Below are 144,179 nucleotides of genomic sequence, written 5' to 3'. Positions count from 1 at the left end.
GACTGCTCACAGCTAAACCCATCCAGCGCGGCTTCTGGGGACCGGCGGGTCCCTCTCCTCTCCACGCGGGGCCGGCGGAGTCAACGGGAGCCGGCAGAGCCTCCTGTCTGCAGCCAGCACACTTCGTGCTGAACTGAAGAGGACACCACGCAGCCAGCAGCACAAAGGGAGCGAGGCTTTCCCCACCGTAAAGGCTTAACAAGAACACCCTTCAGCATGGCAGTGTCAGTCAGAGAGAAAGAGAAGTGAGTCACATGGGACGGAGCTGGAAATGGCGACTGGGAGAAAAGAGGGCGGTGCCGCGATTCTGGCGCACAGCTTAAAAGAAACCTTCTTGCATGCCGTGGTAAGAAACTGTAATACCACAAACTGTTTGTCTCTTTAATCCATTTGAAGAACATGGGGGGATGGAGTATCTTTGTGTGCCTGTGAAGATTGTGAAGAATGCCGATGCCAGGCTTTATAGTAGTAAAAGGCTGTTAGAGACTTGTAGCGAAGAAGAGCCTTTGTGTGCAGGCCAAAAGAACTTATCCTTAAAAAGATGAATAACCCCATGTGATGGCCCATGTTTTGCAGTGTGAAGGAACTGTGAGATTTTTCATGGGAGAGATGTTCTACACACAGCAGATTGTTTGTTTCCGGGCGGATCTGCTGTTAGTGGCAGTTTGGGAACCACGTGCAACTGAAGGAAAAACCCTTTTTTCCCTTAAGCATAAGAGAGAGACTTTTCAAGAACTGGAACGCTGACTAACATCCCATGTTCTGTTATCCCTTGTGTGAGCTAGGTAAAAGGAGAGAAGTGCTGGCTGGAGGGGGGGGGGGGGGATTTGTTTTCGTTTTGTTATTGTTTCTTTACTTTTAATTCTATTAGTAATAAAACTCTTTCATTGTACTGCAACTGTTTAAGGTTTGTGCCTGCTTTGCTTTTTCTCCTAATTCTTATCTCACAGAAGGAAAACAAGTAAGTAATGAATATTTTGAACCAAAACCACTACATTTAATTGGTGTTTTCTGCCCGGTTTCGAACTCAACCCGCTACATCATGACAGTCAGGAGAGGTTCCTGAGTACTGGAAGAAAGCAAATGTCACCCCAGTCTTCAAAAAAGCCAATGTACCCAGGAAGTTACAGGGCAGGCAGCCTCACCTCAGTCCCTGTAACAGTGAAGGACCAGCTCCTTCTGGCCTGCTTCAAAGACATCTTTTGAGCATGAGGACAACATTAAGAAGGTGACAAGGAGTAATTGGCATGGATTCACTGAAGAGAAATCATGCTTAACCAAACTGACTGTCTTGGCTGATGGAGATAGGCTTTTCTCAGTGATGCCAAGCAGTAGGACAAGAAGTAACAGGCAGAAATTGATGCACAGGAAGTTCCACATAAATGTGAGGAAGAACTTCTTTACTGTGCAAGTGACCATGTGCTGGAACAGGTTGCAGGTAATCATACTCAGCTCTGCGTGATGAAGCTGTTATACGTCTTAATGGAGTACATTCAAAAATAATGTCCATAATCCAAAACCTTTTCTGCAATTAGTTTGTATCCTGTAAGTACACTAGTAATGCTGCAAAGAGTGAATTCTTGAGGGGTGGTGTGACCTGTCAAATACCTTTGAAATGTCCATCTCTATCCTAAAAAGAACACCAGGACATTGTAAAAAGTGTTAGGTAAATGTTATGTTGTTTTAAACTACTGGGTGATTATGAAGATGCAACATTGTGTCCTGAAAGGAATCAGCGAAACTGTATTATATTTGCCTCTTTTTTCCTGTGGTATGTTGCAAAGACTTAAGGTGGCCAGATGCTTTGAATATGGAGTCTGAAAAGATATGGTGTGTTTCTTGTTATTTTCGAGTTTGATGTTCATATGTGTCTTAAAAATGAGACAGTATGGGATTTCATGCCATGTGCCTGCTGATAGCAAGTGGTGTCATGCATTTTCTTTATTCAGGTCAGGATTTCTTGTGTCAGAAGTAATGAAGACAGAAGTAAAGATAACCAGGGTTGGGAAACTTTCTATAGAGATCAACTGAGACCATCTTATTCCAGGAAAGAAATTAGTTTTCAAGAAAGGCTTATTTTATTGGCACTCTTAGTCCTTCAGAGGCACAGAGACAAAACTGCTGCTTTGTCTAGAGCTGTTTGAGAAGAGATAACTAATAGCTCTTGGTTTTCTATGTATATTATATTTTTATGAGACAGTCCTGGGAAAGGGAGACATTTATCTTTTGAGTTGGTCCTGGCTCCATCATAAAGTCTAAATCATTTGAATGTTGTCTCCAGCAGCTTGCAATGCCATACAGTGATTTAAGAAGCTGGAGATAGAATGCAGGAATCAATTCCTGAAATTTTGGTGTAATTATCTGAAACAGTTATTTACAATTATTGACTGCGTAACTTCCTTTGCACAATGCATTCTCATTCTCTACAGCTGAAGAGTTTTCTGTTTGCAAGAGGTTGAGATATTTGCTAGTAGAACTACAGAAATAATAGAGAGGAAATTAATCGTGCCGTATCAGTGTTTGCTCCTGCAGAAATTTAATATATTGATAGGTGGAAGGCCTATGGATTTGACACAAAAGCGGGAATCTAGTGAACTTGCACCAAACTGTAGGAGTCAGACACCCTCAACATCCACATTCTTGCCCTTCTCTAATTTTTTCATTTTTGTTTATGTGTGTATGCATGGCTTCAGCTGATTAGAGAACCTTTTTGTGACTTCAGTAGCTCTTACCTATGTAATAACCACATATTTAAAAGCCTTTTGTCTCGGTTTTGAAAGACAGGTGTCTGCTAAGGAAGGCAGAAGCCCCCCTTGAAGTGGCAGATATAACCCCTTTTCCCTCCAAGTTATTATATTTTGAAATCAAGGGCCTTTAGGCAAAGATGTGGGAAATAGGAATAACAGTTCTTTACTCTCTCTCTCTCTATATATATAAATATATATATATATATATATATATATATATATGTATATGTATATAACCAGTCAAACCAAACAATAACTATGGCAGTAACAGCAAACAATCCCAACCCCAGTGCCAGCCTTCTCGGCTGTCGGGCCCTTTCCCCTCGGGTGCAGTTCCGCTCGCAGCCGGCAGGGGCGCTGGCGGCTCCCGGTGAGCAGGGCAGGTGCGATGGTTCCCCCGCGGCTGCAGGGGGCGCTCCGGAGCGAGCTCGGGGAGCACGCGGCACCCGTGCCCTGGGATCCCGGGAAGGGATGGGACAAAGGCTTCACAAACCCCTGGGCAGCCGATCCCGGACTCTCGGGAACAGCAGGCTGGAAACGGCAGGCTGGAGCGGCAGGGACGAGCACAAATCCCGGGTGGCAGGCGAGATGTATCCAGATGGGAGAACCCCACGGATGCCCAGGCAGGCAGGGCGAGCAGGGCTACAGCGTAGCGAAAGCTCGAAGCAGCAGCAGCGGGGCAGGGCAGCCACAGCTCGGCCTCCAGCAGGGCAGGGAAAGCGGCTTTTGGGGTCCCGGCATTGTTTCCAGCAGGAAGAGAAGAACGGCCAAAAAGAAAGAAACAGCAGCTCCTTTCTCTGCAGCTTCTCTCTCCGGACGCTCAGAGCGAACTGACCCCACACCCAGGTGTAGACAAAAGCAGTAGCCAGGCCCGCCCCACTCCTTTTTTTGTCTTTCTTAAGTACAGCTATTTGTCCCCTAGCAACATGCATATGGGAGAAAATTCCTTTAACGGAAAAAAAACTAAGACTAAACTAAAACCCCAACATTATCCACCCCGAATTTTTTCCCATACTAACATGTTACATGAAACTTAACTTTTTTTTCTTAACCATATAAATCTATGCATTACCCAAATTATATGCAAATATACATGCTGATAGTGATACAAGTACAGAGCCATGGGTAGTTCACCCTAAAACAAGGCCCCCTTGAGGTAAGCATTGGGTCTCTCCATCCTTTTGCATCACCCACCAGGTGCAACCTGGTCCCTGAGCAAAAACGACCCCACGGATGGGTTTGTCTTTGCTCAAGGCAGACTTTACCCAAACAGTTTTTCCAAGCATACCTCTCATGTGCACCACTGGAACCTTATCCCCGTCTGTTGTTTGTAGGGGTTCGGATTGGGCAGGGCCTGCTCGGCTGGTGGAGCCTCGGGTGTTAACTAACCAGGTGGCTCTTGCTAAATGCATCTCCCAGTTTTTGAAAGTCCCCCCACCCAGTGCCTTCAAGGTGGTTTTAAGCAGTCCATTACACCGCTCAACCTTCCCAGCTGTTGGTGCATGGTAGGGGATGTGGTACACCCACTCTATGCCATGTTCTCTAGCCCAGGTGTTTATAAGGCTGTTCTTGAAATGAGTCCCATTGTCAGACTCGATTCTCTCAGGGGTGCCATGCCTCCAAAGGACTTGCTTTTCCAGGCCCAGGATGGTGTTCCGGGCAGTAGCACGAGGCACAGGGTAGGTCTCCAGCCATCCAGTGGTGGCTTCTACCATTGTGAGCACATAGCGCTTGCCTTGGCGGGTTTGAGGCAGTGTGATGTAATCAATCTGCCAGGCCTCCCCATACTTGTATTTGGACCATCGCCCACCGTACCACAGAGGCTTCACCCGCTTGGCCTGCTTGATCGCAGCGCATGTCTCACAATCATGGATAACCTGGGAGATACTGTCCATGGTTAGATCCACCCCTCAGTCTCGTGCCCACTTATAGGTGGCATCTCTGCCCTGATGACCTGAGGCATCATGGGCCCATCGAGCTAGGAACAGTTCTCCTTTATGTTGCCAATCTAAGTCTATCTGGGACACCTCTATTTTCACAGCCTGATCTACCTGTTTGTTGTTACGATGTTCTTCATTAGCCCGGCTCTTGGGAATGTGAGCATCTACATGACGGACCTTCACGGATAGCTTCTCTACCCGAGTGGCAATGTCTTTCCACTCTTCAGCAGCCCAGATTGGTTTTCCTCTGCGCTGCCAGTTTGCCTTATTCCACCTTTCCAGCCAACCCCACAGAGCATTGGCTACCATCCATGAATCAGTGTAGAGGTAGAGCTTTGGCCACTTCTCTCTTTCAGCTATGTCCAGAGCTAATTGGACAGCTTTGAGCTCAGCAAATTGGCTCGATCCACCTTCTCCTTCAGTAGCCTGTGCAACTTGTCGTGTGGGGCTCCATACAGCGGCTTTCCATTTCCGGCTAGCACCTACAATTCGGCAGGAACCATCAGTGAAGAGGGCGTATTGTCTTTCACTCTCTGGTAGCTCGTTATATGGTGGGGCTTCTTCAGCACGTGTCACCCGCTCCTCTTCTTCTTCAGAAGATAACCCAAAAGTCTCACCTTCCGGCCAGTTCGTAATTATTTCCAAGATCCCAGGGCGACTTGGGTTTCCAATTCAGGCGCGCTGCGTGATGAGGGCAATCCATTTGCTCCAAGTAGCGTCGGTGGAGTGATGCGTGGAGGGAACCTTTCCTTTGAACATCCACCCCAGCACCGGTAGTCGGGGTGCCAGGAGGAGTTGTGCCTCTGTGCCGATTACTTCTGAGGCAGCCTGGACTCCTTCATAAGCTGCCAGGATTTCCTTCTCTGTGGGAGTGTAGTTGGCTTCAGACCCTCTGTAGCTTCGGCTCCAGAATCCCAGTGGTCGGCCCCGAGTCTCACCAGGCACCTTCTGCCAGAGGCTCCAGGACAGACCATTGTTCCCGGCTGCAGAGTAGAGCATGTTCTTCACCTCTGGTCCTGTCCTGACTGGGCCAAGGGCTACGGCGTGAGCAATTTCCTGTTTGATCTGGGCGAAGGCTTGCTGCTGTTCAGGGCCCCAGTGGAAATCATTCTTCTTGCGGGTAACCAGGTAGAGAGGACTCACGATCTGGCTGTACTCGGGAATGTGCATCCTCCAGAAACCTATAGCGCCTAGGAAAGCTTGTGTTTCCTTCTTGTTGGTCGGTGGAGACATTGCTGTGATCTTATTGATGACCTCAGTGGGAATCTGACGCCGTCCATCTTGCCACTTTACTCCCAGGAACTGGATCTCTCGGGCAGGTCCCTTGACCTTGCTCTTCTTGATGGCAAAACCAGCTCGCAGGAGAATTTGAATTATTCTCTCTCCTTTCTCAAACACTTCGGTCGCGGTGTTCCCCCACACAATGATGTCATCAATGTACTGCAGATGTTCTGGAGCCTCACCCTTTTCTAGTGCAGCCTGGCTCAGTCCATGGCAGATGGTGGGACTGTGCTTCCACCCCTGGGGCAGTCAGTTCCAGGTGTACTGCACGCCCCTCCATGTGAAGGCAAACTGAGGCCTGCACTCTGCTGCCAGAGGAATGGAGAAGAATGCATTGGCAATGTCAATAGTGGCGTACCACTTCGCTGCTTTGGACTCCAGCTCATACTGGAGCTCCAACATGTCCGGCACGGCAGCACTCAATGGTGGAGTCACTTCATTCAGGGCACGATAGTCCACAGTCAATCTCCATTCCCCTTCAGGCTTGTGCACAGGCCAGATGGGGCTGTTGAAGGGTGAGTGGGTCTTGCTGACCACCCCTTGGCTCTCCAGCTCGCGGATCATCTTGTGGATGGGGATCACAGCATCTCGATTTGTCCGATACTGCCGGCAGTGCACTGTCGAGGTGGCAATTGGCACTCGTTGCTCTTCCACTTTCAGGAGCCCAACTGCAGAAGGATTCTCAGATAGTCCAGACAGGGTGTTCAATTGCCTAATGCCCTCTGCCTCCACAGCAGCAATACCATATGCCCACCTGAGTCCTTTTGGGTCTTTGTAATAGCCATTCCGGAGGACGTCTATGCCCAGAATACACGGGGCCTCTGGGCCGGTCACAATCGGATGCTTTTGCCACTCCTTCCCAGTCAGGCTCACCTCAGCTTCCAAAAGGGTCAACTGCTGTGATCCCCCGGTCACCCCAGCGATGGATACAGGTTCTGCCCCCACATGTCCCAATGGCATTAAAGTACACTGTGCCCCAGTATCAACCAATGCATCATATTTTTGTGGCTCTGATGTGCCAGGCCACCGGATCCACACCGTCCAGAAAACTCGGTTCTCCCGTGCCTCTTCCTGGCTAGAGGCAGGGCCCCTCTAGCCCTGGTTATCATTCTTTCCCTGGGTGTACATGCTCGAGGTACCTTCAAGGGGATCCGACATATCATCCTCCCTTCTGTAATACCTGGCAGCTCGGTCACGGGAGGCTGAGGCTACCTTCACCTTAGTGGAACCCCCTCGGTTAGTGCCTCCCTCCTTGAGTTCATGCACCCGCGCTGCCAGGACAGAGGTGGGTTTCCCATCCCACCTTCTCATGTCTTCCCCATGCTCACACAGGAAAAAACACAGCTCAGCTCGTGGGGTGTACCCTCTCTCTCTAGCAGGGGGACGACGGGCTCTGACTTGGGGGCCTGTGACTCGCACTGGTGCCACACTGACCCTCCTCATCTCCTCCCTCATCTCCTCCCTCATCTCCTCCCTCATTTCCTTCCTCATCTCCTTCATCTCCTCTTTGAGGTCCTGGACCACAGCAGAGACATGAGCTTTCAGCGGGCCATTGATCATGCTGTCATAATGCCTGAGCTTGCTGGCAACAGAGCCCACGGTTTCTCGGGTATTGTCAGCATCAATCGTTGCAATGAAGGTGGTGTATTGCGATGGCCCTAGCCTTGCCAGGTTCCACATCATCTGTCCTGTGCACCTGACCTTATCGGGGTCATTATCATGCTGTCCATCCCTCCCAAAGAGTACCTCTAATATTGCCACCTCTCTTAGCTGTTGGATCCCTTGCTCGAGTGTCTTCCACTGCATTCTATGATGATACTCCTGCATTCTTTCTTTGTGAATGAACCTTTCTCTCACACTCGTTAAGAGCCGCTCCCAGAGAGAAAGGGGCCCTGGCTCCCTCACAAATATCTGGTCCACACCTGGGTCCTGGGTCAATGATCCCAGATACCTTGCCTCACCACTATCCAGTTGCACACTTGTGCCCATAAGGTCCCAAACCCGAAGCAGCCAGGTGGTATAAGGCTCACGCCCCCTTCGCGCAATGTCGTTTCGCATAGTGCGGAGACTGTCGTGCGACGGGGACTCAGTGATGATTTCTGGCTCTGGCTCTCCTGCTGGTTGTGAGGGCCCTGGTTGCCCATCATCATTAACTGGTCGTACTGATTTGGTCTTACACTTCCTCCTTTGCACAGGGGCGACTGCTGCTGGCTGTGGTTGTCCTTGTGGTTCAGCTGAAGCCTGGAAGGTTGTAACATCCGTGGGTTCTACTGCTGCACCATCGGACTCACCCTCTTTGGCGCAGGGAGACGGTTTTTCACTAGCTGAGGAGGTGTATTCCCTTAGCAATTGGCATATCTCCTGGCGCACCTGGCCCATCTCCTGGCACATCTCCTGGCGCACCTGGCCCATCTCTTGGCATATCTCCTTGCACACCTGGCCCATCTCCTGGCATATCCCCTGGCGCACCTGACCCACCTCTTGGCACATCTCCTGCATTCCTTTTGCCAGTACCCCCACCCAGTTTGGGTAGTCCATTTCTGAGGTGGACTGTTGGGCGGTATCAGTCTGTGGGGCGGGGTCTCTAGTGTCTGGGGCTGCGTCAGGCTCTGGGGTAGGATCTCTAGTGTCTGGGGCCGTGTCAGGTTCTGGGGCAGGATCAGGCTCTGGGGTAGGAACTCTACTCTCTGGGGCCATGTCAGGTTCTGGGGCAGGATCTCTAGTCTCTGGGGCTGGTGTCCGGGTAGATATCCAAGCCAATCTCAACTTATCCTTGAGTGCTAAATAGAGTAGGCCTATCAGCAGCAGATGGTTAATATTCAGAGGGAATTTAAACTCTTCGAAAATTGATGGGGTGGGCCCGAAGAACTGGTTGAGGGGTTGGGGGAAAACTTCCCCTGGTGTCATTTCCTCACAGAAGGTACCATTGTTAACATAACCCCAAAAACATGTGCTCAGTGTGTGATAGCCGTTTATCCATGTGCCCACATTCCGGAGGAAGCTAAAATCCCATGAATTCCTCACCTTCTTGACCCATAACGCAAGCTGGATAACAGCAATGGTAGCCTTAGTCAGAGGACCCATATTCAAGTAAGGAGCTGCAAAGGGGAAGAATATAGCTACGGCCACATGCCACCCGAACCAGGGTAAACTAGACCACATAGTGCAGCCTAACAAGGTTCCTATATCTGGCACACAAAATAAAGTTATCCAAGAACTGTTATTCCTTTTTTCACCTCTCTCTCTTAATGCCCTCAGGGCGCACGTTGGGCGCCAAGAACTGTCTCAGTTTTGAAAGACAGGCGTCTGCTAAGGAAGGCAGAAGCCCCCCTTGAAGTGGCAGATATAACCCCTTTTCCCTCCAAGTTATTATATTTTGAAATCAAGGGCCTTTAGGCAAAGATGTGGGAAATAGGAATAACAGTTCTTTACTCTATATATATATATATATATGTATATGTGTATAACCAGTCAAACAAAACAACAATAACTCTGGCAGTAACAGCACACACAAACCCAGTGCCGGCCTTCTCTGCTGTCGGGCCCTTTCCCCTCGGGTGCAGTTCCGCTCGCAGCCGGCAGGGGCGCTGGCGGCTCCCGGTGAGCAGGGCAGGTGCGATGGTTCCCCCGCGGCTGCAGGGGGCGCTCCGGAGCGAGCTCGGGGAGCACGCGGCACCCGTGCCCTGGGATCCCGGGAAGGGATGGAACAAAGGCTTCGCAAACCCCTGGGTAGCCGATCCCGGACTCTCGGGAACAGCGGGCTGGGAACGGCAGGCGGGAACAGCGGGCTGGAATGGCAGGATAGAACGGCAGGCTAGAGCGGGAGGGACGAACGCAAATCCCGGGTGGCAGGCGAGATGTATCCAGATGGGAGAACCCCACGGATGCCCAGGCAGGCAGGGCGAGCAGGGCTACAGCGTAGCGAAAGCTCGAAGCAGCAGCAGTGGGGCAGAGCAGCCACAGCTCGGCCTCCAGCAGGGCAGGAAAAGCGGCTTTTGGGGTCCCGGCGTTGTTTCCAGCAGGAAGAGAAGAACGGCCAAAAAGAAAGAAGCAGCAGCTCCTTTCTCTGCAGCTTCTCTCTCCGGACGCCCAGAGCGAACTGACCCCACACCCAGGTGTAGACAAAGGAGTAGCCAGGCCCGCCCCACTCCCTTTTTTGTCTTTCTTAAGTACAGCTATTTGTCCCCTAGCAACATGCATATGGGAGAAAATTCCTTTAACAGAAAAAAAACTAAGACTAAACTAAAACCCCAACACCTTTTAATGTAACTTTTGTTCTACACCAGCTAGTTTCCACTGTGAAAATTAGTGGCTTAAATCTGTGCACCCCAGAAGTAGGAAATTTTATGAAAGTTCTGTCCAAAAATATGGGTTTTGTGACTAATAGTTGAACTTGTTGCCTTGACAGAAGATCATTCTTTTTCCCCTTAATGTTTGCATTTTGATTTATTTTTCTTTCCTACTCTGAATTCACTAACTGAATCTCTTCCGCAGCCTAGGAAATTTCCAAGTAGTGTGTACCAGCCAGAGTTCTCTGTCGTCTCCCACTTGAAAAGTTTTCTTCACACAAAGGGCTGTACAGAACAGAGATGCAGGCTTTTGGATCTGTGAACCTTGTTACTTTCAAGGAAGGAAACATAGCTTGGATGAATTTCCTATTCTTAGCCAGCTGCATTTTTGTGTTTTGTTTCAATTTGATATGAATGTTATCTAATCACAACTTTTTTTCTCCCTGAATTTGTTTCCTTCCCTTCAGGAATCTACACATATTGTACCTCCAGACAGCTATTCACGTTTTTTCCTGATTCACTATGAATCTGAAAGAATTCTATTACAGTCAGTGGTGGGATACATGTTCAAACCAATCAAATCAAAAAACACCCCAGTAAATTTCTTCCAATTTAAACATGTATTTAGTGAATATTGTTACTTGGAAACATATTTTCTTTTCTTCACAGAATATTTCTTTAATTTACTGTAACTAATTAATAAGGCTTTTCTATTGTTATATAAGCCTGGAATAAATTTACTAAGTATTAAGTCTGGCTTCTTAAGCAAGAAGTATTCTGTGATCACACTGTGCATTGCTGCCTTTCTTCATCTCTTGTAGGTTTTAAACCCATTGACATGTGTCAGCCAAAGTTACAGAGGAGACAGATGTCAAAGGTAATTAAGTTCTGGCAGGTTTTGTGATAAAATTATTTCAAGTGTATTGGTGAAGGAAAAGGAAGTGACAAGAAAGTATTGAACAGAAGAGGCATATTTTGTTAGTTTTGTGTACCTAGAGCTATTCCTCTGATTTAATCTTTGAAAAAATTGTAGACAGTAATATATTATTCAGACAGTAAAACACTGTGAGAAAACCAGAAGGTATGTACAGGATTAGCCAGATTAAATTCTGTAACATAAATTAGTCTACATCCCAGGGTTAGATAATCAGAATAATTTATTCAGGAAAAGGGACTATTTCTGTTATGGATATATATTCATGTATTTAAAGGCATGAAAATTCAGTTTAATTAATTTTTTTAAGCACTGCTAGAAAACAAAGATAGAAATGTAATCCTGTTAATTTTTCATGCCAGTTGACTTAACCATGTTATGTTACTGCTTTATTTACTATATATGGTTATTCCTACACTGCACTGATTGAAATCTGTATTACTGCTGAAATTTGCTAGGGCCAGTCTAACTAGAATGAAAGTAGGAATAAGGAATATCAGAATGTGTTCACCTTTTAACATGTCTTCCTTCTTCTGATTTTCTGGAAGCCATCCTTAAGCAGCAAATCCTAAAGGAATACAAGATAAAGTTATCTCTAAAAAGCTTTAGAACAAACAGGACATAGATATATGAAATTGATTCTTTTTATCGTCATCTAATACAAGTGATCAAATTCAGTCATAGATTTTGGCATCACAGACACAAATATTCCTGAATGAACCTTTTTGAATAGTTGACATCTTGACACATCTCTGCTCAAAGTTGCTGGAATGGGCACAACTGGAATCAGAGAACAGACTATCTGGGGGTGTCAGAGACGTTTGTGAGGATAAAGACTAGAGAGCAAATTTCTCAAATATTTATGCACAATATGAATAGATAATATTAATGCATTACCCACATGTGAAATGTGGTATTTTGTGACCTTTCAATAAATCCTACACTTTTCCTCTCCTTGTAAAAGTTGCATGTTCTTGAAAAAGGATGTGGCATTATTAGATGAATGACATCTGTCAGATTCTGACCTGGGATGGGGCAACCGTGGATTTATGGAAAGGCTGGGGAATGATGCTGGGGAGCAGTGCTGTGGAAAGGGAGTTGGGGGTCTTGGTCAATGGCAAGCTGAACATGAGTCAGCAGTGCCCTGGCAGCCAGGAGGACCAACCCTGTCCTGGGGTGCATCAGGCACAGTATCGACAGCTGGGCAAGGGAGGGGATTGTTCTGCTCTGCTCTGCACTGGGGCGGCCTCACCTCAAGTGCTGGGGGCAGTTTTGGATGCCACAATATGAGAAAAACATTGAATTTTTAGAGAGTGTCCAAAGGAGGGCAACAAAGATGGTGAAGGACCTTGAGGAGAAGCCGTGTGAGGAGTGGCTAAGGTCACTTGGTCTGTTCAGCCTGGAGGAGACTGATGGGAGACCTCATTGCAGTCTACAATTGCCTTGTGAGGGGAAGAGGAGGGGCAGGCACTGATCTCTGTGGCGACCAGTGAATGGCCTGAAGCTGTGTCAGGGGAGGTTTAGGTTGACTATTAGAAAGAGGTTCTTCCCTCAGAGGGTGGTTAGGCACTGGAACAGCTCCCCAGTGAAGTGGTCACAGCACCAGCCTGGCAGAGTTCAGGAAGTTTGTGGACAATGTCATCAGGCACTTGGTGCGACTCTTCGGGCTGTCCTTTGCAGGAGGAGGAGCTGGACTTCAGTGATCCTTGCGGATCCCTTCTGACCCAGGAAATTATATGATTCTCTCTTTTGTCTATTTTTCCTATAATCTGGTAACTTCCTTTCTTCTGAGCAGATCCATACTAAAGAAGGAATAACTTTTTAAAATATGAGTAATGTAGCAGAAATAAAATTAACTGCCGTGTAGTTATACTTGATATTGCTGCATTTTCACTATTGCAAAAACGCCGTGGCAGCAGAGTAAAAACTAACTCAAGCAGAATGTCCTGTAAGAACGCCAGTGTTTGGCATTGCTCAATGATGGGAAGCATCCTTTTTGTGCTGTTTCAGTACTATTGTATGTAGTGCTCACTAGTCCAGTGTGGTGGGCTGACCTTGGCTGGATGCCAGGTGACCACTGAGCCTCTCAACCATTCATTCCCCAGCTGAACAGGGGAGAGAAAATCAGATGGGAGTCAACTCATAAGTTGAGATAAGGCAGTTTACTAAAGCAAAAGCAAAGTTTGCATGCACAGAAGCAAAGTGAAAGAAATAATTATTCTCCATTTGCCATCAGCAAATGATTAACCATGTTCCGGTTCTTCCTGGGAGGTAGGGCTCCAGGAGGAGTACAGGTTGCTCCAGAAGGCAAACACTGTAAGTAACAAATGCCCCCCCTTCCTCCTCCTTCCCTTAGTTTTATATCTGAGTGACATCACATGGTGTGGAGTGTCCCTTTGGTCAGTTTGGGTCAGCTGGCCTAGCTGTGTCCCCTCCCAGGGCCTTTTCCATCCCCAGCCTGCTGATGGGGCAAAATGTTGAGAGACATGGCTGATGCTGTGCTGCCTTGTTACACCCTCCATTCAAGTAGAGAGTAATAAGGTCTCTCCTGAGCCTCTTTTTCTCCAGGCTGACCAGCCCCAGGTCCTTCAGCTGCTCCTCACAGGACTCGTGTTCCAAACTCTTCCCCAGCCTTGTTGCCCTTTTCTGTGGGGTCTCCAGCCCCTCAATGTCTGTCCTGCAGTGAGGGGCCCAACACTGAACACAGGATTTGAGGTGTGGCCTTGCTAGTGCCGAGTATAAGGCGAGTATCCCTTATGTGGTCCTGCTGGCCACACTACTGCTGATCCAGTCCAGGATGGCACTGGACTTCTTGGTGACCTGGACACTCATGTTCAGCTGTTGTCAGCTGCTGTCAGCACCCTCAGGACCTTTTCCTCCGGACAGCTTTCCAGCCACTCGGCCTCCAGCCTTAGCACTGCTTGGGGTTGTTGTGACCCATGGGCAGGACCCAGAACTTCACCTTGTCAACCCTCATACAATTGGCCTCAGCCAATGGATCCAACCTGAACTATGAAGGACATGCATTAGCTTCCAAGTATGACTTTTATTGGTGTGTATTGCAGTTTGTTTTGCCCAGCCAGACAAGGAAAGATCTGAGGAATGAAGGTGAAGTGCAAAGACAGTAAAATACTGTCTTGGTTTTGAAAGACAGGTGTCTGCTAAGGAAGGCAGAAGCCTCCCTTGAAGTGGCAGATATAACCCCTTTTCCTCCAAGTTATTATATTTTGAAATCAAGGGCCTTTAGGCAAAGATGTGGGAAATAGGAATAACAGTTCTTTACTATATTTATATCTATATCTATATCTATATCTATATCTATATCTATATCTATATCTATATCTAATCTATATCTATATCTATATCTATATCTATATCTATCTATATATAATATATACAATAACTCTGGCAGTAACAGCACACACAAACCCAGTGCCAGCCTTCTCGGCTGTCGGGCCCTTTCCCCTCGGGTGCAGTTCCGTTCGCAGCCGGCAGGGGCGCTGGCGGCTCCCGGTGAGCAGGGCAGGTGCGATGGTTCCCCCGCGGCTGCAGGGGGCGCTCCGGAGCGAGCTCGGGGAGCACGCGGCACCGGTGCCCTGGGATCCCGGGAAGGGATGGGACAAAGGCTTCACAAACCCCAGATGGCTGGCCCCGGTGTCCGGCTGGAGCCTCAGGAACAGCAGGCTGGAACAGCCAGCTGGAATGGCAGGCTGGAGTGGCAGGCTGGAGCACAAATCCCGGGTGGCAGATGCGATGTATCCAAAAGGGGAACCCCCCGGAGGTCCAGGCAGGCAGGGCTAGCACGGCTACAATGCAGCGAAGGCTCCAATCAGCGGCGGGGCAGGGCAGGACAGCCTGGTCTCCAGCAGGACAGGGAAGGCGGGCCAGGGGTCCTGGGATCTTTCTCCGCAGAAGGAAAAATGGCCGAAAAGAACCAGGCTCCTCTCCCCCGAGAACGCCGAGAGCGAACTGACCCCACACCCAGGTGAAAACAGAAGAATAGCCAGGTCTTTTGTCTTCTCTTAAGTACAGCCATTTGTCCCCTAGCAACATGCATATGGGAAAAAATTCCTTTAACAGGAAAAAAACTAGGACTAAACTAAAACCCCAACAAATACAAATGATTAGAAAAATAGGAGCTTCATTAGGTCTCCCAGTACTTTTAAAATTAGTAATTGCTGTCTATAACACTGAGCATTTAGGAAATATATTCAGTAGTTATTGCTGCAGAACAGATTGTTCTTCTCAGAAAGCTTTTTAAAAAAAGAAATAACCTGCTCCGAAAAGTAGGTGACAAAATAAATATGTATATACACTCAGGCCTTACAAGTACAAAAAGTTTCATAAGGTAGCACATACAGATTTTTTGGGTTCTATTTAATATTTAGTTTCCTAAGAAATAGGACAGAGGGGCAAGCTATCAAAGCAGGTACAATTTATTTCTGAGTATGAAGATTCAACCCTCCAAAGGAGAAGCTTTACTGAAATAATAGCCTTACATGTAACAGCTGGAGATAAAATTTATTCATGTATCTTCAAAAAAAATTTTTCACTTGTAGTGTTATCCGTCTGTTGCTTGGCAAAGATTGTTCTTAGTACAAGTTTTATTTAATATTATAGTCATTCACCTGACATTTATGCCTCTTTCTCCTCACTTTCACAAAAGAGGGGAAAGCTGCTTTTGCCCAGTGGTATTACTGATTGAAGTGAAAAAGGAATACTCAAGACCCCGTCTGATTATTTTTTTTCTTTCTTATATCACTTTTTGATAAAAACAGATTAACAAATGGACCTTGCAGTGTTGCCTGTTATTTATCATCAGTTGCCCTTTTATTGCTGAATTAAATTTGATTCCCATTGGAGAGTAATGTAACATGTTTTAAAGAGACTAATAGACTTCTAGTATTCAGTTGAAATTAGATAGAGGTTTTGAGTTTATTTTCCGAATGATTTTGCCACTATCTTTATTACATGATCAGTTTTCTTTCCAGGACCATAAGTTTTGGGGTTTTTGGTTTTGCTTGGTTTAAAATGTGTTTTTTATTTTTAATGGGACAAATATATTTTCCTACTTCAGTGTATTTAAAGTTATTTACCCTTATTTTGTCATCTGTATTCTTTTTTCTACCTGCACCATATCATGGAAAAGTACAGGTCTACTTACCAAAAAAAAAAAAAAAAATCAGCCTGAAGTAAGGCAACTTTTGCTGCTCCTGCTTATCCTGTGTTTACAGAGCCCATGTTATGTCACACATATTTCAATTAAGAGTGAATTCTGGAACTCATCTGTTGCTTGTATTTCATTAACAAAAATTTCTGCCAAGAAGTGACGTTAACATGTGCTTGTGCTGTTTTTTATTTTCCCTCTATGTTCCTTGGTTTGCTCTCTAGTGATTATAGATTTGCTTTGAGCCCTTTCTGTTCTTTCTGTTCTACATGAGCTACTGCTCATGTATTTATAATGTTGTGTATTTCCATAATATTTCTTGGGCTAACTTCTTAGTGGTGAGACTTCTGTAAAACTCCAATCTTGATGAAAATTTTCAGGATATTTTAACTCCTTTCATGATACACAGTTGGAAATGCCGAAAGATATTTGTTAAAATGTAAACTTATGTTATTACTAAGTGTTGACAAGATTTAATAACCCTTTTGTAGACTTCTTAATTTTGAGAATCTACAGCAAAATAGCAAAAACCCTGCGAGCCTTGTGGGGCATCTTATCTCATTCAGTTACCCTTTAGAGTATTTAACAAGAGGGGAAAAAAAGGACATTTAAGCATTTTATCAGACTAGCTTAAAGAGCTATAGCTCTAGCAATAACTAGAGCTATAAATTCAAAGGCCACCTACTTGCAATAATCCTCAAAAACCCTTCAATGGGAGAGAAACAACAACGTAAAAGAACGAACATCGTGGTTAGCAGAACTGGTTCTTATATACTGGAGGAGATGTGAATAAAGCTTGGGCATTTACTTAATTTTCCAGTGGTTAGAGATTTTTCAGTTCCGTTATGGTTAATATTTGTCTTGACCATTAATGCAATACAGAAAATCTGCAACTTGGCTATAGATTATATCAAAGCCTGATAATCAATGTTATTTAAAACCAGATCTAAAACCAACAATCAATTTCAAATTTTAATCCTATTTTACACTGATATTTTCTGTCATGTCAACGCAATTTTCTAGAAAAATAATTTATTTGAATCATTACAGTAGTCAGGCTGAAACAGCTGGCATTGCACTGGTCTTACTTACAATGAACATTTCCTGTTAGTAGTAAAGCATCACACATGCCCCAAACACAAGCACACAAGCACAGGCACTCAAACAAAACACTGTGACACCTGCCTCTTGGTTAAAATGCTGATATTCCCCAGCATAAAAAACTACAGAACTCTCCGGCTGCCCTGTTTGAAGGACTTTCTGCTGCTTCTAAGGACATTTTTTGGAGTGTGTTTAAATTAATCCCCTCTTCCACCATATCCTGGCTGGATTACTGTAGGCTGTCTCCTAGTATTATGCATTACTCATTTATCCTGAGGACTGCATTTTAAGGAAAATGAAAATTCCTGTATCTTGCTTTCATGTCATACTATCCACTATAACCCACACCAAAGGCATTTTTTATGCGTAACATGCCTGTTTACTGAGAATGAGGAAGATATCAGCTTTGTACTATAATCACTTGGTGCTTTAAGTAATTTTTCACTTCATTGTAGGACTTTTCTCTTCTTTGAATCATAGCATGAGACTAGCTGTCAGTGTCAAACTCCTTTTGTCATATACTGTGAAATTGATGATTAATCCTGATGTAACATGGCTCTTGGCCACATACGGTGACTGAGGTTTGCAGATGTAAGTGCTTATGAAGTAATTCTTTTCAAAAGACCCTCATTACTAGGATGGTTTTGCAGCTACAGTTACATGAAGCCCCTCTGGATATGTGCAAAGTTTTAGCATGGAATGAAGCCAGAGTCAACCCCAGTCAAAATGCTGTGATGTACATTTGCATGACAGTGCTCTTTAGTTTCTCTACAAAAGAATGTCTGTTCTGTGACTTCAGTAAATTGAAGGAAGAGTAATTCAGAATCAAAATTATTCTGCACATCTTTCCCGTGGTAAGATTGAAAATATGGAGAAAATGTACTGTCAGGACACAGGGTCTCTAATCTCTCTGATCAGTGCTGACATAAGAGATGTTTTTGTTATTGCTGAGCATGTTTTACACATAGCCAGGGCCTTTTTTGCTTTCCTTCTTGCCACACTGGCGAGGAAGATGGGAGGTTGGGAGGAGTCACAGCCAGGATTAAGTGGCCCCAACTGACTGAAGGGGTATTCCAGACTGTGTGGTGTCATGCTCACTATATAAAGTTGGGGGGAAAAGGAGGAAGGGGAAGTTGTTTGGAGTGATAGCATTTATCTTCCCAGGTCACTGTAACATGTGATGGGGCCCTGCTCTCCTGGAGATGGCTGAACACCTGCCTGCCCATGAGAAGCAGTGAATAAATTCCTTGTTTTGCTTTGCTTGTGTGCACGGCTTTTGCTTTTCCTATTAAACTGTCTTTACCTCAACCCATGGGTTTTCTCACATTTATCCTTCCAATTCTCTTCCCAGTCCTACTGGTCGGGGAGTGAGTGAGTGGCTGTGTGGTGCTTGCCTCTTATGTAAACTAGGTATTTCACACCATTTTGTTCACACATGCACAGCCAGCCCTTTGGGGCCCTCCTCCAGGAGGTGAGTTGCTGGCACAGGGGATGGACTGAGCAGGAGTCTCAAGGCAGAAAAATAAGTTGGCTCAGCACAGCACTGCCCCACCTCTGCAGGACGCTCCTCTAATCACAACTTTCCTGTTGCAACAGTCAGAAGGCATAACAACATGGTTATGCCTGGGTCCTCCACAGACCCAGGAATTCACTGCTCCAGATCCAAACCCTATCTGTATGCAGCACTACCATTTGTGACCTCAATAAGAGGTTGGGAAGAAAGCTTATTTCATTTTTATATGGGACCTAGGTTAAAAAGTATTGACGATATCTATCAGTGTACTGGGAGAAATGTAGGCCAACTGAATTTACTGTAACTGATTTGTTATATTCCACCCACTAAACAGTTTATTACAATATTAATGAATTTTAGAACAACTCTTTGCAGACCACTAAAGGTATTAGCAAACATTAATATATTCCAGTTCAACAGTTACAGAAGACAACACTTCCAATCATAGAATGGTTTGGTTTGGTTCGATTTGGTTTGCTTTGCTTTGGAAGAGACCTTTAAAGATCCTCTAGTCCAACACCCTACTATAGGGGCACTTTCCACTAGACCAGATTACTCAGAGCCTCATCCACCATGATCTTAAACACTTCCAGCAACAGGGCATCCGCAGATTCTCTGGGCAACCTGTTCCAGTATCTCACCACCCTCAACATGAAAGTTTATCCCTTATGTCCAAACTAAATCTACCCACTTCCAGTGTAAAACCACTGCCCCATGTCCTTTCTCTACAGGCCCAAGTAAACATTCTTTCTCTGTCTGCTGGAATCACTCCAACAGGTCTTTCTTATACTGGGGATTCCAGAGCTGTATGGAGTACACTGGGGTGGGATCTCAAGAGATCTCTCTCAACTTGTTGGCCACACTGGTCAGCTGGATGTAGTTGGCTTTCTGGGCTGCAAGAATACATTCCTGGCTCATATTTAGCTTGTCATCCACCAGTATCCCCCGTAGCCTTCTCCTCAGGGCTGCTCTCATTCTGTCTTATCTCCCAGTCTATACTGATGTTGGGGATTGCCCCAGCCCAGGTGCAGACCTCACACTTGGCATTACTGAACTTCAAGAGGTTCAAACATTCAATAGCAGTCATTTACTTGAAAATTAAATGAATTCAAGGATTAAAACTCCTTGATTTCTCCCAGGTTCCTTTGTGATGCCTAGTATCATTGATGGCAAGAGCATAATAAACAAGGGGGAAGTGGGCTGCATCATGTGCCATCAGCAATCCTGTCTTACAGTAGTGTAATACTTTAATTGGTTAGATGATGAAAGAAGTGGAAGTGAGTAAAGTGACATTGCTGGAAAGACAAATTGAGACAATCAAGAAATTCTGGGAAGATTCAGGAACTCAGACTAGGATGGGGCAAAATGACTTTAAACTGAAAGAAAGTAGGTTTCAATTAGGTATGAAAAAGAAATTGCTGAGTAGTTTGTACAACTTCTATCCCTGAGTCTTCAAGGGCAGGCTGGATGGAGCTCTGAGCAACCTGGTCTAGTGCAAGGTGTTTCTGCCCATAGCAGGGGTGTTGAAACTAACACACCTTTGAAGTCCCAAACATTTATGATTCTATGAATTCAAGAATTCTACGATAGACAGAGGGAATCTCTTAGACTCCTCTAAGCAGTAATTACCATGCCTAATTACAGCAACAAGCAAGACTTAAAGAGTTAAACACGGAATTGTTTCATTCTGAAAAACCCCTTATGATTATTGAGTCCAACCATTAAACTAACACTACGAAGTCCACCACTAAACCATGTCTCAAGGTGCCACTTCTGCACAGCATTCAAACACCTGCAGGGATGGTAACTCAAGCACTTCCCTGGGCAGCCTGTGCTCTGAAAACACTTTCAGTGAAAAAAATTTTCCTTATATCCAATCTTAATCTCCCCTGGAGCAAATAAAGGCCATTTTGTCTTGTCCTATCACTTGTTACTTGGGAGAAGAGGCCAACCCCCACTTCATCACACTGTCCATTCAAAGGGTTGCAGAGCACAATAAGGAAGGGGTATCCCTGAGCCTCCTTTCCTCCAGGCTAGACAGCCCCAGCTTCGTCAGCCACCCCTCAAAGGATTTGTGCTCCAAACCCTTAACCAGCTCCATTTCCCTTCTCTGGACACTCTCCAGCATCTCAATGTCCTTCCTGTGGTGGGTGAGGGACCCAAAATTGAACACAGGCTTCAAGGGGTGGCCTCCACAGTGTCAAGTACAGGGGACAATCCCTTCCCTGGCCCTGTCATCCACACTACTTCTGATAAAAGCCAGGATGTCGTTGGCCTTTTTGGCCACCTGAGCACATGCTGGCTCATGAAGAAGAGATGGTTTCACTCTGATTTTATTAGTTATACCTGTCTCAATGCAGAGGTACCTGTGTCTATAGTCAGTGGTACACAGCAAATTTAAACCTGGAGTGACTAAAGTAACTAATTTTAGGCCTTCTAAACATACTGGAACCATCATTCCTCCCAATTCTGGGATCAACACAGCTGGTACATAACTGAATTTCCCTTGGGGAAAATCATGAAAAACAGCTGCACAAAATATATTGATAACAAGCAGGCAGGTCAGACAGTTCAGTTACATGAAATGTTTTGCATATAAATAAGAACGAAGATAAGTTTCTCCCCCAGTTTTCAAGTGATTTCATTGGCAGGAGGTGGGGAGGAGAGCTTTATTCTGATAACAGAAAAATTACATTTCTATTTCTGCCAAGGTTGAGAAGTAACAGGGTTACATTTCAGCAAGGAATATTTAGATTATTCATTTATGGTAAAATTTAACTCAGGACAGTTACACATAGGCAATCTGCTCCTCTGTGTCAAGCATTATCATTCTTGTCATGTGTTTTCCTGCATTTTCCTTAAATAATCCCACATTGAAGAAGAAGGATGTCACTTAACAGTCTACTGTAGCCTCATTATCTAAGGAATCGGCCACAATCAATAATTAGTTTTACTTTGAATTTTATTATATCTTCCTTTTACTGTTACTTATGATTGAAATCTCAACAATAGTTCGTTACTTTACTGAAGAAGAGGAATTTTCATATTCTTAAGAGAAAACTTTTCTGAGCAACTGGTTACACTGTATTTTTTATTCTGAAGCACAAATGTGAGGGATGCTGGGGCAGCAAGGGACAAATACATCGTCCTCACTTTTCCATAAAAGGAAAAGGGAGAGAGAAATTGGTGCTTAAATAAAGGAAGGTTTGTGCTACAACCATGGTGTAGGATTTGGAATACATCTATTTTTTGTTCTAATCCTCCTAGGACTTCCGCCCTCGTTAGGGATTTGGATGATCGAAGGTTGACATCTAGTGGTGGGAAGGTAGATTGCAGAGAGGAATCTTGCCCTCCTTGCACACCAACACATTTTATCGAGGCACAGGAATGTCATCCTAAAACTTAAACCCAGATATTAAAACCATAAGACTTGTGAAGCTAAGGAGAGCAACGTTAAGAATAATAGCGTAGTCAGACAAGAAACTAAATGCATCGTCTTTTATATTAAAAATATTTAAGTCTGAAGCATTCTTGTTTGCAGCCTTTCACTTTAGTGTGTGATATAAACAGCACGGATGAAGAGACAGGGGAGAGAGTACTGTTGGGAAGTGTTATTAACTAGACTGATATTTATATCTGCCTTCAGATCTTAATCCTTATGTTTATTTTGGGGTAATAGCAAAGATTACTCAAACAGATGTTGAAGGGTTTGATTGTTTTATGTCTGCAACAACTGTGCTAAGGCCATGCACAACTGAATTTCTATTTAGCTGCTTCTGTGGGAACACTTTAGTGATTTCTAGTTAGTACTTTGTGTTTGAGTCAGTGTGATTAATTTATGATAGTGCCTTCGTCTTTTTTCTGTTGTATTAACTTTTCAGTTATCTCCCTAACCGTGGTCATATTGTTATGTTCTCATTTGTGCCAGCTCGTCAAGATATTCTTGGAGTCCTAGTGCCAACTACAGGAATGATTGAGTGTCCTTTTGATTTAGAAAATACTCTTTTAGGCAAGATGACCTGCCAAATAATTCAGTATACAACTGTGAAAGTAGTTGCTGCAGCTTTCCTTCTATGGTCCTTCACGCTTTTGCATTCAGTGAGTGTTGTATGTGTTTCCATTCCTTTTAGTCTCCAAAGTTAACACAGTAACTTGAATGGTGTTTCAAAACATTGCTTTAGAAAATTTACCTTATATGAAAAAAGCTTTCCAATTCAAGCAACCCAATTACCGTGTATGCTGAACTATTAGTTTAATTAAGTCTTGGATGGGGGAGAGAAGTGGTGCAAAGTATTTGTAGTAACCTGAGTTCCTACTGGAATGTAGTTTAATTCCATTAGAGCTAACAGTTTCTATCTCCTGCCTGTAGCTGTTTGGAAGAGAAGGCCCTAGTAGATATACTAAAGCCCTGAAGTATGTTTGCAGCTTCCAGTTGGATAAAGTTATGGAAGCAAGCTGAAGACACTGAGAGAAGGAGGAGGGGAAACAAAAAAAGCTAAGGGTCGCAACAGTGGATGCTTCTATTCTTCCTGCCAAGTAATAGAAATAATTAAAAGAAAAATTATGTTCAGTGGACTTGAGAGAAAAGGTGAAAGCTATAAAAGCAGCCTGAATAACTTCCCTTAACAAATGTTACTGATGCTTTACATATATTCTATTACTTAATACAGGATTATATTCTGCAAGACATGTATCAAGCCTCAACATACACCAGGGGAGCTTCAGCAGCAGGGAGGTGGTGGGTGGAGTCACCATCCCTGGAGGTGTTCCAAGAAACAACTGGATGTGGCATGCTCTAGTCGACAAGGTGATGATCAGTCAAAGGTTGGATTCAATGATCTTGAAGGTCTTTTCCAACCTAAATGATTCTATGATTCTATGTTGAATCCTACAATCAGAAATTTAAAATATTGTGTTAATTTATTAGCTACAGAGAAAACACATGTTCCCTTCTTGGCCAAAGAGAATCCTATTTACGCTGTGTGTTTTAGAAGACTTAATTTCTCTCATGGCCTTTGACAAACTATGACAGTGTAGCATATTAACATATGCTGGATAATTTCAGTAGGCTTTTGGAAAAAATTACTTTGACCTGTAAGGTTTACCGTTGAAAAAAGCATACTCCACACATTTTAGAAGCAGCCTTTGTTCCACTAACATATGAATGAGAAAAAGCTAACAAGGGACTATGTCTTTATGGTGATTTGACATTTAAATACAAAATTAGACTGTTTCGATACTGTCCAAGTTTTTCTTCCTTAATCCGTATCTTTTAACTATTCAAAACCACAATTTGCGCTTTGGACTATGACTTAAACAAGATGTCAAAGCTGTCAGAGACTTAATTTTGGACCTGTATCAGGATTAGAATCCAGACAAGAAGATAATCTTTCCCACTTCACTCATGCCACAGACAGAAAATACTAATTTTGTCTTTGCTGTTGTCAAGGCCATTAAACCTGAGGGAGTTTGACCTGTTTCAAAGGAAAAACATGGTTGCAGCCACAAAGTGTGGCTTGCTCATAACACAGCCTGCGTTGATCAAAAAAAAGGCATCTTTTTAAATACCGTTTACAGAAATGGAAGGGGGATTTATATTAACTGAAGAAATATGGATTAAAATAATTTTAAAGAATTAAAGTTTACTTTTTAAGTTATACATTTAAAATATTGCATTCGTATTACGCATCTCAGATTTGTCTGTGAGTTATTTGTTGACAGCTGTAAGAATCAGGTGTATTTAGAAGAATTTACATAGCTACACTGCTGTCCAGCTGGTATATTCTTAAGACTTTTTTTTTAATTCAGCATTTACAATCACAGGTTATAAAATTTGAAACAGTAATGCCTCCAAAATAACAAGTTAGGGGTTTTTAGGGTGCTAGAAATTTTTATACTTTTGTTTTGAGCAATGCAATTGAAAGACTAGGGGAAGCCTATTACACTTTATAGAAGTAGCTCTCTGTAGCCTTGATAGACCAAGTCCTAGGACATTCAAATAATAATTACAAAATACTAATTACTAGTGAATCTTGTGCATCACTATGTTTTTGTACAAATGCTTTACAAAAATACTTTCTCAAAGAGCAAGGCATTTAACAAATGTTCCCAGCATTCACTTTCATGGGAGCTGAAATATTAACCTGTGATAAACTAGGCCTTAAACTCCTCCAAGTCACTAACATAACTTGCTATTTGCACTTTGCATTTCCCCTGCCATTAAGCTTCATGGGTGGTTTTCTACAGCTTAGAGAGCTCTTTAGAAGATTTCCAGCCATTTTCCTACCTGCTACAATTTCTGCCTTCACTGGGTCAACAGTTCTCAGACAAAACAATTAAGGCACGAGGGCCATTTTCAAAGCTGTTCTTACCATGCAAAACTTGCGGAGGTTACTGGCACTCGATCAGCTCGCCCAGCAACACTGGTAAGTACAGCATGTTAGTAGAACACCCTCTTAATAGTGGTAACTAAGCTCAAAAGATGTGCTGATGTTCTCCTATACTTAAATACATGAAAATGCCATTTTTCTAAGAGAAAATAATATAGCAATAGTTTTTTACTATCAGCATAAAATAGCAATTTCTGTGCAGCACAGAAAAAAATAAAGTTCTAATGACTTTTTAGTTTGAGTAGTGCTTTTGTGTATTCCGCCAGGTGATAGCTCTCACAGCTTGGTCCTGGGAAAAGCACACCCTGACCTTTCCCTGCTCATAAAAGATGTTTGCAGTTTCACATATCAAACAATACAGATCCTTTTTTTCCAGCAGTACAGAAAAAGTAGTGTTTCCAGAAGAAAACAGTCTGTAACATTTGACTCATCTGCTCTTTCTTTAGTGTTGGAAAAAGCAGGAGAAGCCTCTTCTTAACAATGCTTTTATGTTTTTAAGGAAGTGAAGGACACTGACCTATAACACTGTGTCCATACTTAGTGACTGGCAGTTCTCTATGCTGAGGGAACAGTGAAGAACACCCTGGGATGAAGCACAGGCCTACAGAGCCACTTGCTGAATGAGAGGCAGCCAAGGGGGGGTGGCAGAAGGCACAGAATACAACAGCCCATCTGTGTGATTATCGGCCATGTTCCCAGAACGTCATCTGTACCCTCCTTTAGAAGTACTGATGTCATGCTAAATCCTCAAACCTACTGTCCTAAATTAACCACTGTTGCTCAGAGCATAATTCAAAAGCATTTCTTGTCATGAAATCTATAGAAAATGGAGTTTTACTTTAAAAATTCCAGTACACGAAAAGACATCAACACAAATACTTGCCTAGGGCAGCAGATTTATTAGAAGAAAGCGTATGAAATGCCCAAATGCTTGGACTGCTTGATCCAGTTTTGAGCCCCTTGGGAACTTACAGAAAAATATGTTTAAACTCCTAGAGGTTTCCTCTAAGAGTCAAGATTTGCTGTTTAAATGAGTAGGACACTGGAACCATGAATGCGGGAGCCTGGCTTTGCTGGAACAGGAGTTTTGCAGATGGTGAGACTGTTACCATCGCAGGACTCATCAGCGCAAGACTGCTTTATTGTCACACTTCAAAACCAACAATCAAAGCCTACATGAAGGCACTTACCAAGCAAAACCTCTGCACCTAGTTCTCAATCTGCTTGATGCAATAAGCAGTGAACATGCACAAAGATAAGAAACCACTTGGAGACATCCAGCAAAAAGATAATTCCATTTTTTCCCCTTTTTGCCTATTAGTGTTCTACCCCATCATGCCTGTTCTGGCAGTCACATTTGTTTCAGACTTTGATGCACCATGACAAGTTAAAAAAAACCCAAAAATTACATGAGACATTCTTTTACTTCTTGTTGGAGCAGACTTAGAACAATTTACTCTTCCCTTAAAGTATTACAAGAATATTCAAAATTCTTGTTCCAGATTTGCCATGAAGACAATCAAATCCTCATTATAAAATCTTGTGTGTATGGTCAGTGAACTGCAGATTCCTGCAGTCACAAAAGAAAAAATTGTGACCAAGATCATAGTTGCACAGATTAGATAAAGCTTCGGCTCCTAGGTGATGCATACATGTACTTGCATATACATACATACATGTATGTTTATATGTATACACATAGTATATACTGGGCAGAAAGTTCCCAAGTGCACAGGTGAGAATAATTTTGTAAAATGCTGAAGATAACAAATAGCTAATGGCATACATACAGAATCTTTATGAGGAGGAGAAAAAATTTTTAAAAGAGGATTTCATAAGAATTGAGTTATTCTAAGGGCAAGTACAGGCTGGGTAGAGAATGCAATGAGAGCAGCCTTGAGTAGAACTTGGAGGTTCTGGTGGATGAGAAGCTGGACACAACCCAGCTGTGTGCACTTACAGCCCAGAAATTTAAATGTATCCTGGGCTGCATCCAAAGCAGTGTGGCCAGCAGAGAGAGGGAGGGGGTTCTGCCCCTCTATTCCAGTTTCACAGGACCGCACCTGTAGTGCTGTGCCAGCTCTGTGGCCCTCATTAGAAGACACGGACCTGTTGGAGATGGTCCAGAGGAAGGCCAGGAAGATGGTCTGAGGGCTGGAGCAGTTCTTTTATGAAGACAGAGCTCTTTTATGAATCAGGAGGTTAACCCTGGGAAAGGAAGATTCTGGGGAGATGATGCAGCAGTCTCCTGTACCTGAAGGGGGCCTACAAGAAAGCTAGAGAGGAACTTTTGATAAAAGCACGTAATGACAGGACAAGGAAAAATGGCTTCAGACTAAGAGAGTAGGTTTACATTAAGCTATCAGGAAGAAATTCTTTCCTGTGAGGACAGGTTGCGCAGGGAAGTTGTGAATGCCCCATCCCTGGAGGCATTCAAGGCCAGTTTAGATGGGGCTCTGACGAACCTGGTCTAGTGGAAAAGGTCCCTGCCCAGAGCACGGGGTTGGAACTAGGTCATCTGTAAGGTCCCTTTCAACCCAAATCGTTCCATGATTCTATCATCTGGCAACACCATCATGTCTTTTTCAATACAGCAACAGAAGAAAAAAACAACAAAAAAACAACAGCCAAAAAAACACCCCACACCCCCCAAAAAACAATTTAAAAATAAGCTTATACATGTTAATCCAGTTACTAAAAACTTGTCCTTACAATAAACCAAAGGTAAATTCTAAAGTCTGTAATTCTGTTTTCCTGAGATGACTGCAACAGAAGCTTGACCACGTGTTCTCATAAACAGGATTTGACTTGACCTACAAAATTCTGAGTAATGGTAGTCTCTATTAATTAAAGCAGTATATAAAGAAAACAAGTAATAATCACATTTCAGTCAAATAAAATTCAGTTTCACTTTATTCAAGATTAAGAAGGGGGGGTAGGGTGGGGTGCAAACCAAGAGAGCCATGCCATGAAAGCCATGCAGATGAACAAAAAGGAAGTGCAACAATTAGACTTACAAATGTTTCTGCAATTTCTTAGAGGTAATTGTAACCCTTAGCAAACTGAAAACCCAAATGACATTTCTCAAATGTATTAAGTTTACATAACAGTCATATAAAAGAGAAACTATTCTTTAGCATTTCAGTAAAGGCCAAGATACACTTTTAAACACCACAGTAGGCAGAACTAAATGCCTACATTTTAATTTTTATTGAGATCCCCTTTTCTAGTTGCATATACACTTTCAATAAAAATTAACATACCTATTCAGCCTTCTTGTTGAAAAAAATATGCATACTGCAATAAGGAATGAGGCACAGCAGAGTAGACATCTCATACAATCTGCAGCAATCCAGAAAATTACACAATGGCCCAAGTCTGAATACCTTTCTCTTCCTCCCGGGGTGATATATAGCTAAAGGAGACAATCAGTGTTTGCCAAGAAATGGCAAATTTCTTTCATAACTGTATGGAGAAAGCTTTATTAAAAAAGCCAAAGTCAAAAGACACCACTTACGGACTAGAAAAGGGACCTATAGAAAATCATATTTTCATTACAAGTGGAAACAAGGGATGTGGAAAAGAGGTCCCACATTGACTTCTGAACATTTCAGACCCTGTCTTAAGGCTTTTAGTTAGCACAGAAGACCAAAATATTTTATACTCTATAGGAAAAATGCCATTCTGGGGGAATTGCTATGCCTTCCAAAACATGAGCTCCTTAACCACAAATACGCACATTTAAAATAAATCCTTCAACATTAAGAGTTAAATTGTTTAATTACTGAAAAGCCAGATGAGATTTGAGAATCAGAGCTTGTTGGCAAAATAAATGTAAGAAATAATTAAAATATAGGTTCTGTGGAGAAAAAATATTTAGAATCAGGTAAATGGAAAAGCTACACACAAATGGGAATGTACAAAGTACACACACAAGAGGTATTGCAAATGAAATTTGCAGCAGGTACTCTGTAAATGCTGGGGATGGAGAGGAGACCACATACCTATCAAAAACATTATGAGGATATTAAATGAACTATCATGCCTAAGACAGAAATGACAGAAGAAAAACAAGTGACAGATAAAGAATGGTACTCAGTGCACCTAAAACCACTACTTATCTAAGGCAAAGTATGGAAGTTTGGCATGATACAACCTGAGTTAATACTCTTGATATGTACTTGGTGTACAAAACGAGTGGAGTAACACCATCATTGTCATATTTTGGAATCCCCTTAAAATATTTTGATTCCATTTACAGTTTATGGGGAAAACTGCAAGATTACATGTATTTTGTAACCCACTAAATGGTCACTCAACACCAATGGCAAGACTTACAGTAAATTAAATATCTTCAACTATAGGTTACATGCTAGTTGTTTTAGATTTTACAGTAATGGAACAATTTGGATATTTCAAGCATCACCAGCAATGTTAGAATTCTATCCTGTAGCTATGAGTATTCCAAACTATTGTTTGGAAACCACATTTTGGCAGTAGGTACTTTCTATATGTACAAGATATTTTGAAGACTTTGATATGGGAATTTATGGAAACCTTCATATAACACTGTATTTCATGTGTAAACATGAAACACATGTAAAAGTACATGTGTTTCATGTATTTTTTGTATCAACTGCAGTAAACAGCCAATTAACAATACTATGAGTACTACATCTAAGAAATAAACAGAATTGCAGACATTCAAGCTAATAAAACGCTGCTGTCTGGGTATGAAACAAAAAAGTTCATTAGGTAAGAAAAGTTAATAAAAGCAACTGTGACGTTATATTTACTATTTAATATAAATTTGACTTCACCAGTCACTTGCTTAGCACACAATATTGTGTAATTCAAGGCATTTGTTTTTGGTATGCAACAGTGCACTTATAACCCCATAAACTCCTTCTTGAGTTGCAAGACTGTTCCTAACTTCTATTCAAAATAATAGGCTTTTATTAATATTTTTTGTGCAGAGTTAATTCTCCCCAATACACATTTTTGTAAACTGTTATATTTTCTGTAATAATTGACTGAGGTGCTGCAACATTTCCTCGTAGGATATAAAAAAGTTTACACTAAAAGCAATACTGTACTGTATCTGTAATTGTGATCTGGTCCACTCATTTACAAAAAAACCTAGTATTGTCAACTAAGCAGACACTTGTGATCTAAATTCAAATTCTCTGATCAGTAGCCTCCTCCTTATATTTCGAGTTGTAACACTAGTGATTAAGTTAAAATTTCCTTTGACAAAGAAATTTGTATTTCAACACAGCCTCAAGTCATATTAAAACTAAGACATAAAGTATTGATTTTCACCATCAAATCAAAACTGCAAGATTTGCTCTGAATAGTATCATAATAATTATTCCAGAGTTCAATTTCAGTATCAAAGGTTAAGACAAACTCACTTTATACTGCTTATATAAAAAATGAAATCTGAAGTTCTTACATTAAAAAATCAAGCAAACCAAGACAAAATTTGGCAGAATTTTTTTTATCATTACATAATTTTTTAAGCTAACATCATCTACTTTTCTGATATAGACCACTGTGACCATAATAAGCAATTGGATAAATCTTCCCTCCCTCCTGTCTTTGCTTTTGTTGCTGATATTCAAACAGTTCTGCTTGTGAAAGAGGAATTAAAAGGTAGCTGTTCAGTGTTCTTCATATCTTGGTGCTTCTCCATTCATTACAATTTTGGCTGATTCTCTCTTACTTCTTCTAGTTTGGAAAGGATCCACTGTGTGAAGAAAAAAGTAACAATAATAATCTTTCTGTGGTACAAAACAGACAAAGCAGCTGAAAACTACACTGGTTTTTGTCACTACTATCTGCTCTCTTCCTAACCAAGTTTTAACACCGTGTTAAAAATACTTCCATAGATTATAAACCCCTGGCTTTCTAACATGAAAATGGAGCCATTCATGCACCAATATTTGACATTTGATACCATGTCTAATTAAACTTGTTTCCTGGTCTGTACTTCAAGGAATAAGATTTTAAAAAAAAAGAAGACAACATTTAACCCCCCTCCTGGCTCTGCTTTAGTCTACAACTCTAGACAGATGACAACAGAGAAGCAAGGATCACAACAGACAGAAGACAGTAACAGGTTGCAGCAATGTGATAAATTATTTAGAAAATAAATAATCTTTTCCTTACTTAAGACTTGTGGTATACGTAATATGATGTACTAATTTCACTTTTGGAATTGTTCCTGATTTAGCTGGGGCTTAGACAGGATTCCTTTCCCACAGAGACTACAGGACCTCAGCTCTGCCCACCCCTGTTCCACCAGAGCCAAAAACTAAAAACAGAAAACCTCAGTACCTCCAAAGATTACAGGCAAGTCAAATTCAGCACAGGGCCCTTACCTTTTTGAGGTAAGAGTTAACTGCTATCACTTACCTGCAGCTAGAAACTACCCTCACAAAGACAAAAGCAATTTAAACTAATGAGAGAATGCAACTTTTGCAAGCTGTCTCAGACCATGATCCCAGGGAGCCACACCCCACTGAAGTATACACAAGGCTCGTTTATTTTTTCTGAAAATTACTTGCTACACTAGTTAAAAACAAGGCAGTACTTTCACAGGCAGCTACCTTATAGTTCTGGTAGCAGATCTGAACTGTTCCTACTATCTGTTGTAGTCAAAACTAGTGATGTTAAAATGAAAAGGTTATCAGAAAATGTGTATAACAATAGCATTAATATCATATATCAAATAAACTACTGGTATTCTTCTTAAGGATTTTCTTCATTCTTCAAACAAAACTGCATCTTAAGGAACAGAGCAGTAACACCCCACCCCTGCCCCCCACCTGGAACAAAACTAGGAGTGATTTACAAATATTTTTGTTCTATTAAAATGTATTATTTAAATTCATAATCTAGATTAATTTTTGTTAGCACTACTGTTTAATCAATCTTTTGTCAGACTGCTGTAATTCCAAAGATTTATGTAGGGAAAAGTCTGGTGTTGGATCTGACTATTATTGAAATTCATTATGGAGTAGATTATTGCTATTTCCATCTCTGTAATGGATATGTGGAAATACTGAATTTTAAATATACATAGTTTCGGGTTAACAGTATTTCTGTTACACTTTTTAAGTCAAATTTACCACAGTATAATTTTAATAGTATTTTGACTTTACCTTAGCATCCTCTGGACTTCTAAAATTAATAATTTTTCCAAATTCTTTGGCATGGAAGACAGACTTAACTCGCTCCTAAAAAAAAAACAAAACAGTAATTTAAAATTGAAGTTAGTTACTTCAGGCTTTAAGAATAGGATGCTATTTACTAGCAAGGCAGCTATAATGGTTCAAACAGCCACATGTACCAAGAACAGTCATCTGAGTATGTTTGCATCACATGCACATACCCTGAGAGAGGTAATTTTCTGCATGAAAGCACAGTAGAGTGAACACTCCAGCAATAACAGACTCCCCTTTTTACCATGGAGTCCCTGGATAAGGGTCTACAAAAGTGTGTAGGAATGGAAGGCAGATAATGTACATATGGTAACAAAATCCATTACTCTCCAAGGTTTTAATTTGTAATTCTCCTTCAAGTCATTACTTGAGTGGACGTTCCACCAATACTGACTTGCAAGTAGTGGACTTAGGTAGCAAAACCAGCAACTTGGGCTTCAGAAAGAAAAACAGAAGGAGTTATTTGCAAAATACAGTTTTCAATCACAGATTTCAATAAAGAGCATACTGCAGACATGTTAATGGATTCTGAAATGACTGCTGTGTAGGGGTAAAGATGGATATGTTATTCAGCATTGTCTAAAATGGCAGAAACACTAAGAATTATTTCATCCTGTAAAAGTTCACTTGCAGTCAGAAATCCAGTTTGGAGGATTCCAAACCAATATGGCTCTGCCTTTCATGCTCTCTGCAATAGAAACAAATAATCTGAGTGAAAAACTGAATGACGTTGTGCACCGTCAAGACTGTCCTGACAACCAATATGTGTAATTACACATGTGAAGCTTATTAAAAACACCAGCAGGCAAATTCATTAAGTGAAACTAAATGCAGTTAACATTTCAGTAAGAATTTAAGATTTTTTATTAAGGAACTGCCTCTGTAAATAGCCATTGGTGGTCATCTTTCTCCTTATGTCCTTTGCCATCTTACCAGGGAAAGGAATTTTAAGGTTTGGTTTCTTTTTTTTTTAAGGAAAAATTGCAACTAAGAGCAGCATTCTTCAATTTGTATTGAGAGGGAAAAATATATGTCATTACGGTCATTTTTGACGACAATAAAACCTTATTATATGCCCCAGAGAGCATAATAAAAACATTCTGTAATCTTCTGAGCCTTTTGTAGTATCACCATTTTCCAGACTGTGAATACACTGCGAACTGGTACATACAAACAAAAAATGCCTGGGGCTCAAGGAATAATTTCATCTGCAAAGACCAAGTCACCATGCTGCTTAGAACAGCCAGAGACTTGTTATCTGAGGTGTTCACCCATGTCAAATTTCAACTCCCTTCTCTGAATGCATCTCAAATACAAAGGAGATAAAGAACTCAAAGGAGAGTGAGCAGAAATTCAAAGTTCAATTTTATAAACAGTAATAGAAAACAACAACAAAACATGGTAAGAGTAATGTACCTTGGCCTCAATGCGCAATCTTCGACCATCAACGATGAATGGTTCTTTGGTAAATTCATCGTAAGTATATTGCCATTCACATGTCAGCTGTCCAAATGTCCCTTTTGTCACAAATAACACACCACTAGGCACCAGAAAATAAAAGTAGTTTTAAAAATTAATATAAAAATATTTAGAAGTTATTCACTAGAGCAAGTTATGAATTCACTTGCTCTAGTGAATTCATTCATCATTGCAAAATAGGTTTCATCTCATGATCTCTAACTATACAGCACACTTTCCAAAAGAGTGATTTTTGAAAATCTAACACTTAAAATATTTTTAAAATTTAAATTTAAAATTCATAGCAAAACTGTAACACTACTTCAAGCTATACTTGAGAAGGATGTCTCATACTCCACTACTAGACACTGACTGTTCCTGTATAATTCTCTTTCCTTCAATACACCATTGTAAGTGAATCTCACAGCTCAGCTGATTTTAGCCTAACCCAGTTTATAACAAATCCTTCTCAGCTAAAGAAATCTTAAAACCAATACTCCTTTTCCCTTCTTAAATAGGAAAGAAATAACACTGAACACTCTTCTAACAATGACACTGTTAAAGATTATTAACAGCACATTAGGCATGCCTTCCCCATTATTTTGTCTACATATATGGTGACAGTGCAGTTACTGATCAGCAATCATCAAGGCATGCACATTTTGATGATTGTTTTAAGTATGTATTATTCAGAGTTAGAACTGTTTACCTTTTTGTTACCATTAACAGATCAGTACTGTTGACCATAGCATGTGCAATATATCTGAGTTTTGCAAATCTTCCATTTTCAATTTTCTAAAAGAGATAAAAGTTTTATAGCTTTTAATATGCTAGTAAATTAATGTACCAATTTTGTGCATAAAAGGTACTTATGCTCCAAAACTATAAATGGTAACAAAGCACATACTTCAAAATAAAAGGCTATTTTCACAAAGTCAGAATATAACTAACATCTGTAATAGCTAATGTTCATAACTACTTGGTTGCTGTTAATACAGCTATATAAATAAAAATCAATCTTAACCAAAACTGACAAGGAACAATATCATTTCTCAAAAAATTTCAGGACTCAAGTTTTCTACACACTTTTGGTACACACTGAACTTCTGCTAACTAATACAGTTCTGAGACAACAAACAAAATAAAAATTCCTTTCCTACTTTATGTCTTTGCCTACAAAACATTGACTAATTAACTCAGAGAATAAATCTATACCTAACTGTATATAAGCACCATTATCATGTAGACAGTGAGACAATAATACACTTGAGGCAATACTTAGCATTCCTCTATATTCTTTTGTTTCCCCATGAACTTAACCATTTCCTATAATTAATGTGAATACTGTAGCAGAATACTTTTAATGAGCAATATATTTTAAATATTGATGACGGCAGATTAATAACTTTTTAAAAACAGAAGCCCTGTACCTCTCACATGACTTGGCAACCGTTGGATTTCTGACTTTCTGAGCACTGAGTGATTAAACTAGTGGTCAAATTAATATTGCTGTATCTTGGTTGGGAATAGCAACATGATTGCTTGTATGCTTCCCAGCTATTACAACTTGGAAGCAACACTAGATTAGAATAAACTAGTATAATTATCAAAAAAGTTTTAACTACAAACATATAGCTTCATATATGCATGCCAAAATTTTAAAAATATCTAGATTAGATCTTAAAACAATTAGGAAAGCAAACCATTTAATGTATGTTCCCCACCACAGTAAAATGATGAAGATATCCAATTAGTGTGCCGTACAAATTTGACTGTGTGGATAATTCCACTTGCCCAAACAGACTTTTTAAAAATTATGTCTTCCCCAAAGATACCAATTCTTTTGTGACTAAAATGCATGAATATTTGAGTAGCAGGTTACCCTAAAGAGAGCTTTCCAGAAAGCTCTTAGAAAGTTCAAATTATTTCTCTTTCCCCAACTTGGTTAGGGTACAAAATCACAGCTATTGATCATGTGCCTACTTACAGAAGTCACTGCTTGCGTTTATTTTTGCAAGAGCTACTGTTGGGAGCAGGATGAATTCAGCAAGAAATGAGGAACTAAGGGCTTGGAAAATAAGCTTTGTTTTTTTAAATTTTTGGAAACTTCTTATGCAAGCTTTATTGAGGCTTTGCTCTGCCTCTGAAATGTGTCTCCCTGCCTCTTGTATTAAACAGAAGCTTGGATCTAAATAAGTAAATAACTAAAAAAACCTCTCTAAAAGGTAGCTGTTCTACAACATTCCAGTACGTAACACACTGGATGGTTAGAAGACAAAGGAGGCTGTATGGACAGCCTCTGGACAGCATGGATAGGATACCTGACCCACAGGTCAGGCTACTGGTCTAAGTCTATGACCTGATGGATTTTCATTAGTGGCTTAGAAAGAAAGACAGGGAAATGGAAGAGAAGGCTGACAAGAAAAGAAATAACACATGTGGAAAGAGCAAGGGTGGTTCAGAAGAGGTAAAAAATACACATAACTGCACTTAACTGCAAGATACTGTGACAATGACACAAATATCTCTTACTGACCAAAATTATAAATACCACACAGAATGATGAGTATCTCTGTTCTATTCAAAGTAAGTATAGTGTAAAAGCATTTAGCAATTTAGCCTTATTAGGATGGAGAGGATTTCCCATGTTGGAGGAGATAACTTTCTTATGCTTTGCATAGCACTGAAGTAAGGCTCTCAATCCAAGTATTAATTCCCCTTAAGTAGGATTTAGGAGAGGGGTGCTACCTCTTTCTGTCTTCTCATTAGCTTGCTAGCTAATTTTCAAGAAGTCATGTCCCCTGCTGTAACTTACTCAGCTTACTGATAACAAATTGGGAATTGTGAAAATTATTATGAAAGCATAGTACTTAACCACTGCACAAATGACAACCCTAAACAAAAACAATTTAAATGTATACCAAATTATACAAAAAGTGTTTCATTCTACTAAGATTCCCGAACATGTGATTTGTGGAGCACAAAAACATTGTTGGCATGTAGCATACACTGAGATAACTAGTCCTCATTGCTAGCTATGAGTCAAAAATCATAAACTCAAGTTATCTGTTTTTATAGTAGACAACAGGAGTTAATTCAGAAATAAAACAGAGGGAAATGCTGCACAGGCTATTTACAAATAGCACTTTTATCTATGCCAATGCTAAGCAGTAACTAATTTTAAATTTTCTGCCTTTGGATTTTTCTACCCTTCATTTACAATCTTTAATCCTTTTAGTATTAGACATATCTATTCATTAGGAAATACATAATAGAGGGATACTGCTGATAATTCTTATAACAAGCTCACTACTGCACTGCTACTGAAATGTCTAATACAACTCAAACATAAAATGACATATAATTGATCACTCAATACAGATGCATAAATAGTTCTTAGAACTTCTATAGTATGTAGCCATTGTTTGGAGAAAGACCGCAACTTGGACCACTGTTTGGTGATGCAAAACTACGAAAGGTAACATTGATCTGTCATTCTTTGTTCAATGTTAGTTTCGACATTGTAAGAAAACACATACAAATTTTTTAAAAGACAGTGTCTGTATTTCAAATTAAAAACATTTTAATAACCTGATTAGGTATATGCAAATCTATTTTAAAAAGGACACTCCAGAAGCTGTAACACATGAATTAATACAAGAACAGATCTCCTTCCTTGCAAATTCTTACGTAGTACAATTGCTTAGATGTCACTGCAATAATCTAACAGTAAATGTGATCAGTAACGCAGAGATATGCCAATATGCTCACTGTCTTAAAAGTGGTATCTCTACACTTGGGAGAGATTCCTAATCACACCACACTCTCTTAATGTAATGAGAAGTAAGCAGAGAGGCCTTTGATAAAGTTAGAAATGATACAGAGTTAAACAGTGTTAAATAGTGGAGGCAAAAATTAAAATCTATGATCCTTCTGGTAATAGTTCTAAAAAATACTAGTATGTGTGATACTTAAGTCAGAATGTTTGATAACCTTTTGAACTTATCTCAGATGAAACAGTATGTAAAAGAACCACTGAAAAGGCTGTTACTGTTTAAAAAGTGGTTATAAGTCTGCTGTTCTCTCTTGATGTTGACATTAATTTTCATCTGGATTACCAGCATATTTCCCTATGAACTGGTTATGTCCAAATGTGTCAGTTCTGAAGGCAATCCACTGCTGTTAGAAACTCCAACCCTGAATGCATCTTTCAGCTCAAATTGTAAGGTTACTTTTTCAAAAGCTGTAGAATTCCTGATTTCAGCAGGCTAACCTGGTATAATTACCTATCCTGTCTTCCCCATAGAAACATTTAGTAGTTCTAAGAAGTTCCCAGGTGACTTGTCAGATGTAGTTTGAATCAATGTGAAAAAGAAAAAATAACATGTAAAACACTCTTTTTTCGCCATGCAAAATTCTCTCATCATTTATGAATAATAACCACCGATAATCCTTTATTACCTACTTCCTCACTTCATTTATCCTAATGTGCAACGTCATTATACAAAATGCAAAGCAGCGTGCAATGTCCATGATGTGTTAGTGTCAGTATTCAAGATTCCATTTAGCCATGCTGAACACTAACTCTGAAACCAACATGGTTTTATTAAAATCAACAGGAATTTGTGGTCTTGGTTAACATTTAAATCTAAGGTCACAGTATGCAAACCAAAAAATTAGGACAGCAGTTCAGCTTTCTTTCAAAACCCAAAACTCCTACTTCACAGTAGAAATATAAATTGCCTATGCTGACTGTCAGAATTACCTTGATCAATTTTTGATCTGAATACACAGGAGAATTCATTTGAACAGCTGAAATGGAGAAATCATATTGATCTACACTTTCATCATCATGATCACATCTAGATGTTCTGTTTCCTGCCAATACAACCAAAACTCTTGGATTCATAGCATTTGAAGCATGATTACTGCATCACCAGGGAAAAGGAAGAATACTGTCTTTAAGCTTCAACCACAATCAAGTTAAAATGAAACTGAGTCATGCAAGCTTCCATGTACCTCTGCAACAATTGGTGTTAGCTGGTTTCATGGAAAATGTCTTCTATTTGGGATTGGGCAATGGCTGTGTAATAGTACCCAAATGTTGGACATTTAAGTGGTAAGGATCCTGCTTTTTCCTGTAACCTAGACAGACAAGATTTTCCAAAGCAGGACAGATCATGACATCTGTGACTTAGTAAAGGGACCAGCAAACTAGATGGCATGCATGAATATCTGGAAAGAGTCACGACAATCTCAAAAATGAAGTTATTTGAACTTCATAAAGAATATAATTTTATGAAGTGAAACCTTAGTTTTAGGGTATTTCATGATATGGATGTTTAATTTTTGGTTTGAACCCCAGCTCAAGAGCAGTGAGTGAAAGAGAGAAAGGATTAGCATGACATAGTTTTCTGACCCCTCAGATGTTCTTCCTAGCAAACCAAAGTGTGAATACTAAGGAACAAGGGCCTGTTCAAATCACTTCAACATCCCACCTGATCTGAAGCTCATGACCAAGAAGAATCGCTAAACCAAAAGCTGAACACCTCCAATGCAATAGGATATGGTATTGAAGCACAGCTTTGAAGGACTGTCTTCTCTAAAGCAACAGAATTGTGCAGCAACTTTATACTAAACACAGTATAAGTGTTCTGACAAACTCACAGGTTATAAAAGCAAATTTAAAATAATAATAAAAAAATATTTTGCATATATTTTGAGGTTGGGTAGACACTGACACAGAGAACCACTGACTGCACAGTACAAATGCTAATGACTTAGCTTCAAAAGCACAAAACCAGTCTTTCAGTTTTATTCCCCCGCAGGACCAAGACCTTGCAGGTCTATTGCTTCTGGAAATGACTAATAAAAATTAATGTATAAACAATCCATTAAATGATCCCAGAAACTGTCTAAAGTATCCCCTGGCACTGACCTACGTCTACAGAGCATCTTGAGAAAACCAGACCACCAGAGAATCCTGAACAAAAGAGATGCACTGGATAACATCAAAGGTAAAGAGCACAGCCAGTTATTCACCTCAGCAATGAGGAAGTTTATGCAAGTCACAAGAAGAGTAAAACTGAACTCTTGGGAAAAGCCATATTGTCAGCTTGTCAACAGCACAAAAGCTAGCAATCTGAGAAGAAAGAAGAGCACTTAGACCTGGAGTTTTCAGGGACAGTACTGGACTTCAAATTCAATTCAGCAGTTAAAAAGGGACGGGATGGGGGAATTATGCAGCCAAAAGTTAAACTGTTAAAATACTTTAAATTGAAGAAAAAAAATAATTAAATATGGTCTCTATTTTTTGCTATATTACTTTAAATCCCTCAAGAAAATCTCTATATGTTTTGGGGTTCTTGTTTTAGTTTTGGATTGGGTTTTTTTTCCATCCTGAAGGAAGATCAGTTTCTGCTACTAGTTTTCACAGCTTTTTGTTCCATGACCTAAAGACATATTAAGTACTAATATCCCACATGGTAAAGTTTTTTGTTATCTCAGATCCCCATATCCACACATCCAATTTATTTCTTTTTCCATGTATAGTCAGAGGAGCCTAGACTCAAAAGAGAGACATGTAAAATACTTGTACGAAATTACTATCATTTTTGTTAACAAACTTCAAAAATAGAAAAATAGAGCTATATTCCACCAAAGAGACAAAATATTCTAGGGCATATAGTCATATCTGCCAACTCCACTTGCAAGTTCTGTTACTTTTGTTGGCCTTTTTTTTTTTTAGTTAGCATTCGACAACCCTTTAATCTAGCAAGTAAAGAAAGAACTCTTTTCTGTTATACTGCAGTGTAACTTGAATTAATAATATCTGACCCAGAAGTACTACCATTCATGTTTAATTTTACCTCCATGTTCCGCATAAACTTGTAGGATTTTAAGTTAAAAAAAGTTAAAAGGTAGGTCAATTTTTGGTCAAAAAATGGTGACATTTCTAAAGCTGTTTTAGAATGAGGAAGTAATGTTTTTTTCATAAAATTGACATCATTTTCTAGTAAGACTGGTCATTATGGAAGAAAAACTATTTCACAGGATAAAAAAAGAAATTGCACTAAAACAGCACAAAGGAAAAAGATAATGTTAGGTAACATTATTCCAAATTTTCAAAAACCAGTAAAGTTAATTGTCACAGTAACCTTTCCATAATGTTACACCTAACAATTTCCTCAACCTTTCGACATGATGTGTCTTTTTCCCGAACTGAAGATCAAAATGATTTCCTGTGTTCTTCAAAGAAATATAGGAGATCCATTTGTACCTGAAACATTCAAAATCCTTCCCAAAATGCTTCAGGCAGTAACAGACTGCAATACAGCCTTTCATCTATTTCTGCAAGGCATCCTTTCGAGGTGACAACATTACAAAATAAACAGCAACACATGACCTGTAGCAGTCATAAGCATCAGCAATTTCAGCTAAAGTCGTCTCCCAAATTTAGTTTGTTCCCCCTTTTCTCTGTGAGAGCAGAGGCAACAGGTCCCAAAAGATCAGCCTATACAGCAGTTCTTGAATGCATAGTGCCAGAATAAGCAATCTTAACACATTTCAATGGTTCTTCCTCCAGAATTTTGATCAGTGGAAGCCAACAGACAGTGAAAGACATAACATTACCTTGTTAAATATGCGAACATTTCAGAAGTTCTTATTGTTTTAGAGCAATGTTAACTGTCCAGATGTTGGCAGAAGAATTCATTCTCATTATAATACTTACTGATACAGAATTATCTATTACAAGACATCTTTAAAGTGCAATACTAACATCTGAATTTAGTAACAAACCATGATAAAGAATGAGGAAACCGCGCAAGCATTTCAGTGAATATAGAATAAATATTTTTTAAAGAAACCAGTAACTTGTAAAGGTATTTGGTAGAATTTATAACACCAAATTGTAGTGGACCAGTGTTGACACTTCCCCCTCAACCCCCATGTCTAGGTAAATAAAAGAACTAAATACTTCTGCATATTCCATTTTTTCTATTACGCAGCATCTTGAAGAACTACTGGTATTTTTTACACCTGTCTGTGGGTTTTACATGGAGTTTAGTTCTAGGGCTGATTTTTTACTTTTTTTTTGGTGCTATGAAAATAAAGATACTGATTTATGAAACAAACACTTTATAGTCAAAATAAAAAAACAAAATAAACTGTTAGTTCACATGTTTAAGGATATCAAAAGATACACAAAATAAATATTTTTAAAATTATGGTAAAACAAATGAAAAATCAAAAGTTTATGTTAAATGTTTCTTGCAAAATGTATGTATTTTATTTTTCAATACCTTTATAAGCCATTTAGTGTTCTTACACTATCTAGTTCCAGGAAACAGGAGAAACAATGTTGGAACAGAACAGATGAATCCATTTTAGATATACTTTAGGCATGTTTATTGTTAAGAAGAAAAGCAGACAAAATACTTTTGAAATAGTAATTGAATAAAACAGTCAAACAGCATTTTAACACCAATAATGACTGTACAACTCAGTAAAGTTTTACTTAATACATTTAAAGCAATTGTAAATAAACCCTGTTAAACACTTATATAAATGCAAAAACATTAAACACAGCTGATAAAAACACATCTGGAAATAAACTCTAAGTCATGGTATTACTTATTTCTTCATATTATTCAATACTATTTTACTAACGTCCAGTTTTATCTGTAAGACTATCTTTATTATATTATTTGCTTGTTTGTCTAGCACTCAGCAACACACAGCTTATTATCCCCACGTTTTTTCACAGTTTAAAAAGTAAGAATTTAGTATCACAAAATCTGATTTCTCAGCGGGTATTATAGCAGCAACATTTAAAACTTAAAGGTCAAAAGAATGCAACAAAGGCCATGTATATCTCTTACAATCCACATTATCCTAACTGTCATCATCATCACTACTACTGTGAGCCATAGTCCACTCTTTGTAGGCCTGTCTTTTCTGAAAGCATGGTAAGGGAAGAAGAAAGCAGAAGTATTAGTTCAAAAGTACTAGTTTGCCTGGCAAGTTTGTTAATTAAACCAAAACAAAACTACAGAAAACAGAAATTCTGAAGCAACATCCTAGTTTAGGGCACAGTATGAGCACACAAAATAACCTATATCCTATTTCCTTTGATCAGCATATACAATCTCAAAATGACCAAAAGAAGTTTTATTCCAACCTAATCCTGTAATCTGTTGAAAAGCTACAATATAGTGACCGGTATTGTCACCAGACCTGTATGCAAAGAAGCATTGCAAAAGGGGAGAACAATCTTTTTACACATAAGAAAATATTCTATTCAAACTGTTTCAAATACTGGACATGCAATACACTGAGTCTCATGCAAAACTAAGTAACAGCTATAGAGCCACAAACATTAAAAACCAAGAACATTAGTATACTTAAGGGTTAAACTAAGATTAAGACACCAAATATCCTACAGCATAATTTAATGTCTGGGGGAAAAAATATGCAAATCTCTATTTTCTGATTTGACTGTCTACAGGGAGAACTGTCTACTCTGCTTGGAGCTTTGAAAACATTTCTTCAAGAGTAATTACTCCCTAGAATCATCAGTAGCAAAAACTAATATGAAGCTAACAATTCTTCAGTTTTAGCTACTTTCAAATGGTGGCTCCCATCACAAAATATCAAGGGCATAACACAAGGCCACACCTTAGTGTTTTTTAAGTTGGATAATGGAAGGTACTGTACTCAGCCATACAATACAGAGAAGTTAGAATTACCTGTTACATGGCAGATTTTTGTAAAAGTTTCTCAGAAAAAACCCCAAAATACAAAAATGTACAAATTTAAGAAGTAAAAGCAATGTAAAGTCAGTTCATTAGAGCTGACTCCGTTTACCAGCGTTTGTTTTAGCAATACACTTTAAAACAGAAAAGGAGGTATTTTTTAATTTATTTTCTTACCAAAAAGAGGATAAAGACTAGTACCAAATTTACGCTGTTCATAAGTAGTAGCTTCTAACTACCCTCTGGTTAAGGAAATACTGCTTTGTATCACCAGTTATAAATTGGAGAGCACAGTTTAAAGCCATCTCATTGCAAGAAAGGCACAGGTACACTATTTATTATCAAGGCATTTTCACAGTCTGTTGAACTACATCACCAGTGAAAGGAACAGTGAATATAGCTAAGGCACCCCCAACAGGTCAATCCTCTTCTACCAGAAAATGAATGAGAAACTAATGAAATGCAGGAGAAACAGAAACAAGAGTGGAACTCAACATGGAACAAACAGGTGTGGCAATAATCAAAATGAGTCATAAAATGCTCTCCAAAGGCTACTTCATTCTTACCTACTTCCCCAGAAGGGTTATTCTGGTATGACATTTTGATGGCTCACTGTGAATCCTTACATGTGCATTTTTAAAACTCTGTTTAAATTCATGCAATCGCTAATTACTACTTTATTTGTTATGGTTGAACATTTCCAGAAAGAAGTTTTATTTCTAACAGAGGAAAAACCAGAAACTCAGTAAGCTGTATGTGTCACAACTTAAATTATTTCCCTTTATGAGGGGAATTTTTTTAAGTCAAATTTGCTTAAATGGCAGATGAATCATTAAAGAGTAAGGCCTGTTCAGCATGTACTTCCTGCAAACAGAATTCCACTTCAGAACTGTTTAAGTTCTTTCAATGGCTTCAGTATGACATAAATACAACTATTTCTAAGTGTCTTTAAAATGCTGTTTTACATAAAATTGGGACTTAAAAGTCACTGTTTAAACTACGTATTATAAAATTGCTGAAAAAAACTACTTGTACTTATCAACAATTTTCACAAAAAAATAAAATTTAAAGGCAGAAAACTTTTCATTTGCGCATATAAAACTTTTTCTTCTGTCAAAATGCTCTGTGTCTTGCATAAACTTTTATAGATATACTGATATACTTTATGGTGTCTTCCTTAAAAGTTGTACCACAGCAGCCAAATCCCCAATGTGGTTACATGCCTAAGCAATTAAATGAAACTTCTTGACTACTGAGGCACTAGGTAAGAAGTGAATGGGAATTTAGGAAGTGGGAAATTCAAAAGTATTTATTTCTATGTGTAAGTTTAAATGTATGTCAATTTATCTTTCATTTTCTTCACCTGTAACATTTGACTTCCCGTTCCATCTCTTAATCTGTAAGGTCTAATAACTCCATCTTCACCAAAGAAGCGAGGTGGGCGCAGGCTTATCACATCTTCTGATGAATCTGCAACCCTGACAAAGCAGAAAATTTAAGACACATGTCAATATCTCTACGCAACTATAATATTTAGTGATGGAATCAAATTATTTTGTATACACATTGACTCGTAAAACAACTGTTGTTGTCCATATATGGACTTTTGCATAGGAACAAACATTACATGAAACAGCAACAGATTCACAAATCTATTTCAGAGAATCACTATTATCAAATTAAAATTAGATGGCACATAGCAGCACATGCCTGCAAAGACTTTATTAGTGTCTAACTGCTGCACATCAAAACTTCAAAATTAAACACAACTGTACCATATAGAACTTTCACTCTGATATTTTTCTTGCATTTCTCTGCTAAAGAACTTACACAGGAAAACAAAAAGAGACTGGCATTCTTATGGTAACAGAAGTGATCCAATTCACTAAGAATTCAGAGCCACTGAACAATTGTATTCAATGTTACTAAGTGCCTCTTCAAAACACAGTCTCCTAGTTTGCTGCACATAACAGTGTGAGATAATCTTCAGCAATGAATTTATTAAAGTGAGATTATCACGGTATTTAAATGTAATCTTAACATAGCTCTGAGACTGGCATCATCTACTGGTCTTGGAACTCATCTCATACAGTAGTAATAATAAATAAAGTAACTTTGAACTCATCTGAGAAGTCCTTTTTTTCCTGCTTATTTGGGGTAAAAGTTAAAAATCATCAAATGAGGGAATTCTGATCGCTGAGATTTTTAAATTAGTTTTTTCAGTAATGCTAGAAATACCTGAGATTTGTGTCTGTGGTTTTTTAAATTATATCAAGTATGTATTTTGTTAAGGAGCCACCTATTTATTATGTAAATAACATAGAAGTGATACAAAGACACAAGATACTACTAATACTACTATTGTCTGTTTCATGCCATATGGTATTCTGTACACTTATTTTACTTACTTTTTAATACCCTGAAATGTGCTGCTTGCCATATCTATGATTCCACCAGTGGGCCTAGCTACTGCTCCCACTAAGCCTTTTCCGACACCTTTGAAAAAACCAGCTGCTCCTTCTTCCTGAGCTCCTAAAAGCATTAAAAGCAGTAAATCATTATAAAACATAAGAGTTTTTATTAAAATCTTAACAAGTTTTGCTACTATTTAATTACAAATCTTATTTGATATACACCTATGTAGTCTCCACACAAAGTTCATGTAAACACATTTAAACTATAAGTCAGCAGGAATATAAAATCTTGACAAAGAGTTTTATAACTCTGATTTACAATGTCTCATCCAATATCAAGAATTTACTATTGTGTGAACATTTAATGCATCAAGACCCAAACTTACCTCTTATTGGTTTTGTAACTATGCCTGTTATGCCACTGACAAAACCCTACCAAGATAAACAAAACAGACATTACAAATATGCTTCAAGATAGTATTTTTCATTTTTAACATTTTTCTTTCTACTTCATTGGTGAATACCCTCAAAGTGTATGTGTTGGGAGAATTCTAGAATTCACTACAAGCTAACAGAATTAGAGACACCTGCTTCACATTTTCTATCTTCTTTTCTACCCTCTTGTATTTTTCTATAAAACTGTCGCTCAATTGTAGCTATATGCCTGCAAAACCAAAATTAAAATTAAGAAACAAAAATCTAACTAAAAAAATTGCAAATCAACAACTCTGTTGAATACAACAAGCACCTGTTACTCTTGCCTGCGTAAAATTAATTAATTTTTGTTTTCCTCCTTACAGAAACTAGTCCTTTTCCACCACGAGTGATGCCCTCTCTCAGACCAGTGGGTTGTTTATTCATGGCTTCTCTCCTTTTTTGCTGGTAATCCTCATCCATAGTTATTGCAGCTACTCCTTTCGCCATAGCACCTGTGATTCTCGAGGCAGCTCCTGCTAATCCACCTATTGGAACATAAACCAAATTAAAATTCCAATGCAATTTACAAACACTCACCTCTACTGTTTACTATTAGGCAAACCACCATTAGAGTGCTGAAAACTTACCAACAGCTCCCCCTACCAGTGCTTTAAGTCCTAGTGCCATCCCTTCTATAAATTCCTCAGGGCCCTGGATGGCTCCCTATGAGAAAAAAAAAGACACATTCATATGAGTTTTGAATAGTATGCATTATATATTTTTAAACCTTACATTTTTACTGGGATTTATATGTAAGAAATAGAACAACAGGATGAAACTGAGTGATAAAGTGTGAAAGCACCCACAAAAGCTCCTGTGACAGAAAGACAGACTATTTTAGAATACTAAATAATTCCCTGAAGTCTGCTATTTTAAGGAGAACAGAAAAATGGTAAGATTTATTTTAAGGTATGAACTGTAAGAAACGGCCTTTGCAGTTATATGGATTTCTCTGTCCTTTTTATCTCACTTGATTTTTCCAGGCATTTTCACTTGAAATTTTCAATTTTAAATCTAAATTTAAAACCGAAAAAGGTATCAATATAGATTTTCAATACAATGCATACCTACCTACTTGTAAAAGGGCAGAAGAGAATTTTACCTGGTAAGGTTCATAGAAGAAAGCTTCTACTCCTTCAGACAAGCCTCTTATGAATCCAAATGGATTACCCAACACATCAAGGCCAAGAATAAGAACATACATCTGTTTAATAGCCTAAAATAAAAACAGTTATTAGTGAAAATATTTCCTAAATTACACTAAAACAAACAGTGTAGCATCTCAGATTAAAGTAGTGAAGAAACATGAGTTCAATATAAAAACCTCAAAACTGTGTGGAAAAGTAGAAGCAGTTGTACTAAAAAGATGAAAAAGTCAGTGAGTAAACCATACTACATCAGCCAAGAAACAACAGTACTTAAAGGCATTTCAGTAACCCTTTATTATTAATGATAGACAGATAGAAGAGAACTAATTCTTTTATGCAAAAGTAATTGTGTTGGATTCTCTCCACACAGGACTTTCAACAGTACACAAAAGCCAAGAAGGAACCATGATTCATATAGTACTAATGTCCAACAAAATGCATTAGTATTTTAATGCCAATCATGTTCTATCAGAGGTCCATCGTGTTTGGTACCTTTATCTATTCCAGCAAGCTGTTTTGTTATCCATGCCACTTGGCAAGGCAATAAAATTCTATTAATGAGTAATTGGTTTGTATGAGTTTATTTAACCTTTGTACATAGATACAAAGATGAAAGTAATTCTATTTAATTTCATAGAATCAAAGTGCACAGTAGCACTTTCAAAATATAAATTTATTGGAATATTGACATTTACTTATTCTCACCTGTTTTGAATAATGCCTTACAACTGATGATTGGAGCTGCTGTGTAGTACTGAAGTGATACCTGAGTTCAAAGAATGCCAACCTAAAAAAAGAGAAGAGAGAAGAAGTAAATCCTTAGTATGCAAGAGCAAAATAGAACTTAACATATGTAATAGTGGTATAATCTTTGTGAGTGGTTTTTGCATTTGTATTTTTAACCTACTTAAAGACAATATCTTGTACATCTGTAAGGGTGGCCCCTATACTCTTCAGCAGGAGATTCACTGACTGAAATGGTATCAATTCATTCTTTCTTTCTTCTTTGTTACTATCTTCTCCACCTGTACTGAGTGAAAAGCTTAAGTGTAACTGAAAGATAAAAACAAGATTGGAAAATAACATGATTAGTTCTTAGATGTATTATATCTCTATCTTTATAATCTTCTAGATGATTTAAAAATTGAGTTAGGACATTTTTAGTCTGACTGAAACCAGTCTGACTTTGTAATAGAGTACACAAATACACAAGGTAGGCCAAAAAAACCCCATTGACATTTAAAGCCAAAGTGAAGAATTTAAACCACCTTCAAGAAAACAAGAACTTGAAACTGCTTACTTAAGTTTTCAGAGAAGATCTCTGGATTCTTTTAGCTGTAATTTAGGTTATTAGGTCATTTTTAACACATTTCGTTTCTCTAAGTTATACCCAAAATGAAAGCAGACAGAAAATGGTAGCACAGAACAGTGTCCAAGCAAGAATGTAACACAAAAGCCTGAAAACAAATAATTACTAACACAAGTTTTGCAGATGCTAAATAACTACTGGAATACGGATACAGGAAAAATCCTACCCGTGCACACCTGAAACAAAGCATTTGTTTCACAGAAATCAAAACAGAACAACATTAAGGAAAGTTGCTCAAATGGCTCTTTCATAGCACAAAATGGTACAAATCTATCCAGCAATTTTCAAAATCAGATTAAAGGAAGTTATACCTGTTTCTGACTCTCTGAAGACAGTATCACACACCATTCATTATGTTACAACAGAGCTTAACTATAGCTCATTTCAGTGATACACAGTTCACCTTGCAGAATCATTGTCACATAATTCATAACCATTAAAGACTAATCTTTCACTAAAACCTCAAGCCCATTTATTCCATTCTGTTTCCTCCATGCAATTTTTCTTGTCAAATATAATTTCTAACATCTCACAAGACACTGCAAAGAGGTGAAACTCAAATCATTCTTTGATCTACTTCCCATGGGATGGAGGGGAGTTTCTCTTAAGAACTGTTATAGAGCCTATAAAGTCCTATCACAGTTGTAGTAATGTCAGCTATACATTAATCTCCTACCCTGGCTGTGTGCATTTTTTAAAAATTATGTCATTCTCCAATCCACAATACACTGTGTGCACACAAACCAGGGCGTTTTAAAAGGACCTCTTAAATAATAAAAAGAAAAAAAATTACTTATAAAAAAAGTCATAGGAATGCAATAGTAAGTTAGTGGTAACAATGAAAGTACTTTCCTGGCGCTTTTTTTTTATCAGCTGTTTCAATGTTTCTTTATTTCCAGTGCCTACTATCCTGCACAAGACAAAAATTTTCGAAGAGCAAACTCAGTCTGTAATGTGAAAAAGGAATACCTTAATTGGAGAGATATGGAAATATTCATACAAGCTGATTTGTGATGTATCCATTGATGACACACTCATCAGTTCTTCTTGAAGGGACTCAACATCCTTTTTGAAAAGTTCCAGCTATAAATGCATTTGAAAAAGATATTACTTCAAAATTTGTAGTATATAAAACTACTAGTCATTTGTCACTGACTCAATACACTGACTAATACTACTTATACTCTCCTATGTACAAACTCCTCTCACTGTCCCTGTACGATAAGGTTTAAAGCCTTCTTTGCATAGCATACAAGATGAGGATAAAGGAAAGAGTCTACTATCTGTCTCAGGCAATAGTGATTAAAAACCTCATAGCTTCATATTATTCCCAGATACACAGCAATTAACCATTGAAATGGACACAGAAAACCATTTTAAACTTTTTTTAAATACAAGTTGAATAATTACAAATTTGAAATCTATTTATCTTCAAACAATGAAAGGTTTCTACCTCTTGGTCACTTGGCACATCAGACTGCGTAAAGAATTCAACAACTGCATACAGGAAGCCAAGATCCAATCTGAGATCCATCTCTTGAATAAGGACCTTAAAATACCTATACATGAAACGGAAAATAATTATTAAGGTGTTCTACAAAAACGTTAACACTTAAAACAGCATAGGTATTTAGACCACCTACATATTACTTCAGGTACCATTTTTGGCGGGGTTTTTTGTTGTGGGTTTATTGTTTGTTTGGTGGTTTGGTGGGTTTTTGGGGATTGTTTTGAGTGTGTGTGTTTGTATTTTGTTGGTGGTTTTCTTTTTTTGTTTGTTTTGGTTTTTTTTGAGGGATTTGTCATTACTGGTGAAAAGAAGGCTTCCCATATAGGCATTAGATAAATACATTTCCAAGTAACCAGAACCATTTTAAACACATAGCAGCATTTAACACTGTATATGAACCCCTATACATAGATTTTTTTTCTAAATAAAGATGACTAAAAATCTGCATTAAAAAGACATCTAAAAATTTTTGCTTTACTCTTCAGTTATGTGGATAACAAAGGACACTGAGCTTTCATCTCTGTTAAAGTGCTCTGAGTTTCCAAGACTGAGTTTGTGTTAAAATTACCTTTCATTATGTTTGCCTCTATAATAATTTTAATTTTAAACTTTGGTTAAACATAACCAATAGTAATAGAGATGGAACATGTCAAAATACTTACTTAATATGAGATATTTGTGAGTGTCCCGCAGTTCTCATGACGATACTGACATCAGTAAAAGGTTTTGGTGCTATGAAGTTGTAAAATAAAAGGAGATCAGCACAGATTGTTATATGATATACGTAACTTCATGGGTTTTTTATGAAAATGTCATATACATTCAGGGTTTTCTTAATCCTGTACAACAGGATTACATAATGGATATGACTGGCAAACAACTAAGACAGGGAAAAGAGCAGGAACAGAAAGTAATAGGAAGACAAGGATGGAATGGATGCTATTTAACTGAAAATGCACCATTTTCATTTAAAAGCATATAATCTTAGATTTCTATAATTTCTTTAGTCATGGAATAAAACTTTCCAATGGCTGATACAAAAATATAAACTAAACAAACAAAAAAGAATTCTGCAGATTCATGCACTGCAGCTTAAAACCGGTCATATTTAGAATGAACAACTGATATCCAACTAGCTTCTGTACAAAACTGCAAGTAGTATTCTTTGCCTCAATCCAGAATTCCTTTTGATATTACCTATGTTTTCCAAGTGACTTTGGTGTAAAAAAATTAATGAAAGACTGCGGTTCATCACATAGTATAGTGACATGGAGCTCTATACTCCAAGCAATGGAGAAGGCTACATAAAAACTAGACAAAATAGAATTTGCTATCTGCAGAGGTTATAAACAGTGCCTCACCTAACAACTCTGAGCTTAGGCACATTTCTTTTGTTACAAGTCAAGATAACTTCAGATAGGTTACTGGGTCGTGCACTGCATGATACTGGAGCACTAGGGAAATAGTGGAAGACTAAAGATGACAAGTGAATCCTCACTGCCCCAAAACTCCAAATGCAAGTAGCACAGAAAGAGTGCAACAGATTCACTACCATCAAAATTAACAAGACTTATTTTATGAACAGACAAGTCTTCTCATATATTAGTCAGCATTAAATTTTAGCTGCGGTCTGAATGCTATACCTCATTTTAAGCTTACATAACTTTCATGTTTATGTTCTCCAAAATCAATAAAGTAATGTGCCAAAAAGACACTCTTAAAAGGTACGATAATGACAAATAAAAGACATTTTCTTTTCTTCTGACTGTTTGCTCTTGAAATGGTTTTCTGCGTATCTTCTTTGTTGAGGTAACTGCTTCCTTACTTCTAACACTATTATTTGTGTTATCTGTAGTCAGAAAGCTCATGCAGACTTCACCTGACAAAAGTGATAAATCTGATAAAATGGTTAACTTCAGTACAAGCAACTTGTTATTTTAAAAGGAAGAAGTATGTTAAACTAGAACAAACCTGAATCCAAGGTGATGGACTTTGGAGGTTTAATAGGATAGAACACAAAGGGAAATATGGCTCCAGGAATCTGGTTTTGTATCTAGTAGGGGTAAGGACAGGACAAGGTGCAGCACATTAGCTTTTCAATAGTGAAATTCAATAGTGAAATATTTTAAAATCAGGACAAACTCTAGAGATATGATCATGTAGCCTTCCACCAAACCAAAAGCAGAAAAAAGCCATCATTGTATTGAAAACATTTATATTTTAAAAATTTAGTAATCCAATTCTAATAATTTAGAAAAGCTTATTTAAATTGGTAGTAATAAATAGTACACAAAATTTTTGCAAAGGATTTGTTTTCAAACCTTGTGCACAGCAGGACAAGAAATTTTACCTCTCTTTTTGCTTGTTATACAGAAATGCTCCAAGAAAAAGCAAGTAAGATCAGTGGCAATTTTTTTTTTTTTTCTGAACAGTCATAGCTGTCTTCCTTTTTTTCCAAGAAGCATTTAGGTAGTATTTTCAAAGGTTGAGAAGCACTGATGTAAAAGCCAATGATTGCAATTAAACCGAAAACATGAGAAATCCAAACAATTTGAACACAAATTTCCATAAAAGTTGTTTTTTCTGAATAAATAACTACTACTTTTTGACATGACTCACTTGTATCCTGTAAATTTGAATTCTGAAAGACTTCTGATGTGCAGAGGAACTGTATTCCACTTTTAAAGCTGGCAGATAATTTCTTCTGATAGGAATCTCATTTGGCTGTTGAATTTTCATGTTCATTCCATTAGGAGTTAAACATACCTATTGTATTATTAAAGAAAATTTAGTGTGCCAAGTGTTTTAAAATCCTGCTTTATCTAATACTCTTAAAAATTTACATTGTTCACCAGTATTTTAAAGCTCAGCAGTGAAAGTTCTGCAGCTTGTAAGTTAGATGTCATAACTTTCCTTTATTTAGAGCAAACAAATTTTGCAATAGATTTCAATAGAAATAAAACTACAAAATATTGCAGTACTTGGGAGTTACTGTCATTTAATACATAGCTATCCAGAGGACAAGCTGAACAGTGTAATGAACTATGACTGAGATAAAAACTGGATCATTTACCTATCCAATGCTTATTTTCCTACAGCGCATTTCTAAGGAGGTCTAGAATTTATTGATAGACAAGGACTGAGTATTCGGAGCATATGTGTTTCTACGTTCCAGAATAATTTCTGAAATTTCTTTTTCAATTGCATGTAGTTGAATGACAGCTAAATCATTCCACAGCAAGCTATATTAAGAAAACAGGATTTCAGGCTAAAACAAACAAATAAACAAACTCCAGACTAACACATTTACTGGTATAATATATGAACCAAATGCAAAGCTTCCTTACTGTAGTTTTATGCATATTTAGTACCATGACCCCCAAAAATGTTACACCTCCATTTCAAAGTTAGGCATTAACAACAAAAAGTCAGCAGCAAGATATCAAAAATTTGTGAAATTTTTCCTGCAGTTTTTTAATACAGAGATAAAGAAATGTTTTCAAATGGAGTAGGTAAATCAATCATTTCAAATTTCACCAGAAGTTTTATCAAAGACAGCAAAATTGATGTATTATCTTTTTCTTGTGCATACATACAAGCAATAGAAATTAGAAAACTATCAGTATTACCAAAACATTCGATTCCAACTCAATAATCTTGTTTTCTGAAGGACTTAGCTCACTGTAATCTTTGAATTCTTGTTCTAATTTATCAATTTGCTTAACACTCATTGGTCTCCATCTTGACTTCTTCTTGGGTTTTGTCTCCCAAACCACATCAGAACTTTTAAAACAGAACAAAGAGCGGAAAGAGAAGGATCAGCTTTTTGGAAACAAGTTTTCAAAAACACCTCCTTTAGTGTGACTTTTAATAGGTTGTAACTAGGGAATGAGAAACCACAACATAAAGCACTACTGTAGCAAATAGAAGTGATCCAAATCACCCACTGCCTTCTTAGTACTAAGCAGAAGCCAGTCTCTCCAATATAATGGGGGGAAAAGAAAGTTAACAAGTCTGTCTAACCTCCCGTTTTGATGAAGATGGGTATGTAGTGATACTCAAGGAAGCTTGATTTCAATATTCATTATTCTGCAATCTAAATGTGGTTTTCTGCTTATACTCCTGCATTTATTTTGGCATTTTGAATTTACTGAAAATTGAAAAGTTCAAGTCAAGACAAAATGCCTAGTGCAATGCATCTTATTTTTGACAGCTTGTTTATTTAGTCTTTCCATCTAAAATCAATAGGTGATGATTTTGTTTTACATATTTCCTCTACTGATTTCATGGTGGGAGTTTTGGGTTTGTCGTTTGTTTGTTTTTTAAAAATGTTAACCTTTCTTCTGTCTCCCAGTTTTATTAATGCAAATAATCAATCAACTTTTAAGGGCATTGTACTTTTCCCCACTGCTTCTGTGAGACATTCTTGTGCCTGATTTCACCTTATAGTCAAACTTAAGGCACAAAATAGGGCACAGACCAACACTATCAGGCAGGTGGAAGGTACTTTTTTCCACAAATTAATCTACAAATCTACAAATAGCCTACAAATACATAGCTTATGAGACACAGCCACCTAACCTCTTTTAGCTACATGTGTGTCTGTGTTGAGACATATCAATGGCAGAAAAAAAAGGTGAGCTAAGGTTCAAAACAACAAAAAACTAACTACAAAAAAGAGTACCATCTTGATTGCTAAGAGCTTCTCCTTTCTTTTTCTTCCCACCTTTTTTTGTTTTCGCATTTGGGTTTTGGGGATTTTGTTGCTCCTAAAAAAAAGCAAGTCTATTTCAACAGTACTGCCATCCATTTTCCAGGAGTATGACATCTCACCAGGGTTTGACAAGAAAACAAAACCAACTATAAGCACTGCTAGACTAATGACTATGGATGACTGCTTCCAAAGAAAAACCAGTTTAGTGAAATCTCAACACTACTGTGTATCTAGGCAATTAGCTGCCACTTTTAATGGAGTGTTTCTACTGTCTAAATATCAGAACACAGTTTCTCAGGTGAGGGCAAGTACTGGAATTTTGTTAGTAAATGATGGATGTGACTATGTGAAGCCTATGTGTATGTGAAGTTTATGCTTGTTTGCTTTGCAGTGCAGTCCAAAGAATTAATCAAGAAAAAACAACCCTCACTCTGTCAACCTCAGAACTGTGAATATACAGAAGGGTGTGGATTATGACAATTATATTCAAGCGTCCCTTGATGATTTTGAAGAGCCCCTGTTCAAATATATGATAACACACACATTTCTGAAGCATTACATAACTTTTCTGCTTCCCTCTGAAATGTTATAGTAGGAAAACCAAGCAGTAGAGCCCTGGATCAGCATAATTAATCAACCAAAACTAAAGAGACCTATAAGCTTTCGAATCAAAATTTTCAACACAGAATTCAGCTGCTTCTGTAGTGACGATAACAAAACCCACTGACACAAACTATCCACAGACCTTACTCCTTAAAACTCTGTTAACACTTCTCAAACTACATGGGCAGGAAATACTTCTGTTTGGTGCATTGGGAAGTCTGCCACACAGAGTTACAAATACGTGTTCCAAAACCACATACATCTAAATACAGAAGGCATATGCATTACTACAAAACACAGTGAAAACATTTCTCTTGACAGCAGGAAAATACAGTGATTAGGTTTGAATATTATTAACCCAGACTTCTTTTTACTCTTTCATCACAAGCCAAAATGAAATTCACGGAGTGAAAATACCTGAAGTTAAACATTTTAGATTGCTGCACACAAAGTTACCTTGTAATTCCAATGTACGACACTTCTTGTTTTGTGTAATTATTAACCAATGAAATTCCCACATCTTGCAAAGACAGAACAATTTCTTGTTCTGCTAGTTCTGCTTTTACACTTTCATATGTCAATTTAAATACATTCTCATCTTCAGTGATCAGGACAATACGCTGCAAACCTTCATAAAACGACATTAAATAGATCGCTTTTCTTGAATCCACACTGAGTATTTCCATTTTGTCCTACAAGTAAGAGAGGTAAAGTTTTTACAACTCTATTAATCGTTCTACTCCACAAAAAAAACCCAAAAGTCTTAGCAACACAACAATGGAAGACATTTTTTTAAAGTACAGGAAAAAAAAGTAATTACAAAGTTTTACAACAGTCTCTCACCACACACACTGACACTTTTCAACTGAAGACAATGTTTACTGGCACAAGCTCTGGCAAACAAAATGTTATTACTGTTCTGTGTTTGGAACTCATGTGAGATGGCTGATCATACTCATATTAAATATTAATTATGAATTAATTATGAATATGAAGTTTCATGCATACACTGATGAATGGACATATAAACATAAAAGTAGACACCTTTTAAAGGAGATTTTGATAAAAAACATACCTCTTTTGGGGCTAATTCCTCGGTTCTATTTCCACATCTCCATTTTAATTTCCTAGATCCTGTTGGGTCTGCCCAAGTATACAATACTGCCTTACTTGGCTGAAGGCAGTCTTCCAATTCACTGAGGGAGCTAGAACAAAGTAATTTTAAATTCAAATGTCAATGAATATTTTGTGTCAATGACCTTTGCATTCTAGCATTTCAACAAGAACACTAATTATATTTTCAACTAATGAAAACAGACCAAAAATAACGTTTTTAATGAGAAAAAACACAAAAAACCATTCTCAGAACAGTAATAAGAACAAGGATTTGTACTTTAAAATACATACATGTACTTTAAAAAAGTATATACAGTAGATTTTAAATACACATTTTCTTCCCCCCTTATGATCAACATTTTCAGACAAATGTGTTTTAAACTCCATTCCACCTCACATACAGTTAAAAACTGGCAGATTTGTCTCCTCCAACTCTCTGAAAAGAGGCTACCTCAGGAGAGGAAGTGGAGAGATGCTGATCTCTTCTTGCTGGGATCCAGCGATTTGAACCATTCCCTTGCATCCACACTGTGCCAAGGGAGGTTTAGACTGGACATTAGGAAGACTTTCTTTCAAAACACTGGAACAGGCTTTCTTGGGAGGCAGGAGATGTCCCTTGACTTGGACAATAACCTTAATACATGCTTTAACTTTTGATCAGACCTGAAGTGATCAGGCAGTTGGACTAAATGATAGGCCCTTCCACTTGAAATATTGTACTCTGTTCTAATTAAATTGACACTAGGGATGCCCACAACTCCCCTAAAAAGATAAAAATTCCTAATCTTTACAGAGAAACACCAAACCAATCAATCATATTTTTCAGAAAAACAGGAAGCAAACAGGATTTGACTAGCAACGCCTCCATCTTCCAAGTAAAAATCTTTAAACAACACTGCTCTGCCTGACTGAGGCTGTTTGGCTTTTAAAAAGAAACCATTCAAGAATGCTGCAGGTATACACTTCTCAGCATTGCACAGTATCTGCATATGGTGACAAAGCATTACAAAGACATTACAGCCCGAGAACAGAATAACTGTGTGCATGTGCAGAACTAAATTTTCAGTGACTGCAGAAAACTAGTATTTGTTAAAATTATCTTAGTTTTGGTCTGGCTTGGCAAAATTTATGTGACTACCTCTCATTTTTTAGTACATTCCCTCATATATCACATAACTTTAAGCAATTCTTTCAGCTAAATCTCCCTTGTTACTTATTCTGCACAGTCAGCACCTACACAGTTCCAGAAAAGCACATCCTTTGCCCCCAGCAAGAATGTAGATGTCAAGGCCACAAAATTAATATTAAAAAACCACCACAAAACATCTCACTTGTAGAACTACCTAGCACTATATAACATTGGTAACAATTCATTGCCTTCAATTTACAAAGCAAGAGATTTTTGGGTGCTCCAACAAAATTAGACAGGCACTTCTTTAAAATAGGCTTCTTTAGAGAATACATGCTGACAATATACAAAATTACAGTTCACATGTCTCCATGCAAACATCCACACTAAACCTTTTCATACATACCTTTGTCCATACTCAATAATTTCCTCTTTGGTATGGTTTATCAACAAAAATGGAGCTGCACCATCATGGTAATCAGAAAAGGTAATCACCGTAGAATGTTCAGTCAGATTAACGTCCACTGCAATTCCTCCAAGCTATCAGTGGTAAAAATTACAAAGGAAGTAACAGTGGAATTGATTTCCAGCAAAGTAAATGTAATTTCAATATTTTGAAAAACTTTTCCTCTCATCATAAGATGAAACCATCATATAGTAAACCTAGCCATTTTACCATACCTTCAAAATATTTCCTTGATCTAAATGCTAGGTAGGAGGTATTACACTTAGTAATTAAAACTATGCAGCAGTTCTGTACTGTGAAAAGTTAGGCTGGTGGTAGAGGAACCTTCCTTATTACAAGCACACACATTCATGCCCTCAAGACCATTAAACTACAAAAACCACTCACCTATTTAAAAACTACTGCTAGATGAGACTATTTGCAACATACAAGTAAACTTAGTGGAGTCAAAGCTACTTTTCAGAGCAACTCAGTGTTACTTTAGAGCTTATTAATACTTCTCACAAATAATACTTGCAAAACAATCTGCGTTTTAGCTCCTGTAGAACTGCTTCCCAGAGAAGCATTTAAAACAGAATACCTACTTATATCTGTACACAGACAAAAAACAGAGCATGGGAATGAAAATGCATAAACATAATCTTATCCTCAGCTAAGGTTTTGCAATACTTGATTGCATGGGAAAAAACAATTTTGAGAATGAAAACGAAAAAGTGAATTACTGCTGTTTTACCTAACATGTAAACATGGAAGGCAACATGTTACCTTATTGTCCAAATGCAGTAAAAGACAGTTTTCTTGCTGATCAAAATTTATCTTCTTTGGAGGGAGATCAGAATTTTCAACTCTAACAAGCAGTTTGTTGGCATCATTTTCAGGCCAAAAGGGAATGCACTAGAAAAGAAAAATCAGAAATTTCAAAGTGAGAATACAACTGAGGCGTCAAATACGATTCACATTAGCCCAAAATTCATCTACTAAATTCTATTCAAAACTGTATTGATTTGGATCAGAAACCCTATTAAAAAAACCTAAAAGTTAGTACTTACCTGAATACAATAAATTCAAAGGAAGTGAAGAAATAATTCAGACTACAGTGAAGAAAGTGAGGAGTTAAGGAGCTAAAGTGAAAACAGTAAGACTTCATATTCACACAAAGAAGTACCTTTAAAATGGATAAAGTACATAAAATCCAGAGTATAAAATAGGTACAACACTGAAAATGCCAAGCTTAAAAAAAAAAAAAAAAAAAAGAAGACAAAACTGTTCTTCCATTAACAAACCTTTTTCCAAATAAGTATAAATTTCAAATCAATCTTAAAGTGACAAGGAATGACAAAACAGGTTATCAGCATAAATGCCACTCCAGGGTAACTTGAGTATACAGGACATCAGCTACTAGCAGTCCTTTTAAAAGTGGTTCATATATATTTAAAAGTACATATACACACATGTATGTGGGTATAAAACACATATACTGCATGGAGCATTAAGCAGCTAAAGCAGAGCACATGTTCTGCTAGTCACATTCACAGCTGAAATCACAACCATTATGGATTTTAAAATCTCAGAGACAATCTCTCTTCCATCGTTTACTTGCTAAATGGATACAGCCAGAAGGTAGAGAAGACACAAGTTTTAATTGTAACTAATGAAAAGTCTCTAAAAAATTAATAGAGTCCTGCCACAAGAACAAGCTATGACTAACAGTAATTCTGAACTATCAAGAGCCAAAGTCTATTCAGATAGACTGTCTTTCCTGTATTTCAAACTGTTGACATGCAGCAGCCAAAATTTGAGAACCATCTTTCTCTAACATAGTTTAAGAAATGAGATGTCCATATTTAATTACATCTGAATCCTAGAATTAATTCTTCAGTGGTGAAAGACTAGTTCACCAACTTACCATGCCACTAAGTTCCCTTTCCCATTGTTTCTCACACCACAGGAAGCAGGAAGACAAAGGAAAAAAATATAGTTAAATGGTAAGATTGAAGGTGTTATTTACATCAACGTATCCCACAGACAAAGGAAAATTAAACTGTGTTGTAAACTAGCATAAAATACAGCAAGTAAGCCTCAACATGGAATTATTTGAGCCCAGAGGAAGTTCAAGGAGAATCAGTCAACAGTAAAAGAAAGTTTAAAATCCAAACCAAATAAGTGAAAAGGATTGGCTAAACAAGACATTACAGAATCAACTACAGAGAATTGAAAAATTAAATTTTTGTAGTAGACTTCAGCCAGATTGTGTCACATAATGATGTCATTTTCAAGCCTTTTACCACACACTTGCTAAGTGCTTATATTTACACAACAATTTTGCTCCCACAGTGGGATCTTTAATTTATATTTAGCAGTGGTGTTATGAACAGTCTTCAGCAATATCTTCTTTCTCAAAGGATGTATGTTGATCAATTGCTTTGCACTATACATAATGCAAAAGACTGTCCTTAGCAAGCCACTGCACACTAATCACTGTCCAACAAACTCTATTGCAATCTTTGAAGAATGATGAATTTTTCTAAAAATAGTTATTAAGGTTTCTGATATATTTACTGCTTTCCAGACAGGGAAGACCTCTCAGAGGAGATTGGTTCTACATAAGAATTGCTTTTGTTCCTGAAAAGACAAGTTATCTGTCACTATAGAACGAACAGTGTGTTTAAATAAAAATCAGCAGGAAAGGCTCTGCTTAACCTAAAATGACAAGAATACAATAGGGGGAGAAAGGAGCAAGCCAAAATATGCATTAACATTTCAGCAAGCTGCTTAGTTTTTTCAAGATCGACCTAATGTAAGAGAGTTATGTGAGAAATACTCAAAAAAATCACAGGCATTAGTTCAAAAAATAATCTAGACTAGCAGAACAGCAGAGCTCCCCATTTCAGCAACAGAATCAGATGGAAACTTGCTCCTGGAAATTGTTCTGGATTAAGAACAGAGATAGACCAAAGACAGACCAATAGAGGCTTGATACTACCTACATTTAGAAGAGATGAAAAACATACTGGATTAGGCAACTGAATTACAAAAGAACAACCCTGGCAGACCAGGTTGTCACAATATGGATTTTTAGAGACTGCCTATCAAGGGGAAAAATATGGACACAATGCGAATAGAATGGCTTATAGATTCTTCTGTTGACCTGTACTGCTCTATTTGGTAAACTGCTGTTCTAACCTTTTAGAAGTTTTTAGGAGTGACCCCAAGATCTGCAAGTCTTCCCTGGATACTTTATAATTGAAAGAAGACTAAGATTAATTAATACAATTATGAAATACCGAAGAAACACTGACATTTGTAGGACAAACTAGAAAATCCTGTAGGCATATGAATAAAACAGCCAACATAGGAAACCCAGAGAGGATATATGCAGAATGTATTTCAACCTTCAAAACTATTACCTTTGAGTAGTTTTTGCAGAAATTACAGAAGTTTCTGTAAATAATTTAGATTATTCTAATAACGAAGATATATAAAATATAAAACAGAAAACAAGAAATAATACCATCTGACTATATTTCCTAAGAGTACGAAATTAGATATGAAGTGGCCCATACCACCACATATACACTACTATACACTATACCTATTGTCATTTCAGATCTTTACCAATGAACTAGATGAGGAATCATACATGTAAAGAACGCAAAAACTATGTAAGGCCAAGCAAAAGTTTGGTTCAGAGGAACATAAGAATATTAGGAAAGAGAACAAACACATAGGCTTATGTCAAACAGTCCACTGTTGAGTAAAAGCAAAGAAACTTTTTTTTTAAAATAATGATTAGCATAATGGAAAGCTGAACTGACTCCAACATTTAAAGATCCAAACATCTTAATGCACACTTAACAAAAATCACAACGGAACAACATATCAATATCAGTAACTGAAATATTACTTAATGGCATGTCTCTAATGACTGTATCATTAAAGATAATATGCACAGCTAAGGAGCATGTACTGAAGGTACCAAAAAATTATTGAAAGATCTGGTTAGGAATCTGATTGAATACATTCTTTTAACTTTTGTAATTTGGTTTGCAAGCATTTTTGGTAACCACTTAAGAGTATTTACAGTGCTGACATTGAGGTGCTGGAGAATGGCAACAGAGCTGCTGAAGGGTGTGGAGCACAAGTCCTGGGAGGAGTGGCTGAAGGAGCTGGGATTGTTTAGTCTGGAGAAAAGGAGGCTCAGAGGCCACCTTACCACTCTCTACAACTGCCTGAAAGGAAGATGTAGCAAAGCAGGGGGTGGTCTCCAAGCGTCAGGACCAAACGAAACAGCCTCAGATTGCACCAGAGGATGTTTAAATTGTCTATCAGGAAAATTTTCTTCACTGAAATGGAAGTCTGGCATTAGAACACACTGCCCAGGGAAGTGGTGAAATCACCATTACTGGAAGTGTTAAAAAAAATTGTGGACATGTTATCTGGGGATCTATTTAGTGGTGGTGGTTTATTTATGGTAGTGCCAGGTTAGTGGTTGGACTTGATACATTATCTTAGAAATCTTTTCCAAGTTTAACAATCCTGTACTTCTAGGATTCTAAAGGAAATCAGCTGGGCCTTCAACCATGCTATTTGTTATGTTAAACTCTGTTTTGGATAATGCTCTCTTAAAGAGGGAAGGGGAGTGGAAAGGGGATTTCAGCCTTCCCAGAAAGCACTGCAGCTTTAAGAAACCTCCAACACTACCCTAAACAAGCACTGCTTTTCCTACATGTCCTGCAGGAAGGCAGAATGGCCCAAAGACTCAACACACATACAAAACATAATTGTGTGATACTGCAGTGCAACCAGTCAAGATGCACACCAGTCTGCAACAGTCTCCAACTCTGCAGCACAGACAAAAGCCCTAAAACCCATTTTCACACCACTTGGCCTGAGGGCCAAGGATGTCTTTCTAGGAAGTACACGTTGAGCACCTAAAAGCAGAAGTGAGACTAGATCCAGAAGATCAATTTGGATCTCTCTGAACTGATCCATGTGAGGGAATTTCTTCCCATACTAAAGTGGCTTCATGCATACCAGGTCAGTCAAAGTATTTTACCATGTACCACTACTAAACTGAACAGAAGCTCCAGTGCCACTGCAGAAAGCTAATACATTAGTAATATAAGTCTCCTCATACTATTTATGATGCAAGGTGACAGAATGAAAAATTCCAATTACAATGTAAACCAGCTTTACAGTATGTCCTAATGAAACACTGAGAAATGGTAAAGGACACAGGTCATTTATTGAAAAAGCATGGTATAGTCAGGCATTGTCATGGGACACATACATGGCTCATGTTTTCCATCAGTGAGTGCTCAAACCAGTTTTTTTTTCTTTAGAGACAAAATTTGGAATAGGTTCTATTATAAGTTTACCTGTTGCAAAACAATGGGAATCCACTTTTCCTTGCCTTCTTCAGCTACTTCCAAAGTGTATTTACTTCTATTTGAAATCATAAAAAATGGAGTGAAGGTTACAATTCTAGTAATATTGAAACTGCTGTTGTTTATGGTGACACCAACCTGGGAACAGAAAGACATTATTTTAAGTACACATTTTTTACCCCATTTATATCTCATGAAAATAATGAATTTGAAAGATAAATTTAACTCACTTGATATTCCTTTTTATGACTCTTGCATTTCACAGAACCATGACTTCCAACAGTGTCCAATGAAAACTGATCAGACAGTTCACTGTCAGTTACCCTAAGTTGTACCTGTGAAGAAGCACCCTGAATTAATTTTCAATTCACAAGTCACTGACAACATTTAAAATTATATATAAAGTATGCATAAACATAAATGGAAATACTGATGTTTTTATTGAAAAGTCAGGACATAACAACTGCCAGTATCATCTCACAAATGTATTTTCCACCATGCTTAGTTATAACCTATGTGGAATAAGCATTTTAAGTGTAAGACACTCCAGAGGAAGCATCACATAAAGATTCTTTAAAAAAATTATCATAATTAAAATTTCAAAGGAAAATCAATGCACTGTTGTAATCTCTCTCATTCATCCATCAGTAATATTCAGCATTAAAAAACTCAGGAAACTCAAACGGTAAACTTAACCTTAGCATTCTATGAACCCAGAACCAATCTACCAACCACCATTGCAAGTATTCATTTTTCAAGTAGCATTCATCTTTCAAGTACCACAGCTTTACATTTCCTACACAATTTCTACGTCTTATTTGGAATAAGAACCTTTACTGACAGTTTAAATCTAAAATGAAATTGTTCTATTTAGAAAACACTTCTCAGTGACCTTTTTCTTTCAAAGTGAGGATCTCATTCTTAACAACACCTCTGACAATGTAAATTTCGTATCTCAAGCATATCTGACAACACTCATTTTGAACACTGTTTTTGGACAGAGATATTATAGGTTTCATGCCCTTTACAGAGCATAGGATAGAGTAAATAAATTTTAAAGTGTAAAAATGCTTTCATACAACAACGTAAGGGAGTACAGGGCTGTCAGATTTGCAAAATACAATACCTTATTATTTTGAAGGAAGTTTTTAGGCTGGAAAGTAAAAAGGAGGGGCTTTTTGTAATCTGGAGGATGCTTGCGGTGAATACCATCAGCTTTGTATTGTAACATTCGACCGGTTTTATTCACCATCCAATAGGGACTGTGAATTGCTATAATCATCTGCCCAGTTGTGTAGGTCACGTGAACAGCAATATCCAGTTCAGTCTTATCCAGCTCTGTGACACAGTGAAATGTTGTGAAGCTGATATCAGGCAGATTGCTTTTTATATGGTACTCGCTTCTCCAGTTTTGATCAAGATAGTTAAGCAACTGCAAATCTAGTTTTGTTTGGTCCAAGACTGCATTATGAATCTGGACTGAACATCCTTCTTCTAAAGTGTCATATTTGTTCCCATTTCCCTTAAAAAGATAAGCAGACACCAAACAGGATACATTTACATGAATCACACACAAAATTCATATCAACTTTTATGTTTTAGCTAGCTTTAAAAATTATGACAGAAGTTATTAGGCACAATTTTAAAATACCTTTTGTGTTATTTAACTATGTTACTTTCCTAAACATCTATCTTAAAACAATATTTTGCAAAGAGAACCCTAATGCATGGTAATCAATGTTCACCATCAAAAGCCCATCTGTCACCAAATTCAAATACACGTATGTTCTTAAATGATAAACTTCCTCAACACAGTACTTTCTTCGCTAAATTTAAATTTGTAAGAGACATACAAAGATGAGCCTGTTACTTCCATACATTTGGTACAAGCTGTGGTCTCCAGTCCTAGTAATTGTTTATTTGTGATGAAGTTTTACTATTAGATTCTAATATTTGAGGTCAAATACTAAATATTAAGACCATCTGAAAAAAAATCTGTCTCCCAACTGTATTTCTATTATCCTAAGTGACATCAATAAGGAGTGGGACACAATTATACCAGATCCATAGAATGAAACATATAGTACTGAGGAATCAATGTCTACACTGCATGTTTTAGGTATTTTACTCAAGACTGTCTCTCATCTGGCACTGGAAAGAATGCCTGCTAACATTCAAACTGCACCTAATTGTTTAATTTCATCTGGAAAGAACTTGGAAGTCTGGCACTAGGTTGCAATTCAAGCCAAAACCTGGCAAAAAAGGCAGGCCTGTGAGAATTTGTTAAAAGCATGCTACTGCTGAAAGTCAGTGACTGCACATAAAATGCTAACACAGGGTGATCCACTTGAGGCAGGCTTCACAGGAAAAGCTGCACTATTTAATTAGGCTCAAGATGCACTTGAGCAACTGAGTGACTCTCACAGGGCCAAACTTGTACAGTGCTACGTTTTACTTTGCATATATCTAAAGAATGGCTTAATAACGCCACATGTCACATTCTGTGGTAATATTTCAATTCTGTAAATACAGACTTTATTAGACTATATAAGATGTATGCCCTTATAAGACCTGTGAACTTGCTTCACAAATACTCCATCAGAATCCCTTTGTTCTAATCTCCATTTCAACCAGCTTTAACATTGTAAGTGGGAAACATTACTAAAATTCAAGCATTATGTAATTACCTCTACAGAATAAGTTATTTGATAAGGAAGAAGATTGCGGAGAAGAACAGAAGGCCATAAATGCACAACATATGGAAAATCCCATTCATCTTCTGCACATAATGATGTTGTCAATGAATCTTTTACAGGAACAATATTGATGATAAGTGAGTGGTTAGTTGACCTCACAGATTGGCATTTCCTTTGCAATAAACTGTCAACATTTTTCATAATATCATCAAATGTAATTCCTTCACACATATCATATTCTCCACCCACTCCGTTTTCATTGGCTAGTGGTTGCAAACTCAGTATGGATCTGTAAATGAAAACATTTTTAGACACTTAATACAGGACATATTAACACTTAATATGCAACAGGGACAGTCTAATATTATTTGGATTTAGGAAGATTTCTGGCAGTAATTTATTGCCTGCCTTTATCTTGATTAAAGGAGGAATCAAAAGACGGACTGGGTCCCAAGAGTTTATACTATTGTAACAGCTGGGGTTTTTTGTTCCATACCTCCACACGCTTCCCTTACAAAGAAAGGGTTATTGGAGATTCTTATGAAGAGACTACTGAATTTCCTTACATGTGCTGCTCTGTTCCTGTTCCAAGCTAAAGGTCTGGATCAACAACTTACTCCTATAACAGATATGCAGAAAGTGCCCTCCTTTTCAGTCCCATAAAACATCAAGTTAGTTCATGGATTATTTACATACATGGCTTTTATAAGGCAGAAGCTTTAATCTAATACAGCTGCTCCTCACTGAAGATTTTTTTGTTTTAACATTTCCTGACTGCCTAGTGGAACTCATCTGTGCAATGAATCAGAACATCACTAAATCTCATTAATGAAATACAGATAGTTAAAATACCAGTGAATTAATGAATCTACAGTAAAATGTAACTTAAGTAATGAAGAAGATACAAAGCTTTCATTGTAAAAAAATGAGGAGAGTGTTTGGGGGAAAACGGAAGGAAGAAAGAGTCTCTGCAACCATAAAAAAAAATCAAAGCAAACCTACCTACCTAAAACTTGGTGATAGTTCAGCTAAAATGTACATGCAAACTCACTGCAGCTTTGCTATTAGATTGAATGTGATAATAACATAGCTATGCTGTAACCCAAGTTTTTCTAAGGTGATGAGTCTTCTTTTACATCTTTGATAGAGTTTAAGTGTATATCTTTTAATCTTTAACTTCAGAATCAAAAAATCAAAAGAAGCCTTTTCAGAAAAAAACCAAAACTGCACTAATTCACCAAACATCACCCCACTAAGAAGTGTACTGTGTGAATTACAATCACTGTGTTCCAGAAGTACCTGAGCTCAGATTCTTAAAGTAGCTTAGCTAATTTAACTTGTTCATAAAAATGGATTTCAAAATTTTAGCTTAAGACTACCTGCCCTGAGAAGATCCTATCCAACAATGAGAGCACAGTATTTTTTCAGTATTAGGTAGCAAGGGTAAACAATTTTTTTAGCATAATTGTATGGATACAATAATAAAAAATAAATAAACATATTCCACAATAAAAGAAAAATACAGTAAAGTACCTGTAAGAGGAAAAGGGTATGTTGAATTCATTTTCTGGTGAAGCAGTCCCTAAACATCTTCCTTCTTCAAAAACATTTAACGGGATTGAAAAGTGATTCCTTATCTATGTAAAATAAAAATCCAGCAACACACATTAGGAAAAACTGTAAGGACAAAGTATTTTGAGCTTAATAAAGCAAGAATGGGAAGTCTTGTTTTTCATTTTACCCATTTACCACTCAAGGTCAGTATTTCAGGTGAACTGCCTCTAAAACAGCAAATCTTTTTAAATTATCTGGTTGTGCAGTTTGATGCTGTATTTTGTTTATGAAATAAATATATTAACTGCAAAATGCTTTTCAAGGAGAAACACAAGACTGAAAAACCAAAGGCAACTAAATCTCAACTATATGGTACCTTTCCAAACAGTGGTCTCCTAAAAGTATAACAGATACAAGGTTCAAAAATCCATAAAGTGAAAGTGTAAGGGAAGTCAGAAGTTTAAGGTTAAATCAGTAATGTCCATTATCATTCAGGGGCATGTAGTTACCTTTCTTGCAAACATTATTTTTTATTTATTTCAGGGTTAATTTAATGGCATTAATTAGCTCTTAGAAATAAAAAATTTAGAAAGAACCAAACAGTAAATTTTGTTATTAATCAAGTCATAAACCACTTTGAATGAAAAAAAGCAACTGAAATGAAACAAGAACACTATCACTATAGAACTGTAATATCTGATTCATCACTGTAGCTGTAAACCACATAATGTCTATCGAAAACACTATTCAATCAAAAGACATATACACTTGAAGGTCTCACTTTTCAACTGACACTGTACTAAATTTGAAATTAACATATCAATGGTACAGGATGAAAGAAACGAAATAACCTTGATTGAAGGATAACTTAGGGAACCAAGGTAAGATTAAAAGAAGTTTGATCCCTTCATACAAAGCAAATAGTTCAAGAACAAAATTAGAGCCAGTATTAGTTAACATTACTAATGAATTACCCTGATCCAAAATCTGATGGATGTCTACCTGCATCCAACCCATCTGTCACTTTGAACAAGCTTTTTATTCTTGAAAAATCAAACACAAAGCAAAGTTATATGGACCATTCCGTTAAGTTTTTAAAGTATGTTTTTTCAATGTTTATTTAAAGACTACAGGATCACTTTCATTCATTAAAAAATTTAATTAATACATTATGGATATATAATGACCTGAACAGGGGAACGTATAGTTATCGTCTTGCTTCCTTCAACAGTGTCAATTTGGCAGACAATGGACCTTTCAACACCCGATTCCTCGTGTCGCACTTTGTAAATACATCGACCCACTTTTGTCAATGGAATCTTTTCCACAGCAGAATGATTATGCGGACCTAGAATTTGCGAGATGAGACATGAAACACTCAAAAGGAGCATAAAGAAGGAGTTGAAAGACAAAAATGTGCATTCAATAGAATTTTCTGTGTCATTCAATCTAATAATAAAAAAATGCCCGTCAGATGAAAAAGTACAAGCAGCACTCTTAATACGCTGCTCTTGCAGTGTTACTAAGGAAACGGCAAAGATTCTTTTTTTGCCACAAGGAAAAGAGCAAATGGGTCCATCACTCAAACATTTAAGTGGGTTTTGCTACTGCAAATAAAATTAGTGCCTCACAGGAAATGTTTACAATGTTTACAATGGCTTATTAACAAGGTACAGCTTTTATATTGTAAAAACAATTCAACTAGTACGTCATATGGTTGAGTTTTAAAAACTGCCAATTGCTACAATAAATCAATTCAAATTGTAAACACAAACACCATTAAAAACAGTTAAATTTTAATTTTAGCTTTAACTATGGTTTGTTTAAAATTATTTAAAACTTTTTTTTTAAAAAACATCCCTCTTAAGAGTAACTTCTGTAAACACACATATATACAGGAATCAATTCTAAAACAAAAATTATTTTGAGCAGTTGAATTCTGCAATAACATATAAATGCAAACAAATATCTGACTGCAATAAAGATTGTTACATAAATCATTTATCACAGTAGAAAACCTAGGCTGCAAAAATTAAGAAGCATATTTAGCCGTAAAGGCTAAAGCAAGATTTCAAATAGTGCCACACATCTAGAAACACTCCTTTCATGTTATGTAGTCCTCCAAAATTTACTGACCTGTACAAGACACTGTATTACACATGATAAATATTTATAAAAACAGGAGATGTATGAACTTTGGAACTTACAGATCTGAATGTAAAATCTCTTGCTACTCAGTGTTGTCATTGCTGTGAACTGGTCACTCTCATTTCTAGTTCTGACAAATTCCATATTTAAACACTCTCTGTCTTCTAAATGAAATAGTTTTGCTCCAAATTCAACATTAAGGACACTGAAGGAATCACTAGGCGAGACCGTGATGGGAAGTCCTAAAGAATTGATTATTACAAAAGGTGCTCGGTCTTTTTTGAAGATGTCTGAAGTCTGACTAGCTGCTTCAGCAAATGCCTAGAAAGCAAAGAATCAATACAAAACCAACATACTGAATAAGACTTCACCAAGATGATCTCTGCAAACATTCATCTAGCAATTCTAACACTGCATAGTTAAGAAATCTTTCTTACCGTGCCCAAGTTACTCAACATTTGCAGTCCTAACTTGGAAAGTGTAATATTGAGCTGGTCTTTTGAGGAAACATTTATTACTGTTTTATATTCTGGAACTTTGTAGGTCTCTTCTTCTTCTTCATCTGATTCAAACAGCGCTTTTTTAGCCTTCTTCATCTGAAAGGAGATGTTTAAAGAATTCTCATCTGACCACTCATTCTGTAGAAGAAAGTTTCACCTCAAGACTTTCTATGTCTCCCTTTCCCATATCTATGTCCTGCCATGGTTTTCTTTTTTGTTGTTGTTGTTCATGTTTTTAATTCTCCAATAAAAATGAAAGAGGGAGAGAATAAATAAGACAAGAGACAAATTATATATTCAGGAAGTCAATGAAATTCCTGTAACAGTGGTTAAATTTATGATAATTCAAAAGTAAAGAAAATATATAGTAACTACTAACATATTCAGTAAATACTGTGTGATAACATTCATCTTAACCTATTAAGTAACACTGTGTAAGAAGTTACATATAATTGATTTCCTAGTGTTAAAACAGTCCCCAGATTTAGTCTTTATATGTTTCCAAATTAAATACCTATTTTGTTTTCATTTGATTGAAAGAAAAAATAAAAAAAATCTGATGGAATACATTTCTCCAGCCTCCAACAGTTCTGGAAATTATGTATTTCTAAATGTTATATTTCATATCTGGGTGAGAAGACATGAGGTTTTACCCATTATCTTCTACCTTTCTCCTGCATTAGGTCTCGTACCTTTATGGAAAATTGTCAGGGATATTTTTAATAGCAGTTTCTTAAATGCAGTATCCCAGTCCATAATCTTTATCCTTCTGTGAGTATTACAGTAGGAAGTTTTTGATAATAATAGTCCTAAGAAAAGGGCAGGTTTTCTATTCTGAGCAATGTCTCAGGTTAAAAATACTTGAACAGTTTCGAAAAAAGAGAGAAAACAATTAAATAAAACAGTTAAGACAGAAGGAGGAAAAACAAAAGGTACCTCCCATCCTTAGATAAAGGCTAGACTATTTCCACGAAAGATAAAAATGAAGTGGTAAGAGCACTATTCCCACAGTACTCTTTGTGCTGCTCAACAGCTATCAGTTTTTCCAATACAATTCTGCTACACCTACTACTGTAGAACAAGAGCAGTGGTTTGTCTTTCCAAAGTCACTGAATGCATCATTAGCATATGGCCTAACAGAAAAACTGATATAAAGCCATTACGATTACCTAGCGCAACTTGAATAAAATTTTGCCACCTGAAAGACAGTATTTCACAGATGTGGGAGTCTGGGCATTTCCTTGTACAAGAACTGGTTTCATTCACTACTTGTGAAAAAACTCTCAGTAACCAACAAGAAAGAACAAAATTGTTAGATGAAAGGTGGAGAGCATTTGTTTCTTCTAAGGTACTGAAATGCAATATGTGAGTTCAGCTTTGGAAACTATACCTTGATTTCAAGAATCCATGGCTTGAATAAATCAGTCTTCTCAACTTCTAGCGGTTCAAGCAAAGGTTCCCACACGCCAAACATCTCGTTAAAATAATGTACCTATCAAAATCCAGAAAGCAGTTAGGAATTTACATAAAACTTAAATTAAAAATTCTGATTTACAAGTATATTAATTATTTTGGTAATCTAAAATATTCATAATCAGATTGCACTTTCAGCTGCCACCATAAGATGAAACAAACACATTAGAAAAATAAATGAGGCAGCAAAGTCTCTACTGCAAAGTCCCAGGTCCAAAAAAGTGGTAAAAATTGTGCCACTTAAAATATAATTTTGTCTTAAACAGTAGGCACTGGAATTCAAAAGCACTATAAATAAGGAAGAATCTACCTACAACAATCACTGAATTTTATGTCACTAATTTCCAAATATGAGTCAGTTTGGGTGTTTTATGAACAATAGTTGAACTACATTGTATTTTATAGAAACAACACATGATATATTCTATTGTAATTTTAACTTAAGATTATTAGAGAGTTTTAGCCCGTTGCCATTCCAACATTTAATACTGATGCAACAGGTTCTGATGCAAGTTCTTTAGGAACTTGCAAAGAGCGTAAATGTGAGGCTGCATAACACCAATTACTGTAGCATTAATTATCATTATATCTGAGGCATTAGATTTTCATTTTAATTTAACTATCTTAACACCTCATTCCGATCGTGCTCCCACAACACATACCTGTAGGAGTTTAGTCATCAAATATGAGGGTTATTTTTCTTTTCTTGTCTAAATAACATGTATATAACATTTAGACAGTGGGGTTTAGCACCCCAGAAAAACTCCGGTTTCTTTATGTAGGATTCCTCACCTCTAGCTCAAGATGAGAATGCAGGTTGATTAGAGTACTCCAGTTCTTGACTTCTCCAGCAAATGAGGACTTGGCTAAAAGCATTGGTACTGTTCTGTGCCCAACTCCAGCTTCAAGTGTTAGAAAAACAGATTCTATATTAATTTTCAATGACTCTCCTGTAGGAACCAGTTCAGTGGTTGGATTTTTATGTTCATTTTCATTTGTCTCTTCAAGAAACCACATTTTCAGATTTTTTATATCTTTCTTATTCCACAAGTCAGGAGGAATTTGACTAATCTCTTCTTCTGTTGTTTCTGCAGTTTGATAAAGGGCTGACGTAATAGTAATTACTGTGTTTATGATTATTGGTGAAACCTACAAATAAGAAATTGGAATAACTGGAAATGAGAATCTAGTACAGAAACAGCTACTTTCAGACACAAAAGTATAATGAGTATGTTACAATAACAAAACACTTGAGTTTTCTACAGGGCTCTCTTGTTTGAAAATAATTCCCTTCCACAAGCTATAGTTCAATCTTTTCAGATTTTCAGCCCCTATCTTATTTCCAGATGGAAGCTTTCTAAACTACATCATTCAATGATCTATCTGAACACTTCAAAACTTATCTCTGCACACCATGCCATTTCATAAAACACAGATTTCAAAGCTGAAGCATAGCGACACAGTTGTTCATTTTCAATTTTATTTGTTTTGACATGCTTAAACAGGTAAGTGGCCTAATGAAGAACAGGAACAATTCCCCACTTCAGTCATTCCTGAAGCAATTTCATAGCCTGCTGAGTGCGAAGTAGAAAACTAAAAACACAATAGACGTCTACTTACTTCTATTGTTAGAGATTTAATCGTTAGATCAGCTGTCTGTGGATTAGTACCCGATTGTTTCATTTCAAAGAAGAAGTCACAAGGCTGCAATACCTACACAATAAAGTAAAAACACATGTCATATAGAGAAAAAACTATTTTTAAAAACTTACTTTGAAATCATACACATAACAAGTACTGAAGAAAACTTACCATTATTTCATTCTTCAAAATTAAGAGAAACCTGAACACTAATAACATGTTGAAAGAAAAAAGTATCCAGAATTATCATTAAAGATTGAAATGTCAGCTACAGTAAAACACATTACACTTCAGTAACTCCACTTTTTAGGTAAAGTCTGCAGATGCCTTCAATGCACTGCACCACCATGCCTCTGACTTCTGAGGAGAACCAGTTTTTCAGTTGCAACACAGCAACAACACAGTTACAGTTTTCCTGAATAACAATATAACTTGGAATCACAACCACTCTGTTCCAACTTTGTTTGGCAGTCAGTCCCTGAACGTTTTAACTTGACGAAGTTTATCAAATCAGAGGTATGCTATAAACAAAATCAGTGCTATGTTATTAATAGAGCACTCAGATGTAATTAGACTCTACTGACACTGTTCAGGTATGAAAATTTGCTCTCCAATCCCTATCTAGGATAGTAAGTCTTTCAAAAACTATAATTTCAAACCATATTGATTTTGCAATCTTTTCTGACATCTCTTTCCATGTCTGCATCAGATGCTGGAGGCATAGATATACCCTGAATCAGTTTGACCACACTTTCCCCAAATGAATTTGATCTAACAGAAGCTTTTGTCCACAATATTATTTTATACTCTGTTGCTCAAATTACCTTTTTTTCTTACTCTTTATTATATTCAGGAATGAAAAATAACATATTCCTCTTTAGACCAACACACCTGTGAGAAATACACAAAAAACCCCTCATCATTGGTGCTATTTTTAATCTGGAGGTTAGTTTCCCAACTTGGCGTCTGGACAGGGCACTTGTGGATATGGTTTAGGAGTGACTATGGTAGTGCTGGGTTGACAGCTGGACTAAATGATCCTGAAGGTTTCTTTAAGTTTTGATAATTTTGTCATCAAAAGGATGAATTCATGTAACCCAATTACTTTACCAGACTAAAATTAGATTGTTTAGAAAACCTGGCTTCAGAGGTTTGCTTACACACGTTTTAAAAAGGAGCAGTTATGCTGCTACCTGCACGTAAAATCTATTTTTTTTTTTACTTTTCTCAAGAACTTTCTGAATCTTCCAAGGAAGGTACTGTTTTAAGCACTAAAACAAGTGTCCTATGACGTTTTTTTTCCCCTATCTATAGCACAAGCATCCTGTCAGATTCAGACCTTTTCCCTGTTCCTACAGTCTGAGATAAGAGATTCCATCAGAAGATATTCCTGTAAACTTGGGAACAAGGGAAAACTTGGTGTGAAGCCTTTCAATAGTTTTCTACAAAGAAAGTCACATTTATACCATGTTTGTCAACTACAAGAATGGATGTCAAACATCTTTGTATTGTGTTGGGGCTATCAGTGCCAAGTGCATCACCTTCTAAATGACTAGGTTAACATTTTAGTGCAATTAAAGATTGTGTACACCCAAGGAGTAAACTGAGCTGCTATGATTCTACCTGAAATTGAGATGAAGGGGAAGCCCCAGTCCTTTCTGCTTATAGCTTTGATCTTTCCTACATCACTCTGTAAGTAAGCAGGCATTAACAGAGAGCTGAAAACATTTGCTCTTCAAAATTCATCTGTGGTCTGAGGACATGTGTAACTGTTGGATATTTGAATTTTTTCTCTGATGCTAAAATATCATCACAGAGTTAACTGAGGTACAGTCTGCTGTAGAGGCAGAAAAGCTGAAAGAAGCTCCAGGAGTCAATGCACTTCCACCTGGCCAGTAACTAGCAAGTCTGATTTTCTTGCCAAAATATAAACAGGCAGCATTAATATAACAGATCTGTGGACCTTTACATAAAGGAATCGATGTACAACATACAGTAAGTAAACTATTTCATAATATGCACTTCCCATTTTTCTGTGACACTGTTATTCTCTTACATAGTTATTTAATACAAAGTTTTAGACTGATAGCATTCCAAATTTACTATACTGCATTTGAAATAGCATACACTTAAAAAATTCTATTTATTTGGGTTACGTGGGATATGAAAGATAATTAACATTTTACTCCTTGGGGCTCTTCATTGTACCTTGTCATACAAAGCAAACCCCAATTCCATAGATCAAGATGATGCTTTAGGCATATCAGATAAAACAGAATAAAATCAACAAAATGTTCACCACCAAATTTTACTCATATATCTGTAGTATACATTTTAATGAAGAATATTTCAAAAATACTTGTATTTTAGTAGTGTAACTTACACAGCACCTTTTAAATACACACAAACTCACCGTAGTGAGCAAACTCACCGTAGTAATGTTCCCTTTCCTTTCTTCTGGAAGAAATGGGCATGCTTTCATCTGTATCTCTTTAACAGCAGCTGTCATGTTGTACCTCTCAGGGCTATTTTTAATGAACATCTCACACTGTGTTGTAACCACCAACGCAGGAGCATCACCTCTTGTTAAATCAGCCACAAATACAATCTCTGGGTTTTTAACAACAATGTTCATTTCCATCGTAGATACAGGCTGCACAGGTGCTTCAGAAATATAAATTACATTAGTTTGATTGTTCAAAGATTACATTTCAATTATTTGCTTGTTGTCACTTAATTATTAATATTAATTTATAATTATTATACTTAATAATATTAATTACAGTAGTTATTTAATTCTTGTAACTTACAGGGGAGGCCTTAACTATTTAGGAGTAATATCTAGCATAACTAGTGTCAGCAAATTTGTAGATCCCTGCAACTGACTTATTTCTAGGCTCTTCATTGCAGGCACAAAACCATTTAATATCTAATTACTCTTGGGTACAACAAAAGATTCCACAAAGCTTCTCTGTCAAAATGAAAAGGGTAACAGTATCACCACTGTTATTATCTCTGACATTAACAAATTTATCAGCTTCACTCCATACCTACATCTGCCAACTCTGGTAAGAATGCAGCATTTACTGATGCTTAATGTAACCACTTGCAATAAAAATTCATATAAGACTTCCTTATCTGTTCAGACTTTGATCATGAGCAAATAATCATAACAGGCCTGGCTGAGAAGAACACAACTACAATATTTAGGGCACAGGAAAACACCACCAAAAAAGCAGGGACTTGCTTTGGCACACCTGAGGAGAAAAAAAAAGAGTATTTCCTGCTCGAATGGACCAGTTTTTGATGTCAGGTACTCAATCTAAAAATCTGTTTTCAGATGTACGAAGAAATGCACATCAGTGGACAAAAGAAATGACAACATTTCTAGGCAGCAATATCAGGCAGGCTGATTCCATGTGTAAGTGCAACACGCTTCATTATTCTTCCCATTTTATTTTAAACAGGCATTTTTATGTATCTTCTTTGCCTAGTAAGACAAGACTTCACTTGGAAACAAAGACTAAAGGTCATGAATCTATTTCCATGATGCAAAGAAAGCAACATCAATGGTTACAGGAAGCTGTTCTATACACATAAACATAGGAAATAGCATAAAAGGAGAATTATATTTTTTACAGAGTATTACAATTACAACCAAAATTAAGCTGATATTTAAATACAAATTTTAAACTATTTCCAGTATATACTGGTATATACCTTGGTCCTTTAAAGGTAATGACTGTTTGAGATTTCTCTGTGCAGCAGCACTCTCTGCATTAGCCTTTAGGAATATATCTGCTACAGTAATTAGAAACTCCATGCTTGCACAAAGGTATATCTCTTGAGCAATAACATCAAGAATAGTGCCATCTCTCCCCTGTTTGTAGTTTATATCCACCATAACTTTCTTTTCAAATCCATGTTTCATTTCCAGCATTCTGAAAGACAATTAAGGAGGCATTTAATGTAACAATAAAGAGCCAGCAACAAATACTGAAAAACACTCAAGATTCTCATCCCAGCTGCAATCCATTAACAAGACCGAATTTAAAAAGTAATACTAATGATTTTAAAACACGACCAATAAAAACACTAACACAAATTTTATATAACTTTAACTGGAATCCCATACACTGGCAACTAAGGGTGTTCATAATTTTTACAAGTCAAATGAACATAATTCCTCATTTACATATCAGAAGTACTACACTTTACTGAAGTTTGTTACTATTCATGAAACATCATCTGAGTCTTACTTAGCATTTCATTAAAGTGGAAAGTGGAATTGTTTTCTATGTGCATTTATTAGATTAATATTTAAAGTTCGGTTTATTTAATTTTTTGTATCTAGCATTTATATCGGTCTCATAAAGATATGTGGAACAAAAGGCAAGTAAGACACATAAATCCACAGTAACACGTACTTTAAGAACCCCTACACTAAAACAATTGAGGTTTTACCAGAATACTAATAAAATTAAAACATTTCTAATAAACAGTAAATTATGTAAAATTACAGACCTTGGTGTAGCCTTCTGGATTGATGGTCTTTTATCATCTAATGTACAGTTCGCCAGTTTGACTGAAGCATTCATTGAACCATCTGATAACATTTTCAGAGCAGCTGACATCAGAATTAATTTAAACTCTGCAAGCTTCAAAAGGTCATCTCTCTGATCCAAACTGTTAATCTGTTAAATCAAACATGTAGATTTGGTTACAGGTAGCAAAAATAATATATAGGTGTTATATACACAGTTTTATTCTAACTGATAATATTTTCAATAATAATAAATTAAATAAACCCACTACTAATTAAAAAGACAACCCCAATCAACAACATACAAGAGAAAACTTTCAAAGAGCAAAGCTTTACCCTTCTACCATCTTTCTAAAGCAACCTGTCATTAGTGAGAGATCTAAGTTTACAATTAATTACAAACTTCTAGTCAGAAATCTGGTGACAAGTTTTCTAAGTTTAAATCAAGATGAATATAAATGCATTCCTATTGACAAATTTAAGAATCTTTCTCCACAATTTTGTGTACACATCTCTACATGTGACTAATGAATATGTTTCATTCCTCTGCATTTTTTCCAAGCTGTATTTTAAATTAATATAAATTTTCATTAGATTTTTAGTCAGGTGACAGAAGATGCCACATATTATGTGCTACCACTGGTTATTCTATTTCCTGTAATATCTGCCAAACAATTTAGCTAAAACAGCTCTTCCATCATTTCCATCACATTTGTTATTATTGCTAGAACACACTTTCTCTGTCATAAATTAAGCTACTCTTGTTCAGCATTTCCAGGACGCTAGGCAACATGAAAGCTGCTGATTTCTCTTTGTAACCAAAATTATACTTACCTGTTTTGAATTTGGACTATACAACACTAAAGTCAGAGAGTCAAATCTGAAGTCCAGTTTTAGTGTTGTTTTTGTTTTCATAGGTGAATGCAATTCCACCACAGCTGATGTCACAACAGTTACACCTTTCACAAATCAGAAAAATGGTTAGTATTAAGAAAATTACCTGACTGCAAATAAGGAAAAAACCAAAACATCCTCACTTATGACCATAAAGACAGCAACTTCCCTTTTTCTCCACAGGTAAATCCATCTACACTTAGCATGTATGCATCATGCTTTATGTAACTACTTTTGACAAAATCACACAATGTTTGAGAATATAAAACACTCTGCTTACATATTCTAGATGCAGCTTTTACCATCTCCAAAACTTAAATGTACAATTTCCCCTTAATGTTACACAGTACTGTGTGCAAGACTCTTACAAAGAATACAAATTTACTTTAATCCTCATTTGTTTATCTGCCACATTTTTGCTGGTTTTTTGCATTTAATAAAGGAATGCAGCAAAAGATAGTTTTCTTAACTTTACTTGCTTTTGTTTTTAGTAGGTCCTGAACAGTCGATGGGCAATAACATGTATTGTTTAGGAACAACTTTCAGGGGTGTCATCATTACAACAGACAAACAGATCTAAATCTGAACAGCAACAAAACCAGCATACATAGGAAAGAGAACTTTCCAAACTTGGGATGTTACCAAATGTAGTCGACAGACCTTTAAGTGCTGCCTTGCATTATGGCCAGGAAAACAAGACAGTCCTTACATTACATGTCATGCTCAAAAACTCACTACAGTGGTCCAGTTGTTCCTATTCACTATCATTACCATCGGACATAGCTTAAACCACAGTGTCAAGATAAGAGATGCACTGGCAGTCAACTGACTGCCTCAGCCAATGAGGCACCTAGCGACAGCAGCAACAACAGCAGCAGTGCCTACAACTGCAGGGCAAATTACCTCAGAGAGCCTGGCAGGGGGTTCCCAGAGTCAGGGAAACCTAAGAGAGGGGAGAGACCTGGCAGGGACTAGAAGCTCTCATAAGTGAGGCCAATATTGTGAGGGCCTTGCCAGAGCAACTGAGAGAGATTTAAAGACTCTAGGGAGCATGAGCAACTTGGAGCACAGTGAAAAAGTGGGCAAACAGGACATGGCACATCAGAAGGATGTGGCACAGCACTTGCTGCAGCAGTTCATGTAGGAGGGCACAGTGACCGTCTCAGCTCTGGAGGAGAGCTCACCTGGTGCTTTACACCTACCCCATGAGAACAGACACAACAGTCATCTTCATAAAGCCAAAAGCCATTGCTTGTAGGAGCACAGCAACCCAGACCAAGCTTCCTCAGAAGCATGCAGCTGTCCAGGCCTGTGGCTGCAGGGAGTGTTTGAGCTTGACATTAGCACCAGAAGGCAGAAGAGACTACATGTGTGTGAAGTAGGACCAGGTGGATGACCTGCTGAGCATGGAGGCTGAGCTTAAAGAGGAAGTAGAGAGGCTGAAGAGTATCAGGGAGTGTGACAGAAAAACAGACTGGTGAAAATTCCTGAGAGAAATGCAGGAGATGGAAGCTCAGCACAAGTCAGAGGAACTCCAACACTTGTCATCAGAAGGAGGGGATCTAAAAGACAAGGGGGAAGTGGAAACAGGTCCCTGTTGGGGGCAGCAGGAGAGTCACCTCCCTTGCTTTCACAGGTAACCTTAGGAAATAAGTAGGAGGATCCAGAACTTGAGGGTGAAGCAACTGATAGTGAAGGTGAAGGTCTACTTTCACTACCTGGAGGGTTGCCCAGAGAAAGTCAGTCAACCAAATGCATCACAACTTCAGGTTAAAAAGAGAGAAAGAAGAGTAATTGTTACAGGTGACTCTCTTCTGAGGGCCCTGCATGCCAGCTGGACCCATCCCACAGGGAAGTCTGCTGCCTCCCTGGGGCTCAGGTACGAGATACTACTATGAGACGGGATCTGGAGCACAAGTTGTGTTCTCTTCTGTCCTGTCAAGAAAATCATGCAGACAAACACAGAATTGTGTTACCATCAGAATTTTGGTTTTGCTCATCATGGGTAATTTTATAAAACACTGAGCGTGCTGGCAACAAGCACAGTTGTCCTGTCTCAAAGGAGAAAAAGGATTTTAGCTCAGAAGTTAGCAGGGCTTGTTGAGAGAGCTTTAAACTAGATTTGAAGGGGAACGGGGACAGGGCCAGGCTTGACAGAGATAAGGTGCGGGAAGAGCAGAACTACAGTGATCACCCAAGCAGCAAAATAAGGCTTAAGAGGGAATATATTCAGCGAGTACAAGCATCCAAAGATGTAACTACAAGACAGACTATGGGGCATCCCTTTGCACAAATACTTCTATAAAGTGCCTGTACACCAATGCACACAGTATGGAGAACAAACAGGAGAAACAAGAAATGTGTGTGCAGTCAAAGGACTTTGGCATAATTGCAATTACAAAGATGTGGTGGGATAGCTCACAGGACTGGAATATTGTCATGAAGGGCTTTATTCTGTTTAGGAGAAACATTCGATGTGAGGATACACCTGGAATGTATCAAGCTCTGTCTTGCAGTGGATGATGAGCAAGTCAAAAGCTTATGGGTCAGGATAAAAGGGCAGACCAGTAGGGGTGACACTGATGCCATGAAGATTTTTTACCTTTTCTTTTATACCCGTTATACCTTTTATACAACTTCTGTATTCTTAGTGCTTTTTCCCTACATTCTTGGACTTATTTGTCAAGCTAAGAGTCTAAACATTTTAGAAGCTTCGTAGCTAGGGATCAGTGTACCCCAGACCCCAAGGTCCTCTCCAGAACACATTCTGTACACTAAGATAGAACCACCCAGGGGAAGACTCCTTGGGGAGGGGGGCTCACTCGAGCCTCTCATTGGGGAATCTTTGATAGATATGCTAATTAGTAAAACCTATAATGTTATACTAGATCTTTTGGGGCATACTGGGCGGGGTGCATTTCAATGTATATGACCTGGACATGTGCACCTAAGGATCCTTAAAATAAATACCAAGGTAAAAAATCCCTTTTCCCCTTCTAACCGTGTATGACTCTTGATTTTAAGACCAGGAAAAGGCATCAACACTTGTGGGTGTTTGTTACAGACCATCCGAGCAGGAGAAGGAAGTGGATGAGGCCTTCGACAGGTAGCACAAAGCAGCCTCAGAGTCACAGACACTGGTTCTTGTGGGGAACTTTAACTACCCTGACATCTGCTGCAGAACCAGCACTGTGAAACACAAACAGCCCAGGAGGTTCCTGAAAAGCACTGATCACAGCTTCCTGTCATGAACAGTGGAGGATCCCACAAGGAATGTTGTGCTGCCTGACTTCACACTAACAAACAAGGAAGGCCCTGTGGGGGATGTGAGGGTTGGGGCAGCCTTGGCTGGGTAGTGACCATGAGATTGTGGAGCTCTGTATTGGGCGAGAAGTGAACAGTGCAGCAAGTAAGACTGTAACCATGGACTTAAGGAGAGAGAACTTCAGCCACTTCAGGGAATTTTCTTGCAAGAATCCCACGCGAACAGGCCCTGCAGGGAAGAGAAGTTGACATTCAAGGATCACTTCCTCCAGGCTCAAGAACTAGCATCCCAATGCAGGCCAGCGAGCAAGATATCAGGCAAAGGGGCAAGACATCTCCATGGATGAAAAAAGAGCTTCTGCCACTATTCACACTTAAGGAGGAAATGCACAGGAGATGTAAGTGGGGTGAAGCTACTTGGAATGTGTATAGAAAGGTTGTCAGGGTAAGTTGAGACAATGAAGCCCAAGGCCTATCAGGAGTTAGTTCTGGCCAAGGATGTCAAGGACAACAAGAAGGCCCTCTTCAATAACAAAAGTAAAACTAAGGATAACGTAGGACCACTGCTAAATGGAGGGGGGTGTTACAATCCGGTTTAAACCCAGAAAAGCAAAGCAAGCTAAGTCTCTGAGCATAAACTGGAAAGAACTTAGAAGGTTCAAAATATTCCCAGAAATGAGATTAAAACCGAATGAGGTTAGATGTTGTTGCCAAAAAATGGATGTATTTTATTTAATAGTAAAAGAAGCAAAGAGAAGGGAAGAGAAAACAAAGAGAGAAAGAAAAAGAAGTGTGCATGGGGGGGTGGGGGAACAGAGAGAGATGACAGAGAGATGGAAGCGGATCACCCATCCGAGCGTCCCAGTGACATCTCCTTGCTCCCCTCCATCCGGTCTGCTGGTGCTGAGGGTCCCCCGTCGCCGCCGTGGCCACGCCGCTACACACTGTCACACGCCACGTCACACTGTCACACGCCACGTCACACTGCCACACGCCACGTCACACTGCCACACGCCACGTCACACTGTCACACGCCACGTCACACTGCCACACGCCACGTCACACTGTCACACGCCACGTCACACTGCCACACGCCACGTCACACTGCCACACGCCACGTCACGCTGCCACACGCCACGTCACACTGCCACACGCCACGTCACACTGTCACACGCCACGTCACGCTGCCACACGCCATGTCACGCTGCCACACGCCACGTCACGCTGCCACACGCCACGTCACGCTGCCACACGCCACGTCACGCTGCCACACGCCACGTCACACTGCCACACGCCATGTCACGCTGTCACACTGCCACACGCCGCTACACGCTGCCACACGCCACGTCACACTGCCACACGCCACGTCACGCTGCCACACGCCACGTCACGCTGCCACACGCCACGTCACGCTGCCACACGCCACGTCACGCTGCCACACGCCGCTACACGCTGCCACACGCCATGTCACACTGCCACACGTCATGTCACGCTGCCACACGCCACCACACGCCAAAGAGTGCAGAATTCCGCGGATTCATATACACTTCGGGCCAGGTGGGAACACCCACGTGCCTCCCTTGCAGGGGCCAGCTTGACACTGTCCCTTGCAACACTGAGGGTCTGTTGCGTCATCTCTGGGGCTCCGGTGCTCAGTCTGGGGACCCTTTTGAGGGGGGCCCCTGTGATGGGCCATGTCACCCCCTCCTGCTGTGGATAAGCTCCCCCCCGCCCCCAGTGAGGACCCCTCAGCTGGGCTCCTCTGCACAGTGGAGGATGGGCAGTCACTGCACCTCTGACCAGAGGCTTTTCCAAGATACCCAAAGCCTCTCCTCCCTCCCCCCGTTGGTGCGAGGGTCTGTTCGAGCCTGGCAGCTGATAGCCCTGGGGCTGTGGTCCTCATCTTGGAGGTGTTCAGCCTGTGCTCAGTGAATGTCCCCAGCCCTGAGTTGTTACTTTATCTTATCTTCATCAGCGAGCAGTGTCAGGCCTCAGCCAGGGCTCCATTCAGGGTGTGGTAGTCTTCTCTGCAGCTTTTGTAATAGTTTTAAAAAGTCCTTTAAGAAAATGTTTAAGTCATAAAATATAATATTTCAGTCTCTGACAAGGGGACACTGGTAACAGAAGAAGCAGAGGAATTACTGAATGTCTTCTTTCCATCAGTTTTCACTGACAAGACCAGCCCTCAGGAATCTCTGACCCAAGAGGCCAGAGTAAAGGAATCTTGGAAGGAAGCCTTTCCCTTGGTCAAGGAGGATTGAGTTAGAGAACACCTATGCAATCCTGACATCCACAAGACCATGGGCCCTGATGGGATACATTTATGAGTGCTGAGAGAGCTGACAGCACACAATCATCTTTGAAAGGCTGTGGCAGTTAGGAGTGATGCCTGAGGACTGGAAGGAACTAAATGTCATCCCGGTCTTCAAAAACGGCATGAAACAAGGAACTACCAGCAAGTCAGCCTCACTTCAGTCCCTGCAAACATGATGGAGGGCCTCACTCTGGAGGCCATCTCTTCCATCCCCATGGAAGACAGGAGTAGTCAGCATGGATTCACCTAGGGGGAATCATGCTTGACCAACCTGAATGCCTTCTACAATGAAGTAACTACCTGGATGCATGAGTTAAGAGCCCTGGATATTGTCTACCTTGACTCGAACAAGACTTTCAGTAATGCCTCTCACAACATCCTCACAGGCAAACTCAGCAAGCGTTGCCTGGATCAGTGGACAGTGAGGTGGACAGGGCAGAAAGTTATGGACACGAAGTTCCAAACAGAACTTCTTTACTGCACAGATGACCACACATTGGAACAGATTGCCCAGAGAGGTTGTGAAGTCTCCCTCACTGGAGATTTTCAAGAACTGTTTGCATACAATCCTGTGCCATGTGCTCTGGGATGACCCTGCTTCAGCAAGGAGGTTGGACTAGACATCCCCCTGTGGTCTCTTCCAACATGACCCATTCTGTGATTCTGTGAGATCCTCTAGACTGATTCAGCCCCCTGATTATTACCCACTTCTGTTTGTACAGGCTGGCAATGATGAGGTTGAGGGAAAAAGTCCTACGACAATTAGAAAGGACTTCAGGATGACTGAAGTTCAGGTTGAAGGCACAGGAGCATAAGGTGGTGTTTTCCTTGACCCCATCAGTAGCAGGGAAGAATGCTGAAATGAACAAGAGAACCCACCTGATGAACACGTTGCTTAAAGGCTGGTGACATCAGTGGAATTCTGTCTTTTTTTGACCAAGGACGAGTTGCTGTAATACCAGGACTGCTGGGGACAGATGAGATTCTGGCTTTAAACCAGACTTACTTTAGATGGGACTAAGACCAGGCTCACTGAAAATGGGCCTAGGGGTGGGATGCCAGGGTTAGGGGTAAAATCAGTAGCCCAGCTGAAGTGCATCTACACCAATGCACAACAAACAGGAGGAGCTGGAGGCCACTGTGCAGCAGGAAAGCAATGACAGAAATGTGGTGGGATGACCAGTGCTGCACTGAATGGCTACAAGCCCTTCAGAAGGGACAGGCAAGGAAGGAGAGGTGGTGAGGTGGCTCTGTACATTAGGAAGTGTTTTGACTGTACAGAGCTCAAGGATAGTGATGAGAAGGTTGAGTGCCTATGGGTGACAATGAGGGGGAAAGCCAAAAAGGCAGGTATCCTGGTGGGAGTCTGATATAGACCACCCAACCAGGATGAGGAGGTGGATGAACTATTCTATGATCAGCTGGCTGATGTTTCATGATTGTCGTGAAATCATGGGAAATTTTAACCTGCCAGATGTCTGCTGAAAATTTTAACCTGCCAGATGTCTGCTGGAAATTCAACACAGTGGAGAGGAGGCAGTCTAGGAGATTCCTGGAGTGTGTGAAGGTAACTTCCCAACACAGCTGGGAAGTGAGCCTACCAGGGGAGCTGCCCTGCTGGATCTGCTGCTTACAAACAGAGAAGGGCTGGTGGGAGAGACACTGTGGTCAGAGCCATCTTGAGCACAGAGACCATGACACAAGAGTTTTCAATAGTCAGGGGTGTCAACAAAACCTTGGACTTCCAAAGTGCAGACTTTGTCCTGTTCAGGACACTGGTTCAGACAGTGCGTTGGCAATAAAGCCCTTAAAACCAAAGGGGTCCAAGAAGTCTAGATGTACCTTAAGAAGGAAATCTTATAGGCAGAGATCAGACTGTCTCTATGTGCTGGCTTGGCTGAATAGGGAGGAACTCAGGGGTAAAAATCAAAGTTTATGACCTTTGAAAGAAGGAGCAGGCAACTGGAAGAAGAGAAAAAGGATGTTGTTGAGTCATGTAGAGAGAAAATTAGCAAGGTTAAAATTCACCTAGAACTCAATCTGGTTACTGCTGTGAAGGAAAATAAAAAGTGTTTTTACAAATACATTAACAGCAAAGAGCAGGCAAAGGAAAAATCTCCACCCTTTATTGGATGCGGATGCCACCAAGGATGAGGAAAAGACTGAGATACTTCAACCTTTCTTTACCTCAGTCCTTAAGAGTAAAAATGGTTATTCTCTGGGCAACTGGCCCCCTGAGCTGATAGACAGGGTCAGGGAGCAGAAGAGACCTGGAGCAGAAGAGACCTGATGCAATACATGAGGAAGTAATTAGTGACTGCTGTGCCACTTAGACACTCACAAGTCTATGGGACCAGATGGGATTCAACCTAGAGTGATGATGGAGCTGGCAGAGCAGCTCACCAAGTCACGCACTCTCCATCATTTAACATGAGTCCTGGTTAACTGGAGAGGTCCCAGATGAGTGGAGGTTGGCCAATGTCACACCCATCTACAAAAGAAAGATCCAGGGAACTACAAGCCTGTCAGGCTGGCCTCAGTGCTGGGGAAGGGTAGGGAGCAGAATATCTTGAGTGCAATCACATGGCACAAACTGGACAACTAAGGGATCAGGTCCAGGCAGAATGGTTTCAGAATGGGTTTAGGAAAGGCAGGTCCTGCTTGACCAACCTGATCTCCTTTTTTGACCAGGTGACTCATCTAGTGAAAGAGAGAAAGGCTGTGGATGTTGATTACATGTATGTTAGGGCAGTCCTTGACACCTTCTCCCACAGAATTATCCTGGAGAAGCTGGCACACCACAGCTTGGACAGGTGCTCTCTTTGCTGGTTAAGAACTGGCTGGATGGTTGGATCCAGAGAGTGGCAGTGAATAGAACTATATCCAGTTGGTGGCCGTCACCAGTGGTGTTCTCCAGGGCTCAGTACTGGGACCAGTTCTGTTTAAAAACTTTATCAAGGATTTGGACAAGGGGATCAAATGCCCCTCAGTTAGTTCACAGGTAACAACAAGTTTGGCACGGGTGTCAATATGCTGGAGGGCTGGAAGGCTCTGCAGGTGAGTCTGCACAGGCTGGATCGATGGGCTGAGGCCAACGGCCAATGGAGGTTCAACAAGGTGAAATGCCATGTGTCCTGCACTTGGATCACAACAACCTCAGGCAGTGCAACAGGCTGGGGGCAAAGTAGCTGGAAAGCTACCCAGGGCAAAAGGACCCTGTAGTGGCTGAACATGAGCCAGCTATGCCCAGGTGGCCAAGAAGGCCAATGTCATCCTGGCCTGTATCAAAAATAGTGTGGCCAGCAGGACCAGGGCAGTGATTGTCCCCCTGTACTCAGCCAGTAAGCAAAGTGAGGCCACACCTCAAATCCTGTTTCAAGTTCTGGGTCCCTCACAAAACAAAGACATCTAGGTCCTGAAGCATATCCAGAGAAGGGAAATGGAACCAGTGAATGGTCTGGAACACAGGTTATATGATGAGTGGTTGAGGGAGCTGGGTGTGTTCAGGCTAGCGAAAAGGAGGCTCAAAGGGACCCTATTGCTCTCTACAGCGACTTGAGCAAGATGGGGGGCTGGTCTCTTTTCACAGACAGCTAGTGAGTGACAGGACAAGATGATACAGCCTCAAACTGAGACAGGGGAGGTTCAGGCTGGACATCAGGAAGAATTTCTGCTCAGGAAGGTGGTGGAGTTACCATCCCTGGAAGTGTTCAAGAAGACTTAGATGTGGCACTTAGTGCTATGGTTTAGTTGACATGGTGGTGTTTGGTCAAAGGTTGCATTTGATGATCTTGGAGGCCTTAATTATCCTGTGATTCTACAATATTGGTATACACAAATGAATCTGGCATCCTTTATAAATGCAATTCCAACAGAAGTAATATCCAGATAATAATACCTAAAAATGCTAGATGATGTCATTTTAGAAAATATTACCTGCAGAGTGCTGTGAAGTACCATGCGTTTCACTGGAATGACTAGTTGATGCTTTCAATTCTGGCAAAGCTGTTGTTGATGCACCAGAGCTTTCACCTGCATTTTCATTCAGTGTCCTCAGTATTGTGGTAATATCTTCCTGACTAAGAATTAGCTTTAAGAGAGATTGGAATGGAAATCAGAACAACTCTGTTCACATAACTTTTTGTAACTAAAATCTAAGCTTACAAATAAACAGATAAACCAAATTAATCTCATCTGAGTCTCTGTTTAGGACACTAAACATTCTTCTCAAATTCACACAACACCTTGCAGTAATTTCTAGAAATTGGAAGTCATTCACACATTATTTTGTTCTCATCCACAAAATTTTCCTACCATGTAACAATTCAGAAACCGGAATGTCAGAACACATACATATAGTTTGACTTACAGTCAACCAAAATTTTTATCTGCATTTAGTGACAAGGCACTAGTTACTCTACATTAATACTTGCAAGTTCTACTTCAAAATCTGGCAAGTTGGTTTTCCTCATACACTTCACAACCTTTCTATATCTTAATGTTAAATTTAAATCACCCTAGGATGAATCCCATCTGGCCTCACAGATTTGTGAGTATGTATGTGGCACAGCAGCTCACTAATTACAATTTAGGCTTGTCATAGGTATAAATTCAGCACTGCTATTGAACAAACCAATAAACCCCAAGTTTTCCAATCCTTCATTGAAAGACATTGACAGGTAAAAGCCTAGAACAGCATAACCATTTTTAACTAGCAACAGTAATTCATAGTACAAAGTCCTCCTGGAGTATCACAGATGAAATACAGAGCTTAAACTAGAACAGAAATCTATTAATTTCCTTTTCCCCTATGAAACAACAAAATCTACTCTATGTCTTGAAATCAAACAATACCTTAACTACTGAGCCTGGACTTTATTATATAAATAGAGAAAAATGAATCTGTTTTGCACACATATTTTAACAGTTTCTTTCAGAAACGAGTGCTTACATTCATAGGCTTGAGTCGGCCAGATATTTCAATATCAGGAACTTCATTATACCATGCAGCAGCTAAATTTCGTTCAACAGCTACTTCCAGATTGACTGGCTGCAGCAACTGTACTTCAGTTTGCAAAGAATCTTGCTCATAGTAAGACCTGTGAAAAGAAGAAACAATACTCCCAGCTTTAACATATTTCACGTTCTAACAAACACATTTCTGTCTTTTCCTCATCTTTTTAAATAATGCTATAAAACTGCCTTTATACTACCCCAAGTAGCTCTAGATAAAGCCTTACTCCACAAACTAGACATCTTCCTTTGGCAGGGAAGAAGTACTGGGCACATATCAGGCATGCAACACACAAACTCTCACAAGTCAGGACCTCTTACCTGCTCTCCAGTGGAGAGCTATTCCTTCTTTCCTCAGTACTCTTCAACAGTGTTTGAAAAGCCCCTTCCCTTCCCTCTCCCCTCATGAATCCCCTGCACGAAGGACCATTTTCAAAGAGTTCTTTATGGCTAACTCAGTACCTTTGCTGCTATGCATAGCTTGAAAACCCCATCAAAATAGTCTAATACAAATAGGTGTATAACCTGTCCCAAAGTAATGAATAATGCATAAATATATAGTAATACACAATTTACTCTAAACAAACATTTGCTTCAAACATTCTTCTATTTAAAGATGTGTAGATTGCTCTTTTCCTAAGACATACATTTTCATTGCTTTAAAAAAACACTAATTTGCTGTTATATTCCAAGATAATAGTGTATCTGTCAATCACCGACCATAAACTAATTATTTAACAACTCCTCAAAGCTCTATAACTGAAGAATACCAAAAGGATTTAATGGATTTTAAAAATATCGACACTACATTACCTGTATAACTTCAGTTCACTCAATTTCACCGTCATAGAGTCAATAACAGGTGGGAGATTATACCGTGTTTTTGTTTTAGCAATAAAGAATTGGTTTTTCACAGTGATCAGACCAAGATCAGCCACCAGGACATTTGCAGACATTGCTGACTGAGGAACTATCACAACAGGTGCTTTGATATTGATATCTAGTGCCAAACGGGAACTACGCTCTGCTAACTCTTTTACACCTGTAGCTGCTTTCTCTGCTGCTTGAACAGTTGCTTCAGTAAGAGCTTCCTTGGCAGCTTGAAAGTTATTTATAAAAGCCTAGGAAAAGAATACAGGTCTCAGGAATTAATTATTAAGAATTAAAGTACTTCAAAAACACTATAAATCATAGTTATTTAAACAGCAAAGCATCCTAAAATGTTATTTTTGCTATACTTTGTCCATATTCTTTAATAGGATAATCTTCCTTCAAATATGACAAGTTATGCATATATAAAAATAAATTGCTATCCTAAATATTTGGAAAATTAGACAGTAAAAGCAATGACCTTGTAACATGCTTGTATGTATTTAATCATACAAGCAGCAAAAGATTGATTCACTTAGCAAAATTTATGGAAAGGGCATTAATTTTCAGGGTTTCTTACTTACATTTCAGTGTTAAAAATAATGAATGGATGTATACTTAACAGCTGTCACAAATCATCTAAGAAAACCAGTATTATTAATGACAGCAAACCTTTTTGCTTACTCATCTGCTCCACAGTAAAAAGCACATGTAGAGGAAAAATATATAGCACAACCATCAATCCCAGTCAATCCCAGTAAAGTTTTCACAATAGTATACTGGAGCTCTTACACAAATGGATAACACCCCATATGGAACACTCTTATCCCTTTCTTGCTCTGACAACTGCATCTATATGCTAAGAAACAGTATCTGGAAAATTTAACTTACCAAAATAGACGAAACAAACTTTTTGACAAAAACTACTTGAATACACCCAACAGTTAGGTAAATACGATTGTCAACAACATCCATGTTTGTGTATGCAATGCCATCTGTAGCATTCACATATGATACCATTCTGAAGTTGAAGACTTCTTTTTCTGTGATGTAAAGAGCCTTAAGAAGAAAAAAAATAGTATCTCTACTGTAGAACCTTACATACTGGAGAAACTTAACGCCAAAACAAAACGCAGTACCTCACACCATTAAGACATTTTTACTTCAAATATCTCAACAATATATGAAAATAAAAAAAGGAATTTAAAAAATCCATTGATAGCTGAAAATATTCAGTTGACATGTCAGCTTGAATAATTCTCTTCGCTAAAGTCAACAGAGTAAGAGGCACAATGAGCAGCTGAATATCACAGTTGCACAAATTAATATCAGCCTAATAATTACTGGTTGTGGGAGCAAAATCAATCTGTCATACAGAGAATGCTACTCCCAACAAATACATAAAACATGACTGAAAAAAATCACAGTAGAGAGTAGAGTCTACAAAGTTTAATTTAACATCCATTCAAAAAAAAATTCAATGATACATGCAAATGCCCACCTTTTTATACAATGCTGTCTCATCAGAATCCACAATAATGATGTTCTTCAGTTTTGCAGTCACATTCGTTGCTGCTTTCTTCACGATCACTTGGCTATCCAGACCTCAAAAAATGAGACATAGAAAATCTATACACTATTACGGTTACAAAGTTTTGTGTCTTTGTGATTAAAATTTTCTTCCTACCTTCAATGTGAATTTCAGCTATTCTGCGGTTTTTCTCTCTGATAAAAATACGCAAACATGATAAATCCGCACAGATAATGAGGTCAACAACATCGTCACACTTCGATTTTTTTGATGCTATGGGAAATAAAGAATAACAAAAGTTATCATTCTTCAATGAGGACATGTAGTATTTTGGTATCCCTTTGAACTGGACAGCAAGCAAGATGTTCATGCTCCTCAAGTGTAACGCAATAACTGTAAGGCCATCAAAAGTCTTAATTCATACCAGGAAAAAAACCAAAAAAACCTGACAACAATTTATGGGTTTTCTATTTACATTGACTCAGTGCCTCCAATACACAGCAAAGGTACGCCTTGACCTGTGTGTCAGAAAACTGCACATAGTTAAGGATACAACCTTTTAAGTACATATAGCCCTAAGCAAAATTTCTCATATCAAATATCTTTAACAGGTTTACAAAGATAGAAAATACATTTGTTTTCCTCCTTACTTAAGTGAAGAGAGAGGAATGAAAAAAGGTAACAATAATAAAGAAACTTACTTAATTTTTTAAGAACATCCTTCTTCTCCTCTGTTTTTTCATGGACTGGTTCTTCGGCAACTTTAGTTCCTTGTTTGGGTAGAAGATTATTCAGATAGTTCATAGCATTCAGCAGAGCTTCAGTATGCAAATGAACATCTAGAGAAGAGAAGTTTACCTAAAAGAAAAATCTTTATTTATTCAGTATGCCTCTCCTCCCACACTGAGAAAATTATGTTAAAAAAAGATATCGTACCTTTATTTTTTGTAGAACGTTCTGACAGACAGTTTTCAGTTCTGGTCCCTTAATATCAGTCTATTTCATCAAAAGTGCACATAAAACAAACAAATCAGAAGTTCACAAATTCCATTAGAGAAAACTTATTTTCAAAACCACTACAATTTAAGATGTAAAAGTTATTCTGTTGAAGGAGCAGACAGATTTTGCACATGACACTCAAGATGTTAAAAACATCACTAAGTAAGGAAAAAACCTTCAACATCTGCTCCATGTTAATGTGATGTTTGTGACAGTCTTACAATTCAAAAGCTAAGTCTACTCTTTCCTAACCTTTGTATACTCCAGAGTGAGAAGATCATCTTCTACATTATCCAATGTCGTAATTATGTAAACTGGCTTGTCATTATCATCTAAAAAAAAAGGAAAAAGAGAATATAGAAATTTACTTTTTTTAAAAGAAAAAAAATTAAAACTTTCTTAACTATAAACTGCAAACTAGGCTACTAGCTGTTATTCCTGTTTAATCACAAAACCTCTTTTGCAGACGTGAAATAGTTAAATGTCTCTCTACAATCATCAGCACCCGAACATATTTACCAAAACACTAACAAGAGGATGAGTTCCTGATTTACTTCCCCTCAGCCCTGGATTTAACTTAGGAAGCAAATCTTCCTTATCTGACAAAAGCCCTACAGAGTTTTCGAAGACAAATTCACAGTGTTATTTGTGGATAATTCCTTGACCAAGTTATAAATACTTACCCATATACTCTGGGCACAGAAGACCAACTTCACGAAGGAAAGCATTTCCAGTCATGTCAAATGTTCTTAATTTAAGTTCAGTGCCTAAGCCCAAAATATCAAGCTGGAGCACAGGCATCTCAGTATTACCAGTGTGACGGCATAACTTAATTAAGACCTGAAAAAAAAGAACCAAAACACACATCCAAAACCAGTAAGGGACTATAAGAGGTATAAAAACTTCTTAGTTTTTATACAGGATATAACATATTTACTTATATTTTATTGGCTAATGTCTATTTGTGTATTGATCATTTAACTTTATACAGCCAATGCCTTGGAAAAAAATAATTGAAGAAGCAGTACTGGTTGCTGTTACTGTAACAAAAACTTCAAACATTCATGCATGTAATACCAAAGTAACAGTAACAAACTAAATTATTTTTAAAAACAATTCTGTACAGCACTCAGCAATGTTCAATACAGACAAAACTAGATTTTCAGTCAGCACAAAGTGTTTACTACTTTCACTGGAATTTCTCTGAACTCTCCTGCTAAGAGTTCGATTCCCAAGCAGAATGTCAGGCAAGAGGATTTACTACATTTCCACCCATGCATGACAATACTGTTGTTAAGTAAAGACCTAGCTGAGCTGTTGTATCTGACTGACAACCAACCAAATATACGTATTCTTCCTTTCCATGTAATGCTGTCTACAAATAAGGAAAATCAAAACAAAATCCAGTAAGTAATTTTAAACTATGAGGATGACAGAGGTGATTTCTAATAGATTCCCAATTTTTTTTTCTTAAAGATTTAAAGTTAGTTGCTATTAGAGAATAATGTAAAACACAGCATCTTCCTTTTAGACTAGTAGTTCTTAAGTAAGGTCTTGTCATCACACAAACAGTATATTTCAGTTTTATCTGTAGTAAAGGTGTAGTATATAGTATGCTACAAGCTAGCTGTGATGTGTTGAAGACATTCTGTAAGCCCTACCCTAAAACAGAATTTATAAAGTTAACTGAATTTGTACAATTTATTTTTTTAAATAAATTAAAAGTAAAAAACAGTGAGTAGCAGGAGCGTTAAGTGTTAAGAGGTCACCTCTTTTACAAGAAGAACTGATACAGTTAGAAAGTGTTTTTGCATTTGGATAAATACTCTTTTTCCCCCCCAAAGCCTGAAATAGCAAGAACAGAGAAAACTCTTCATAACAAAGATGTTACAGATTCATGTGTATGGACAACAGCAACTGGGAAAAACTAGAGGAGAAAAATATGGTGCTTTTTACAAGATAAAACATCAATGAAGTTTTCCCACTAACCACAGCAGTATCAAGTCACAAGCACATATTTAACTAAAACAAGTATGTAATGTGATTTCTGACCCATAGGTAAAGAAAATTCAGTGACAAAGTGAATTGGGAAATCAAGTGGATAAATCAAAGCATTTCAGTGATGACAAGGATACAGAAGCACAACTACGACTTGGCAAAAGCTCTGCATAATAGTTTTAGGAAAAAATGGAGAATTAATATCTCTGCAGACATGGATTTATAAACCCAAACACGGAAAAAAAATTTTCCTGATGCGCTTCAGGGAAATTTAAAAAGTAATTTTACCTCAGCTACTTCAAACCTTAGCTGGAATTCTGTCATATTTTTCAAAGATTCTTGTTTACGTAGGGTTTTTCGCCTTGTACTGCCGGCTCGCTTGAGAGAATCAGATGGGGCTTCAAAAAATGGCACATCTTCCACAGGACTGCTTAGTGCATCATAAAATTCTTCTTCTGATTCTAAGGATTAGTTCACAACAACATTACATATGCAGTTTACACAGCTAGTATTTTACAGTACTGTGACCTAGAGTTTTTACATCTATATCTATAAAAGCTTAAACATACAAGTATCTAGCTGACAACTAACAACCAATAAAATCTGTTTCCATAACCATCTCAACTCCTGCCTTCACAACTTTACACCGCACCTACAGCTGCCTCCATCACGTCACCACAAACTTCAGTTCTCATTAGCTAATTCCTTCGACAGCATTCTTTCACTTGTGGCTTTGCAAAAGACAGCACACAAACGATGCATTGTCTTGCCTCTGGTGTGACCTAACAGCTTAATTTGTCTGCTGGTCAGACTGCTCTTGACAGTACAGGAGCCTTTGCCTCAGTATCAGGCACATTACTTGGGATTTCTCCCAGCTGTAGATCTCCCATTTCAGAGAGACTCCTAGGAACTATCAAGCTTTTAATCTACTTGACTTTATTGCAGAAATATAACCAAGATAAATAGATTGCACTGTCGTGCAAAGGTCTTCTCCTTTACCTAAAAACCAAAAACACTGAAGTATAAAGTAACTGTGGAAGAAATATCCTTCTAAAAAAACAAATTACATGAAGTATTTTCTAAAGCTTAAAAGCAGCTCTGAGTTCTTGGAGGGTGAAGATAGAGAATTAACATAAATCATTTAAAAGGACTGCATGGCTGTATCTGAAGTATAGATTAAAAATCAGACTTGATTCAATTCTAAATCTAGCTATTACTTTCTCAAATTACTTGTTTCCAACATGCATTCTCATTTCAGCCTAATTTTTAAGAACTGAAAGACATTTCCACTCTACCTTGGGCACTTAAAGGAACTCATATAAAAACAGATGAAGATGTACAAGTACGTATTTCTACACATGCTGCATACACACTGATGTTAAAGCTATAAAGTAGACATAAAAATTAACTATGCTGGTAATTTTGCTAGTGTTTGCTAACCACATATATCATTAACTAAAGAAAGGAGTAGTAGTTTAGCTCTCTGTTTCTCCAGTTGAGTGTTTTGGCATCACAAACATGACTGACACTGAAATAACACTGATATATTGGATTATTTTTCTAATGTAATAACTAGATGAAATGTTAGGATCTAGCTAAGCTGTTTTGAATAGGAAGGTAGTATTGAACACAACTGGTTCTCCCACAGCCAATCTTCTGCTTTATCCAGTAGAAGTCAAGATGTTTGTTTATAGAAACACAGCAGTTTCTAACAGTCGTAATTTTGGTACCTTCAGTACCAGATAAATAAATCCACCTAAATAGGAGAGAAATCCTTCACCATAAGAAAATAACTAAAACCATCATCAGAGGACTAAGTACATGCTAAAGCTAAAAATGTCATACCACTTCAGATGCCCTGAATAGAGCTTTGCAATAGCATATGCCCTGACAAAAATAAGGCCACCATACCAAACAAAATTTTACTGCTATATCCTTCAGGAGGGGAATGACAAAAACAAGCATGCAGAATTTTATTGCTATGAGAAAATACTCAAGTAGTTTATACAGTATCAATTATAAGATAAACAGAATATAACACTACTCAGCCCTCAAGAACTTGCAACAAAGCCCCATATCCTTCCTTACAGCAAGAATAGTAAATTAATTCAAAGAACTAAAAAACTTCTTGACTTGACCTGCTTCTTAAGCAAGATTTTAAAATAGATTATATTACCTGACTCAGCAAATGAATGAAGATCCAAAACAGGATACATGCCTTGAGATAAATGTGGTGCTGAAAGCACAGGAGACAGTGCTGCCTGAAACAGGAGATACCATAAAATTTTTTCTTGTGTTTATTGGTCATGCTATTGCATGCATATATGCTGCATCAAAGTTTTACAACTTAGGGAAACTTAGCTTAAGCACAAATCAATAAAGTTTAACACATTACTAAAATTATAAGCATGGGGAGAAATGAGGCCTAAAATAGGTAGAAGCAGCAGCTATTGCACTTGCATCTAGCTAGTGAGAACACACTACGAAACAGTGAAGAGGTTCAAACACTCAACTTCACAGACCAAAAGATGGTCAGAAATGGCATGTTATATGAAAAATCATAAAAGACAAAACTTAGTCCCTCAAAGGACTACAATACAGCAACTTCAGAGAACAACAAAGATCAACAGTTCTTTACAAAAATTACACAAGTGCCAGGTGGGGAAGAAAGAAAAAAGAACTACACAAAAAATTAGAGCAGACAGTAGAATCATAGAAACATTTATGTTAGAAAAGACCCTTCAGATCACCAAGTCCAACTATAAACCTAGCACTGCCAGGAACATGGCTTAGTGATAAAACTTAAATGCCACTTCTACAAGTCTTTTAAACAGCTGCAGGGATGGTGACTCATCCACTGGGCAACCTGCTCCAATGTTTGACAATCATTTTGGTGAAAAAATTTTCCTAATATCCCATCTAAATCTCCTCTGGAGCAATCTGAGGCCATTTACTCTTGTCCTGTCACTTTTTACTTGGGAGAAAAGACCAACATCGCAGTCTTTCTTGGAGTGAGGAGCCCAAAATTGAGCACAGGATTCGAGGTGGGGCTCTACCAGTGCCAAGGACAGGAGGACAATCACTGCCTTGGTCCTACTGGTCACACTATTGTTGATAAAGGCCAGGATGCCTGAGCACATGCTGGCTTATGTTCAGCTGCCTGTCATACAGCACCACCAGCTCCTTTCCTGCTGGACAGCTTTCCAGCCGCTCTGTCCCCAGCCTGTAGCACTGCTTGGAGCTGTTGTGAACCAAGTATGGGACCTGGTACTTCGCCTTATTGAATTGCACTGCTTCACACATATGGGGAAAAAAAAAAATCAACCAGTATACTGAGGGGAGACCTCACAATAGTCTTCATCTTTCTCACAAGAAGAAGCAGAGGGGCAGACACTGATCTCTTCTCTCTGGTGACCAGTGACAGGACTCAAGGGAACAGCACGAAGGGGTGTCAGGGAGGTTTACACTGGGAAAAGGTCCTATCCCAAGAGGGCCGTTGGGCACTGGAACAGGTTCCCCAGGAAAATCACAGAACCAGTCTGACAGAGTCAAGAAGCATTTGGACAATGTTCTCAGTCACATGGTGTGACTCCTGGGGATAGTCCTGTGCAGGAATTGGATTTTGATGATGCTTGTGGGTCCTTTCCAGGTCAGGATAATCTATGATTCTGAGTCTTCAGCTGTGAAATGCAGTTATGCATGGCCCAGAGTAGTAACTGAAAATATGTGAAATGCCACTAGAGTACACTATAGAACAGGAATCCTCCACTCCACGTGGTTTCATACATGATAGAATTAAATTCTCTTAGTAAAGGTATCCAAATGGTTTATCTACCATCAAGTCTCAGAAAGCAATCTCAGCAATCTGAGTTTGTAAAGAATTCTCACCTGCAAGTTCGACATGCACATGTATTAAACATGTGCCTTGCACAGAGTGCTAAAGTAAGAGAACTGTACACTGTGTGCCCCTTCTTCTTGAGTGTCTTTGGTTCTGGACCGCATGGCTGACAGCAGTTCTTTCTCCGTACCACCACACCTTCTCCTCTCCCTTGTTACTGCACCTCTCAAAGCTCAGGCTCAGACAATTATTCACAAAATCACAGTATCAAATCTAGACATTATGGCAACAAGAAACACTCATCTTTAATATTGTTTCCAAGGCTACATTTTTCATCTCACTCTTAACATTTCAACGTCTCCCTTGGTCTCCAGCCTATCTAATCTGACTTTACCAAGTATATTCATGCCTATGAGTAATAAATAGACAAAGTATTCAAGAGACTTGTAACTGTGAAAGTGTGTCATTTGTAACACTTCCACATTCTAAGAAAACATGGATAAAAACCTGTGAATTTTACTTCATAGTAATAAATCATGAAAAATAGCCTTCCACATCGAAGTGGACTGTGTTCTTGAACTAAAACACTGAGCACAAAAATGTAGAAGGATCTGTTCCAAAATGTCTTCTGTTTTCACAGCTCAAGAACACTTCCACCACTAACTCAAAATGTAAAGAAGAAAACAGCACTCTGAAAAAGGATTTCACATCCTTTTCAGTTCAGAAGTGATGTGATGCTAACAAAGTTCAGAAGAATTACAGCTGTAAGGATGAAAGTATGGCAATATACCAGCCACCACCAAAGCACAAAATCCACTCAAATTAACCAGCAATTAAAGTCTGTCAAGGTCTGAAGTAGATGGAAGCTTGAGCAGACGGGTTTTAAGCTTAAGTTTTGATACGGATTCACAAATAATGCAAATATATTCATACTTGGTCCACAGTCTTCCCTCACCTCATCTAGTGTATATCACAACTAATGTACAGATAATACTAACTACTTCAAGGTCACTTAAAATACTTCAGATGTAATAGTTGAATTCTATAATTAAATTCAAGCATAGTCAGTGTTAGAAAGCCCACGGCAATCATCTTATACATGCAGATTCTATTTATGTAAAAGTGAAGTCCCAATACCTACCCTCAAAAAAAGTTAGTCTGTGATTAGTTGCACAAAACAACCGAGATTAAGGCAGCTTTTGGTTGGGTATACTACTAGTATATGAAGAGTGAAAGAGCAGGTCAGAATTAGCTAAAATTTTAACAGCACCACTAAAGAGATGGCAAGAACCACAAAGTGAAGTGAAACAGTCTTCACTCTAAATATACTTTAAACAGGTATACATGTCTAATTGTTGCATTTACTGTTAGTAAATAGTATGCTAATATAACCCACAGAAAGTACCAAGCTGTAGCAACAGCCTTCCAGAACAGGGCAGAATAATTTGTACAAAGATGGAAAGATTATCAAATAATCTAAAAAACCCCAAACACAAAGATGACCACTAGTCCTTTAGAACCAAGTGTGCGAGTTATTAAGTAACAACACATTGTTAGAAGTATTTACAAATGACAGAAAAATTGAGAGCCAAATTCTGTCTTTAACTTTTAAGATGAGTCCTATTCTAATGATAGAACTGTTTTACACATATGTAAAACATAGCCAGATCACACAGACTAGTCATGTCAAAAATTAGCAACGGTGAGTTCATTTCCTAATTTTGTTAAGAACAGCTCAAAAGGTGAAATACATTTTTCAGGAATAATAAGAAGGGGGCAAACTTCTGTTCTGAAGAAGGTATAAAACAGTGACCCAAACCATTTTCACTAAGGAAAGGGGGTGGGGAAAGAGCAAGAACCACGCTCCAAACTCGTAATTGTTTTGAGTGCAGAAGAACTTCCACCCCCGAGCTACATTGTGTAATAAACTTGAAATGGGAAAAGCACTGAGGTCTGATGAAAAAAACCTGCTACTTTTGCCAGACAGGCATTGTTTACAAAACAGATAGTGAATACTTTTTGTTTGGCTTTTGAAACTTTCCTCTAACATCACATAATATTTGAACTTCAAAAATTACAGCATTTAATGTTTTCTTCACTACATGAAACAGCTGAACAGAAATTCTGCAGCACTATGATACATGTGTAAATATGAAGGTACAACTAAACTCATCTTCAACAAAACTGATTATGTTTGTTAGTCAAGATAATTATTAACTACAAATTAATTCCCATAGTAGTAAAACTCTGAGGGGTTCTATTTTAAGTCCAAACACTGGACAACTATTTCATAATTATTGGCTAAAGTTCACAATTAACTAAATAGCAAGAAAACTTTCTACAGCTTTAGAGAAAGAGCTAACTTTTTCAAGAGGCACTAAGCCAATGCTTGTTCTCCACTTTCTTTGTGCACCTTTCAAAACTGGAATGCTAATATCAAGAAGGTATTTTTCTGATCATTTTTGATGAAATCTCTTTTAAAAACCTTACCTCGGTTACTTTTGGAGGAGAACTGGTAGCAGGTGCACTTTCTGGCTTAGGAATGCTATCAATTAGCTCCAAAATACTTGTCAGCTTCTGGTCTGATATTTGGATAGAAAGTAAAGGCAACTGTCCAGAGAGTTTGAACCTGTTTTTTAAAAAACCAAAGTCAAAAGTTCCACAGTTAAAACAATCAATCTTAAATTTTTTTCAATCAAACTTCACATTAATTTTCTTCTGAAAAACATGTAAGTCTTCCTGGTCAGAAAATTATTCATCTAATCATTACATGTAGTGTGTGTATATATATGTATATATATGTGCGTGTGTATATATACATGCAACCCCTCTGTTGCACACAGAAAAGTTACTTAATCAGAAAATACCCACTCATTAATTTATAATTTATATTATAATATTAATTAATAATTTATATTTCCATTTGCTACAAAGTCTTGTGGATCAGGACTACAAACAGTACTAATAACCACTTCCCGTTAGGCTGCATAAGGCGTATTTTCCTCACAATCAGAAATTGCTCCCTCTAGTTCATGTATTTAATTTAATTACTCTCTGTAAATCACATAACTGAGCTTTTACACAGTATCTTACAGAAGAGAAGGTGGAGGGGGTTTTGCATATGAAATGTTTAGGGCTCAGCTCAAAAAAAGTATACAAAATACTTCTTAGAAGTCACGTACAGCCAAGTGGACTCTAGCAGTAGTCTGGATATTTAATAAAGAGATAAACAGTATAGCAATACAGGATATAAAATAATAAAATAACCATTACTAAAAATGACAACAATAAAACACATTTTAAATGTATTTGAATAGGCTTTGGCCAAAAAAGAAGTAGAATCATGTCAAACATAGACATTGAGTTTTTAAAGACCTAGAACACAACTCAGTTTCTCATAAAAGTGAGTGTAACAGAAGTAAGCAGAAAATTGGCTCAAAGAACGTTATTGTGTTTTCATTACAACTTCTAGTTAGAACAGATAAAGAGGTCTGTTCAACAGGTAACTGAACCAAAAGGCAGCACCAGATGCTTAACACGCAGTGTGTAAGGAACAAGACAAGCTAGTTCCTTCCATTTTTGATGCTCTTAACTCACTTCTCAGTCTTCAAAGGGACATAAAATATAAGACTGAAGATGATGTGAGAACCAAAAAGCTCCATATTTTCAATCCATCTCAGCTAACCTTGATACTATAAGAGTATCTGAAAAAACAACTTCTGACACTTAAGCAAGCACAAAATAGTAAATGTTAAACTGTGACACTAACCAGTTTTCATCAGATCATTAATTTCTTCACATCCTTAAATTTACAGGATTAATTCTCAACTACTAATCTTACTCTTATTCCAGTTCTATCAGGGAGAGATTTAGACTCCTCCTTTTTTTTTTCTTTTTTGTTCTTTTATTATTATGGAGAGGGTTAACGTAGATGTGTATCCACCGGGTTTGAAGGGACCTCTCTCTGCTGTGCTGCTCCTCAGTTGTTGGAGGAGCATACAATAGCAATTCTCACTTTCATTTCACTTAAACCTCTCTACAAAAATTTGTGTATAATGTTAAAACACATTTTTGATGAGTGTTTGTACAACAGACAGCCCATACAGTTAGAAGGAAGACACTCAGCAGATACAAAGCAGACAACTGCAAACAATCTCAGCTCTCTACACTCCTCCTTAAAACAAAAGCTTTTAAGGTGTGGAAAACCTCCAGATCTGTAGAGATCTAAGAGATCCTTATCTGTAGAGACTGAGGCAAGGAGAAGCTAAGTACTTCAATTGATGAGGAAATGTGTGCAGAAACTTCCTTCAAGTTTAGTCTGGCTGTATTTACAGAGAAATAAATGTTAAAAGAATGCCACTATCAAAGCTGCTAATAGGTACATTCCTTCACACTGGAATTTTTATTGTGTTTATAATGAATGCTATTATATAGATGCTCTTAACATTGCTATCCTAATACTGTCTTCACACACCTTCAAAAACCATATGACAGACACTTCCTCCAGAAAATGGGGGAACCATATGACATGATAAAACAAACATTAAAAAAATATAAAACCTTATACAGGCTATAAAACTACAGAATCGTATCTGTGCTTCTAAATGTGAAGTGACAGAAACCGTAAGGAACATCCTGTTACTAGAAATGGAAGAAATGCAGATATACATATCCAATCAGAATGAAAAGACCATTTTAAGGATTAGAAAATATGAGTAGATGAAAAGACAGATAAACAATGAAAGTGCCTTGATACAGTAGTGATTAATAAAATTACCTAAATTGGTATTCTCCTCAAGCAATATAGAAATGTGCCTTTCTAAACAAAGCAAGGACAAAGCCTAGTAAATTCATTACTGTTTTGAACAACAAAATTGCAAGGAATTCAAATGAATTCGATGGTCACTGGAAGACAATCAATCAAAGAATCAAAAAACAGAGACACCCAACCACCTGCTTTTCAGATGACTAAATGTAAAACAGGGGCTTTCCAAACTAAGAAACTAATTCATAAAAACCTACTACACTAAACAAAAATTCTAGTACTAGGTTTTGCTGTAAAACTAACATCTTTCCACTCATTTTTCTCAACAGAACTATGCTGTTCTATGCAGACAGTTCAAAATACTAATTAAAAAAACCTCTAGAAAAATATCATTCTGGGTTTACATGACAGTATACTTAACAAAAATTGAAATTTAAAAGAACAGATACATGTACACTAAAAATACATTTTTATTTATATGTAACTGATGTAAGCATAATACCCTATTCAACTATACTTCCTAAAATTTACAGTTTAGGGGATTCTTGCTGAAACAAAAGATAGAGTTAACTTTTACATTTATACCCAATGTGATACAGAGAAAAATTAGGGAGACATTTTCGAGAATCAGTTTGGACACATTAACTGCCAAAGCACACCTGGTAGCCAAGACAGTTAGACAGGTAGTATTGCAATACTGCAACAGGTGTTCTCATTAAGAGAAGACATTCAGACATTCCGTAATCCAGGTTATACCTGCAAAACTTCAAGAGATGTCAATTACAAATCTACATTAAAACTATGTCATTCCATGACCATAGAAATTAAATTTCACTTTCTAACATAAAAAGATTCCTGTGAATTGTATTCCCCTTATTTGACCTTCTTCACCGAACAGAAAAAAAGTAAGGACGGAAAACGTAACATCTTTTGTAAGCATCAAAATTCAGAATCCGGCCTCCCAGGTTTCCAGAAGGTGGCAGTATTACACCACGCAATCATTGACCATTATTAACAGCACTTATTATTTTGTTCTGATTGGTACAATTTCCATAACTAACAAGATTTTGCTAAATAAGCCTAAGGGCAAACTTCAAGGCATTACGGGCTGTTTCCTGGAGAAGTGATTCACAGCAGGTAAACTAATTAGAGCAATAAGCCAAGTCAAAAGAGAGGGAGCATGCTTCTCAAAATATTTGTTGTTATTTATAGAAGAGATTTTAAGTTCAGATTTTTAGTTCCTCGGTATTTTCAGTAAGAACTGAAATGCAGCTACTAGTAAGACTGAATTAGAAGAGGCAGTAATATTTTTAATAAAAATTTTTAAATGTATTAAACATATTACTATAACATTCTATCACCTTCTCAATATCTAAAAACTTATTTATTTTCTATTTTTCCAGATAAATGTATTTTACTTCCAAGATTTACACATAACCAATGCAAAAGAGCACAGGTATGATTCTTATTTTTTTCTCTTTTCCCCCTCAAAAAAGTCATTTAGCATAAAATTTCAAAATTGGGAAAAATACATACTTGGGCATTCTTGCATCTGTAACAACCATAGCCCTGCTAAATTCCAGGTTTACATCCAAGGGCTGCAAGATACACTGAGATGAATTTTTTTGCTTCCGAGCTTCTTGCCAGTTCTCATCTAGAAGAGCAGAGAAAACCTACTTTAAACACTGAAAGATATTCCTTCTCAGTACACATTACAGAATTCAAGTATCTGATATTAGTATATATGGCTAAAAATTCAGGTGCCACGATCTCTTTTACAGCTTTATCAATAGATGTATATTACACATGATCTGAACTGCAGACATACAAGACTAATTAATAATTTCTCCCATTCTCATCTACACAGCTAACCCATCCATGGGGTAGACTTCTAAGGAACCAATTTTTAACATGCATGGTACTGGGAGTTAAGGCTTTGGATTCTCCCCTGGAACCAAAGGATTAAGAATTAAATGCTTAATACTTCTCTGATTATGACTGACTCTGTGTTGCTAGTTCCCAAAATACTAAAGTTTCCTTTGATACCTTATTGAAATAAATTGACTCCAATTCTTGAAGTAAATTGATTCTCATCCTTTCTTTACCCTCAAAAAATCATCAAACCTACAACTATTTGTGAATTCTGCTTAAAATCTGGAGAAAAGCAAAGGCACTGAAGGAAAATACCATAAACAAAATTATTACAGTCTTATATTTATTTTGCAACAAATCAAATGAGACACCTTCAATAAAAGGGATTTTATTATAAATTTGCTAAGATTGGAATTGAAGTCCTAAAGGTACATCTTGGAAACTCGTAACATGTTCATGGTACAGAATTTAGAACATTTACATTTGAAGAAGTACGTTCCAAGAGATTCTCCACTGCTTCAGCTAAAAATATGAGGCACAACAACTCCCACATTATATTTAGTCATATAAAGAAAGATTACTTTCATGAATACTTACCATGTTTGCTATACAGTAACTGCATACTGCTGAGCTGGACATCAAAACTGTCATAAGCTCTTGACATTATATCTTCAATAGTGCTTTGTCCTACTTTGAGTTCTGATAAATCAGAACGACTTTTGCTTGTCATCTTGAAACAGGACCAAAAAAAAGCATAAATCAATTTAAAAAATATTCAAAGCACTAATTCTACAAATACTTGTTCCTACCACAATAAACGATTAAGTCCTCACTATAAGATCACAGAGTCTTACAACTGCACAGCAAATATCTAACATTCCTAGCCTGCACCAAAACAAAAAACAGAGTATTAACACCATTTCTTCCTCAAAGAAATAAACAAAAAGTGAATTAAAATATACTGCATACTTTGCACAGAATAATTTTCTTTATTAAGTGGCTTATACTCCAAAGTATAAACTCTCTAGCCCTTTGTAATCAGTAGAATAATTCAGAATTTTTATCTATAAAATATTACTGCATTCGTCAACTCAGACACATGAAATTTATTTCTGAATCCTGTTGAATTCAGTTGAGACATATTAGAGAGGAAAAGATTATTTGGACTGTTCATCATCAATGTCTTTCCTTTAATATGAGTCAATATGCCTTTGATTCAGCTTTGGGACACCCATACTTCTGTGATATTTCACATTTATATGTGCCCTCCCTGATGTTCATCTCTGATGAAATGTGTATGTCCTCATCCTAATATGTCTAATAACTTTGGATTCATATTTGGTTTTGTCAAACCCAGGTAATATTCAAGAGAACTAAAATAAGTTTAAAAACTAGATCTAAGACATAGCATTTATTTTTCAGTACTGCTGGACTCTAAGTCCATTTTAACTTTTATGTTAAAAAGAACTTGGAGATTCAAATTCAGAATGACTAAATTAATAACCCCATTTATCTACACTGAGACACAGTTTTAATTTCTTATGTCATTTTTCCTCCCAGGGCTTGATCTTCTCCAGTACGCAACTGAAGAAAAAAGACTATTTGTTTTGTGTGAAGCATAGTCATTCAACAAACGACCTACCTCTCACTTAAGCATATGTCACTCAAAGTGAATACAGAATTAATAAACATATCCTGAGGGGCAACTGAATTTTCGCTTATGGTATTTCTAATTTCTACTGAATCAGAGGAACCGATCCTGAAGTCATATTCACTACAAAAATTACTCATCCATTTCAGGAAAAAGATCTCACAGACACACTGAAGTCTGATTTTGAAATGTATTCTTCTATGTAATTCTTCAAAGAGTAATCTTGTATGGGTGGAAAAGGAGGTGGGCTATTAGATCTAGGATTTGATCCAGGAGGCTGTCTCAAGCACACACACAGCTACAAAGTGCCAGCTCCACAAACCGCCTACAAATGACCAACACTCAGAAGAGCTAGTGAAATTACTTGCCACTGAAAGAACTTGGATTTACAACCACACCACATAATTTTTAGTATCTACAGAGCAATCTTCTTCACTAATTCTACTTTCTGGAGCAATCCAATACATTCTTTTTAAATGTGACCTATTGCAAGGTCCTGCACTTGGATTGGGGCAGCTCCTATTACCAAAGCATGGCACCACCATGAATGATGCAGCTGATCACATAGAGCTCTGGTGGGAACATGCTGCCACCCAGGTGCCAGGCTGCAGGATGTGCCTGACTCTTACACCAACACCAGACAGCAGCAGTGAGAAGTCCTGAGGGAGGTGTGCCCAGGTAGAGAATTCCTCTGCTTAGTGACATAGCTCCAGGAGGAGGTCAGCAGGTTGACCTGATCGACAGCTGTCTGAACATGAGCCAGCGTGTGCCCAGCTGGCCAAAAAGACCAGTGGCATCCTGGCCTGTATCAGAAATAGTGTGGCCAGTGGAACTGGGGAAGGGATTGTTGCCCTGCACTTGGTACTGGTGAGGCTGGACCTTCAATACTATACTAAATCTGGGGCTCCTCACAGCGACAAAGACATGGGAGTGCTGGAACACGTCCAGAGAAGGGCAACAGAGCTGGGGAGGGATCTGGAGCCCAAGTCCTATGAGTGGCAGCCTCAAGGGAGCTGGAGTTCTTTAGTCTGGAGAAAAGGAGGCAGAGAGGGGCCCTTACTCAAAACTACCTGAAAGGAGTCTGTAACTCTTGAGGATGTAGGTGGGGAGTTTGTCTCTTCCCCAAAGAAACAAGCAACTGAACATGCAGAAACAGCCTCAGGGGTGGTTTAGAATGGATATTAGGAAACATTTCTTCATTGAAAGAGTTGCCAAGCACTCGAACAGCCTGCCCAGGGACATGGTTGAGTCATCATCCCTGGAGGAATTAAAAAGCCATGTAGACATGGCACTTACGGACATAGTTTAGTGGTGGACTTGGCAGTGCTGGGTTAATGGCTGGACTCAAATATCCTCAAGGTCTTTTCCAATCTGAGTGATTCAGTAGTTCTGCGATCAATATAAGCTGCTAACAAGCAGATTGAGAGCTGCTCTATGGAGTAGGGCCTGGGGGTGCTGGGGGATGAAAAGCTGGACGTGACCCAACAACGTGCACTTGAAGCCCAAGAAGCCAAACATATTCTGGGCTGCATCCAAAGCAGCATGGCCATCAGGGCCCCTCTACTCTGCACCTCACCTGGAGTACTGCAACCTCTGGGAATAGGTCCAGAGAAGGGCCAGAAATGTGATCAGAGGGACAAAATACATCTCCTCTGAGAAAAAGGCAGAAAGAGTTGGTGTTGTTCAGCCTGAAGAAGAGAAGGCTCTGGGGAGACTTTTCAGCAGCCTTTCAGCACTTAAAGTGGGCCAAAAAAAAAAGATGGGAACAGACATTTTACCAGGACCTGTTCTGACATGTCAATGGGTAACATTCTAAAACTAAGAGTAGATATAGACTAGATATAAGGAATTTTCTTACAAGGAGTGGCAAGACACTGGCACGAGCTGCCCAGAGAAGGGGTGGATGTCCATCCCTGGAAACATTCAAGGTCAGGATGGACAGGGGGCTGAGGAACCTGATCTAGGTGAAGATGTCTCGACTCATTGCAGGGAGGTTAGATTTGATGACCTTTAAAGGTCTCTCCCAAGGCAAATCATTCTATGATTCTAACTGAAATCACACATTCAGAAAGTAATTTTGTGGAAACTACATAGAAAACTTTAGCAAGATTTTAAAATTTGAAACAAATTCTTACTAAAAAAACAGACAGCAATTTAAACAGAAAGTGCTAGAATCAATCTTACACAGAGTACAACTAAAAAAAATTAAATTGCCTGTACACATGTAAGATCATTTATCCTGAAGAACACAAGTTCATCAATGAGTAAGAAGATCGCTAATAATATGGGGAAAGTCTCTTCTATGATTTTGTAGTGATAAATTATAATTTTACATACTTCAGGCAAGGTAAAAGTCAAAAAGATATATCATTATCTCAAACATAAGAGGTAAGTAATAATAATATGAAAAATAAGAATACCATTTAATCACATAAGAAAGAAGTTCACTATTTTATATTTTAAGGCAATGTAAAAAACTATTAGACACTTTCCATGTAACAGTCCAAAACATCAACAGTAGTTTCATACTAGGGGAAGAGTATTTTCTAGAAATTCTTTTGCATTGAATCCACTGAGAAGAGTTCAGTAACTTCTGCCTTGACTAGAAAGCACTTTAAAATAAATACCTAATATATAAACTGCAAGAGATACTTTTACTTAATCACTACCATAAAATGCAAATTACAAAACTGGAAATCATGTAAAAGCTGAATTACCATTTTTGGTAAATTAGTGCACTAGGCAAATACATACTTTAAAACTACCAAGATCCAGAAGTAGTAAATTTGATGTATGATCATAGAATCCTTTCTGTGGAACAATGATGTACGAAGCCATGAGGTTAATTTTGAGGTCAAGAACTTTCTGGGTTTCAATAACATACAACAAACCTGAAAAAATAGTACAATTAGTAAATATAAACAAACAAAAGTAATTAATACAAAACCTATAGGATTAAAAGAAAGCAATAAAAAGAAAATCAGGTCTAATTTTAAATAAACTCTGTACACCGGATAACTAAGGTACATATGATCTTCATATTTTTTCTGAACCAATCATTATAGGCAGTCCTTAAAGAAGCATCAACTACATGAAATGATGATAGCTAACACTGCTAACAAGTATAAACAACAACACGACATATGCAAACTCAAAAAAGTTTCCCACTGAGCAGAGATGAATTGAGAAGAACCAGAATGTGAACTGCAACTTTGCAATTACTGAGTTAACCCACTATGCTCCACAGATTCAGAAATTTAATTGCTCTAGATTTTCTTACTGGGAGTATCCAACTGCACTGGTCAAACTACTAGCATTTGCTAATAGTGAGATACAGAAGTTTACACTAACTCTGCTGACAAGCATCTCCATCTTGAGATATCAAAGATATGCAGATATATAATCTTAGAAAAAATATTCTTAAAAATCATGCAATTAGTTGGGAAAATCAGACAGTCATAAGATTTGAGACCAAATTCTGCTTTTTTGCTCAGCTGAAGAGGAATGAATGGTATTGCTTCAAATTAGTCTGGAAACTGCCTTACGATGCAGCCACAATCCATTAAATATTTACCATGTACAACACGCTGATGATCAAAGAAGTAGAGATAATGAATTATGAAGATGACAACATGACATTCAGCACATCCACTGGTAAAAAACCAATTAAAACTGTTACATTATCAAAGGTTGTCCTGCCACTGGAGAGCTAGACTAGTCAGTAAAGAACTGGATGGCAACTACATTTCAAGATTTGCAAGACAAAACAACCTGGAATAATAAAAAGAGTAAGATTTTTTCAGTTTGCACTGCCTAACTGAATTTGAGTGATGTAGAAAGGTCAAGCAAATATTTTCTTGTTTCTTTTATTTGGGAAGAAAATGTAGCGGAGTCCATAAATTGACCTCCAGTAAACCAAACTTTTGTAATGTCTTTTAGCGCTGAAAATCGTAACTATTCTGGTGTAGCAGGTTCCTTCACTTTTGCAGTTCACAGTTCCCCCATGTTTTCCAGCTATCTTCTACTGCTTCAAAGAAAAGTGTGAAGAACTCATTCTTGAGGACTGCAGGTCTGAACATACTAATTACATTTATATATTTCCATTTTTCTTATTCTACCTCTGAGATTAGCATAGTCCCTTGCAACAGAATATTCTGCAGATCAAATATTTTTTCCCTGGAAATTCTCTAAGACTCAGACAAGATTTTACAAGTAATGTACCACATATATTTAGACATTCCCACCAAATTTTTCATTTGTGACTGGAACAAGGTTTTAGGTTACTGTGGGCAACTCAGCATTCTCATGAGGGTACAAACAGTATTGGGTATACTTCTACAGTAATGATATGGTTAAACTGTAATAAACACAGAGCACAATTTCATATTTCCACAAAAAAACTAATTATGATCAACACCACTGTATTTGGTGCTAACAAACAGAGAACCAAGCATATTTTATCTAAGCAAATTTAAAATTTCATCTCAGAAATTAACAATGAACTGTTGTATCAATATACTCAATATTGCTCAAGAAATTTCTGAAAGAAAAGACAAGCAAGATGACTCACATAACTCTGGTTAATCTGATATTAGTCCTTAATTAATAGTTCAGTCAAAGAAGAACTAATGAATAAAGATACCATTGATACTTGATTTCCCTCCCAGTACTAGCCAGATAAAAGCAATCAATTATATAAACATTTTCTTGAGTTTTCTTTAAATTCTTTATCACTTGAGTATTCAGATTTTCTTATATTTACAATTTAATTATTAATAGGTTATAAAATTAAAAGAGGTTTAAGAAAGCATCCATTGTTCGTTTTTTTTCTTTTAAGAATAATTTATATATTAAATCTCCCCTCAGCATCAACTCCCATCCACAGAGACAGGACACTGTGCTGGACACAGCTCTGATCTACAAAGCCTCAGACATCCTTACTAGAACAAGTTAATTCCACAGACCTCAATGTTAGTCTTCACAGTATTCAACACTTGCATTCATGTCTTAAAATGTAAGATGTCTAGAGATAAACAGGATGAAATGAAAACTAGTGAAATGGCTGTAAAGCTGAGCAGCTGCAAGGCAGATAAACATATTTTATATAACTTGAACGGAGTCAATCCGAATCAAAATCAGTATTCATCAAGGAAGTCAGAAAATCAAAAACACCTATACAAAGGCATAATGTCCCCAAAAACAAGAAATCTGAAAGGGATTTAGAGGTTAACTTAGAGGAATAATATCTCAGTATCAGTATTTGAGGAGTACTAAATAACTAACGCCATTTACATATCAGATGAACTAAACAGAAGATGTAACACTCTTTTAACTCTGTATGGAGTAAAAATACTGAAAGACTATCTATAGTTTTTACATAACCATAGATATGTATATCTTACAAATATGTAGGAATAGGTGAAGTTTAAAAAGATACAGACATAAAATTATTCAATACCTAGAATCAACACATTGCAATGAGATTGAATAATTCAACTTATTTAGGTAGTGTGTTAGAAAGGTATGACTTGGATGCATACATCTCCATAGGGAAAAATGCAGTTTTCACACTCCTAGAATCTAAAATTTGTCTGAGTGTGCCATCAGAAGAGCATTCAGCACTTGCCTGTTGATGTTTTTTCACGGAATTCTTCAAGTTTCATCAGAGTTGCTGATGTCAATTGCTCTAAATGTACATCTTTCGGAGGTCTGAAGAAATCCACTAAGTTATTTACTGTCATCTGTTAAAAAAACACCCATGGTAAATTTACTGTTAAGCAGGATTTTTGATGATTTATAGTTTATTCAAATATTTACTTACTGCATCATATACTATTTCCAGTGGTTGTGATTCTATTCTAATCCTCTGGTCTGCTTTCTCATCCAAAGGATTAGTCTCAAACATGATGCTTAAAAGTGAGGTACTCTCATCTGAATAGACTGTTCGAGAAGACAGGAGACAGGGTGTACACTTTTCTCGAGACACGCCTGTAACTTCAAGCGAGGTAATTTTTGTTTCAAACCTGTAAAGAAATGTAAGCAGATTATTCAGATGCAATATCCATCTGGCTAAGTACAATTAGATGGTAAGAGTATAAAAAAATCAGATGGGGAAAATCCCCCCCCCCCACTAACCAGTACAATACATCTCTACCCCACCTTAAATATAAACAGCTTATTCTAAGGATTTAATACATACAATCATGTGTTAACTGTTTTCCATTTCATTATCTTTTGTGTCTGTTAGCTGCCCCTGTCTAAATACGAAAGGACATCCAAGTTATTTCCTCCATACAGTTTTCATGAGGAAAGGTGTCAGGGCAGGTAAGAGATTCAAATGGGAATTCTTCAGTATGACCTCAGGAATTAGAAGGTGTATTTATAGTAGGAAACAGACATACAGCAGAGAGAAAAGGGTTCTGGTGCAGAGAAATAAAAGAAACAAAGATAAATAGTCTCATTACTCCAAGAGGTATTTTTTAATTGGATTTTTTTTTCCAATACACTGTTCACCTCTGTAACAGCTCTCAGTTGAAGACCTTTATCTCCCAATACTCTAAGAAAAATAATTCACTGTAAAAAACGTAGTATTTTTCCTTTTTTCTTAGTACAATAGCATTATCAGGGCTATTTAGATGCACAGGAGTACCAACAGAAAACCCTTAAGCAAAACTTAACAAAAAATATGCATAAAAATAATCAAGATCAACGGTATCTTGGTATCATACACTGATTATACTTATATGCCTCAAAGTAGAGGGAACAAGGTTTAAAACAGGAAGTTTACCTTCTCCCAGAATTTTAAAGTCATTATATTTGAAATAAAATGGAAATATTTCAGTAGATGCTTTTCACCACCTACTGTGAGAGCACAAACCAAAGGAAAAATCATCAGTTACATCTTTCTTCCATAAATCTAAAAGTGAACTGGGAACACAAGAACTTTTCAGTCATGTTAAATGCCCATGAACAAGCGGTTGTGAGATCACCTTGTTCAGATTAAGTTTCAAGAGGAAACGTAACAGTCACTATTCAAAGCAAGTAACAAGTTAGTAACTGGATTGTTTGCACACAACAACGACAAACTGAAAAAAAAAAGGAGTGTATCTGAATTGGCACAAAAAGCTCTGAAGACGCAGAGAAATCAATCATGGAAAGAGTATACATGATTCATCTGTTAGCTGCAGAGTAATTCCACTCCAAACTGCACAAGAACTGACCACTTAAATACCATAACAGAGTATTAAAATGCCTACTAGACATCATCATCATTTCATGAGGAGCAAAACCACTTTGACAGAGAAAGCTCACCTTATTGCTTGTGCACCTGGTCGTTGGGTAAATACTGTACTCAAGTCAGTTAATGCAAATTCTACCAGCTTGGGAGTTTGTTTGTTTTCTCTTATTGATATACACATGCTTAATAACTTCACAGAGAACTTCATGGCTTCATACTACATGTGCCAGAAAAACAACAACACAAGAGTATAAAATATGTTAATATACATCTTGATACAGTTTATGAAGAGATGACAGCTACAAATAAGTTTGAAACTGTTGTTTTCATGCATGAATAGCTTGTAGCATAGCTGGTGCAAAAGACAAAGACTAGACTATCCTTATAAACAATTGTCTTTGATATCTTTACCACACTTTGTGATAAAGACTGTCTCTTGCAAAGCTAGAAAGCTGTTCATCATAAAATCCTTGGTATCTCACATTAAGATGATTTATCAGACTATTTTCAAATGGTTCAAAATGTTGCTCTTCCCCATTACAATCCTTGAACCACCTCTTTCTTTATATAATCCTTTATTCTACCTCATCTACTATCACTCATATTTTAGATTCCAGTGCACTTTCTGATCCCTTATTAAGATTCCTTAGTGCATTTTCTTAAAAAGCTTCTGAATATTTTAAGATAATATATGACTATACTTCAATGTTTAAATCACAATACACTACATCTACGATTTTATTGTTGTTAGAGCAAGCAAAATTTTATTCTTTACTATTTCAGAATATCTAAAAGAAAGCTTTATAACCACTATACTGAAACTGCATCTAATGATGCTCTGTTATGTAGAAATCTGGCATGCAGTAACTTCAGTAAAAAGTATCAGAACAGTATTCAAATATAGAGATAGAGCTTCAAGTAATTTAGATGTGATTTCCTACCATCTGTAGATTTTTATTAGTAGATATAGCTACCAACTGTTTGGTAGCATATAGTCAGCTATGACTTACTGATTTTGGAAGGGTTGGATCCACAGCTGTTTCACTATATCCAATTGCTGCATAAAGTTTAGCCTTCTCTTCCTGTGTCATCAATTCTTCAAGACCTGTCACATTTCAAGAGGTTAGGTAAACTCAGTATAGGTATACGAAAAATGAAGAGTTATACACTTCCCTGTGCTTAGCAGCTTTATAACATACAATAGATGCTGTCAACATTGTCCTGAATTAGTAGAAGAAAATACCCTGGGGCTTAAAGCCAAGTCTTGAGAATCTAAAGCATGCTTTAAAATGCTCTTACAATTTTTTCCTTACCTGTTCTATTTCCTAGCTTGATAACAACAGAAGGAGCCTTTCTGATTTACTTTCTATGTTCCATAATCTTTACTAGGTGCCTCATAAATCAAACATACATTGCATGAAATAGACAAATTTTAAGATGAAGTAAAATTTTTTACATTCCATTAACTTCTACTGTATTGAAGGCAGTTCAGAAGAAACTATGGAAGGAGTTGTACAATTGTACAACCTCTGTTACATACAATTAACAATTTCATCAGCAAAAGAAAAAGCTAAGGGAACATGTAAACAGCAGTAATTTGCTAACAAAGTTCCAACTGCTAGGGACCAAGGACTCTAATAGTTCCGGTAACAAAAAGAATAAATTATCATACTTGAACCCTTTATTTCTTGGCTTTGTTCATCCTTTTTTTCACCTGACCAGCTCCATATCCAGCTAAACCAGCCACCAGAATTTTCATCATCTTGTTTTACCCCTGGTCTGTAGATTTTCAATCCAGCCTTAGTTGCCTTAAATTTAAAAAATATTCAGGTAAGTAATTTTCTTCATGCTTCTTTCTTCATTTTCCTAAGAAAAATATAGACCCAAGGCAGCTCTAACACACCAGAACATAATTAGACAACCATTAAAAAGGCAAAATGTTGTTTTTCAGTTCCCCTTCTAGTCACTTTTTCAAGTACACAGTGCATTATCGGACCAATTTCATTCTGCATAATAACAACCACCTTTGTGAAACAACAGAGCATGTAAAACGTCAATAAACATTTCTTACATAGCAGATTTTCTCTCTAGCTTTCACCATAAAAAAACCCAACATTATATAGTGTTTTACATTACTACAACAGCTTTATAAAAAAATCATTTAAAATACATATGCAACCAATTAAATAGCCATCACAGGACAAATTTTACATTAGCCCTATATTTTTCCTTACAATATGGATACCCAAAGCAATTAAAGTAGTATTTACTCCCATAATACAGTATTTACTCTAACTATTCCTGCATGTGACACATACAGTTAGAATAGTAAGGAAGCCCTCCCTTCTTCCACACTCATTATTTCCACAACTAGGGGATGTCCTAGCTGATGCCAGTGATGATTCCAATACTGGGTCCTCAAAGAAGGTGTAGACTACATCAACAACTGACCACTGAAAGTTTGTCATGTGGACAGCAAACAAACATCAAGAGATCTAAAAGACAAAGTGATTCTCAGAACTGCAGTGATCCACACAAACTAACTTTCTTTGTGACTGATACGATCCAAAAATATACAGTTGCAGATAAGCCCTAAATTTAATCTAGTGGAAGTGAGACAGGGATCCCTTCTCAGCATTCAAAACCCCAAGATCTCTGCAACACAATTAGGGAAAACAGCTGACTATAAGTCAGTACTCTGTAAGGACTTATCACATCTATATACCTACTGGCCAAAGGAAGGCAGGACTCACCACAAAAACATAAAGGCTTCTGAATTTATACTATTGATTCACCTCGAGAGATGATACAGAAAGTCAGCTTAACAACACAAAGCTTCAAAAAGTTTGAAAAAAGTCCTCAAAGTCCTCTTTATAAAGGTTACCATGTTATCAAGCAGATGTCACAAAGTGGATGGCCCAAAGTAAAAATGGACGGGTCATACATAAAAGGATGTTAAGTCTGTGAAATTACAGGTTTCTGGGATACTGAGGGGTTGGTGCTGAATGACAACTGCCATGGCAAATAGGTGATGTTTAAAGACTCTTAACATGTCTGAGGCAGAAGCACCAGAGTGCAGGGTAAGAAAGATTGCAGACAGAAGCCACTTCTGCAAAGAAGAACAAAAAAATTTGTGCAGTATGGGAACTACAAAAATTTGTTGAAGAATCCTCTCTCCATTTACAATGGTTTAGTAATCAACAGAGTCATAGACTTAAACCTTAATCAGCAAGGTCAACTATTTTGACTAAAGAGAGAACTACCTGAAATGTGGGTGCAGCCAGATAGGTCAGTCTCTCCTCTCAAGGAACAAGCAACTGAACATGCAGAAAGAGTCTCAAGTTGTGCCAGGGGAGGTTTGTATTGGCTATTAGAAGTTTCTGCACTGAAAGGGTTGCCAAGCAAAAGGGTTGCCCGGGGGGGATGTGGTTGAATCACCAACCCTGGAGGTATTTAAAAGGCACATAGATGTGCTCTGGAACACGGTTTACTGGTAGACTTAGCAGTTTTCTGTAAACAGTTGAACTTGGTGATCTTCCAGGTCTTTTCCAACCTAAATGATTGCATAACTCCTTCCTATGTTCTTACTTAGGTAAATCCCAAAAGACTGCCCTAACTTGAAACAGGGTAACATTTCTCAAGCTGATACAGAGACTTGATGCTTAGCTCACTGAAGCTACTATCTGGTACTTCAAGCATTCATGATGAAGAAGCAGAAGTGGTCTGAGGTTTGGAATATAAAGTCCAAACTTTATTTTCTGGCTACAAAGTTGCCAGAAAATCAGCACTGTGATCACAAACGTGATTTCTGAGGAACTTGATTTCAATGTCTAGATAAAAGTAAGCCCTGGAAATTCAACTCTTACGTATGTTTTTAAGAAACAGAAAAGCTTTGGAAACAGCAGGATCATTTGCCTTGCTTTACTCAGCCCACATCTAATGGGTGCTCCTTAAAATATCTGGCAGACCTAAGGCTAACTGTCAGGATACCAAACCAATAGCAGACTTGGCTCTTGTAAGTCCTTCAAATCCCTTTTCAGAGGTATGACCTGATAACAATAACACAGATGGGTCCTGACAGATAAATGGAAATAGAACTCAATTTAGAATCACTGTGACCTGATTTTCAATACTTTGAAATATATTCAGATAATCATCTAGCACATCTTTCAAGACTTCTAACATTTTTCAAATGCAAGACTTAAAGTCCAAACAACCGAAAATTCATTTTCTTGCAACCTACTTCTAAGTGTTACAGGAAGCTATCTTAAAACTCAGGTTTTGAAGGTAGTCAGGAATGCAGTATGACATAACCTTTTGTAAGCAGCACAATCATACTGGGGAAAAGAAGACGAAAACTAGATAGGAAATATTTCAGGATTTCCATCACCTTGCAAGAAGCTGGAGGAAAAAGATAAAACCAAGAGAAACTATACACTATAAGACTATTCCAAGATCAAATGAGAACTAAATCAAAACCAAACCTTCCCCCACCCCTTGAAAAGCACTCCAATTCAGCCAAACTGAAGGGGAACAGCCATGAATGTTCCTTCTGGTTCTGTTACAGTCTGGATAACGATAACACAAGCATTCAAATGTGAGTGTACACATAGAAAAATAGAAGGAAAAATTATGTATATAGATTCCTCTTCAGAGTTTTGGGTTAGAAGCACAGTATCTATGACTCCAGCAATTACATATATACCACATTTAATACACTTCACATACTAAAACAAAAACAAACAAACAAAAAAATTGCTTTCAAGCACTGCCACAAGCAGTAACTGATATTTATAAAGTTTAATTATTAATTACTGCCTTCTTTCAGATTACAAACTTCTTATTCTGCTTACTTTTAGGTGCATTATTAATGGAGAAAAATCACTTCACAGATTTCAGAAAAACCCTAAATATTTCATTTCAGTGTCCTAGAAAGATGCTCAGACACTACATGGAAAACTAAGCAGTACATTAACCTAGGAAAACCAAGGCTAACAAATGAAATGTAACTAATCAAGTCACATCATCTTACCTAAATGCACTTACCTACTTTAAATCTGTTCTGCATTTGCTCTATCCTGAGTAACATTTGCAAATAGAAACATTGCATCTCTTTGCTAAGAGTCAACATACTGCAGGTGATCAGTCCACGTAACACAGTATCATGAATAAAAAGGAATAAACTAATGGTCCAGGCCCTTGTGGGGCGCAGGGAGGGACCCTCCAACCCCACAGCTTTGGGTGTAATTGTTTCCAATTTGACTTTGGTCATCCTTTGGCCATATTTTCCACAGCAGTTCTTTCCAACCAGAAGTAGAAAAGAATTTATCCCAGATCAGTCACTTTGAAGAAGGAGTATATGGAGCTATTTAATTTTTGGTTCATTACAAGCTGAAAAATTAACTACGCTTTATAATAAAAAACCATGAACAAGGAAAATCGAAAGACTGTATGATACCCAATTCAATCACCATAACTAAACGGCATCTGCCTAAAATTTCCACAACCTCATGTTTCAGCTATTCATAAGACTTATTTAAAAGATGCAATTTTACCTCAACTTCTGCTTGTTGCCTCGCTAGAGTGATGTTAAAAATATCCAAGGCTTTTTCAAATTCCTACAAGAGAGGTGAGAAATTAGTTTTGACAATTTGACAATTGTTACATTCCACAGCTCAGTTTTACAGGAAACAACAGCAAGCAATCAAATTTATGCAATCCAAGTTAATTTGCTCAATCTGAAAACTTCAAAGAAACCTGGAAAAGCACCCCAGTTTAAGTTGTTCTTTCTTGCAGTTTCTAATTTAAAGACTTACCTCATGTATTTGTTAATATTACTCACAGAAAAAGGTAGTGACAAAGTTGCAAGTACGGCCACTGAAAATCTTATTTTAACTTCGATCGATTTATGAACATTTTAACATTTAAGCTGGAACAAGTATCAAGATGAACAATATTTAAGCCTTCACCACAAAATTACTCACCTCCAACAGTTTTAAGATTTCTTCATTAGGTTTTTTTGATGTTATCTTGGTTTTATACATCTCTTTATAGTTCTTCACTTGCTTCCTATGATGCGAAATATGTTCCCATGACCACATTTGGAGCTTAGGTTGAACATTTACTTCAAGGATGCCATAAATAATGTATTTCCACCTAAAAGCAAAGACAAATGTATAGCTTACCTTCCTTTTGGTATATTGAAAAGACTCCTAAGCCTTTGCAGACTTTCACAGACATCAAGTTGAAAGAATGAAATGCCCTGACTAATACTGCACTTCTGATGAGTTGAGAAACCTAAGAATTTTACTCTTTTTCTCCCACACAAAGTTGACAGATTGCTGTTTCCTAAAATTCAAAGGTAACTGTGTATGACAAATACCCACAAATCTATGCATGTATGTGTGAGAACAAAAAAATATATTTGTATGGAATCTTCAGAAAAGAAATCAAATCCTTGCCATCTGTGTTGAAAAGGTTTACCTATTTTTAGATAAAAGCTATGTTCTTGTAATACTACCTAACATATAACAAGCAGGCCTTCATTTAAACAAAGTTATGATCCAAAAATACTATCAGACCTAAGTTCCTGACACTGGTCTTTAATAGAGCAATCACAGGTTTTCAAATATTGTGTCCTCAGCTTTGGTTTGAGGTCCTTATCAACTTCTTACAATACCAGCTTAAGAAAAACTAATAAAAACAAAAGAGAAGACTTCCTTTCAGAAGGAAATTAATTCTCATCTCCTTAAGTAAGAAGCAATTCCTTGGTAATTATTTCAAGGTAATAACCAACAAATTATTTTCGAAGTCTGAGGTTGCCTACCATGTCTTGGCGTTGTTGTGCAATGGAACATCAGGTCTGTACTTCCTATATGGCAGATTTCGAGTCATCATATCAATAGACTCAAGAAGCTCCATAACACTGAAGTACTAGGCAAAGAAATTCAAACTGAGCATTATTACCTGAGAACAACAAGTATCAAACTTCTCTTTGAAGAGAAAATTAGTAAAAAAGAAATACAAGACTAAGTTAACAGACTCCATACGTACACCGAAAAATTTAAGACTGCCTTTCTTATTTGTGCTAGCTGAATTTTTTACTACATTACATATAACTTCAGAAAAATAGTTTGTACCTGTGGCTTATTGAATTCAACAGTTATATCCTGTAAGTTTACATCTAAATCCATTTTTGGTGATGAAAAGTCAACATCAGATCGAGGATTCATAAGGAGTTTGGCTCTAGCTGAAATTGGGCGGAATACTAAAAAACACAAGTTGATACAAAAAGTGCAATTAAATTATTTAAGACTGTAATTAATTTTATATATACTTAAATTATGACAGATTATTAGTTTTAAAATGCTAGACTTGAAAAACATTAAGTCCATCAACAGAGCTTAAAATAGAATACAATCTAAACTAAATTTTCAGTTTCACTCTGGCAACATTTATCATACAAATTTTTGCAGATCACCACCACAAACTTTCCTGTATGCTGAACTACATACAGATGTTTCAATAAATAGTTTACATTTGTAACAAATGTATTCTTTTTTTGGCTATGATACATTTATAGCACAAGACAGATTCAAATATAGCATTTATTTCACTATAGGAACTCTTATTCCATAAGGTTTTTTAAATTGTTTTTGTTACGAATGCTTTACTGTTTGAGAAATTATACTCACAACAGTGGTTAAAACCAAACATTCCATATTTCTAAATCCAAGCCCAAGCAAGAATGAAAAGAAAATCAACATGGATTCTACATAAAAGTGAGGCACATCACAAGAAAAAACATTCGGAGCAGATGTTTTATCTGTTCCATAGCCTGGCAATATCAGGCATTTGACGCGATGTTTAGTTCAGTATTTTAATCTGTTTCAGCAATTGATCCAACAATCAGAATTTTTATATTGCTTGAATTTGTGTAAATCATATTTTTATCAAACACAACTTCTTTCATCTCTGATATATAATACAGAAAATACTGATATATTACCTATATATCAGTATTTTATATCACTATTTGCTACCTATAGCAAATACTCCAAATTCTCTGAAAGGTTCATACAAGTGGAAACAGGCATTTTTGCAAGATGAAACCATGAAACTTCTAGCTACACCTGTATATAGTAGCATTTCAATTAATCTTCTCCCTGTATTTAGGTTCCTAAACTTCATTTTTTGTAATTCTCATATGTAAGTATAATGTTTGTATTTACATCAAGTGATAGAATTAGACTTCATGCTTATTGCCTTCCTATCAAAGTTTTAATCTGAAGACTTGCCCTAAACAGGACCAAATTTTCATTTACCACAGAACACCATAGTCTGCATCTCTGATGGCACTGCTGAATTTAAAGAGTGTAAATCATGAATCCTAAGCTTTACATACACCTATTTTGAACTTACTACATAAAGACTTAAACATCCTACGATGTTTAACACTTGTTCTCTTACAAAAAAGAGTCAAAGCCAGAGTCAAAAAAGATGGATAAGAAATCAGAAGAAATTGCTACATAGTTCTCTGTCAGTCAAAATAGGACTCACTCAGGGGAAAGTGGCAGCATAAAGCTGACAGTGTCTTTTTTAACCCTGGCTATAGTAAACTGAGGACTTTCTTCCCAGAAAACAAGCCACTTCAAAGGCCATTCAGCCTTGTGAACAGTTTCTAAACCATCACACAGATGCACATGATAAATACAAATCATGTATTTTACAATGGAAAGTAAACTATCACCATGTTTGAGTGATGCCAATGTGACTTTCAGCTTTCCGACTTAAGTAAGAAACACTCAAAGCAATATAACTTGCAATATTCCCACTAAAAAGTTAATGTTTCAAAGCTGTGTGATTACTGTTTCCACCTCACATGAACAAAGACACTTTGCACAAAGCAGGTGACCTCAAAAACATACTCAAACTAATCTAAATTCACAAAATTTACACAGACCACATGTTATTGCTAAGCTTCTTAAATAAAGGAATTCATCAATGGGTGTTAACAATGAGGGTCTATGTATGACATTCCATTAGAATGACACATGACTCAAGACAAATTTTTATTAAGGCTTTTTTAAGGCTACCTATACAATATGGTATTCACTGTCACAAAGACAGTGTCAGAAAGTGTCAGTAAGTTACTCTTACAGGATTAAATTGCACTCCTTAAGATTTTTGAGTAACAGCCAAAGTTACAACCTCTCAGATGCACCAAAAATTAGAATTATGAATGCATATTACAATTAATTAACACTCACCAAAATCATAACCCTCTGGAATCACATTGTGGCTGGCAACTCCGTGTTTTAAGTTAACCTACACACACAACAGAGTTAAAAGAAAATTGCATTTCTATTTCCAGATAAAGCTTTTAAAAGTACAAAATGTTAGCATTTTTAAACAGTTCTCAGATAATCCCCCTGATCCAAAGTAAAATTCAAATACTCATCTATGTTTTAAACAGAATGCTATGTCTGTCTTTAGCTATCACTGAACAAGGTGACGATCAATTGTGTACATTTTGTTACTGGCAGAAGACTAGGGTTTTTTTAACTTTCTCAGATGGGTGTTACATGTCCATCACATAAAAGCCTTAACCATGTACTATTTTTTCCTAAAAACGCTTTTAGCTACAAACAGTTCCCCAGGACGCTGACATAAACAGAAGCAGGCCTGAATGCGAAGCACGTTCTCTGCTTCCCAGTTTCAACTAGAATGCAAGCTAGATACACTACTTCGTGGTGCTTCACTTACCAATGATTCATCATAACCACCATGGTAGAACATCTCCGATTTCACATTCCAATAAGCAAAAAGGTTATCCAGTCGCACAAGCTGAAAATACAAACAAATTTTAGATCAATAATTTGAAATTCACAAAGTCTGGATGAATAAAAATATAAAAATGAATGTTACTTTTGGTTTAGAGACTACATAGTTACAACTTTTCTTGATCTTAATTTCTGTGGAAGAAATTCTAATGCAGCTGGTTTTATTAGGAATTCTTTCTTTAGCCGACAGTTTATACTGTACCTTGTGGAACAACTTGGCAGTTTCATCATGTAAACATGGATTCCAATTCTTATCTGAGGTCTGAAATGAAAATTAAATGAAGTTACTCTGTTTATAATTCACCAACATGTTATAACCGAAACAAACTACTAAAAAAGAAAGAAACATCATCATAATTAAATGCCATGGAAAATACTGGGACACAATCTTCTGATTTAAGATGATTAATCCATTATTTTAAGTGAAAACTTGATAAGGCTATTTTCCCAAAAAAAATACGTATAATTATAAAATATGCACTGATTAATAGGCTTCACACAAGAACCAAAGACACCATAAAATTCTGTTTTCTGTATTTCAAACTGTTTTCCTTCACACCAGTATTATTTTTAGGCAGGTTCTTTGAACAGAGATAAAAAAGGGATTGAATTCTTTTATAAATCTGGAAGTAATTCATTTTAGTTTGAGCCTAAAGAAGACCTTTCAATGTGCTAGGAACAAGCGTTCATGAGATCACCGTGTCACTGAAGAAAGTAGCACTTGTTTAAGACATATTTTCTTTAAGACTAGCAGTTACACAGCAAAAACTGCTGAATCAGAGCAACTCAGCACCATCAGCATATTGCTACTACACAGTCTTCCAGAAAAAAAATTCCATACTGTTTGTGATGACTACTCTTAGCACAATAAAGTGCAGTTCGAAAAAAAAATTAGCTCCAGCTGAAAAAAAAAGACATCATCCTTTTTTTCTTTTTCCTTCCCCACCACGACCCCCACTCCCTGTTATCAGGTGGTAACTTCCTTTCTTGGAGCTCAAGTCAGTTTCAGTAAAATATTCAGAGTTTGAACAGCCCAAATACAGCAAAGTGGATTGGAAATCACAAAGTGCAGCAGGATGATTCCTCCTAAAAATCTATTTTAATGCTAGCATTTTACCTTTAATGGCATACCCACCACAGTATTTATGCTGAATTTGATAAACCAAGTAGTTACCATTGTGCGTTGCTGATGATTATAGCTACACTTTCATTAAACAGTATGTTACCAGAAGCACAACACACAAAAATACAACTTCACCTATTGGTATATATCAACACGTTTTTCAGATAAAAGGTGAAAAATAAAATTACCTGCAAACTTAGATTCTGAAGTGAAATCCCAAATGACAAGGGGTTATCACGATTTGTGATCTAATAGAACACAGGAAAAGACAAAAAAAGAATTATTTCATGCTCTATAAGCACATATATTTGGCTAAGAATTTAAGTATCTTTATGTTTTGGTAGAAGCTTTTTTTCAGGTTTTATTTTCTATTTTTTTTTAGTAAGACTAAGAAAATTCCACAGCTTTACTAGTACTGTCTCAGCATGAAAAGCAACTGGAAGAAATCAAGACAGGTTCCCAATTTCATGTTACAGTGAGCAATCCCTTATGCTATGATATACAAAAATACTTACATCATCTTCATAGCGAATATGGATGTTGGAAATTTTCAGCTGAAGATTTTTGATGACCTGAGTAACTAGCTTTTCTACAAAAGTGTCTTGTTTCTCTTCTTTTACTTTATCTATGTAAAAGGAAAATAATTTAGTGTTTTGTTTACATTTCAGCATTTTTTAAAATTAGACAAAACATTAACATAACAAATTTAGCATGATAAGCATTTAAATTCTCTATTACATTGTACTCCAGTTGTACAGAAACATGTTTGTTCTGTGTAATCTACATCATTTATATTCTCAGACCAGAAGGTTTCCTAGCTTTACTACCTGCTGAGTGAAGAAGCAGGTAGTTCAGAAGTATGACCAGCACACACCAATATTCAAGGTCGCCAATACATACTTCTTGGAAGTACTGGAAGTTGAATTTAAAGATAAGAACTTGCATGTATCGAAGAACAGGTTGAAGAAAACCTTTAAAAAGCTGAATTTGTAAAAATGCTTTGATATGGGAAACAAAGTTAAATTATTTCTTACGAAAGAGGAGAGAAAATGTCAGGCAACATGGTACAAAAGTAATATCTCAAAAGCCCAATTTGTATCAGATCACGTCAATGCTCAACCCTTTTTGTTTTCAGAATGCTGCTTCTGCAATGGCCATTATACCTAAAAAACCATAACTAATAGGTTTTTAAGCAATAAGGAAAAAACAAGAATCTAGAACACTTTGACAAAGTCTGTGTCTTTCTGGATTAAAATAAAGAAAGAAGCAGCATCACGTTCATTAGCTTTTCCCACTCTTACCTTGGTCAGCTATCTTCTGCTTTGCTTCCTCAATCCTCTGCAATTCCCTTTGTCTTGCTTCTAAGAGTTGCCTGGCTTCTTTTTCAGCATCATATTTTATGCCTAAACACATAATGTAAAAAGATATAGTAACAAAAAACATACTTTTTTTAAAGATACTGTTTCAAATGGTGTAATTTCTGCATTTTTGTAACAGTTACAAAACAGCAAAAAGATTAGGTGATGAAATGTAAATTACTGAAAGACTTCCACTCCATTATTTAATTGTAATTGCTTAGAGTATCTACTAGGAATAAAGGTCATGAAAACAGTATCAACCCACTCCAGATACTTCTGAAATCCCACCAATCTACAGTCACTTCTTCCTATACATTAACTTACTGGCTATGGGCACAATAAGCAAATAAACTCCATCAAGGACTGCCTCAACAGGTTGAGTATAAAGGTTTTGCCATGGAATCTGTAGGTTAAGTTGACCTGCAAATACAGAAGAAAAAGGTTGAGGTATGCAGTTAAATATTTGACTGGAAAAGAAATGCAAAGTTAATTGATATTAGACACAAAATCTCTTAAAAATTATTATATTGGATAGAAAATACCCCAGTGTATCTGAGGCAAAAGTCCTTTGGGTTGTATATTCATACACAACACACAAGCAACATGAGAAGTTTTTCCACGAGGAGAACTATCAAGTCTTTCCTTGTCTTTCCTTAAAACCCTTGAATTACATTCTTCCTTCTCAACAGCAATGTCTCCCTCCTTGAAAATCCACTGCAGCTCTCTCAGAAACAAGAAAAGCACATGGGCAGCTCATACATCATCAGTCAGCTAAATATTATGTTTTGTGAACTCAGGGATCATGAAGTTACATGAGGACTCTTCTTCTTCACCCGAGTGCCAATTTTAATAAAATATTAAATCAATCACAGAAAATACATTACTCCAAGGTAGATTTAAAGGACACATAATGGCTTTAGACTCAGTTTACTTTAAGAAACCACTAACTTTTACAAGACAATCAACGTGCAACAAGAAAACAAGGAAGGAGATGAAAAGGCAAGTGAAAGGTAAAAATCAGTTGTGGAGTCTTGTCAGGACAAGGACTGAGATCCAGTCCTGACCAATTGCTCATCTTTGCTGTGTTGGGCTCTTTTCTCATTGAGGTGATTAAACAAGACTCCAGGATACTTTATCAAAAGGAGCTTCTCCAGAAAGTTTCTTTCAGAAGAGACAAGCATAAGAGTGTACAAAGTATACAAATCAATGAACATATGGAAATTTCTTGCTTAGGATGCCTAAAGTCACTTGCAAGGAAAGGTAATATGTTTAGAAATTCCTGCATGTGTACAAGATAAAATGCAACTTACTAATATGTCCTGCTTTAACTTTAAATGGCACATCCAACTGACTCTGAAAGAAAGAGGTTCAGAAAATTTAAGCTCAATTCAGCAACTTGTGAAATGTTCCAATGCAGGAAAAGATATCACAATAATTTAACAAACCACTAAAAAAAAAAATTCAATATAATGAATAAGCAAGCATTTGGATACCAATTTATACTGTTAAGCCATGTTAGGCTAAATACATTTCCAAAAACAAAGTCCTAGCTTCATCAGCTATAAAATAAAAAGGTCTTTCAGTACCGATTTTGACCTAAACACATTCTTTTAGCAATTTCGGAAAGTTCTCTTAAGGGAAAAAAAAAATGCATACACTTTCCCCTTTAAATTTAATCTCAAATTAATCAGATAATCTACACGGGTACAAAGAAAGCAAATCAGTAAGCTTCCACTTAAAAGAAAGTGTATCCTAAAATAAGAACTAAAAAATGCACATTAAACCTAAAACATAGTTCAGGAATCATTTTTGCAAGTATTATTGTTATTTTCACTAACTTACCAGTGCATTTTCTTTTATTTCCAGATTCTTCAGTGCTACAGCTCCTAAAAAAAAAGAAGCCAACAAGTAAAACTGGAATAAGTAAAGTAGGACTGGTATACACTGCAAGTCCTACAGTCTAAATCAGTGGGTTACAGAAGCCTAGAAGATAAGGGGACTAATGTGTATGTCTCAAACACCATTGGAGGATAGCACTGGAGTCAACCAAGAATTGTTGGTAAGAACATGCCATGAGAAAGAACGGGATGTGGCAGGAAGTGGGGGCCATACAGACACAAGCCAGAACTCCTCTCAAACAAAGGTCTATGCTCTGGCTCCTGAAGTAGAGCACATGCAAAGCAATGAGGTCAAGAAGCAGGCATGGACTGTCAACCTAAGGTAAACCCAGTATGGAGGGATCGAAACCACTAGAGACCCCCAAAGCCCTCTGACCCATTTCCAGAAAGGTCTGGAAGAAGGAACTGCACATGACAATCCATTTGCATAGTAAACAAGCAATTTAGCTCCATGGCACAGAAAACTTAACTGTGTAAAGGCACCCTCATCAAACCCAGGCACACATGTGCCCCAGGACCTTGGACACCCCAGCTGCATTGAGGCTGGAGCCAGGACTGCCAATCTTTCTTCCTTTCTTTCTCTGTACCGCACTTTAACCTCTCTGTGTTTTTTTCTTTTTTATCCTATCCCTTTTCCAGGATTTACCACCACATTTCCTAAAATCTTTACCATGAAACAGATCCACATCCTACATGTCAAATATTCCTGAAAGATGATTAAGACTATGAAAGATGATTAATCATGCTACAAAATAATATCTGAGATTGTCACATGAAGCTGGCATGTCCATGAAAAATAACCTAAAATTACTCAAAGTAAAAATGCTGGAAATCACTGTCTGAATTTTGCAAGGACCTATTTTGAAACCAAAAATTAGCTTCTTTTTCCTCAACCATCTGTTTCCTATGCTTGTAGAAATCTATGAACAGTAAATGTGAGTGAAATTTTAGCCCTCAAAAGATCTTACTCTTGCCAGTTTTATTTATAGCCTTACAAAAATTCACAGGAAGCATTTCAGTAATCTAATTTTTTAAGGACAGAAATTCAGTATACTTAAACAAAGAAAATTCAAATTGCAAGATCAGTTTTACAATATACATCACATCATATACTTGCCATAACAAAAGGAATACTGGGATCAGAAAACTCATAACTTAAACATGCACATAGTCCAAAGCAATGTCTTCTGCAAAATCTACAAGAATGAAGCTTCTGTGATGGTTACTTTCAAATTACTTGTATAGCATTAACACATGCACATGGAACAGACACCTGATACAGCTGAGCAGGGGCATAAAATGAGATTCCAGAAACCAGAAGCAGATTACAGGCCTGGAAAGGAATACAACTTGAGGTTGCAAATGAAGATTTGATAGACTCAAAAACGCTTTTCTTTTGGTATGCATGTTAGAAATAGCAAAATGTATGGGGAAATGGGAGCTCCAATTGGAAGAATAATCTTGCAGTTATATAGTGCTAATGGTGATAAACAACTGTTCAAAGTACCACCAATTTTGGGAAACTGGACCCAAATCTCAAAAATGCATACATTAAAAGAATTGGCTCAAATTGTTGAACTGATATGGAAGAGATGATCAGGTAAACTAATCCACCCATCTTGTAGCACTCACAAAATACTATGAAGTTATAAATGTTTTAATTTATTCATTGCAACAATTCATAATCACTTTCCAGTAGAAGTCTATACATCTGACATATGCTAACATCAGCCTCTCCAGAGAAATGCTACATGCAGAAGGATGTTTTTTGATAGCTGCTGGTGATGCTTTTAAGCCTTAAAATACATATACATTGCCAGAAACAACAGAAAAGGAAAAAAAAAATAAAAGCAAAGAAAGCATTCCCAGAAGTGGTCTGTAACTACTCTAGGAACTATAACTACATAGTCTTTGTGGGCAATAACAAGGTGACAGTTTTATATACCATTGGTTCAATTCCATTCTAAATTTATTCCCTGATAAAGTTTACTCTGCAGAGATCATTTTAACACTAAAACACGTCCCGTTTGCTTCTTCAAGAAGATATCACTAACTGTAACTGTATTCATGGCAAGTAACTCTAATGGTATCCAGAGCAAAGGTCCAGGTTTGTAATCAAGTTACCAGGCACAACATGCAATTTCTGCAGGCCAGTTGAGCCACGTTAAAAACATTCATAAGGAAACTGTAAGACTCCGTGACACATGAAGCAGTTTAACTGGGTTGAATTTCTTCATTTTCACTGATGGCTAAGTAAACATTGCCTCTCATTTAGCAAGGATCTGACACATGCCACAGTTCTGCAGAGGCACTATAACTCAAGCTACAATAATTTGGCAGCCCAGATACTTCCAAAAACAAAGTACTGCAAAGTGAGTAAGGATTATCTTAAGCATTTACAAACAATACTTTGTGAAGGCAGAACTCTTCCTCATTTTACCTGAGCACCTCATAATAGCAGAAAATAAACATGGAATCAATAATGTTTCGAACAGGAAGACTTCGAAATTTCTACATTAAATGCTAGGATTTGGAAGTGGGGTACATCATTCTTCACTGCTTTTACTTATGATTTTACAATTAAAAATTTTAATGTTTTAGTTAAGAATCACTAGCAGAAATACACATTAGTAGAACTCCAGGCAGCTGAATTTTAGTATATAATTACTGAGACACATTTACTAAAATACAACAATTTACTTACAGAAACCTCAGTTGAGGGTCACAACCACAGTGAATGGCCTATTAAAGCACACAACAGACTACTAAGGAGGCACCAGGTTTTGTGTATTGATGTGATCTTTCTTGTTCCAACACATGAGAGAGAGCCTAAGAGACTGTCATGGGTTAGTACACAGACTGAGTAAATACTGACCATGGCAGTATTCTCTTTCACTACCAAAATTTAGTCTCTATCATATGTAGTCATTTCCCTTGCAATGAAATGTAGATCTAAGTGCAACTACACTGAATCTTGACCATTCTGTTGGGGGTGGGAGGCAAAAACCCAAAAGCCCCCACAAACAGAAGCAGGAAAATCAGGGAACAAACCCTAGTTACAGGATGTAACACAGCTAGTGAATTAGTCTTGGAGTACTGACAGTAGATATTAATTACAAAAATCAGGAAATACATCAGGATTTGATTGTTAGTTTTGCTGATGGTTTGTTGGGGATTTTTTTGGCAGGGGTGGTGTTCCCCTGTTGGGAGCAACTGGATGTTTTGATGACAGAAATGCATCCAATGCATGATTAAAGATTACCCAACTAAGCAACCTCAGAAACTGTATGTACAAGTAGTTGGAGTTGTATAAACATCTAGAGTTAAACATGCAGGCTACCAGCCGAAACAATAATAAAAGCCGGAACAGTTTCAAATATCTATCGCAAAGTCTAGGATTTATTTAGACTGCATTATAAAGCAAATTTTTACATTTATTGATCTCTGGACAATGTGAATAATTCAACAAAATTAAAAAGTTTTCAAAATTCTAGAATAGGTTTATAGTTTTAATTTTAGATACTCAAAATAACTTCATGAATTTGAGTTCAAGAACCAACATCTACTACCAAGGATTCAGCTTGCATAAAGAGATCTGGTAAACTATTTCACCAAAGAGGCCTAACTGAAATTTTGTTATGGTTGTAAACAGAAGTTAAAAGGAGGGGAGAAAATTAATCTACATAAAAATCCTGCAGATTTCACCTAATTAATCACTCTCTGCTGTCTTGTAAATAAAGGGGAAGGGGAAGGAAAGCAGAGAGAGAGGAAAGATCAGAAAGCGCAAATACCCTAGCTAGTATCTGATCGGTACACAACACTCCTGTTCACATATTTTAACAAAATTTCTGCTTTTTTCTAACAGCATTGTCAGCTTGTGAACCCCCCTGATCACTTTATACAAACAGCTGCCTTTGCTAGTCACGTTCCACTTTTTTTGGGGCCGTTAATTATTTCTGTTTAAGCACACCCTCTAAAGACAAGCTGTAAGTCTTTGAGGATCAGTGCCTGCCAAATACCTCCTCTATTGACATCTATTTTAAAACAGGTCATGAAAGACAACAAAAACTACTAGACAGTATGTATCCCTCAAGTGAATTCAAATTACTATTATGTAAGGGGAGAGCAGGAGGTTGCACCTGCTACACCTAGACAAGGCAAGGCATGCAAAAGTAGTTGCCTTTCACTATAGTAATAGTTGTAGCAAAAAAAAAAAAAGTGGTTTTGTGCTCACAAACATGCCAATTATCTGCCTATATCATCTTACTCACACAGCTGCACAAAAAAGAGTTACCAGCTACTCAAGTAATAAGTTGTGTTAAGTAAGACATGCTTGAGACATTACGTAATAAGCAAGTGTGCCAAATCAACTGAGAATTAAGCTTTTTAAAGGGCAGTACAGAGGGTCTGACCACGACACTGAAAGGTTATTTAGACATAGTCAAAAGAAAATAATGGCATCATGAACTGTATAATAAAACAATTGTTTGGTCTCTCAACACTGTCTGGAAACCTCACTGGCACTTCACCTCATGTCAAAGATAACTGTGTATGTCTCACATTGCTGCAAGCATCTTTCCAGGTATTTTAACTTGACCAGGTCTAGAGCATTCAAAAATATCTAACTCACCTAAATACTTATCTAACCTGTTTATCTAAGCCAAGTACTAGCACACTTGTTAACACAGCCCATTGAAACGATCTTTCTTAGTAAACACTTGATAAAAAGAAGTTAAAAAACACTGTCCTTCCCAGCATCAGCCATCCAATAGCTTTCTCTCATGGCTGCCTAACACACTAGTCTTTTACCCTGCTTCATATTAATGGAGTTCCTTATGCATGTGATTTTGTCCCGTTACCCTCTTTTCTGAGCCTTGCCTTTGCCAGTATTAGCTTTACATGTTCAAATCACCTTTTTTACCTGTGTAGGTCGAGCTACCTTCAACTTTCTGCACTGCCTTTTATATTTCAGGTCTTTCAGTTCTTGCAACATTCTCAGCCACAAGTGTTTTCAGATATTACATCCTTCTTCAATATTGAGACAGTCTACATTTTTACCTTTCAATCTGAGAGGTTTTTAACAAGAAAAAAAAAAATCAAAGCATTTCCGTAATTATTACCATGTTCATGTATTTTCTGGAGTAGCATCATCATACAACTTTACTACACAGATTGAATCTGGAATAGCTTTAATACAGCATGATGAATTCTCTCATTTATTCAACCAAAGTTAATATCAAGCATGCTCATTTAAAACTCATTAAGAAATTTCTCCATTTACAGAAGCTGAAACTATGTAACATTAGGTTTTATACATATATTCAGTCTATAAACAAAAAGCAGTGGTGATTTGTTACAAGGAAGAAAAAAAAACAAACAACTTTCTTTTTTTTTTTTTTTTCCTTTTCATGCGATGGATTTAGGACAATTTCCTTTCAATAGTATATGATTTATGTAAAGTTTAGTAACCACGACACACAAACACTGTATGAAAACACATAGCTGTCATGGAAATGCTTTCAGAGCATGCAGACAAGCATTAAAACCATTAAGTTTTAATATGAAGGCCAAAAAAGTAATTTTTTTATTTTAATACCTTAGTTACAGAATTTTAGTAATTAACAAGCTAAAAAAATTATCCACACTTTAGGTATACTGTGAGTGTAGGGATCTGCTAATCAATGATGCACTCCACATAAAAACAGTATTCTACTGCTGTTGTTACTAATAGTCATTGCCTTTTAGATAGAAGAATGCAATTTCTAGGTCCTTTGAGATATTTGAAATGAAAGAAATATTGCAGATTCACAGATGATTAAACACAATTTTATTAAGTTGAAAAAAAGCATCATGTGGTAGGCCAGGAAAAAAACTCTACAGGTGATGCTTCACTACTGCTGTACATCAGTATTCACTACAAACAAGTCGGCAGGTTATGAAGAGAAAAAATAAACTTATTCTAATACATAGGCACTAGAGAAGTGAGAAATTTAATTTAAATAAAAATATACTAAAACCTCTTGAGACCTTCTTGAAGAGGAGATAATAAAAAAGAAAATTAAGTTCCACAGCCATGAGAAAATATGACAGCTGAATATGAAACTTCCAAGTAAAACTGAGTTGGTGGGGGTTTTTTTAGTTTTCAGTTGGTTTTGGGGTTTTTTTTAGTTTTTTTAAACTGAGACAAAGCATCTAATCTGTTAACAGTTGCTTCACAGAGGCATAAGCTGTCATGATTAACCATCAGTAATGTAGCAAGCTGGTAAAAGAAGCTTCTACCTTTTTTGTAATGCATAAACATTGCCCAAAACATTTACACAGCATTTCATATTTTTCATTAAATATTCTGCCTGTCTTCACTGAACAGAAAGAAGATACTATGGTAACTTCAGAACTTCAGTACATAAATCAAGCAATTAGGCTGACACAGTTTTGCAATTAGTCAAACCTTCCAAGTAAGACTCACCTAATCAGTAAGAGGTACGCGATATTAAGCCTTACTGCTATAGATCAAGGACTACTACTTTGTCTCCAGCAGTTAGATGTGCTGTTGCTGTGTTAAGACTCCTTACAGAGAATGAACTTTACAAAGATGCTATAAATGCCTTGACTAAACGAAGGGAAATTACTGCAGAGATGCAACTAAATAAGGACGCCATTTCGGAAAACAAGCATGAAAACAAAAATGTCCACGATGTAACAAGCTCCAGAAGAAGCTTATAAAATCTGGTTAATGTATATGAGCGCCTAGGAATGGAACTGCAGGTAGGCAATACCTCGAGGATGTTTCTCACCTACCAATACATGAAAGCACCTGAAAAAAAAACCTTGAACCTCTGTGTTTGCTTTTGCTGATGCTGCAGACACCTGGGATGCACATTCGAAACCGAGCCAGCAGTGGACATTGCACACACATCCGTTCGTGGTCTGTGTCTGACGGACCTCTGATGCTGTTTTGTTGCACATACCCTACAAGGGGACCTCAGGAGAGCACATTCAAATAGAACACTTTACTGCCATCAGAACTAGCACGTTAATTTAATTCTACAGACCACCGTTTACCTCACCTAGCACAGCTGGGAACGACCTCTGCAAACACTTAAGGCACTATCTACTACTGGTTCTTTAAGGCTAAAAATAACAAATATTCCAGACCTACAGATGACAGCACCAAAAAAAAAAAACGGGATGTCACTGCTGTTCGCAGAGAGGCCACTCACTCCCACGAGCAGTAAAACCCTTGGCACGGTTTACTTCCAGGCGTGGAAAACGCCCGTAAGCCAGTTCAGTTGCGCATTCCCAGAGCCAGGTCAGACTCCCGCCTCCAAGCTGCCCGCCCAGCAATTCCCAAACTTTCCGCGAGCACCAGAGACACCGCGGCCAGCCAAGGTCCGTCCGCAGCTACGAGACAGTACGGACGGCTCCGTAGGGAAAAACAAAATAGGAGCGGCCCTCCATGCGCCTCCAGCACTTCGCCCGGTTTCTCTTTCCCCGGTTCTGCAGCTCCTCCCGCGCCGCCGCCGCCGCCCCCCACTGCCGCAGCCACAGCTCCGTGGACACCACCTCCCCAACCCGCCCGCCTGACCGCCCCCGCGGCTATTTTTAAGCGGCCGGGCAGGCGGAGCGGTGGTGAAGTTGTCGGGCGAGCAGGCGGCTCGGCTCGGCTCGGCTCGGCTCGGCGCGGCTCGGCGCGGCTCGGCGCGGCGCGGCTCGGCTCAGCTCGGCTCGGCGCGGCGCGGCTCGGCTCAGCTCGGCGCGGCTCGGCTCGGCCGCGCCTAGGGGGCGCCGCCCCGGGCTCCTCCCTTGTGCGGGCGGCAGTGCGAGCCCGGCCGGGCAGAAAGGCACGCGGCGACATGAGGGCACACAGGCGGCTCCCGGCGGCGCCCCAGGCCCCTACCTCCCCAGATGCCCAGCTTCAGCTGGGAACTGTCCAGGTTCACCACGTAGTCGCCAAGGAAACGGTTCAGGACGTCCACGACCAGGGACTCAAACACCATCCTGCCCCCCCGCCGCCGCCGCCCGGCAGCAGCGCCGCCAGCCCGGCTCCTGCCGCTCCCCGCCGGTCCGGTCCGCCCCGCCCCGCCCCACTCGCGGGGGCGGCCCAGCGCTGCCCCCGTCCCGCCCCGTCCGGCTGCGGGCGCGGCGAGGCGGGGAAGAGGCGTGGCCTGTCTGAGGCTACGGCAGCCGGTGGGGGCTGCGCAGGTTCGCCTGCCTTGGGCGTTTCCTTCCCAGTATCGCTCCGTACAGGCGGTCTTGAAAAGGTACGATTTATCACAGAATGGGTCAGGTTGGAAGGGATCACGGGGGATCATCTGGTCCAACCTCCCTGCTCAAGCCGGGTCATCCCAGAGCACATGGCACAGGGCTGCGAGCATGTTGTTCTTGGATATCGCCAGTAAGGGAGACTCTACAACCTCTCTGGGCAACTTATTCCAGTGCTCTGTCACTGCACAGTAAGGAAGCTATTCCTCATGTTCAGGTGGAGCTTCCTGTGCGCCCGTTTTTGCCCACTGACTTTTGTGCTATTGCTCGGTACCACCAAGTGGAGTCTGGATCTACCTGACACCCTCCCTTCAGATAGTCACGGACATTGATAAAATCTCCTCCCAGTCAACTCTTCTCGAGGCTGAGCAGGCCCAACTCCCTCAACCTTTCTTCTTAAGAGAGATACGTCAGTTCCTTAATCATCTCTCTGTTCTCCACTAGACCGATTAGTTTGTCCAAGGGATTTAAATGTGAGATAGCCATAACAGTTTTTTGAATATTTTTCTCATCCAGGCTAGGCAAATGTAGAAATTACTGCATCTGTTGAGCTGTTCAAAAATGGTTGAGCTATTACTGGCATAATGGCTAAAACAAGTTGAATTTAATTTATCTCTCCGAAGAGCTTGACTCCCAGGCTGTGTTCTGGCTTGGGTGTCAGCTGAATCACATTGAAATAACTGGGCCATGTTTGCCCTGAGTGGCTGTGCTGAGGACCCCTGCAGTCACAAGGTTTTTTGAGGTACCTGCCCGGTGTGACCATTCACAAGGCTCCTTGACAGCCACGCTCCCAATGCCAGAGACTCTCACTGCTAGAAGGCCCTTCACAGCAGGTGGCTCCAGCGAGCCGATGGGTGCCCCGCCCCCGCTGGGCTTCCTACACACCTCACCTCCTCAGTGTTGCTGAACCTTTGTATTTAATATAAAAATTTAAACCATTGGGGGGGAAGGAATGAGAAAATTGTCAGGGATTACACATCTTTTCATTCCTTTATACAGAAATAAAAGAATACTACCTAGCACTGCTGACCTTTCCTTTCACAATGGGTTATATAAGCCTGTTTACCACAACCTGCCACACCAGCAATGCCTCACATCCACCCCATATGCAGAATAAAATAATTTGCAAAGAAGTTGTTTGCTTTAAAGAAATGCACTTCTATCAGGGATGACATTCTTTATTAACACAAGGAAGGGGAAAGAGTAATACTGAAGAAGGTTAACAAAAGACAAAAAATACACTGTCTAATTCAGGCTTAGGTTCCTCTGAAGTTATTTTGTATTGTTTGGAAAAATTACAATCTCAGCATTGGTTTCTCAGTTCTTGGATTTAGCATCTTTTTCTATTGAAAAACAAGTACTACGAAAAAAACCCCAACATTAGAAAGAGATTCATTGGACCAATGCGCACGTCAAATGTAACTGTGTCTGTGCACTAATACACATACTATATTTATGCAGCTGGCTTTCTATGAATTTCTTACACAAAGCCAGACATTTCTTATAAGCTATCTCAAGAAAGAAGTGTGAACAAAAGGCTTTATTTTGTGACTCAATCACATATCTTCCTGTTTAGTTGTGGAAAAGCTAGATGTTGAACCCATTTATATTCATGCCTGTCCATTTGCTATTCCAAAGTTGAGCTTTGGCAGCATACATCTTCAGGATTATCTTCTACCAGTCAGTTTTCCAAAGTAACTTTACTTTGTAAGTCTACAGCTTCTTAGGGTGTAAGTAAAATTTCTTTGTCATATTCAAATATTCTGGTGAAGTCACTCTGAAGTCGGGAGAGCAGAAGTGTCCTAGGTCAAGTACCACTTCTTTGCATCAAAAGGATACAGGATTTTTATTTTGTTACTGCAAAGAAAATTTTATGCTATGATGGATTTTTCCAATTCACAAAGTGTGGGTGAATCTTCCACAGCAATCAGCTAAGTTTGAAGCTCTCCAGCTGAGAAAAACTGCTTGCTGCTGGTGAACTACTAGGCCTAGGGTAGGCAACCATGGATAAGCATGTGTTTCCTACTAGTGACTCTTACCTACTAAAAAATCCATAACATTTGCAGACTCGTCAAGGCACAGGGTTCCGTCTTTTTCCCCTTCCTTCCTTTTCATATCCCACAGCTCACTAGCACTAGCAGATGCAGTGTAATTTCAAGCCCAGGCTGGAGCAGTATCTGAGAAGTAAGGAACAGAGTGCATCAAACAGTGTACCATCTGTGGGGAATCCATCTAGTCCCATGAACCAAGTTTTCTCCCTGGCATTTGCACAGAATTTGGGAACTCTGTCTACATACACAACACAATCAGAGCCACCTGGACAGCAGTTTTTCCGCTTGAGGTCTTGTTTTATATGTTCTTCCAGTCTCCATTGAAATCAATTAGTAATCACTCTACTTTTCCCCTTTTTGTAATCAAAGCTTCTGATACCTTGATGGCACTTCACACCTGTAACAAAGCTGTTTAACATCTGGCTGGATGTTAGCAACCAAGTTTCTGGGTTCCCTGCTCATAGAATTTCTGCAAACTGAGGCTGGAGGCCACAGACTTCTCTGTGAGTATGAGAGATTCCATGTCGGCTTTCTGCTACCCTCTGTGTGAAGGCTGCTCAGACTTGTACTGAAGTGACTGAGCACCTCACAGGTCTGCCAGGATGGCAGGTTATCTTTGGGTTAGGTGTTATCCTCTGCTTCAGGACAATCACGAGCAGCCTTCTCAGTCACATCTTAGAGTTCAAGGAAGTAGATTTGCTCATTAAAAAAAAAAAAAACAGTGTAAAAGATGTTTATCCTTGTTTTTACTCTCCTCAAATACATCTAATTTCCAGTGTCTAATGAAGTTACATAACTTTAGTTATACTGCCATGATTTTATGCATTTTCCTGCTCATAAATATGAATATCCTTATCCTTGTTTCTTCCATGTTGCAGATAGTGCTTTCAAAATGGTTTTAACTCAAAGCATGGAGTGCAGTGAATAAAGCAGGATGTGAACCTGTGAACCTCTTTAGTGTGTTTCCAAAAACCCAAAAGCCCAATGTTACAGGGCTTTCAAAAATTTTTAACTATTTCCTGGAGAATTTTAGAATATAACTGCTGCAAAACCACAGGGGTGCCTTATTTCTAAATCTTTCAGAGTCACCTGCTTTTGAATCTCCTTCAGAATCAGCTGAATCATGGTGGAATGTTTGCTCTACTCAGTTGCACTGAGGCTGACCTGCTTAAGGATTTTGAAACCCAAGGACAAAACCAGATTTTTTTACCTGATCATGCTATGCAATAAAAACTCCAAGATCTTCTTATCAATAGAACACTTCAGCTAAATTTTAAAGCCAGTTTTTGCAGTTCAAGGAACAGACTAGAGAGTAATTATATTCTTCCTGTCATCATCAAAGGAGTGCATTCAGTGGCTTGGTAGATAGAAACTTTAGAAGTCCAGGAGCCTTCTTAGCACTTTCACTGAGAAGACCCTGATCTACGAGCTTTATCCAAAATTGTAGTCTAACATGGCAGTAGACAAAACATGTCTCTCTAATATATTTGGCATGTTGGCAGATCTTCTAGTTGATTAAAAGAACTTATGAAGTACCATGCTTAACATTATGAATACTGTCTTTATACTTCATTTAAATATATATAATTTACACCAGATTTCTGAATATGCATTTCATTTTACATTTGTTAAGTCATTCATAAACACTGAAAAGCAATATGACATAGAAAGAAAATCAGAATTGGAAATACTTTGTTGGCATGTGCAAAGTAATACACATGTCTTACGATCTGGAAATAGCTTTGCAGAATAAATTTAAATCTGACACTGAGCGTGTTTTGTTACATGTCCTTGTCTTTTTCTTTACTCATCAAAGTATGTGTCAGGCAACACAAGACATTACAAATAAAGCCCTGATTTCAATCAAAACAAATTTACTGTCAGAAATTTTATCTTGGTAAAGGATATAATCTTCTTTTTGAGCAGATATGAAGTAAAGTAGACTACTTACATGTCTAGTAGGCATGGTTCTGCTTTATTTTGAGCAGGGATATTAGGATGAAACCAGTCAACTGATCCCAGAAGTTATGATGGACTCTTCCCTTACTTCTTGTCATTTTTAACTCACTTTTATACTATTTCTTTACAATTTGGTGGAGCTTGAGTACATCTTACTCAGTGAGGGGAGGCTGTACCTTGGCAGCAGATATCTCAGTACAGTACCAGACATAACCTTGGGACAGGGTCATGTGTCAGTCCAAGGAGAGTGATTTCTCCACAGTTGCTGATTCAACAGCAAGACATCTTTCTTTATCTCACTTGGTTTTCAGCTGCTGTGCAGCTTATCAGCTAGAAAATACCACCAAGTTCCTCCCTCCTCTCCAAGGGTGTCAGCAGAGCCTGGTCTTGGTGTCTCCACTCTGCCCTTTATTTAGTTGCCCTGAGACTGTATTGTGTGTGGGAGGTCAGATATGCTGGCTACATTCCATCCAGGGAGTAGCAACTGTATTTTCCCCTGTGGTTTCCATAACATTATCTTTTTACCCTATTATCTTCCCACACAAGCAGTATTCATGGATTTGCAGTTTATCTGTCCTTCTCAGAGCAAACATATATCCAGGATTGGCAAGTGGAAGGAGAGATGTTTTTGTTTGAGGGAATGATGTAGAATTTGTTGTGAATTAAGGGCCTGCAAAAGGAGATAAAAAGATCTGAATGGAGACTGATACAGTATGGAGAGGTCCTATAGACATATAGTTGGGGTTTTTTTCAAAAAAAATGAGTACAAAAAAGCAATGCTGATGTGTAATTCCAAACCTATGGATGATGGTTTCAGACAGACAAAAACTTTTGACACTTTTTTTAGTAATAGCAGTATTTTTTTCCATCAAATTTGTTTAAAGGATTTACAGTTTTATACATATATATATAATGAAAAACAGTTAGTCCGTCCAAAAGTTCACAGATAAAGGATCCCTTCTTTGTTTTATACCATTCGAGAGATACTGTCTCCACCTTTATTTCTTGCTCCACTACTTTTCTAGGTCTTTGATTACTGAAGCCTGTCAAAGCATCTTTTACGCCTTTTAAGTATGCAGTTTCACTGAAGCCCAAGTATTATTATATAAACAGAAAATTGGAGTTGACAGTGAAAAGGGAATGAGTGAAAGGACTACTCAGTTTGAACACACACAGTACAATAATTGCTTCACTATTAAAGTGCTATTAAAGCACTTGAAATTTCGAGACCTTTCATACTTTGAGTTGTTAGACCCATCAAACTTATTCCTACTGTATTTCTTGTATAATTCGCAGGATTTTGGAGGCCTATCCTGACCCTTACTTTTCCAGTGTAAGTAAAATATGGAGAAAGGACAACTCTAAAGAGTTCCAGTTGAAAAAAAGAAATGTAGAAAAAGAGCCAGCAACTTTAGCAACTTACCTTAAAAGTGGCGCTTCCCTGGACTATCACACATACTCCTGGGTTCCCAAAAAGTCAAGTTCTGCAGTAGCATTTGTTTTACTGTCTGGTTTTGGAAGAGCAGCGTTAGTGTCTTTCCAAGTGATTCCCTTATTAGCAAAGTAAACAGAGTGTTGCCAATTATTTGAGTAGAAATGGCATCAGGACACCAATGGGGCAACTTTGAATACTAAAAATACAAGTAATCTGTATTTGACATGACAAATTTGCATAAGAGAAGCCAGCATAAATACAATTAGTCAGAGGATACAGATACTATTGACAGAACTGCTCAGGGTACGCTACCTGACATTTTATATGACACAGATCTCTTTTTGACACAAAGGGCAGGTATATGTTATTTCCTTACTTTTAAGAAATCAATTCACAGAACTTAGTGGCCATCCTCATCTACTTGTTTTTTTTATTACAGCGCAACTCCATGTATTCAGTCACAGTGTACATTCCCGCTGTGCTACAGAGACAAATACCTACGGCATGCTGCATATCCTGCTCAACATGTGGGAATTTTCCTCTCTTCATGCATGATATGTAATTATTGAACACTTTATTTGTGTTTTAATTAAACCCTAAGCACTGGTCTTCAACGAAGCCTGCGCTTCTGTGCTGCATTCACACTTCTGTTGTGCTACTGAACGTCAGTCAGGTGATATCATTGTGCTAATGCAACTGCACACTTGTAATGCTCAAGGTTGGTAGTAGCAGTAGTAGTCGAACAGTAGTCTGTATGCTAGATTTAATCTGTAAGACTCTTTAGTCTGCTAAATGCATGTCTTGATCGGGGAAAATAGGAAGGAAGGGAGGCAAGAGAGAAGGTAGGTGTATGGTGTCAGATCTGAAGGTCAGCAAATGGCTAAATATTTTTCCACCTGTTTCAGTTGACCAAATGTCTAGGTTTAATCCCAGCTGGCAACTAAGCACCACCCACCTGCTCACTCTCCTGCAGCAGGATGGAGAGAGTCACAAGTGAGAAAACTCATGAGTTGACATAAAGACAGTTTAATGGGCAAAGCACAAACCGTGCCCACGAGCAAAGCAAAACAAGGAATTCATTCATTACTACCCATGGACAGACAGGCATTCAGCCACCTCCAGGAAGACAGGGCTCCATCACACATAACAGTGACATGGGAAGACGAAAGTCCCCCACTTCTTTCTTCTTCCCCAACACCATATGGACTGGAATATCTCTTTAGTCAGTTGGGTTCAGTTGTCTTGGCTGTGTCCTCTCCCAGCTCCTTGTGCATCCCCAGCCCACTCACCAGTAGGGTGCTGGAGAGGAGCGGAAAT

The 144,179-nt window shown here is 37.9% G+C and overlaps 1 protein-coding gene across 2 annotated transcripts; it reads right to left on the bottom strand.

The window, feature by feature from the left end:
* Positions 1 to 28,256: 28,256 nt before the first annotated feature.
* VPS13A (vacuolar protein sorting 13 homolog A) lies at positions 28,257 to 137,206 on the bottom strand. 2 transcript variants are annotated; one of them, XM_082301604.1, is made up of 72 exons: positions 137,053 to 137,206; positions 129,100 to 129,143; positions 128,568 to 128,610; positions 127,582 to 127,677; positions 127,201 to 127,302; positions 126,415 to 126,524; positions 126,088 to 126,147; positions 124,979 to 125,038; positions 124,700 to 124,780; positions 124,204 to 124,261; positions 122,074 to 122,201; positions 121,761 to 121,867; positions 120,919 to 121,090; positions 120,490 to 120,552; positions 116,607 to 116,742; positions 115,945 to 116,039; positions 115,009 to 115,151; positions 113,519 to 113,720; positions 113,324 to 113,438; positions 110,452 to 110,588; positions 106,644 to 106,776; positions 105,711 to 105,828; positions 101,900 to 102,038; positions 97,748 to 97,832; positions 95,860 to 96,032; positions 94,257 to 94,413; positions 93,826 to 93,905; positions 93,511 to 93,570; positions 93,276 to 93,432; positions 92,731 to 92,847; positions 92,545 to 92,648; positions 91,935 to 92,102; positions 90,987 to 91,294; positions 90,112 to 90,259; positions 89,097 to 89,250; positions 79,523 to 79,647; positions 78,670 to 78,839; positions 77,866 to 78,086; positions 76,577 to 76,809; positions 74,125 to 74,217; positions 73,297 to 73,653; positions 72,422 to 72,523; positions 70,969 to 71,127; positions 70,591 to 70,852; positions 69,571 to 69,731; positions 68,363 to 68,466; positions 66,821 to 67,118; positions 65,260 to 65,655; positions 64,364 to 64,468; positions 64,125 to 64,271; positions 59,512 to 59,640; positions 58,687 to 58,820; positions 57,111 to 57,240; positions 56,492 to 56,727; positions 54,348 to 54,501; positions 53,338 to 53,484; positions 52,690 to 52,771; positions 51,381 to 51,450; positions 50,662 to 50,767; positions 50,178 to 50,291; positions 48,747 to 48,892; positions 48,545 to 48,626; positions 47,794 to 47,907; positions 47,279 to 47,354; positions 47,013 to 47,176; positions 46,601 to 46,646; positions 46,209 to 46,332; positions 45,164 to 45,278; positions 34,755 to 34,840; positions 34,004 to 34,127; positions 32,528 to 32,602; positions 28,257 to 31,110 (listed from the first exon to the last, which is right to left on the bottom strand). In XM_082301604.1, the coding sequence occupies exons 1-72, from the start codon at positions 137,150 to 137,152 to the stop codon at positions 31,060 to 31,062; spliced, it is 9,591 nt and encodes a 3,196-aa protein (XP_082157730.1). In that variant the 5' UTR covers positions 137,153 to 137,206; the 3' UTR covers positions 28,257 to 31,059. The 2 variants fall into 2 exon arrangements, with proteins under 2 accessions (XP_082157730.1, XP_082157731.1); XM_082301605.1 differs by lacking the exons at positions 115,009 to 115,151; positions 115,945 to 116,039; positions 116,607 to 116,742; ... (12 more) ...; positions 129,100 to 129,143; positions 137,053 to 137,206 and adding an exon at positions 113,897 to 114,033.
* Positions 137,207 to 144,179: the final 6,973 nt, after the last annotated feature.

This window comes from Coloeus monedula, assembly GCF_965178545.1.
Source record: "Coloeus monedula genome assembly, chromosome: Z".
NCBI lineage: Eukaryota > Metazoa > Chordata > Aves > Passeriformes > Corvidae > Coloeus > Coloeus monedula.
The sequence above is the reverse complement of the archived record's forward strand: the minus strand, read 5'-3'. Positions and strand labels throughout refer to the sequence as shown.

Coding starts and splice junctions, on each gene's coding strand:
- VPS13A (XM_082301604.1), bottom strand. CDS start 137,152: ATGGTGTTTGAGTCCCTGGTCGTGGACGTCCTGAACCGTTTCCTTGGC. Junction 93,906..94,256: donor TCTGTGCCCAGAGTATATGG/GTAAGTATTTAT, acceptor CTTTTTTTTTAG/ATGATAATGACAAGCCAGTT. Junction 76,810..77,865: donor ATTACCTTTAAAGGACCAAG/GTATATACCAGT, acceptor ATATTTCTGAAG/CACCTGTGCAGCCTGTATCT.